Consider the following 141288-nt stretch of genomic DNA (forward strand, 5'->3'; position numbering starts at 1 on the left):
TTCTTCGATCTCATCATCTTCATAGTCTTGAATTGGGGTGTCTTTTTCATTTGGGGGCGTCATCGTGTCTTCCTTGTTCTTGTTAGCTTGGTTTTTGCGTTTGGTGTTTGGCATGTTGGAGATATTTGGTTTCTTCACTGTGGTGTTTTTTCTTGCTACACTATGGCTCTATATTAAGTGGACTGTCTGCTTTCAGTGGAGCTTTAGAGGCTTGAGATGAGTGTGGACTGAGAGCTGTGTTTGGTTCCTCAGGGTTGAGGGTGTGTCAAGGATGACACTCCCAGGTTAGGTGTGGTAAATCTCTCTTTCTTTTTTTGATTTAAAAGGGAAGTAATTCCGCACAGCTGAACGTAATTGGAGGTATTTAGCAGGCAAATGATATACCCACAGGAGCCAGAGATCGGAAGCTCTTTCTCAAGGACCACACAGGGAATCTCTGCTGTCCTCAGTGTGGGCTCCAATTCTCCTGCAGTCTCCCACTGGGTTGCCAAGTTAGATGCTAATCTCCTGTTATTTCACCCCTCCCCACAGAGTCAGGTTTTTCTGCTAGGCTCAGGGCTGGTGCAGACCTGAGGTCGCCCTGCTTATGACGTATGTCCAAAATGGCGCCTGCTCTGTCTTGCTCGCCTGTGAGAGGTGAGCGGAGAGAGAGAAATTTGTGTCCGTATCAGTCACTTTTTTTATTTTTTTCCTCTCTCTCTTCTAGTTAGCCTGGTGAACTTTTCCCCACGGAGTTTCAAGCCTCGTTCCCTCTAGCCTCCTCTTTCTGCTTGCCTGCTGGTGTCTCGGGCTATGGAGATTCGGCTCACCTCGCGTTCCAGCGCTGGTGCGTTGAGTCTGCCGCTGGTGTCCCGAACTTGGGCTTCCACGCTCTCCACGCAGGTCCACTGTGAATCACTAGTTCCGGAAGAGTTTCTGCTGATGTTTCTTCCCCTACTCTTCCTTGACCCTGCAGTATCTCCACTTATATTAAACTTTCTCTCCCCCCGGACTAAGTGTGCTTCCTGCCTATTCCGCCATCTTGCCGCCTCTCCAGTATCTCCACTTTTATTAAACTGTCTCTCCTTGGACTATCAGTGTGCTCCCTTCCTATTCCGCCATCTTGCCGGACTCTCTCCCACACTCCTTACTTCTCCCTTTGTTTCTTTCTTGTTTTGTTTTTAGATAACATGATTTAAATTTGCATTACAATAAAAAGCTTAATACTTCACCAAATATGAAGTTTAACAAGTTAAAAAGCAAAAAGACCGTAGTTTAATGGGAATGTAGACAATGGCTATATAAGCAATAATTTATTTCAGCCATATATAGTAAATTTTTAAAATAATAAAAAATCATTAAAAGTATAGTAGTATAACATTCCTAACCATTAATTTTCACAAACGTGTAAAACATTTTTTCAAAACTATATTTGCCATGATACTGATACACAGGCATTTCTTTCTTTTTCTTTATACTCTTTTATATATATTTTTACTTTCTTTTGCTGTCATATGACCTTCAAACAAAATATAAAATGCCATATGTAGATTAAGTGATTTTACAATGTAAAGAAAAAATAAAGATCACTGCTTATGGATGCTGCTAATATATTTGTACAATGGCATATTTTGGGGTCAGTAACTTCAAAGGGCCCAAGCATTAGCAAATACTTACTATGTTAGAATCTTAGCCATTCCACCTTTTAGCTAGTCAACTTTGGGAAGTTATTTGCCCATTTTAGGTTTCAGTTTTCTCATTTGAAAATTGGAGAATAAGAATCACTTTACTGTGTCAGTGTTATTTGAACTAAAATACCCAAGAATAACTTCTTGGGAAGGAAAAAGGTAGTTCTAGCTTCCGGTTTGGAGATTTATAGTTCAGAATAAGGCAGCCCCATTAGAGTTGTGTCTGGTGGAGGCTAGCCATAGTGGAACAGGTGCAGAGAGTCATAACATGATAAGCTGGGAAGCAGAGAGAAAAACTGGGCTGAATTTGACTTAAATAACCAACGCTGTGGCAAAAGACTAGCTTCTGAGGGCAGGTTTCCAGTGACTTGAACACCTCCCACCAGGCCCATCCTTAAGACACCATAATTAAATCAAGTCTTTACCCTTAATCCTTAAACCATTAACATAATACTCTAGACTTAAACATGTCCATGAGTTTGAGAAGCCAGGTCCTATTCAATCCATAAGAACAGACATTCTAATTGGAGTGAGATGATACCTCATCATGGTTTTGATTTGTATTTCCCTGATACTAGTGATAGTGAGCATTTGTTCCTAGACTTGCTGAACCTTAGTGTGGCATCTTTGGAGAAATGTCTCTCTAGGTCATTTATGTGTGTCCTTGTGCACCTGGGAGATTAGCTGCCTTTACCACTTCTGTGGGGGCAGCATTTGAAGTAAAAGGTTTTCTGGTGATGTGGTCTGGGCTATTTGTTGGATGTGCTTCATTGGTCTTGGTTCTAGGGTAAGCACGTTAATGTAACATCTTCAGCTGTCATCAATACCAGCAATGTGTATGGGGGTCTCAGAGGCCTACATAGCAGGAGTGGTAGGATTTAACTACCTGTTGAGATGCAGCTCTCTTAGGATTCACAGTATAATCAACTGTGGGTGTTGGTGGTCTTATAGTTTCCGGAGGTTCTGTGTGAGGGGAAGCTGCTGAAATAGGTTCTTTTTATTTTTTTAAAAAGACTTATCTATTTATTTGAAAGGCAGAGTTACAGAGAGACAAAGGCAGAGAGAAAGAGGTGTTCCATCTGTTGGTTCACTCCCCACATGGCCTCAATGACCAGAACTGCATCTATCTGAAGCCAGGAACCAGAAGCTTCCTCAGGGTCACTCACACGGTGCAGGGGCCTAAGGACTTGGGCCATCTTCTACTGCTTTCTCAGGCCATAGCAGAGAGCTGGATTGGAAGTGGAGCAGTCAGGACTCAAACTGGCGCTCATATGGGATGCTGGCATTGCAGGTGGTGGCTTTACCAGCTAAGTAATAGCACTGGCCCCTGCAATAGGTTCTTGTAGGTGTAGTAAAGTGTGCCCTAGATGGGGCAAGGCAGCTGTCAGCCTCTGAGGCCCACATATGAGCAAGGCACAGATGGGGTGTTCTTCAGGGTCCAAAGACTGCATCAGTAACTCCAGGGGCCACCTTGCTCAGGAAAGACTGCTCAGCTTCTTGCTGTGGCTATGGGTGGTAGAGGAACAATCTGTTTGCTTTTCTGAAACTCAGTGGGCCGAGATTCTGAAAAAAGACTGCCTGACTGCTTTGTGGGATCAAATGTAGGTGTGGAGTTGCCCAGCAGCTTCTGAGACAGTCAGAGTGGTTAGCAGAGTTGAGTTGGCCAAGCCACTGGTGAGTGGTGGCTGAGGCAGAAAAGTTTCCCAAGAAGGTAGAATTTCTACATTCTCCCACAGCTTGACTGTACAGATGGAAAACTGACATTTGGAAACTGGAGAACTGTGGTGGAGCGAGAAGGCCATGCGAAGATGGTAACAGAGCTGTATGGCAACAGGCTGTGATTGGATGGCTTTGGAAACTACATGATGATGGAGTCTGTCTGGCAATAGGTTGTGATTGATTAGGGCATAGAGCGCCCCTTGACTGGATTGGCTGCCTTGGCTATATAAGCTGCTGTACCAACTGAAATAAAAGAGTCTACAGGCTGCTCACCACTGGCCTGCTTTCACCTGGATCCCGGGGTCTGTGTGGTGACTCCATGTCTCTTGCCCCCACTGTGCTCCTCCTCTCAGAATGAATCCACCTCAACAGAGAACCAAGAATATTTGAATATGATCAGAGTGTTAGAAATAGAAGAAAGAAATAAAGAAGCAAAGAAATCCCAGCAGAGGAGTTACTGCCGTGTGTGTGTGTGCATGTGCGTGTGTGTGTGTACCTTTAATTGATTAGATTTTATCCAATAAACCAGAAAAACTCTATCTTGAGTCAGACAGAACATGGATGAATGTACCCCCAGGGATTCTTGCCTGTCTGCTTCCCTAAACTGGAATCTTTCTCACCCACGAAATCCTTCATCACACTTCCTCTGCCTCCTTCTTCGTCCTATATTTATAATCTTTGGATCCCCTTCTTCAGGTCTATCATCTTGGAGTGGCCATGATTTTCTCCACTTGAAAAGAATTAGAGTGGCTAATTTCTTCTTTTGGATTTGAAATACTTTGAAATGGCAATCTCATTTTTGGCTGGCATATTTTTGCTTGTGTCTAACCTTTGGCTATTGAAGTAGTGAAAAGAGCTTGGCTTTGGCACTGAAAAATTAATTTCAGTTAATTTTCAGGGATTTGGCTGAAACATTTTTTAAACTGAAAACATTTTCAGTTAAAAGCAAAGTTGGGCTTTGTGAGTTAGCTTGCCTAGAACTATGTTTAATGATTTTTAAGATCCAAAAGCTAACAATTATTTTTTTACTGATTGAAATTTAATGGTTGCTTTATGTGTTTTGAAATATGAATTTAAAATGACTTCCAACTGTATAATCTGTGTTTTTCAGATTCTGCATGTTCTCCCTAAAGACAATTGCAGTTAAAGTTAGGAAAACAGTTGCAATGTCTATAGGCAAAATCATCTGTCTCCTAATATTGTTTGGTAGCCTGAGTAACTATTTTCTAGAAAGTGCGTTTTTTACTGGTACACTTTCCATGCCTAATTTGTGGTATATGGGTCATACACTATAAATCTGTAATGACACCAGAATCAAAATATAATCAAGTCAATATAGTGGGTTTGGACATAGTCAGATGAAATAATACCAAGGTAGCAGCAGTGTGAAAACATCAGGGATGGTGTGGTTTCAGAGAGATCTGAAAGACCAATAAGAACCTCTTCAGCAAAGTGATGCATCCAAAATATTGACCAACTCACAAGTTGATAAATATAACCATTTTCTTGCATTCATTGACCACTGGCTTTAAGATGTCTTCTCCTTTTGCTGTTTTCTTTACAGACAGAGGTCAATGCACTATCTCAAGGTCCCAGAAGCTCTTTGACTGTGTCAGTGGCCCATGAGTAAGACAACAGAGAACTGTAGAGGTCAAGGAATCTGAAGGATGTCTTATTTCTAAGAAACATCTGATATTGATTTTTCAGACAACTGGGCCAAACAGGTACATGGCAACAGTAATGCTAGAGTGACTCTTCAAGAAATCCTAAGCTTTATATGAAATATGATTTAAAACTTGTTTTAGCTTCTTAACATAATTTATTATATTTCTTATTGACCAATAATGATTGCATGTATTTATGGGTGTAATGTGATGTTATGATACATGCATACATCATGGAATTACTAAATTTGGCTAATAAACATATCCATTACCTCACATACTCTCATTTCTTTGTCACGAGAAGCCTTAAAATCTAGTCTTTTAATAACTTTTTGAAACATAAAATACATAAGTATTAGCTAGCTATGATCACATGAAATAGATCACTAGATCTATTAGATCTAATAGATCTTTCTGCTGTCTTTGTGAAACTTTGGATCCTTTGACCACATCTCCCTGTCTCCAATTCCTCTCTTTCCCCTAGCCTTCAGCCTTTGATTGCCACCATTCTGCTCTCTACTTTGGTGACTTCAACTTTTTAAAATTCCATGTTTTTTTTTTTAATTTTTATTTATTTATTTTTGACAGGCAGAGTAGACAGTAAGAGAGAGAGAGACAGAGAGAAAGGTCTTCCTTTTCCATTAATTCACCCCAAAATGACTGCTGCAGCTGGCGCATTGTGCCGATCTGAAGCCAGAAGCCAGGTGCTTCCTCGTGGTCTCCCATGCGAGTGCAGGGCCCAAGGACCTGGGCCATTCTCCACTGCCTTCCCGGGCCACAGCAGAGAGCTGGCCTGGAAGAGGAGCAACCAGGACAGAATCCATCGCCCTGACTGGGACTAGAACCCGGTGTGCTGGAGCCGCAGGCAGAGGATTAGCCTATTGAGCTGCAGCACTGTCCTAAAATTCCATGTTTGAACACATGTGAGCTCATGCTGCATTTGTCTTTCTGTGCCTGACTTATTTCATCTAGCATAATGATCTCTAGATTCATCCTTTTTATTAAAAATGACAGAATTCCCTTCTTTCTAAGATTAAATAGCATTTCAGTATCTATCTATCTATCTATCTATCTATCTATCTATTTATCTATCTATCATCTATCTTGGTTTCTTTATCCATTCATTCCTTTGGTGATCCCTAATTTGATTCCATATATTGATGATTGTGAATAATACTACAATGAATATGAGAAATCAGATATTTCTTCAACATACTGATTTTAAATCCTTTCAATATATGTCTGCTAGTTGGATTGCTGGATAGTATAGTAATTCTATTTTCAGTTTTTTGAAATTGGTCTGTAATTCTCTTTTTCTGTTGCATTTTTTTTTTCAGGTTTAGGAATTAAGGTGATGTAGGCTTCATAGAAAGAATTTGCGAGGATTCCCTCCCTTTCAATTGTTTTGAATAACTTGAGGAGACTTGGAGTTAGTTCTTTAAATGTTTGGTAGAATTCAGCAGTGAAGCCACCTGATCCTCAGCTTTTCTTTGTTGAGAGGGATTTATTACTGATTCAATTTCCATCTTGGTTATGGGTCTGTTTAGATTTTCTATGTCTTCATGGCTCAATTTAGGTAGGTTGTGTGTGTCTTGGAATTTATCTACTTCTTCTGGGTATCCTGGTTTGTTGGCATACAGCTCTTTGTAGTAATTTCTGATTATTCTTTTTATTACTGTGTTGTCTGTTGTTACATTTCCTTTTTCATCTCTAATTTTATTAATTTGGGTCTTCTCTCTCCTCTCCTTTTTTTGGTTAATTGTCCCAATGGTGTGTCAAGTTTGTTTATTTAAAAAACAAACAAACAAACAAACAAACCAGCTCTTCATTTTGCTGATCTGTTGTATTGTTTTTGGATTCAATTTTGTTGATTTCATCTCTAATTTTAATTATTTCTTTTCTCCTACTAGTTTTGGGTTTGGTTTGCTGTTGTTTTTCTAGATCCTTGAGATGCATTGATAGCTTATTAATTTGGTGCCTTTTGAATTTCTTGATGTAGGCACCAATTGCTATAAACTTTCTTCTTAACACTGCTTTTGCTGTATCCTATAACTTTTGATATGTTGTATTGTTATCTTCATTTGTTCCCAGAAATTTTTTTATTTCCCTTTTGCTTTTTTTCTATGACTCACTTTTCATTCAGAAACTGTTCAATCTTCATGTATTTCCATATGTTCTAGAGATTCCTGAGTTGCTGATTTCCAGTTTCATTCCATTTGTTGTCCAAAGAGATGCAGAGAAGATGTCCAAGAAAATTTAGATTTTCTTGAATTTGATGAGACTTGTTTTATGGCCTAGTATGTGGTCAATCCTAGAGAAAGTTCTATGCACTGCTGAGAAGAATGTGTATTCTGTTACTGTAGAATGAAAAGTTCTTTAGATATCTGTTAGGTCTCTTTGGTCTGTAGTGTTGATTAAATCTGCTGTTTTCTTTTTGACTTTCTGTCTGGTTGATCTGCCCATTGCTTAAAGTGGGGTATTTAAGTCTCTCATTACTATTGTATTGGAGTCTATGTCTCCCTTTAGAACCCTTAACATTTCTTTTACATAGCCGGGTGTCCTGTAATTAGGTGCTTATACGTTTATAATAGTCACATCTTACTGTTGAATTGTTCCCTTAACCCATTACATAATGCCCTTCCTTGTCTCTTTTAGCAGTTTTTGTGTTAAAGTGTATTTTGTCTGATGTTAAGATGGCTGTGCCAGCTCTTTTTTGGTTTCTGTTGGCATGGAATGTTTTTTCCATCCTTTCCCTTTCAGTCTGCGTGCATCTTTGTTGGTGAGGTGTGTTTCTTCTAGGCAGCAGATAGAAAGGTTTTATTTTTTAATCCTTTCAGCCAGTCTTTGTCTTTTAACTGGAGAGTTAAGGCCATTTACATTCAGGGTGACTATTGATAAGTAATGACTTTGCGCTCTGCCATTTTTCCATAAATAATCCTATTTTTTTCTTTGGATTTCCTTTGAATTTTTCCTGGGAGATTTTCTTCCTTTATCTTATTTTGTAGTGATAACCATGTTTCTATGTTTCTGTGTGCAGCACATCCTTAAGCATTTTTTGCAGGGCTGGATGGGTGGTGACAAATTCTTTCAATTTCTGTTTGCTATAGAAGGTATTTATTTCCCCCTCATTCATAAATGAGAGCTTTGCAGGGTATAGTATTCTGGGTAGAAAGTTTTTTCTCGTAAGACTTGGAATATATCTCACCATTCTTTCCTAGCCTGTAGGGTTTCTGATGAGAAGTCCACTGTGAACCTAATTGGAGAGCCTCTGAAACTAATCTGGCATTTCTCTAGTTCACATTTTTGAATATTTTCTTTATGTTTTACTGTGGTGAGTTTGATTACAATGTGTCATGGTGAAGATTTTTTTCTGGTCATGCTTATTAGGAGTTCTATGTGCTTCCTGTACTTGGATATCCATTTATTCAAATTAGGGAAGTTTCCCATTATTATTTCACTAAAAAGGCCTTCTAATTATTTCTTTCTTTCCCCACCTTCAGGAACTCCTAGAACATTAATGTTGGGTTCATTTGATAGTATCCTTTAGCTTCCTAAAAGAGTTTTTTAGTTTTCTAATTTCCTCTTCTTGTTTTTGATTTGACCATATAATTTCCAGTGCTTTGTCTTCTAAGTTGGATATTCTTTCTTCTGCTTCACTGGTTCTGTTGTTAAGGCTTTCCACTGAACTATTTTTTGTTATATTGAATTCTTTGTTTCATTTTGATTTCTCTTTAAGATCTCGATTTTGTGAAATTTTCTTTAGCGTCATGTGTGGATTTCATTAGTTTGTGCATTTGCTTCTATGTAATCTTATGATACATTTTCTGAATTCCATTTCTGATATTTCTTCCATCTCATCATATTCACAATCCAGTATTGAAGTGTCACATTTTTTGGGGGTGTCATGTTGTCTTCTTTATTCTCGTTTTTTGAATTGGGGCATTTGTTATTTAGCATTTGTGGAAATTGTCATTGGTTTCATCTTTGTTTCCTCACTGTAGTGGCTTTTATCTTTGTACTAATCCTCTATAGATAAGTGGAGTGTCTGCTTTCAGTGAATATCTAGAGGCCTATTGTAGGTGTGATGAGGGAGCTCTGTTCGATTCTCCAGGGTGAAGGGCATGTTTAAGGTGACACACCCCCCAGGTTTGGCATGGTAAATCCCCCGCACCTTTTTAATATCAAAACGGAGGTTTATTCTGCTCAGCTGAGTTCCTCTTCTCAAAGAAGACCAGCCTCTGAATACTAGCCCCAGTAAGTTTAATAATCATCTGCTCTGCCCCAAGGACCACACAGAGGATCTGTGTAGTCCTCAGTGTAAGCTCAGGTTCACTGGCAATGTTCCTCACAAGGTAACTAGGAAGACCTGAGCATGTGGCGTCTCCTACAGTGACTGTCCAAAGTCCCAGCCACACTGTGAGTCTTCCCACACAGCAAACAAGCCTCCCACAGTCATGAGTACCCAGCCCCTCTTCAGTTCTCCCCACCAGACTCAGTAGTCTCCACTCGGCTGGTTACTGGGTGCAGACACGAGCTGGTGCAGCTGTTACATGTGTCCAAGATGGCACCCGCTCTCTATTGGCTTGTTATAGGATGCCACTGGGAGGTGATCAGGGAGAGAGAAATGTGTCTCTTTTTTTTTTGTTTCTCCTCTAGTTTGGCAAGTATACTATCCCCCATGGGGCTTCAAACCAGGTTCCATCTTGGCTCTTCCTGCAGCTTTATCGCCAGTGGTGTGGACTGCTGCGGTACAGTCTCACGTCACTCTTCAATTCAGATGTGTAGGCTCTCAGTTGCTGGGGTCCTGAGTTGTGGGTATCCACGCCCTCCACATGGGGCCACTGTATCCCTCTAATTTGTGTAGTTTCTTCCACCATTTTCTCCCTAACTCTTCCCTGAGGTTGCACTCTCTCCACTTTTTTAAAACTGTCTTCTCCTCGACTAGAGCAATAAACTCCCTCCCTAGTTTGCCATCTTGGAAGCTGACAAAAGTTTTTTACATAGGGTTGTGCACATGATATTGTAGTGACTCTAATGTGCAGCTAATTTGGAAGTGGTTGCTTCCTTCTACCAAGTGAAGTTTAGGGAAACTGGGAATCAAGGATGGTTGAGAGAATGTGATTAGGCTGCCCAATGAATTTTTGTTACTTGGGTAGCTTTCTGACTCAGTAATCTTTCTGCTTGGGTTTTGTTTTGGGTTTTGATTATCTGAACTTGTCTTTTTTCCTATTAGGATACACAGCAAATTTTCTATTTCATTTTATTAAGGTTATGATATTCCAAAACTGATCTCTGCACTACACACTTTATTCAAACATTCTAAATGTTTAATAATATACTTGAACATTGACATCTTGTAAAAGTGGAGGAATACAATACTGATAACACGTGACCCAACAATGACTTGATCCACTTATTCACTGGAGATTGTTGTCTTAAAACTCCGAGGGCCCTGGAAAGGTTGAAAAGTTTCCTTTAATTATGAAAGGTCAAGCTGGAAAGTTGCTTCTGTGTTCTCTACTGCACATGTGAATTCTGGAGGGAGTGTGGTAATGTGCTCCACATTATAGGATACAGGAGGTAGATTTAGGGATTATAATCTGTGTTTTCTTTTTCTTTTTAAATTTTATTTCTTTATTTGGGAGATAGAGTTACAGACAGAGAGAGGGAGAGACAGAAAGAGAGGTCTTCCATCTGCTGGTTCACTCCCCAGATGGCCACAATGGCTAGAACTGAGCTGTTCTGAAGCTAGGAGCCAGGCGCTTCTTCTGGGTCTCCCATGTGGGTGCAGGGGCCCAAGCCCTTGGGCCATCTTCCACTGCTTTCTCAGGAATTAGCAGAGAGCTGGATCACAAGAGGAGCAGCTGGGACTAGAACCAGTGCCCATATGGGATGCCGGCACCTCAGACAGAGGCTTAGCCCACTACGCTACAGTGCTGGCCCCCATCTATGTCTTCTGACTCCCCGACCAGCACTCTCTGTTCACCACTTTGTTAGTTCTCACTTTGTGATCTCTGACATCCTTGGGGTTTCCACCATGATTCAAGCACAAAGGTAATTTAGCAGCTTAACAGCCCATAGAATGCAGGATGCTTTCCCTTTTGTACCATTTATTTCTGTTGAGAAAGCCTGGGGAATATAAAAGTGAGTTGGAGGTGTCTCATAATCGGATCCTTGGACTTTGAATTTAACTTTTCTGTTTGACTCATTAGGTATTTTTTAAAGCAATTATTTTCATGAGATGATTCCTTATTTTGTCTTACTTTCCAAGCTTAAAATGTTCCAGTTCTTACTCAGATCTATACACTGGAGACAAATTAGGAAAGATACACAATTTACATGCTGCTTACTAAATTGTTGTTACAGAACCTAAGCATCTTACTCATCAATATATCATTGTGCATCTGCTTCAGAGGGGCAGCAGAATGTTTTTGGTGAGTTCTGTTCATTTAAAAAACATTCAATTTCTGAAACTGTATTCTGCTATTAATTACCTTCATTCAGTTTTATTTTCTAGTACCTTAAAGACTTAGTAAGTGCTTTTTGAAACAAGGAAACAGAGGGCTTGCTTTCTCACTTGGTTGAACTTTATTATTTTTGTTATTACTTTTGTTACATGGGTTATGGACTATCAGTTTCCTTGATGATATTCTTCATGTATATGTCTCCTGTTTGGATGGGCCAAGACAGTATAGAGTTAAATGGCAAACAGCTGCAGAAACTGGGGGTGAATCTAGAGGGACATGGATTACTGACCAGCTTTTCATCAAATCAATGCCTACTTTCTCTTGGGAATATAAGCAGACTTTTTTTTTTTAGGGTCCTTTTCTGTGAATGTTTCCCCGTGACTGAGTTCTAACCAATGGAGTCTTGCTAGAAGTAATTTCTATCACTTCCAGGCCTGAGTGTTAAACACCTTTTGCATTCTATTCACCCCACAAATATTTATTAAGTGTCCATCATGCCTTAGTAAATGGGACAAATGACATTACTGATAGAAAGACGACAACAAACAAGATTACAGTTTGGAGCAGGTATTTAGCCTACTCACAAAATGCCCACACACATCAGAGTGCTTGGGTTTAATTCCCAGCTCTAGCTCCTAATTCCAACTTCCTGCAAGCAGTAGTGACAATTCAAGTAATTGTATTCCTGCCACTCGTATAGGACACCTGGATTGGAATCCCAGTTCCTGAATCTAGCCCCAGCCTGGCCCATCTCCAGCTATTTCATATGATTGCAGAATGAACCAACAGATGGGCATTCTCTCTCTTTCTCTCCTCTCTCTCTCTCTGCCTTTATCTTTCTGTTTCTAAAATAAAACCAATTTAAAAGGAATATCAAGTCTTTCTAGTGCAAAGAATACGAAAACTTATCTGCAAACTTTTCCCTTTTCCTCCTAACCCTAGGTGTTCTACAATGTCATAGCACAGCTTTTAATACTATTGAGATATTATTGATGTACAGCAAGCTGCACATATTTAATATGTGTTATTTGATGGGTTTGAACATATGCAAACACCTGTGATCACCACAGTTCAGGATTGACCAAAGAGTGAAAAATTCTCCATATAGAATCAACAGTATCATTGTTCATGCTATTTGAATCACACTTATTTAAAATAATGACATTGTAAAAGCACTATAAAAGTCTTTATACTCCCTTAAAAATAGAAAAATTCAATGGGAAGTAGTATATTTCAATTAAGAGACTTGGTGGATAGTAAAATATATTAACTCCATGACCCCCAGTCAATTGGAAAACAGAAATACTCCTCAGGATTTGAGCAATAATAGATATTTAGGGATCTTCTTCTTTACAAAAATGGAGCACTCAAGTAGCTTCTGTCAAGGGAAAGAAAATTCTGAGGAATAAGAATGTGTTAGTGGTTGGTCTATGTAGGGGACCAAACCCGAGGAACCGCAGCGCTAAGATGGCGCTCATTTCCTGCTTCCGGGTTCTTCTTCCCCGGCAAAGTTTCCCGCGCTACCCCTGAGCTGTCCTATCCTGACACAGCCTTGTAATCATATGATTCGTGACGTGTACTGCGTATATATGCCCCGACCACCGGATGTGCGAGTAGTTCCTGCCCGCCAGAGATCGAGGTCTGATCTCCCGCGCCCTGAGTAATAAAGAGCTCTTCTACGAGACGCCCGGTGTCGGTTTCTTGCTGGACGAGAGCGGCGCCGAGCAGCTGGTGGCCCGTACGGGGAAACGAAAGAGCTTGACTCTCGGCGTGGAAGGTAAGCGAGGTAAGTCTTACCGGCGTGGCCCCGTGAGCGAGGTAGGTCTCACGGGTAAGGGGTGGACGCACCCTATTTTCGAGGAAGTGTTTTCCCTCTTTGTTGAGGAAGTGTTTTCCCTCTTTTATTCATGATGGGCAATGCCCCGAGCCAGTCAAATTTGATTGCCCCGTTAAAGGCGCTACTGCGCAACAAGGGAATTAAAGTCTCTCGATCCACGATTGCTGAATTCCTCGGGAGCATTGACTTCTTTGCTCCGTGGTTCGCTCATACAGGCCAGATCACTCTTAGCTGTTGGGAGAAACTTGGACAGGACCTCCGGCGCACGGCCGAGGACCCTAAAGAACCTGATCTCAATCCCATGGTAATTCCCCTGTGGGACTTGGTTCGAGCATGCCTTCGGGAGGAGGGGTCGACTCGGACGAGCGACCCGGCGCTCGCAGCCGCTCGTGATACCTTTGAGGAAGTCCGTTCTCAGAAGTCCGAGAGCGCTCAGGACCTGATAGAGTTTAAGGAAATTGGGTGTCAGACTTCCCTGGCGGCCCCGGACTCTGAGTCCGGCGCCTCCTCCTCTGACGCGGAGGGGGAGGGCGACAGCCCGCATAAATCACCCCCCCCTTTATATTCGCGGTTGCGTCGAAGGTTGAGAGCCGCTGATGCCGCCCCCGCGGCTCCCCCTGGTGGCTACCCACTTGATTATCAGTCTGAAATCATAGCGCCCCCAGGCGGCAGCACTTTTGATGTTAGGCAGCCAACCCAAGCTCCACCCGCACCGCCGTGGCCGCCTGCCGCCCCGCTTGTCGCTACTGCCCCACCCGTAACAGGGAGGCAATTTCATCGGCAAGCCTGGAAACAACTAAAAGCTGACGCCCCCGGCTCAGCCCATGCTTACCCGGTCTTGGGCCTGGGCACCCGAGAGGTCAGATACGCACCGTTGGACATGGCGGTCCTAAAAAGCCTCAAGCAGGCAGTTTCTGACTACGGTGCCACCGCCCCATTTACTATCTCCCTGCTTGAGTCAGTCGGTCAAGAGGTCTTAACACCCAGTGACTGGACTCAGTTGGCTCGCGCCTGCTTAAGTCCCGGCACATTTCTTCTATGGCAGTCTATGAATGCCGAGTGTTGCCACGATCAGGCGGACGAAAACGCTGAGGACGGCAACCCCGCGTGGAACGCCGACATGCTATTAGGGCGAGGACCCCATCAGGCCGATCAAACACAATACCCAAGACAAGTGTACAGACAAATCTCCGAGTGCGCCCGACGGGCGTGGAGACAGGCGGCCACTTCGGGTGGATCCTCTAGCCACCTTACCAAGATTGTCCAAGGCCTGACCGAACCGTTTGCTGACTTTGTAGCTCGGATACTCGAGGCCGCGTCACGGATATTTCCGTCGGACGCAGACGTAAAACCATTGATCAAACAAATCATATATGAGCAGGCTAATAGTGAGTGTAAAGGCATCCTCCGGCAACATAGAAACAAATCTGTGGATTCTTGGCTGAAGTATTGTAGGGACGCCGGCGGCCCGCTTACTAACGCAGGCCTTGCCGCCATGTTGGCCACCTATAACTCCACACAAAAACAGGGAGGAGGTCAGAGCCAGGGGCGCCCGCGGCCCACGATCTCTTCTGGCCTTTGCTTCCAGTGCCACCAACCTGGTCACAGAAAGCGTGACTGCCCTGCGTTTGCATCTGGGCATTCCCCAGCGCACTCCACAAGTGCAGAGCTCTGCCGCAGGTGCCGCAAGGGCCCTCACAAAGCGGAAGACTGCCGTTCCGCCTTTGATGCCGATGGCAATCCCCTCACCGGTAACAGACAGGGGACAAAAAACGGCCAGAGGGGGCTCCCCGCTCCGGCGAGGGGCCCCCAGGTGAACGCCTACACCTCAGTGCCCCCCCCTCCGCTGTTGCCATACCCTCAACCCCCTCAGGCCGCGCCACCAGTGGCTCCGCAGGCCTGGACCTCTGTGCCGCCTCCCCACTCCTCCTAACACCGGAGATGGGAGTTCAGCTGGTAGAAAGTGATTACTCAGGCCCCTTGCCACCGAATTCGGTTGGGCTTTTGCTAGGCCGATCTTCTGTTGCCCTTCGGGGCCTGACGGTAATTCCCGGTGTGATAGACTCTGATTTTACCGGTAAGATAAAAATCATGGTACAAACATTTCAAGGAACCGTTTTAATTAATACTGGAGATTGCATAGCTCAACTTTTGTTGTTACCCAGTCTTCACTGCCTATTCCCTGCAAGAGGCCCCGCCCGCGGCACGAGTGGTTTCGGGTTCTCCGGAACCAATTTCACTGGCCTGCACATGCTTTTGAACGAACGCCCCATGCTTACCCTGTGGATTAATGGTAAAAGTGTTAAAGGTCTCTTAGATACGGGGGCCGATAAGTCAATTATAGCTGAAAAGGACTGGCCCAAAACATGGCCCACTGACGTCGCTGAACAGACCCTACAGGGGCTTGGCTTCGCCAGCTTTCCAAAGAAAAGCGCGGCCCTTCTACCCTGGCAGGACGACGAGGGTCACTCAGGACATTTTGCCCCTTTCGTTTTGCCCCTTCCGGTTTCACTTTGGGGACGGGACGTGTTAACGGAAATGGACGTTGCCCTAACCACCACTTCCCCCGCGGTGCGTTCCATGCTTCAAAAGATGGGGTATGTCCCGGGAAGAGGCCTCGGCATTCAGTTACAGGGCACGCCCTCTCCTGTCCAGCCCGAACATAAACACAATAGAAATGGTTTGGGTTTTTCTTAGGGGCCACTGCGCTGCCTCCTGCATCTATAAAGCCCCTATCAATATCCTGGTTGGTAGACACACCAGTTTGGATTCCGCAGTGGCCCCTGTCACAGGAAAAATTGGAGGCAGTCAAAAAGCTCGTTCACGAGCAGGCTCAGGCGGGACATCTGATCCCATCTACCTCCCCATGGAACACGCCTATTTTCGCAATTCGAAAAAGAACAGGAAAATGGAGACTTTTACACGATCTTAGAGCAGTCAATGCGCAAATGCAGCCCATGGGCCCGGTGCAGAGAGGCCTTCCGCTACTTTCTGCACTCCCAAAAAATTGGCCCGTGATTGTCATCGACCTCAAGGACTGCTTTTTTTCCATTCCTTTATGTAAAGAGGACACTCCCCGTTTTGCCTTTACTGTCCCTACTACTAACCAACAGGAACCAGATAAACGCTGGGAATGGGTGGTCCTACCTCAAGGAATGACAAACAGTCCTACCATGTGCCAAATCTATGTTGCTCGTGTGCTTGACCCAATTAGAGACCTGTTTCCTGACTGCAAGTGTCTCCATTACATGGACGACCTGTTATGCGCTGCTCCTACAAAGGACAGGCTTCGGGCCCTGTACGGCGGGTTGCAACGAGCGCTGCAAGACTCAGGATTGTCTATCTCCCCTGAAAAGGTGCAGGTGTCCTCCGTGGTCACATACCTTGGAACCACGGTCACACCCACCCACACCAAACCTGTAAAGTTGCATATTAAATATCCGAATGTTTCCACGCTCAACGATTTACAAAAACTTCTGGGGGATATCAATTGGATTAGGCCTTTCCTTCGCATCCCCAACGCCACCCTGCAGCCTCTTTTTGACGTCCTAAAGGGGGATCCTAGTCTCACTTCTCCACGAGAACTTACTTCTGAAGCAAAACAAGCATTGCTGGCCGTTAACGAAGCGCTCAGCGAGGCCGCACTTAAGCGGTGGGACCCGTCTGGAGACCTCACCCTGTGGGTCCTCTCCACGCCCAAACAGCCCACGGGCGTTCTCTGGCAAGACGGCCCCCTTCTTTGGATCCACCCCTCGGTGTCACCCACTAGATCCCTCGCCCATTATCCCTCCATGGTGGCGGACGTTGCGCTTATGGCAAACCAGAAGGCTATCCAGCATTTTGGTCGCGAGCCATCTACTATTGTTGTGCCATATTCTGCAGAGCAGGTGCGTGTTCTCACTGCTTGCACTGATTCTTGGTCAATCCTGGCCTGCTCAGTTTCCGCTACAATTACCAACAGAACCCCTCGCGACCCTCTGTTAACCTTCATACAGTCTCACCCCGTAATTTTCCCCAAAATTACATCCTCCAAACCGCTCCCCGAAGCCGTAGTGGTGTACACCGACGGTTCCAATACCGGAGTCGGTGCTTATGTTGCTACCGGAAGCAAGCCGAAAGCCTTTCAGTTTGCGACTGACTCTCCCCAAATAACTGAGCTCCTCATAGTTAATCAGGTACTTTTAGATTTCCCGGAGCCTGTAAACATTGTTTCCGATTCCCACTATGTGGTGAATGCGGTTTCCATATTAGAAACCGTGGGCAGTGTTAGTACATCATCCCCTGTGAGTAATGTTTTCCTCACCCTCCAGCAAGCCATTTGGAATCGGCCCGCTGCCTTTCACATTACCCACATAAGGGCCCATTCTTCCCTGCCGGGGCCTATGGCATTGGGCAATTCCATGGCAGATCTGGCCACACGCCCGGTGTGGATATTCCACTTAGCCTCCCCTGAACAACAAGCCACCTACTTTCATTCGGAATTTCATGTCAATGCCAAAACACTTGCCGCCAAATTTAACCTCCCCCGTGCAATCGCTCGTGATATTGTTCGTCGTTGCGCAGCTTGTCCTACCTTAACCGCTGTCCCATCTTTAGGAGTTAACCCCCGAGGACTCCTGCCAGGACATGTGTGGCAAATGGACGTCACTCATATTCCAGAGTTTGGAAAGATAAAATATGTCCACGTGTCTGTCGACACGTGCTCCCAAATTATTTATGCCTCTCTGGAGACCGGCGAGCGTGTCTCCCATGTCATCGGCCATTGTCTTGCGGCTTGGGCGGCATGGGGCAAACCCAAAATTATAAAGACCGACAACGGACCTGCCTATACTTCCACTTCATTCCAACAATTTTGCTCACGCATGCAAGTCCAACATAAGACCGGAATCCCCTACAACCCCCAAGGTCAGGGTATTATCGAAAGAGCGCACAGAACGCTCAAGGCTTTCCTTTCTAAGCAGAAGGAGGGAATTGCAGCGGGCAAGACACCCCGCATGCGCCTCTCCCTCGCATTATTTACCTTAAATTTTTTAAATTTGACGGATCAGTCTATGCCCCCCGCTGAAAGACACATGATAAAGGAACCCCCTGCACGAGGATTTGTCCGCTGGAAAGATATCCTTACGGGATTATGGCACGGCCCGGACCCAGTACTATGCTGGAACCGAGGCGCAGTTTGTGTTTTCCCACAGGAGACGGGAAGAGAACCCCTTTGGGTCCCGGAGCGATTGGTGAGGAAAGCGGATCCACCGACAGAAGAACCAACACCCTCGCCACAAGACCGACCGCCGGAGGAGCCACCCTCGTCATCAACGGGTGATACCTCCCCCGAGGCTAATAAACCTCAACCCACCTCCTGAGGATGTTGGGCCGTAAACCGGCCGTCGCCCTTCTCTTTCTGGGTCTTATCCTCCTCCCTAGCTCTCATGCAGGCTTAGATGCCCCTGCCCACCGACAACAGGCCTACTTGCAGTACCGCAATAATCCCTGTAGCTGCCCAGTCTCTGCAGACAGCCTACGAGGCATACACCCCTTGAGCTCGACTGACTGTGGGGACAAAACCGTTTATAAGGTATCCTGGGGTTGCGTGGCCATTCCCAAGCCTCGCCCCCATCCCTCGAGTGGTCCCCCACCGCCATGCCCATGCTCCTCCTCCTTTCTCGCGTCCGTACGTAGTTCTTGTTACAAGTCATTCTCTACATGCACCTATCAAAACCGCACTTATTTTACTGCGTCGCTGTTGCCTTCACCGGCATTGCGGCCTGTCTTTCTCGATTCGGGACCTTTTGTTCAGGCCCCTTGCCCCGCCCACTCCAGCCCTTCTGTCGTCTGTTGGGGAGTGGGGGCACCCATATATGTCTCTGATGGTGGAGGTCCTCAGGACCAAGCTCGCCAGAATGACCTATGACCGTGCCCCCACCGAAGACTAGCCCGCCCCTCCTGACGCATTGTACTCCCGCCTTCCTCGTATTGTTTGGTCCCTAGTCTTCTCCCCAATTGGGCATAACCCCGTCCTCCGACCGGGAGTAAAAGACCGAGGCATGCGAGATCAAGGATACCGCAGCGAGCGTTCACCCGGAGGTTCCGGGGGCCTCGGGAGAGTATATGCATGTGCATACGGGAGTGGTCCCAACCCGTCCCAGAAAAAGGGAAACTAAGGGCAAAAGTGAGGCCAAGGGTTGCGGCCGAACCTTTGGTGTATCACAATATGCCCACCGGCACACTGGGCATGCACCTCTGCTCTCTGTCCGGTCGCTGATATCCCGGCCGCCACGGCCGTCGGAGGCTGATTTGCGGAAAATAAAAAGGAGGGAGATGTAGGGGACCAAACCCGAGGAACCGCAGCGCTAAGATGGCGCTCATTTCCTGCTTCCGGGTTCTTCTTCCCCGGCAAAGTTTCCCGCGCTACCCCTGAGCTGTCCTATCCTGACACAGCCTTGTAATCATATGATTCGTGACGTGTACTGCGTATATATGCCCCGACCACCGGATGTGCGAGTAGTTCCTGCCCGCCAGAGATCGAGGTCTGATCTCCCGCGCCCTGAGTAATAAAGAGCTCTTCTACGAGACGCCCGGTGTCGGTTTCTTGCTGGACGAGAGCGGCGCCGAGCAGGTCTAAAATGTGGAGGTGAGAGAAGGATATGTTATTGAGAAAAGCTAAAAAGGTATAAATATATTCTTGTACTTCTCATTTTAAATTTAAGTCCTTTCTTAACTTTCTGGGAGCCTGAATTTTTCTGATACTCAGAAGTATGTCAGAGGTGTGAATACACCTTGGAGACTTCTCAAGTTAAAGAATTCCTGATAAGACGGCTCTTGTCTAGGCTGGGGAGATACATGTGTTTTATTAAGCAAAGAATGAAACTGTTTGGCCTAATGAATATGGTGTACTAATGGATGATAAATATTTGAGGTAATTTATACTTTTTTATTATAGAATGAGTAAATGTAGGCCGGCGCCGTGGCTTAACAGGCTAATCCTCCGCCTTGCGGTGCCGGCACACCGGGTTCTAGTCCCGGTTGGGGCCCCAGATTCTATCCCGGGTGCCCCTCTTCCAGGGCAGCTCTCTGCTATGGCCCGGGGAGGCAGTGGAGGATGGCCCAAGTCCTTGGGCTCTGCAGCTGCATGGGAGACCAGGAGAAGCCCTGGCTCCTCGCTTCGGATCAGCTCAATGCGCCGGCCGCAGCGGCCATTGGAGGGTGAACCAACGGCGAAAAGGAAGACCTTTCTCTCTGTCTCTCTCTCTCACTATCCACTCTGCTTGTCAAAAAAAGAAAAAGAAAAAGAAAAAAAAAGTATTTATTTAAGAATGAGTAAATGTGTGTGTGTCTATTTACTGAGTATTTTACAAGTAAGTGTCAATATCTATTAATGGTAGTAGTAGTAGACACAGTGGCAGAAATAATTCTTTACCAAATAAATTCATGTAGTCTAAATGATTAGAAAATGAGAATATCAATAATCATTATTAACACGATGCAGCTGCAGCACCACAGTGAGCTAGCAGAAAGGTCTGCCTGGAGATACTTCTGGTTGGGAAAGTATATTAACATGGTATGTCTGAGTTCAGATGGGAAAGATGGGATTTTATCAGTTGGAATGATTATAAATGTCAGATGATATAACTGATTATAAATTGTCAAACCAAAGCAATACAGTATGCTCATATTTATAGTAGGAATATTGACAATAGGCAAAAAGTGGAGATAACAGATGTTTATTGACAGGTGAATGGATAAACAAAATTTTATATAGTATTACATATACTATATATTTTATATAATATTACATATGATAATATATAACAAATAATTTTGTTTATCCATACACACATGGTGAAATGTTATTAAACTGGTAAGAACAGGCATTACACTTGATCACAGCCAAAAGGCTGAGAAGCAATTAAAATGTTATTCAGCCTTAAATGAGAAGGGAACTCTGATATATACTACAACTTGGATGGACCTGGAAATTGTAATGGCAAGTGAAGTCAATCACAAAAGCAGAGATATGGTATGACTCCATGTATTCTGGGTACCAAGTCAATAGAAAGTAGAACAATGATTGCCAGTTGTTGGGAGAGGGAGTTAGCGTTTAGTGGAATTGAAGTTTTTCAGATGAAAACTTTCTGGAGACACATGGTGGTGACAGCTGCACAAAAATTTGGAAGTACTGAGTGTCACAGACTTCCTGCTCCGAAATGATAACTTTTATGTTATATGTATTACTATAAAAAGAGAAATGCACTTCTCTGGAAAAAATCCTTCTGTAGGTTCCTCATCTCATTCAGAGCAAATACCAATGTCTTTCCAAAGTCTTTGTAAGATGATGCGTCATCTAGTCTCCCCCTCTGTCTTTCTAGCATCATTCCCACCACCTTCCCATGGCTCTACCCTGCTAAAGCTTACTCCAAGTTCATTCTTCAGCTCTTGGTGTCTCCTTTTCCTAGATATATCTGAGCATGCTTCTTTTCTTTTCTTTTTTTCAGGCCTTTGTTCACATGGCACCTGAACAGAAAGGCTTTTCTTAGCAAGTCTGTTCATTTATAATCTTTGTCTCCAATTCTCTCCCTCCTTTCTGCTGTAACACTTACTGCCCGACATACATTTCGCTCATCTGTTCACTTAATTAGTGTCTGCAATTCTACCCTCTCCCTCTTCCCCAGTGGAATGTATCCCCATGAGAGAGCAGTGTTAGTCTATTTTTGATGACTGGAGGCTTAGCACCTACAATGGTGATTGATTCAGAGTAGACAATGACAATTTTTTTTTTTTTAAACAGGCAGAGTGGATAGTGAGAGAGAGAGAGACAGAGAGAAAGGTCTTCCTTTTTGCCCTTGGTTCACCCTCCAATGGCTGCTGCGGCCAGTGCATTGAGCTGATCCGAAGCCAGGAGCCAGGTGCTTCTCCTGGTCTCCCATGCAGGTGCAGGGCCCAAAGACTTGGGCCATCCTCCACTGCCTCCCCGGGCCATAGCAGAGAGCTGGCCTGGAAGAGGGGCAACCGGGACAGAATCCAGGGCCCCAACCGGGACTAGAACCCGGTGTGCCGGTGCCGCAAGGCGGAGGATTAGCCTGTTGAGCCACGGCGCTGGCCTAGACAATGACAATTTAATTAATGTAGAGTAGGGTTGAGTGAAATCAAAAAGAATGTGATGGGGCTGTGAGGAATAGGCAATATTTTACCACCCTAAAAATTCAAATTTAAGGACCTGTAATACAAAAATAATGAATTAATGAATGAATGAGAACAAAATTTCATCCAGATTTGCAGATTATCTAGGATTTGAATCCAGAACTTTTTCTCTCTCATTCAGGGCTCTTTTCTTTGTAATATGCTGTGCACTCGGGAGATAACGCTACTTATAATCACACCCTTCTTTCCTCTGCATTGTTGTCATGACAAGCATCTTGATAATGTTTAATTCGTTAGAGGCTCTTTGCTTTTAGTCTGTTCTCGAATAATTTATAACTATTCTACCATGGTGGCTGCATTCAGCTCATGTACCAAACACAGGAGACCATTGTAGACAGAGGAACCAGGAGCTTATTAAATTCTGGAGTCTGAAACTTCATCTGATTCTAACCTCTAGTTTAAACTCTAGTTTAAAAAAATCCCACATGCAGCTAGTTGAAAGGCTGCTTTTTGATGAAGGAGGTCTCTTTAATCACTTCCAGGACTTGGTTGGATGTGACTGCCATTCTGGGATTCTGGTAGGTGAGTAAGTTCCCTGAGCCTTGGGGCCAACTGGAGTTGGAATCTAGAGGAGGAAAGCTATTCACTCAAGGCTGTCAGCACGTCCTTCTCTATGAATTACTCTCCCCAACCTATCAGTTTGTTACAATAGAATGGGGCTTATTCAGAATAGGTCACCACAGACGTAGATTTCCTGGTTAATTTGCATTTGAGCCAAAGTATACTTCTCAGTAAATAGGACTGGGAAAAATTGGGATGGTTGAATCAGACAACATTTGTTATGTGGGATTTTTGAATGCGTTCATATTAATTCAGCCAAACAAAATCCTTTTTTTCCCTTCTGGCACTGAACATGGGTGGCATGTTTGACTTGATAACCAGAACACAGGAGTTTATCATGGAAATGAGGTGAGAGTGTGTCTCCAGTGGGGGAGTAGGAAAGGAGTGCATTAATATTAAGCCTGACCTCCCCACATTGAAGGGCCTCCCCAGGGCTCTTGTAAGAGAAGGAATAGCATGCTAGGTGCAGAGATCCAACCAGCTTCATTTTTTTTGACCTTGGCTGCTACCTTGTGTGTAGACTTTGTAATCAATCAGGCTGATTCCATCATTCATCCATCACTGGCTGTGAAGGTGGTGCCTAAACAACAGAAAAACAACTGAGTGATTCAGGCTGCAGCTACTCCAAGGAATTCCTATCATGTTGTTATTTCCAAGGTTCCAAGGCATGCTACAAACTTTTACACAGTAATCTTCTGATGAGTTAAGGTAGTAAGGACACTATTTTAAAAGAACTGGAAAAAGCACGCTGTTTGAAACTTCAAAAAGAGAAAGGATTGTCTATTTATATAATGCCTAGTTAAACAATGGGGAGCCCAAGAAATCATTCATCAGTTCATTATGTGGCCTTCACAAAAATCAAACAGGCATTTTTGACAAGTTTTTTTTAATTGAACAATACTCAGGTTTCATGTAGTTTTTGAGAAACATTCTGCTGCGTTAAATTAAAAGTGAAGTTCAATTATTATTATAAGGAAGGGGTATGTATGAATCTTCTTAATTAAGCAAATACAAGACTTTTGTTTTTCCTTTCCCCCTCACTCCTTTCCTTTCTTCTGTCTATTGTGGAGAGTGAAGCTGTTTGCAAGTCTTATGAACACAGTAATGCTTTGTAAACCAGGCGGAATGTGAATACTTAGGTTTATAAGTTCTATGAAAAAAATTACACATTGAATTTCAATTTTTTTTTCATGGAAATAAAATTGTCCCTTAATTCCACTTTCCATGAAGTTTTTGAAATATCCTCAGATATTTGCCATTTCTTCTAAGGTGAATGGCAAGTTTCTCAAACTTAACTCTTCTGCATCTGAAACTTTTATTTCCCTTAGTAATCTCTGACTCCTCAACCTTCTCCACTTCATTAATAGACTCCAGTGCCTCTCAGATTCAAAGTAAAAATCTAGAAGTCCTTCTTGGCCCTTCCTCTTCTCTACCATTATGTATCCCATCATCAAATCCTTTGCTTGTACCTACACAATCTTGAATGTATCCAATTTCTTTCATTTCTACCACATGCACTCTAAATCAGACCACATTCTTCTCTTACCCATACTCTTATGATAGCTGCTGGGAAAATTTTCCCAATTCCACCCTTATTTCTCTTTAGTCTATTTTCCATAAAGGACCACAGTGTTCTCTTACATAAGTAAATTGGACCATTACCTTCCAAAAACAGCAAATCATTTGAACTCTGTAGTCTTCTTGGCCTACGAAGCTCATCACAGGCTGGCTCTAGCTTAGTAGATTCTAATTATTTGTATCTTTTTTCTGATTTTTCAATGTATTGGACCGATTTTCTTCTTCACTTTGGATCTTTTCCTTATCTTTTCTGTTGTACTTATATACGCCTTCATTCTCTCTATATTTAAAAAAGAGCTAAATAGATATGTACCATAGTGTTTTCTGTTTCAGAACCCTCTTAAAAACATTATGCTTATGTAATATCAATGACACAGAGTTCTCTTGATTTAACTTATATTGTTTGTCTTCTCATTTGTAAGGGAATAATTTTTCTATTTATAGATTGATACTCAATAACTGGCATAATACAAGATTCATCATAGAAATTTAATAAGTATATGAAAACCAGCAAGTTCAAAACTTAGACATTGGGATGAGACAGCTGATAAGGAAATATAAGACAATAAATAACCCCATCAACAGTCCAAGACCTTAGAAGGCACCTCACCAAAGATGCAAATTATGGTGCAATGGATTAAACTGCCTATTGTGGAAGCTGGCATTCCATGTTGGAGTGCAGATCTGAATCCTGGGTGCTCTACTTCTCATGTAGCTTCCTGCTAGTGTGCCTTGGGAAGTAGCGGAAAATTGCTAGTACTTGGGCCTCTGGCACTCATGTGGGAGACATGAATGGAGTTTCTGGCCCTTGGTTTTGGCTTGGCCCAGCCCTGACTGTTTCCACCATTTGGGCAGTGAATGAATGATATAGAAGAAAGATCTTTCTTTCTCTGCTTTTCCCCAGCTCTCTGTCACTCTACCTTTCAAATCAATCAGTCTTTAAAAAAACACAAAGAAATGCCAATTAAAACAATGAGTTTCACTACAAAGATATTATAATGGCCCAAATTCAGAACTCTTACCACATAAACACTGGTGAGGTGATAGAACAGTTGGAACTCTCATTCATTGCGGATCAGAATGTAAAATGCTACAGCCACTTTGGAAGTTGGCATGGCAGTTTCATTCAAAACTACAAACACTCTTGTGGGTGATCCTGTGTCTTGCCAGGAAACTGCCTGCCCAGCCCAGGCAGGAGGTTAAGAGGGCGTGGTACACCATGCCCTCCAGCAAAAGCCCTGGTGAGCGCTCAGCACACTGAGACTCCCCAGTATGACCTGACTGCTGGCAGGCAGCAGGGGCTCCAGGCCCATTCCCCGCACCCCCACTTCCTGTTGAGGGGCCTGACAATTGTCATCTAGGTAAACAGCTCCCAGATGTGGACTCTAATGTAAACGTTGGATGCTAGGTGACAATATGTGTCAGTGTAGGTTCAATAATTGAAACAAACATATCATTCTAGTGAAGGATGTTGATAATGTGGGAGATTATGAATATTCATGAGTTGAAAGGGAAATATGGGAAATTCTACATTCTCTGCTCAGTCTTTCTGTTAATCTTAAATTGCTCTAAATATAAAGTAAAAGCCAAAAGGCTGATTATTGAATATTGTCTAAAAAAGGCATAAATTCATAGATGAGACACTTAGATTCTTTTTTTTTTTTTTTGACAGGCAGAGTGGATAGTGAGAGAGAGAGAGAGACAGAGAGAAAGGTCTTCCTTTTTGCCGTTGGTTCACCCTCCAATGGCCGCTGCGGCCGGCGCATCACACTGATCCGAAGCCAGGAGATAGGTGCTTCTCCTGGTCTCCCATGCGGGTGCAGGGCCCAAGCACTTGGGCCATCCTCCACTGCACTCTCGGGCCACAGCAGAGAGCTGGCCTGGAAGAGGGGCAACCGGGATAGAATCCGGCGCCCCAACCGGGACTAGAACCCGGTGTGCCGGCGCCGCAAGGCGGAGGATTGGCCTGTTAAGCCATGGCGCCGGCCAAGACACTTAGATTCTATGTTTTACATTTACATTTTTCTTTAATGACTTTTATGAATTAAATGCTTCTAGATTCTCAAGTTATTTTTTTCTATAAAATTAAAAATTAGAGTAGAGATTATATAAAGTAACCTTACTTATATATATCTTTATTTTCTTCTTTTTTTAAAAGAAAGATTTATTTATTTTCTTTGAAATGCAGAGTTGCAGAGAGAGAGGGAGAGACAGAGAGTGAGAGATCTTTAATCTGCTGGTTCATTCCCCCAGATTGCCACAATGGCCAGGGCTGGGCCAGACTAAGGCCAGGAGCCAGGAGCTTCTTCCAGGTCTCCCTTGAGGATGCAGGGGCCCAAGCATTTGGGCCATCTTCTGCTGCTTTCCCAGACTATTATCAGGAAGCTGGATCATAAGTGGATAGCCAGGAATCGAATCCATACCCATTTGGGATGCTGTCACTGCAGTTGGCAGCTTAACCCACTATGCTATAGTGCTGACTCCTCTTTATTTTCTTTAAGAAAATGAGAAAAAGTCTGATGATAGGTGCTTTATGTTGACTCTTCAATTTTTTGTTTTTGGAGAAATCATTTGCATAGAGATGAGTTGACAAAAAAGCAGTATCCACTGCTTTTATGAATCTGAAGGAAGATAATTGTAGGATCCAATTTCTAGTGTTCTAATGGGTTTTATGATCATCTTTATATCTAGTTATCTTGCTTATCTTTGAACAACACTTATGCACACCTGTGTGTCATTAAATATGATTTTCTTCCTTTCAGTTTCCCTCATAATTGGGTTGAGTTAGAAAAATTGCTGGAGGACACTGCCATTGTGATGAGGCAAGTCAACATGATTAGGCTTCCTGTGTTTGCTAATTGTTTCTAATTGAAGTTAGGCTCCTACCCTCCTACAGAAACCTGGAGATGAGGCTGCTATCATTCTTGATTACATTTTTTTTAAAGATTTATTTATTTACTTGAAAGTCAGAGTTACACAGAGAGAGAAGGTGAGGCAGAGAGAGAGAGAGAGAGGTCTTCCATCCACTAGTTCACTCCCCAGATGGCCGCAATGGCCGGAGCTGCGCCAATCTAAAGGAAGGAGCCAGGAGCTTCTTCCAGGTCTCCCATGTGGGTGCAGGGTCCCAAGGACTTGGACTGTCTTCTACTGCTTTCCCAGGCCACAGAAGAGAGCTGGATTGGAAGTGGAGCAGCCAGAACTCGAACTGGCACCCATAAGGGATACCAGCTCTGCAGGCGGTGGCTTCACCTGCTACCCCATAGCGCTGACCCCTCTTGATTACATTTCAAAGAGGTGGCTCCAGGGTCCTTGAGAAGGTCATTTTTGGGTTGTAAAGTGTGGGCTCATCCTGTGAGGCCTGAGTGCTGTCAGCATGGATGGGGCGACGGCGCTCTTTGACAAGAAGCACTGTAGACAAGTTTCGGTGAACATATTCACTTTATTAATAACCAAGCCCACCATTTAAGGGCAGGCAGAGGAGGCATAACTGATTCAGGACAGCACTAATTCTAGAGGATGAAGCCTATATTGGCGTTGCTATGCTTCTCCAATCAGCTTGAAGGTCACATAGGCTAGTAGCTTTCTGGATGGGCCTGGGCCACACCCAGGAGCAGTTTACCTGATTGGTAGAAGGCAGGGGTGGGGAAAATGTACCTGGGGCTCCTGCTGCCTACCGGCAGACAGACTAACTGCGTGGGCGAGGAAGGCTGTCTCACAGGATTGCCCACATCTCCCCTCTCTGTTTTAGAATGAGCTATTTCTACTGTCAAAACTGCAGCCAGCAGAGTAGCCTTTCGCTCAGCAGATGTGACCCTGCTTAGCATAGCATGGCAACAAGGCACAATCCACCACAATAAGCTTTAGGTTAAATTGGAGAGCGTGTAGCATGGGGATCAAGGGCAGGGAGGAAAAAAAAAAGGGCAAAGGGAAAAAGGGCTGAGCCCACTGTGTTTCAGGCCTTTCTGATTGGCAGGTGGGCACACAGATGTGGTCAGATAGGAGCATGAGGTCATACAGCAGGTGTGGTGAAGGCATAGTCTTCCAGCTCACAAACCTAATCCTGTATACTTGCCTACATCATTCCCCCTTCAGAGACTCCATTCCCTTAACCCTAACGAATGTTGAAGAGCATAGAATCATCACATCTTCTGTAGCTGCTTCCTGCTTATGAGGGGCCAGAGCAGACCCTGCCTGTTCTGGGTCTGGAAGTCTCTGCCTATCTCATCTAACAAGTTCGCTTTGTGAGCTGGAGCAGTCTCAGTCACTGGCAATGTCTCTGTCCCCTGCATGGTCAGTGACTCCCAGAAGTTGAGTTCACAAACATATAAGTTTGTTATTAGCATAAGCAAAACTGGAACAAGACCGATTGTAAGTGGAGTACTGCTGGAAGATGAAAAGAGCATATCTTACTGACCCCCAGGTAGTGGGTAGTGATAGATTATAAATCCATTTTTCTTGTGTATAGAGAATTATAATAAAAGAACACATCTGGGGTTTTATTGTCAATAACAGTTCCCAGAGAGGATCAAAAGGGAAGGCAAGTTCAGCCTGTCTGCCTTAAGGTGCAGTAGTGTTGATGTGAGGAAAGCAAAGGCTTAACTTATTTTTTTTTGTTTAAGATCTCTGATTGGCTTCCAGGAGCAATCAGAGATGTCTTCTGAGTTCACCTGTGAAGACTTCAGGGGTAGAAGTTTAATCTTCTACTGAGGTGGTTGTGCTCAGTAGCACCTGGTAGGGTCTCTTTCATTTAAGCTGTAACAGATCTGGAGAGGATCTTTCTACGAATGGCTCGCTCAGGAATTCCTAATGTTGGAGCTTTTGTTAAAGGCCCTTTAATTCCTTGGAACACCTCTGGTAGCTCCCCTGTCCAGCACAGTGTGTCTGTGTCAGGGCCTCTTAAAGCACATACAAAGGCTAGAATCCAAATCCTACAATCCATATTCCATAGAATCCTGTCTTCAGTAATTCCCAGTGTTGGAGCTTCTGGTAGCAGCTCCGGAATTCTTTGGAACAACTTTTGTAGCTACCCTTTTCCAGCAATGTCTGCATCAGGGCTTTGAAAAAACTATGTACAAAAGCTTGAAATCCAAACTCCAGCCCCTCTGCCTGCCCTTTAAAAGATGTGTATGATCATTCATAAAGCAGACACGTTCACTGAAACTTGTCTCTGGTGCATCTTGTCGAAGAGCACCCATGCCAACAGTGGCATGAAGTGGCATGCAAACTCCAGAATCTTGCCGTTCCCAGAAATGTCCTTAGCTGCCGTTGTAGCCTGTGAAGACCATTTATATAAAATCACTTTCCTTCTTTTGACTGAGAGTACGCTTTTCTGGAGTTAGTACATATCCCAGGTAATCTACTGCTAGTTTAGGAATCTGAGCTTTGTTTTTGGGAGGTTCTATATCCTCACTTTCTCAGATTCCGGGTATAGTGGGATGGAGAAGAAATTATCCCTCTGACAAAGATTTAGCACACAAGAAGATGCATTGAAACAACTGTTTGATTAGTAGTCCTGAGGCCTTTAACCATTCTCTTCTCTGTATTTGACCTTATGTTAAACGTATGGGATAGGAATATCACAGAGAGACATGGATCCAAGAGTTCATATTTGAGACACTTAATAAACTTTAAAGAAATACCCAAGAATACATGAAATGGAGTCTGATACACATAACTAAAACTCATGGCACATAAGAATATAACACACTAAAACAAGGTAAGCCTTTGGGAACAAGTTTTGCCATTAATGCTAATACTGTAACTCTTTGAGGACAGAAGTCCTGTAGAGGAAGTTAGTACACAGTGACTCCTGCTGTTAATTTAACAATTAACACTCTTATGCATGATGTCACCTGAGGCTCTTGACTTGTACTGCCCAGGCTATGGAAGCCTTTTGAATCCACAAACACTGTCAGTATTCAGACAAGGCCATAAGCAAAGTGGAAGCTCTCTCCTCCCTTTGGAGAAAAGTACCTCCTTCTTTGATGACCACTTCTTTTCCCTGGGATCTTCCCCAGGGATGCTCTCCATGTAGGGACACTTTTTGCAGGAGTGTCCTGGCTTTCCACTTCTGAATGCTCTCACAGGCCTTTTTAGCCAGACCAGAAGGTCACTGAGTGCTACTTAAAGCAATTGCCATTCCATGAGTATGCTGTATGGGCTGCTTCCCATGGTGGAGCATTTACTCCTCTTTATTTATTATTAGCAGTAAACATATAATTCTATTGATTTGATCACTTTAACAGTTAGTTCCATTTATATGATCAGGGGGCCCAGTCCGGGCTTCACTGGAGTGGTGAGAAGGCCCAGCCCACAGGGCTAAAGTTGCGCATGCTCTCCGATCCAGGTCCCACATCACGACTGGATGTCCAGGGTAGTCATGCTTTCCCCATCGGAGCTACCTCTCCTGACCATGGCTCCAGTAGGCTGCATATGTAAGGGACAGGGTGGGAGATAGAAAGATAAGTAAAGTTAGAAAACATGGGCATCCATTTTTTACCATGTCTACACGGGGAGCCCATGACCAGGTCAGAGGTCTGTAGAACCAGATGGAGGTACCCTCTTCACCTAGCAGAGAGGGATTGGGGGGCCGCACCCTTGCTCACATTACATGTTCAGGCCCCACACTGGGTGCCAGTTGTGGGCTCATCCCATGAGGCCCGCCCACTGTTGGCATGGGTGCTCTTCAACAAGAAGAACCAGAGACAAGTTTTGGTGAACATGTCTGCTTTATTAATGACCATGCACATCTTTTAAAAGGCAGACAGAGGGGCTGGTGCTGTGGCATAGTGGGTAAAGCTGTCGCTTGTAGTGCTAGCATCCTATATGGGCTCCAGTTTGAGTCCTGGCTGCTCCACTTCTGATCCAGCTCTCTGCCATGGCCTGGGAAAGCAGTAGAAGATGGCCTAAGTCCTTGGGCCCCTGCAACCACATGGGAGACCCAGAAGAAGCTCCTGGCTTTTGATCTGCACAGCTCCAGCCTTTGCGGCCAACTGGGGAGTGAACCATCAGATGGAAGACCTCTCTCTCTCTCTGCCTCTCCTTCTCTCTGTGTAACTCTTTCAAATAAATAAATAAATAAATAAATCTTAAGAAAAGGACAGGAAGAGGGGGTATAACTACTTTAGGGCAATGCTGATATCCAGGATCTATTTGTTGAATGAAGAAATGGACACTCCAAACAATCATAATAAAAGTCCCTGGGGACCTGGCTTTTCAGTTCTATTTCTGTTCTCAAATGCCTTTTGCTGTAGACTTTCAACTGACATAACACTGAAAAGAGAGAATTTTCTCTGGTGTAGTTTTTCTCTCAAGTAAATCAAGTTAAAGGAATCTTGCTGAGAGAAAGTGTTAGGAGTTAGCTTTATTGCTGATGACAATCATGTCTAAAATGCCTTCTTCAATAATCACTTCTTTTGATCTTTCTCTGCCTTACCTGTCCTCTAAGGTCCCTCTACCATCTGGTGGCCCGATCTTTATTATATATTCACATATGGTATAATCTTCATTCAGAGGAGTGTGGTAAGAATAGCATACCAGATAGAGAGCCAGGAGGCTTGAGTGCTGGATCTGGATCTATACTAATTCACTTGTTGAAAGCAAATATTCTATAATTTTTGGTTGTAGTGATTTACGTAGAGAGGATTCACACTAGGATATTTCACATTAAAATAGAAATTTCTAGAATATCTTGAAGACCTAGAATCTCCAAATTTGCTGAGAAATTGTCAGTTGGTGCTGTGGAGTAGCTGTTCATCATAGTTCTCACTGCACCCCATTCACACTCATCCAAGTCCACTAATTTGTATCAACTGCCTGTTTCAATATCAAGCCAATCACTTCCTCTCCCTAGGATTTTATGTCTTTTTCAATTCAGAAGGTATATCTAGGATGTTTAGGAGCATAAGTCAGATTTTATTAATGGTCTATTCTGTTTAGATATTAATTCCCAGGTTTTATTATTATTGCTGGCATATATTGTCTCTCCTATGTTTGGATCCGCTTGTCAGACAGCCTAGATGTTACTTAAATTTTATTGATTTTGTGCCACCATTGATCAGTTAATTCATACAGAATGTTTACAAAATGTACATTAATTCAGTACTGAAGGGTCATCCCAGTTGAGTACATACAAGTTATCAGTCATCCAACCTTCCATTTGCCGAGCTTCCAATGTGGCTTAACTAATTGAAGTACTAATTGTGTAGTAATCACTTTGGTTTGTTATTTCACTCACTTTTTACTGTCCTATGGAATAGTGTCTACATTTTAGAATGAAATAGCTCAGCCTCAAGAATATTCTGAAACAATACTATGAAAGTCATACAACTCTTAAATGATAAGATTAAAATACATTAATAATACATAGCATTTGGTGCTTCAAGAAATTAATAGTTTATAGGGGAAGACCTTGTTTCAAATTCAGCTAAGTTGCTTTGTCTAATCTTGCTATGTGGGCACATCTCTTTTTCCAATCCTTAAAATAAATAATGTACAGGAAGAGTTTACTACAGGGCTATGTTTTAGAATGTTAATTAATATAGAGAAATTATTGGTAACATTAATTTTCATTTTAGTTTCTGCAGGTAGGAACATTTTTCTTTTCCTTTCCCCCAAATGCACATGAAGTTCAGATCTTAGGAGTCCCTTTTGGTGAGTTTGGAATATATAAAGATGTGAAGAGCTTTATCATTTAGACTTCATCTTTTGGAAGTTAACTCCTCAGCTTTGTGTAATATCATATTGCATAAATTCACCTTGCAACTTACCATTTAAAAGTTGCAATGATTTCCTAGGGGAAAAGGCCATTTTTCCATTTTCTGGTAGTTACTGGTATATTCTCTCCAGACTCACTTTTCTCCTTTTTCTTATTTTTTGATCTACTTCTGTTAATGTTTTTTCCTTTGTGTACACATTTAGTTTTATTGTAACAAATCCACTAATATACATTTAATATCTAAAACTGAGCATAATATTTCTTTTCCAGTGAAACAAAAAGAAAATATAAAAATTAAATAGGAATGAAATTATAATAGAGAATATAATTTCAAAAATAATACCTTACTAGTTCTGATTCTTTCATTGACTGGCAAGGCTAAAACCCCTCCCCCTTAAAAGCGTACTAATCAGTAGCATCTAATCTTAAATCTCTGCATGTCCTTATTTCCTGGTACAATTTTCTTGGATTCTGTCTGATTATGACCCTTCCCTACTGAAAATCCTCCCGCTGAGCTTCTTAATGTCCATTAGGATAAATTTCATGATCTTACTTTCACAATCTTAAGAAGTTCTTTATAATTTGTCCCTGTTTATTTCATGGGCTTCGTTTTGTACCACCTTATTCCTTGATCATGGCAATCAATTTTCCCTTTTGTTAAAAAATATTTTATCTATTTGAAAATCAGAATTACAGAGGGAGAGGGGTAGACCTTCCATCCACTGGTTCACTCCCCAAATAGCTGCAATGGCTGGGGTTGGGCCAGGTCGAAGCCATGAGCTTCATCTAGGTGTCCTTTGTGGATGCAGTGACCCAAAGACTTGGACCTTCTTCTGTTGCTTTCCCAGATGCATTCGCAGGGAGTTAGATCAAAAGTGGAGCAACTGGAACTCCAATCAATGCCCATATGAGATGCCAACATTGCTACCTTGTGCCATTATGCTACAAGGCCACCCCTTCAGCTTTCATTTTGATTCATTCACTTCTTCAAAGGCAGCAGATGTTATTGGCTTTTGAAACTCTCCATTCTAATACCCCTTTTGATTTTTTTACATCTATTCATTTACAAATAATTGTTGTTATTCATGCTAATTATATTTGTAGAAGTTGCTGCAACACTAAGTTAGTGTTTACCAAACCATTGCTCCTGGATTATAATTTATGATCTACCTACCTATCTATCACCTATCTAGTCTATCATCTATTTATATCACATACATTATCATATTAAATCTTAAAAACATCTCACCTTGTTGGAGTCTTCCTTACTTTATAAAATAGAAAACCTAGTTCAGAAGTATTACTTAAGTTGCCTGGGGTTGTCCCACTGACAGATGTCAGAGTTATGATTCAAACCCAGTGAAACTGACATAGTGTTGGAACTTCATGAAGTATTCTGCACAGCCCTCTAGAATCTCCATCCTTCGTTTACCATTGTGTGAGAGCTAAACAACGAGACAGAGTGTCACACTATTTGAGCTCACCTCAGAACATGTGAGCTGAGGCAGTCAAAATTGTTGGCACTCTGAATGTGTCTATGAATGATGAGAAAGCCTTCTGAGTATTGATTTTGAGGTTAAAATAGCTTTAGTTCTAGGCAACTTCACAAACAGAATCCACTAATAATGAGAAACATTGTACATGCCTCAACTGATACTCTTAGACTGGCTTAAATATTCCGGTTGGTTGATTTTGAAGTATCTGTCACATAACCTTTATCACCTCATATTAGAATAGTCTATTTAATTATTTTACACTACCCTTCGAGTATATAATCTATAATATTAGGAACTTTTCTGTATTGTCCATGGTTGTATCTCCTGGTCATATTCTAGCACTTGATATATAAATGTGAATTGAAAATATATTTGTTGACTAAAGGAGTTAGTAAAGACAATACAAAGCCTAAAATAAACATGTAGTAGGAGATGGTACCCCTCTATAGCATTACCAGGATTATGCTACTCAGGCTGTGTTTCCCACATTTTCATGCTTATTCAGTAACCTTCAGAATGGGATTAGCAAGTCTGTGGTTATTCTTACCCGATAAATAAAATGGGCAAGATTTCAAGTATGCCTTGATTGACTTTTAATTTTTTTTACATGATGGCAATTTATTAACAGAAAACATAATCTGGGGAGTCCTATTCATAGGTAGCAAACCCTCTTTCTATGAGTGCTGTTGGCGGGAATGGAGGTGACATCTTCAATTCACACGATTTTCATACCTGAGTGGGCAAGGGCTCTGAGAGCTGACTGGGCCTCAGGTCCAGCAGTCTTGGTCCCATTTCCTTCTGTAGCCCGGAGTTTTATGTTTAGGGTACTGATGCCCAGCTCCTTGCTCCTCTTGGCCACTTCCAGGGCAGCCAACATGGCAAGCATAAGGCAGGAATTCATCTCAGTCAGCCATTACCTTTATCCCACCAGTCCCTCGGCAGATGGTTTCCTCACCAGAAAGATCAGTGATGTGGACAAAGATGTCACTGAAGGGTGTAAAGATGTGGCCGATACCAAAGACATTCTCTCCTTCAGCTATCTGAGGTCCAAGGCTGATGACTTGCTTCTCCTTCTTTTCCTCCCCCTTGCCAGGTGCTGTTTCTGGATGTCTTTGCTGGACTCCAACACCAGAATTGACGACAAGCCAGAAACGCTGAAGGTCTGATTATTTTCTCAGTTACTTCCACATGCTAGTGAAGTCCCTGACATATGTCAGATGAGTTCTTATTTCAAAGGGTTCTTATGTTATCATGAATTAGTAGAGACATACTCTTTTTCTTAACACACCCATAAAATAATAATTGTGCCCAAAGCATAAAAGGAAGACTGACAAACCCAATTTCCAGGTCTTATCTTTGATATAGAGAAGTTGTGCAAATCGCACAAATGATGAAATATTAATTACTAAAGTAATTTAATGAGGTTAAAGTCAAACTGAATTGTGCTGTGGCTAATTTTAACCATCCCTGTCTCCTATCAGAGAGATAATTATCATGTACTAAGGACAAATATATTGCAATATGAGAAATAAACTTTTACATCAATGGGAAAACATTCATTTTTATACAACAAAACCCATTAAAAACCCATGTCATACCTGACATAAAATGAACCCTTTGATGATGACTTTGATTATGACTAAACTTGAACAGACATTTCTCCTGGACCTCTACATTATTGTTATGTCAAAAGTGCAATGAAGAAATTTCCCTGACCACATATCAAATTTATAGGAAGCGTGGACTGAATTCTAGTCCTCTGGCTTGCAGGCAAGTTCTTTGTACATCAGGCAGCCCTTCTGATGTCAACCATGTTTACCATGATTTTAAGCTTGGCAAGATGTTCTAGTCCAAATATCATAGAAATATCGTCATTGCAAAATTTTTAGAAAAATAAATGTTTCCTGATTTCAATATTAAATTACTTCCTGGGTTCTCACTTTCATTATTATACATCAGATGAGTGCTGCAAAAATTATTTTTTGTTACTATGAGTAACTTAGTTATAAAAATTAAAATAAAACATTTATTATCATAACTTATTTAATTTTTCTAAGCAAGAGGACTATTGTATAGGTTCAAGGTTATTTAATAAAAAGTATTGATCTCTTGCCAGGGGTAACTGCTAATAATAGACAGTCAAATTTTTCCTGCTGACAAGTCTTACCAAGGTGCAGTTAATTGGAAATAATTTTCATTGAACACATTTCCTTTCCTAAGATGTTCTATGCTATAAGAATGTTAATGTGAAAATTTCCAAGAATTGATTATTTCCAACATGTTATTGGTAAGCTGGCTTTTCAATTTTTGCCTCCAAAGAAGTAAGGCCAAGTCACAATGTACAGAATGTTAGACCATTTGGAAACCAAAAATTTGGCAAGTATGTTCTTTACCAACAGTGATAATTTCATTGAACTTTAAAAAAATTACCTTGTCCCAAATTTTTCTTTTTAAAACTTATTATTCGTAGGTGTAATTGGTATTGAACCCCTTCCCCCCAGTTGCTTATAACTAGTCCCAGACAGCTACATATTGCAAGTTTTCTTTTTCTTCTTTCTTTTTGTCTCCCATTCCTAATTTTTGCACGTATCTTTGTTAATTTTTCTTTCATTTCCTGTTCTCCTTTTTCATCTTTCCTCCCCCCCTCCCACATGTCATTTGTAATCCAAAGAATTAAATAAAAAGAAACTGAGAAATCAGAGCTTCTTCTTAGACATTTCTTTTAACAATTTAGAACCTCAAGTTTACTTTTGGAATGAAGTTAGTGTTTTAAATGATTCTATAGATGACATTCAGAGGGTGTATTATTAAACATCATTATTGTTTTGCATTTTTGATGAAACCAACAGAAAAAAGGTGGAACTGACCATGGATAGGGATATAGCCATATTATATTAGTCAAAAACAAATGCTAAAGAATAGGAAGTCAGAGGGTCAGACTTATGCAGACTATGAATTTTTGAGTTTTATTCTGCTTTTTCATTATTAGATTTCCTATTTACAAATAGCAGTAGTTAGAGTTAATAGAAGTGTTTGAAAACCAGTTAAAAATTTCTTGACACCATGTACATGATTTGTAAATGTGTAGGAGAAGCATCACTCATTTTAAGATGCTTTTTCATAGTTCATCATTGTAATAAATGACCAAATCATTTGCAATAATTTAGTGGTTGATTTGCTTTTTGGTACAGTTATATGTGAAAATTTGGTTAAACTGGTGTCTGTCAACTTCAACTCTTCTGAAAAATATAACCTGCTATTCACCCATTAAAGAGATACTTTGAAAGATGCAGTGGTGTTTGAACGTACAGTTATATTTAGAATAAAGGTTGCATATCTGAAGTGTGATGCTCAGACGTCGTCTGGCGTCACTTCCATAACAGTCAGCATTACGCATAATCATCACAATAAGCCCCAACACAAAAGAATCCTTCTTTCCTGAAGGACAATGATTTGTGTACCTTCAGAGGTGAGGATTCTCAAGCATCTTGTTAATTATGACCTAAAACATGGAATCATAAACTTATAAGAAATGCCAAAGACTTAGTGAGGAAACTATTTTGGCTTATATTTGACCTTGAATTTGGGTCCCAAAACTTGATTGTGTGTTTGCGTGTGTGTGTTGTATGTAACAGCATCTGTAACTACTCAATTTACTCTACTGTAAAATATACTCATTATCATGTACTGGAAAACTGCAGTTCATTGGGACTAAAAATATTGCTTCTGAGGCATGCTTGTATGAATCTCTGGTGATTACAATGAGTAAGTCATTTAGTGTTTCCAATGTTGATACTCGTTGTTTTCCTAGAACTACTCAAACTTTCTGTTAACAATGGCACATATGACATTGTAAATTTCCATTTACTCTAACTTTGGAAATCAAAGGAACGACTCAGCATCAGTCCACCCCTTTTCAATTCTCATGGGGTAAGTGAACATGGAGAGGGAACCGAAACTTTTAATCTTATAGAACCTAAAGAAATTTATTTATTCAATGGTTTTTGAAGAGAATTCATATTTTTGAAGGAATTTGTATTTATGTCAATTCTTTTCCATTTGGAACTCAGGCTTGTCTTCAGAGTTTTCTGTTTGATGGGGATACATATTAAGCCCACTGTTCCTACTTGAATTTCAGCTGGATTTGCTGTTTGGAAATACATTCATTTTTTTATTTCCACAATTCACTTTCTACATATTAGTAAGAATGATTTTTACATGCATAAGTTTATTTGCAAACAGCTCCTGGTTAAGGTTCTTGAATGTTTTCAACTACAGTTAGAATTAGAAATGAATTTGTTATGCTTATCTGGCAGGGGAGTTACCATGATCATAAAGAAATAAATTTCTTGTCATGTTAGATAAAGTCCTATGTGATTTCCCTATCATTTTATACTTATCACTTCCTGGACCACTGAGTTCCAAACAGTTCCTCAAACTTGACCTGAGGCTTCTTCCTGATGCAGGGACTTTGAGCAGGCTGTTTTTCCTGCCTGAGCATCGCCTTTCCTCTTTGTCTTAGCCTAGATCTTTTCAAGGTCTTAGCTTAAATGTCATTCTGATTGTCTAGCTAAAGAACTTCCACCATTCTTCCATATGTGTACTATATTTTCATAGTGTTTATTGCAGTTCTAAATTATTCATTTTCCTGTTAAATTTTTGGTCAGTATTCAAAACTAACTTCTAAGATATTCCCTTCCTTCATGGACTTCATTCCTTAAACATATTCAATAAGCAATGAGAATAATCAATGAATGAATGAATTTTAGCATACACAGTCAAGAAACAGGTTTGTACTGAGTAGAAAGAAGCCAGAGATACTTCCCAAGAATTTTCTCACCTCAGTCTTGAATAGGAGAGGGAGGAGGAGGAAGGATGGGGATGTGGGTGGGAGGGAGGATGGGGTGGGAAGTATCACTAGAATCTGTATAAATGGAATACATGAAATTTGGATACCTTAAATAAAATAAAAAAATACAGCACTGAGGGAGTGGATGTTTTGTTTAGAGCAGGAAAGATCTAATCATTGAAGGGGTGGCTGTCTCTGCTAAAATAATCTCAAAGAAGCTCTTTAAAGTTACCAAGTGAGCAAGAATATTATCCTACCACAACCTAATGAGAGGCAATACATGGACCTGTTCTATAGATCTACATGGAAGGTTGGTCTTGAATTCAATTATGAAAGTTGCACCTGAGAAGCTGAAAGGCAGTTTGACTTCAGTTCATTTCAGATAAAATGAAGTGGAATTATACAGACCTGCCCCTTTCATACCGTGAGGAGGAAATAACTTTTCTCTCTTTTAAAAATATTTATTTATTTTTTTGAAATACAGGCTTACAGAGAGAGGAGAGAGAAATAACTTCCGTCTATTGGTTCACTTCTCAAATGGCTGCAATGGTTGGGGCATGGCCAGGTGGAAACCAGGAGCCTGAAACTCCCTCTGGGTCTCCCATGTGGGTGCAGGGGTCAAAGTACTTTGGCTGTCCTCTACTGCTTTCCCAGGCACATTATCAGGAAGCTGGATCAGAAGAGGGGCAGCTAGGACTTGAACTAGGGCTCATATGGAATGTTGGCATCATGGTTGGCAGGAAGAAACTTCTATTCTACAGTATAATTTGATTAATTCAGTAATAAATGTGTTATTCAGGACCACCTATGTGCCAGGCTGTGTACTAAGGTGTGTCTCTATAGCAGTGAACAAAACAACAATGTTCTCTGCTTTTATAGAGCTACGGGTTTAGTCAGGCCACTAAATGTGTTAAAAGAACGCGTCAAAGTGAGCTAAATTGACTGAGGTCAACCATGAGCTATTTCTTCCATATATTTGCTCTCCCACATCACAAGTGTCCCTAGAAACAAAAGGTTGAAATAAAGACAGTTTTACCTAAAGGGAATTATTAATGGGATCCCAACCTACCCAGAAAAAAATGATGGGTATAATGAAAGGGAAATCTTTACAAAAAGAAAAGCCTTTAATTCTGTTCCTCATTATAGGGACATCTGATTTAAACAAAGTTGTAGTTAATGGCTTGATTTTGGCCCATTTGGAGTATCAAGTCAACCTGCTGTGACAATATTTATATTTTAGGCAAACAGGCATGGTTTTATTCAATAAATATTTTAACAAATGTGGTTTCCTATAATTTTTTTTCTAATTCTCAAGATTACATATCCTTATAACTGTTAAAACAAACCTCACTAAGCACTCAGAAATTTTCTCATGTCTCTGATGACACAATATAGAACAAATAGGAAGACGGTTTATTTACCCTGTGTGTAACTGTTCATTTGTCTTTTTCTTATCTACATTCAAGTTGTAGTAGCCAGCTCAGGGCTTTGTCACATCTAGAACCTGAACCCATTCTCTCAGTTGTTTCAGAGGATTAGAGCTTCTAATTTCAGTTGTAAATTCACCCAGAACTGAATTAAAGCGTATGAATCTTATTAGATATTTCATCCCATATCTACAAATGAAGAAACTGAATCTCAGTTATTGTACAACTCTATGTTACTGGAAAAGCTAACTTGAAGCTCAAGCTCATTACACAATAATTCACTACCTCACACCCATTGTTGTACGTTTTTGAGAATGTTCCACTTATTTTTTAATTTGCAGAATATTTTTCTGACTTAAGAGCTTCCATTTCAGAACATTCCTAAGTATTTCTCCTCTTGTTTCTTATTTATGGTTATTTATAAATTTCGTTTCTGGTCAGTGTCTGCTTTTGTGTAGTAACACATTTTTAAGTAAGGATAGACTCTTGTTAAGGTTGGTAAATTCCAGGATATCTTGCACTGTGGTTAGATTTGAAAACAAATGCAATTATAGGCATTTAGGATGTAGGCAGAGTTCCCAAACAGGAGATGTGTCTAAGAGGATGGTCCCCTTGGGATTCCTGCAGAAATTTTAAGTTCAGGAATTGCATTCTGGGTTCTATTTCTACATGTCCACTAACGTTGTTAATTTATCAAAATATTAGGTCATGTTTTTGGAAGGACAGCCAAGGACTACAACTTATAAACTCACTCTGGATTCCCTAGGATGAACAATTACAATCAAATTATTTTAAACTCATACAGCGATCTTTCTGAAGTTTTTCCTTAGGTGTGATGATGTTTACGAATCTTAGAAAATAATTTTCCTCCCTCTTTTTTTCCTTCTAACAATCTTTAATTCAAACTCCTTGACATGATTTGTAGAGTACAGATGTGTTTCTAACATGGGCAAGTGTTTGTGTTTTCAAGGAAGATGTTTAAAAGATTCTTATCGTATCCCATTAACCAAAGCAACAGGAACTACTGAGAGCAAACAGAGCTTTAGCGTGAGTTGGAATAATTAAAAACTGGGCCTTCTCCCCTACCAGATTAAACTCTTTTCCAGGGCGCCAGGCATCGTGAGCAGAGGACTGGTTGCATTTCAGCATTTGGATAGTGCACTCGCCAGGTGAATTTTGTGTACTCATGCTTCCCAGACATAGCAGGTAAATTTCAGCTTCAGTGGGTTAATGTTTACCGCAGTGGGAAACTTTCCTGATATCCAAATTCTCTTTGATACTTCATTATAAGCACATAAAAGCAGGACAGAGAAAGAGCATCACCTAGGGTGTTAAATTTTGAGGTGTGAGATTCGGTTTATTAAAAACTGTCACACAGTCCCTCCTAGTCTTTGGCTTCCTATGGAATGATGAGACACTAAAATTGTCTTATTGGAATACTGCAGAGTGCAGACTGAGCCATGAATTCTGGATTGTAGGTAACCCGGTCCTGGGCAGGAGATGTTAGCTTCAGTTTTTTTAGAGACCAGCCTGGTGCCAATACATAGTAGATGATTGATGACACATATTAATAAACATGTAGAAATGCTCAAATATCCTTAAAATAATCCAGAAGGGACAATTCTCTCATTCACAGTTTCATGCCACAATCAGAAAAGAAAGAGAATTTTACAGAAAATGCTGGGGGAAATGAGCAAGAAGAACCAGATTCTATAATCAATATCTCCATTTTTCCTTCATAGAATTTCTTTCCTATTGATGGTTATCTATCTTTGGTGTTTCTTGAAGCTCTTGTGATTTTGTTTGCTCCTCTCCTAAGAATTCCTATTTTGCTGTGAGTCAGCTTTGAGTTAAACTCCTGAAGTTTACTAAGTATAATATAAAGCTAGTCATTAAACTGTGACGCATTTTCTTAAATATGCTCTTTGTCGACAGTGTTGGAGGCGGGAATCTCATCTTTTCACCTCAAGTGTACAACTCAATATACGACCAATAAACTGTCAACCAAAGGAGAAGTCTTTCTGCCAAACTATGAGGATCAACTATATTATTGCTCCATTTCCTTTCATTTTACTTCTGTGACTTTGTACTTTACCTCCTGGACAAAGTGTAGTGTGGATAGCAGAGATTTTGATTCTAAACCATCTATTTAAATTAGCAGAATTTAAGTGGTCAGTGGAAGTACTTTGTCAATGTAGAAGATTAGAAATGATGTTCCAGTAACCATCCTAGGCTGTCGTCATGAGTTGCCAAGGCTATGGAAGCCTTCCAAGTTTGCCGACTCTGATCATATTTAGACAAGGTCATAAAAGACAGAGTGAGGATAGTAACCAATGATCCTAAGAGTGGCATTTACCAGGTTTGAACAATTATACAGCATTAAGTGGGGAAGAGGACCACCAGTACACACATGTTGGGAGTAGAGCCATTGGTGGTAGAGTAGAGGTTATGATTACAAAGGAATGAGGCCCAAGTGCGCTAGACAGGGCCTAGAACAAAGGACAGGTTACTGGCGCCATAAACTAGAGTGTCAATTTGTTGGGTCAACAACAGGAGCCACTGTGCACTTGCTCCTCATGTGGGATCTCTGTCCTTAATGTGCTGTACATTGTGATTTAATGCTATAACTAGTACTCAAACAGTATGTTTCACTTTGTGTTTCTATGTGGGTGCAAACTGTTGAAATCTTTATACTAAATTGATCTTCTGTATATAAAGAGAATTGAAAATGAATCTTGATGCAAATAGAAGGGGAGAGGGAGCGGGAGAGGGGAGGGTTGCGGGTGGGAGGGAAGTTATGGGGGGGGGGAAGCCATTGTAATCCATAAGCTGTACACTGGAAATTTATATTCATTAAATAAAAGTTAAAAAAAAAAAGAAATGATGTTCCAACATTGTTATGAAAATCTGTGTGACCTCAGTATCTCTAAAACTCATATTCTTCTGTGTAATGAAACTCTTTTAGAATTAAACCAAAGACCATGCTCTCCAGCCTCAATCACACATTGGACTCATCAGGGAGCCCCACAGAACCTGATTCCTGATTTAATTTGTGTGGGGTAATTGCCAAGAATCCAGGTTTTTAAAAGCTCCTCCAGTGATTCTGACATACAGTTAAGGTTGAGAATTGCTAATTTCACAGCTATACTGATAATTATTATGCATAAAGTAAATAAAACCCCTAAGGCATTGTGTGGTCTTTGTTTATTATCTACCTACAGCTAGAGTGATCAGGCTATCCCAGTTTTTGTTGGACTTACCTGATTATAATAGAAATCCCATATCTTAGGAAATCCCTTCTTCTAGGAAAACTTTTGATGGTTTGTGCCCTAACTGAAGGTCTTATCACATAGGTAATATTTAAGATTTGACATTTTTTATGTCTTAGAATGTTGAGTTTATAATTTTTTATTTCTTACAACATTGGAGGATCCCATTGAGCCCAAGTCAAAAAACGGAACTGTGTGAATTGAATTCACCACCGTCTGTCTTCTCTCCACTTTCAGGCATTCCTGTTTTCTTTTTTCTTGTTGTCCATGCTTTTTTATAGATTTATTTATTTGAAAAGCAGATAGGCTGGCGCCGCGGCTCACTTGGCTAATCCTCCGCCCGCGGCACTGGCACCCCGGGTTCTAGTCCCAGTCGGGTCGCCGGATTCTGTCTGGTTGCTCCTCTTCCAGTCCAGCTCTCTGCTGTGGCCCGGGAGTGCAGTGGAGGATGGCCCAAGTCCTTGGGCCCTGCACCCGCATGGGAGACCAGGAGAAAGCACCTGGCTCCTGGCTTTGGATGGGTGCAGCGCGCCAGCCGTAGTGGCCATTTGGGCAGTGAACCAACTGAAAAGGAAGACCTTTCTCTCTCTCTCTCTCTCTCTCTCTCTGTCTAATTCTGCTTGTCAAAAAAAAAAAATCAAAAACAGAGAAAGAAAGAGGGAGAAAGAGAGAGGTAGGGAGAGAAGGTGAGTGGGAGAGAAAGAACAACAGACAACAGACAGGGGGAGAGAGTGAGAGTGAGAGTGAGAGCAAGAGCAAGAGAGAGAGATCGAGAGATTTTCCATCTGTTGGTTTAGTCCTCAGATGGCCATTATAGCCTGGGTTGGAACTCCACCAGATCGCTCATGTGAGTGGCAGAGCCCAAGCACTTTGACCGTCTTTGCTACTTTCCTAGGGACATTAGCAGGGGAATGGATTAGAATTGGGGCAGTCAGGACTCTACTAGCATGCTCTGATATGGGAAGCCTGTGTCATAAGTGGTGGCTTAATTCACTGTAACACATGCCTGCTCGTTCCATGATTTTTCTTCAGGGCAGTCATTTTTTGAAGGTTTTTATTTATTAATACAAATTTTTATATGTACAGCTTTTAGGGATATAGTGTTTCTTCCCCCTATTACTGTACTCGCACCCCTACTGTCATTCCACCTCCCACTCTGTCTCCCATTCCATTTTCCATTAAGATTCATTTTAATTGCTTTTATATACAGAAGACCAACTCTATACTAAGTTGAGATTTTAACTATTTGCACCCACATAGATACACAATACTGTTTGAAGACAAGTTTTACTGTTAATTCTCTTAGTACAACTCATTAAAGACAGAGGTCCAACATGGGGAACAAATGCACAGTGACTCCTGTTGTTGATTTAACAACTGGCACTCTTATTTATAATGTCAGTGATCACCCAAAGCTTTTGACATGAGCTGCTAAGGCTGTGGAAGCCTTTGGATTCCACAAACTGTCGGTTTTTAGATAGGGCCATATGCAAAGTGGAAGTTCTCTCCTCCCTTCAGAGAAAAGTATTTCCTTCTTTGATGGCCCCTTCTTTCCACTAGGGTCTCACTCACAGAGATCCTTTTGAAGAACCATTTTTGCCACTATGTCTTGGCTTTCCATGCCTGAAATGCTCTCATGTGTTTCCAGTCAGGCCTTAGTGGCTGATTCTGAGGTCAGAGTGCTGTTTAGGGTTTTGTCATTCTGTGAGTCTGCTGTGTGGACTGCTTCCCAAGTTGGAATTTTCTCTTTTGTAATTCTATCTATTGTTGTTACCAAACACTTGGTCTTATTTATGTGATCCCTTTGACTTATGGTCCTATCTATATGATCAATTCCATACTTAATATGATCACTTTATCACATAAGAAGGAATTAGTGCCACCCAGCTAAATGGGATTTGGAGTCCCATGGCAAGTTTTTAGCTTCACCCTTAGGGGTAAGTCTATGGGAATGTGTGCTGATCTGTACAGCTCATCCCTCTCTCATTCCCACTCTTATTTTTAACTGGGATCTATTTTCAATTGACTGAATGCATCTATGATTAATTCTATGTTAATTAAGGAGTTCAACCAATGGTATTAAGTAGAGAAGAAAAAAAGAATAAAAATAAATAAAATAATAAAAAATAAAAATAAATATAATAAATAAAAATAAAAATAATAAAAAATAAAATACTAAAGTGTTCCTCTACAGTCAAGACAAGGGCTATCGAAGTAATTGCTTCTCATAGTGTCATTTTCACTTCTACAGGTTTCCTTCTAGGTGCTCTGTTAGTTGTCACAGATCAGGGAGAACATATAATAGTTGTCCCTTTCAGACTGGCTTATTTCACTAAGTATGATATTTTCCAGATTCATCCATTTAATTATAAATGACCAGATTGCATTTTTAACCACTGTGTAGTATTCCATAGAGTACATATGGCATAGTTTCTTTATCCAGTCTTCCACTGATGGGCATTTAGATTTATTCCATGTCTTGGCTATTGTGAATTGAGCTGCAATAAACATGGAGGTACAGATGACTCTTTTATTTGCTGATTTCACTTCCTTTGCGTAAATTCCGAGGAGTGGGATGGCTGGGACTTATGGTAGGGCTATATTCAGCTTTCTGAGGAATCTCCAAACTGTCTTCCATAGTGGCTTTACCGGTTTGCATTCCACCAGCAGTGGATTAGGGCATCTTTTTTCCCCACATCCTAGACAGCAGGTTTTTTTTTTTTTTTTTTTTTTTTTTTTTTGGTCAGGCAGAGTGGATAGTGAGAGAGAGAGGTCTTTCTTTTCCGTTGGTTCACCCCCAATGATGGACACTGCGGCCGGTGTACTGCTCTGATCCAAAGCCAGGAGCCAGGTGCTTCTCCTGGTCTCCCATGCGGGTGCAGGGCCCAAGGACCTGGGCCATCCTCCACTGTACTCCTGGGCCACAGCAGAGAGCTGGACTGGAAGAGGAGCAACCAGGAAAGGATCCGGAGCCCCGACCAGGACTAGAACCCAGTGAGCCAGCGCCGCAGGTGGAGGATTAGCCTATTGAGCTGCAGCGCTGGCCAGCATTTTTTATTTATTGATTTGTGTTCCACAGCCCTTCTAACTGGGGTCAGGTGAAACCTCATTGTGGTTTTGATTTACATCTCCCTAGCTTGAGCACTTTTCCATGTGTCTATAGGACATTTGGATTTCCTCTTCTGAGAAATTTCTATTTAAGTCCTTTGCCCAGTTTTTGACTAGGTTGCTTGCTTTGCTATTGTTGAGTTTTTGATAATTTTACATATTCCATTGAATGGATTTTTGTGTAAGGTGTAAGGTAGGGGTCTTGCCTCATATTTCTGTATATGGAAATCAGGGCAGTCTTTCAATCTGAGATGTTCTTATTCTCCACCTTCATCTATTCAACTTTTAAGGTATTGAAGACTTTAGTGATTAAACTTGGAAGACAAAAGTAAGATGGACAATAGCATTTGTGTTGAAAATCTACTTGTTGATGATTCCCCCCTTCATACACAAATGTAACACACCAATGTTTAGAATTCAAATAACGATCACATTTATGCTCAAAATGCATTATATGTTAAAGATAATTTTATAGAAGTCAAGGTATCCCTTTCAAAATAGTGGTTTGATCTACTAACCAAGATAAATAAAATAAAACATTAGATTTAGTTAAAATTAGAATTCCATTCTGCTGCTTGGCCTTTGGAAGGAATCAAGCCAACAAGAGCCTTGCTTTTAAGGAATGAAATTGTATGTGTGTTTGTGTGTGTGTGTGGGTCTCTGTGTGTGTGTTGCTAGGAGGTGAAGATGGTTTTTCTTCTTTTTCCACCTTCCAAATATCATACCAGAGTTTCTCTGTCATTGTCTGCATGTTACTGCCTGCTAGCAAGGAAGTCTGGGTTATGTGTTTTCCATGCTTTCAGATCATGTGGTACAGCAGAGAGAACAGAAGTGTGGATGGTACTGATTATTAGCAGACTGGCAATGTCTAGCAAAGCAGCACATTAACTTTAACTTTCTAACTAGGGAAAATAGCTGACTCCATGTAAGATGACTGGGAAAAGGACTTCTGGTAGAATTTGGTTTTAGTGTTAATAATTTGGGGCCATATAATGGTGCACTTTTTGGTTCTTATTACTGCCCAGGGAACAGACTGAGGGAGGGTCACCACCAAACTTACTGCTCGGCACATGTAACACACTCAATAAATGGTGGTTGTCATTATTATTAGAGCAGCGTGAAAGGCAATTAGCACTTGGCAGCATGGGGCAAGAAGGCTGAATCACTTAGGAAACTTGGGCATTGGCCATAGAAATCACTGTCACTACCACATGCAAAAGAAAGAGTGCACAAGGAACAGCTAATTGGAAAAACCACATGTTGAACCTGGGTCTTTTCACATCACACCCTACACCTCATTGCCTCGCATTGCCAGGAATATTTTTGATTTTCTACTTTGAGATATTCTCTCCCCCCTCTATTCTCCCTCTCTCCATCCCTGCCTCTTTCTCTCTTTTTCTCCTTCTTTCCCTCCCTCCCTTCCTCTTTCTCTTGATGTTCTCAATCCATTCAACAGATGCTTACTGAGCACACTCTATATGCAAACCACTGTGCTGAGAACTAGGAAAACAGCAATATAAGAGACACTCACTACTTGTGGGGGGTTTATAATCAAACACAGAGAGAAAACATGTGTGTGTGTATCAGTGTATATGTTGGTATATGTATGTGTGTGCATGTGTGTTGAGACAAAATGGTGCATATTATGGCCTAAGTTCTGAGTATAGAGTGTAAAAGAATATTTCTTCTCCTTGGGAATTCGTTGATATGATTGGGAAACTAAGATCTGTGGAAGGATTTGAACACTGATGAATTATAAGCAGAGCAAATGTGTCCATGCTGGATGCACTGTTAAAAATTTTAAAAAGGAGTCAAGAGGTAAGGAGATGCTAATAAAATAATAATATGGCATATCCACTGGATAAAGTGCTAAATTAAAATGATTCTTTCTGACAAATCTAAGATGATTCCAGTGCAAAATAATCAACAATAGTGAATTATGAGCCATTAAAAAAAAGTAAGCCATAGATGCATCCTGATAATAGATATATAAACTAATATGTTTATAGTAGATAGATAGATACATAGGTAGAGAGGAAGAAGGGAACTCTTGCTCACCGAGAAATGCTGAGTGCCAACTTGTAAATGTATAGAGAGTGTGGTGATGGAAAAAAAGCACCTTTTTGTAATCATCATAGTAAATATAATTTTAGGCAAAATTAACAATTAAATATTTAATCAAGGCAGAATTCTTTTATAAGAAGCAATATGTTTGTGTGGCTTTCAAGTCTTTCTCTAGAATGCTTATTTTCCTATTGGAAAAGAAAAGAGTACTACATTATCCTTAGCAATGTATGAGTTGTTCTACACTCATATATATTTGAATTTTAGCTACTCTATTGGATATTAAGTAATAGTTCATTACAGTTTTAATTTTCACTTCCTGGATGACTAACAATATCGAATACCTTTTTAGTTATTCCAACATGGCTTGAAGCAGTTTTCAATAACTTTGAGTCTATAAACAGCTCTTACATCAGATTGTTCCCTGTGTGATAAGTGGAAACATATACTCCTCAAAATACTTATTCCTTTAGTTATGTTGAGCATCATTTGGATGCACTGTTGAAGACAGATTAGAGCGCCCAGATGAGTGAATTAAAGCCCACTTAGTTGGAAATAGCAATTCTATGGTATTGATATTGTATTGAAATTCCGCATTTTTATATGTTTTGTCTCCCCCTTTCTCCTGTTTCATGCACACCAGTATCTCCTGAAAAATTAAAGTGGTTAATAATGATAACAATCAGTATAGTTTTTTGACTAATTATGAAATTTGTACCTTAAAAAAACATTGTACCAGGGGTTGGCGCCATGACTCACTAGGCTAATCCTCCGCCTGTGGCGCTGGCATCCAATATGGGTGCCGGGTTCTAGTCCCGGTTGCTCCTCTTCCAGTCCAGCTCTCTGCTGTGGCCCGGGAAGGCAGTGGAAGATGGCTCAGATGCTTGGGTGCCTGCACCAGCATGGGAGACCAGGAAGAGGCACCTGGTTCCTGGCTTCGGATTTTCGTAGCTCCGGCCATAGCGGCCATTTTGGGAGTGAACCAACAGAAGGAAGACCTTTCTTTCTGTCTCTTTCACTGTCTAACTCTGTCAAAAAAACAAAAAACAAAAAAAAATTGTACCAATACTTCAATATACTATTTCCCCAATATAATATATTAATTTGTTCCAGGAAACTCAGGGGGATAATTATTGTTATTTCCACTTTACAGATGAAGAGACTGATCAGGCAGTTTGTTACTCTCTCAGTCACTTGCTAGTTTCTGGTTAAGGAAAAGGATGAGGACTCCACTGGCACTTGCTTTCTACTCTATCATGGTGCCTGGCTTTAAAAAGAACATACTTAACGGTGATTACTGTCATGTTAACTGGAAAGATCTTTTTACTCTGTTGTCGAAAACCCAGTCCATTGCTCCTCCTTTTAATCTCATTGCCTCTCCTTTTAATCTCATTGCCTTTTACATTATCCTAGGGTTCCTCATAAAGTCCATGAAAAATGTGTGTAATCTTTTAATTCTATTTTCCCACAAATGTTTGAAAGACCTGGAGAAACAGAGCAAGGAAAGGGAGACAAAACAAATGCACATCAATTTGTGCTGCTCAAGGTGGATAAGAAGGGTGAGAGAGTGGATTAGGATTGGGGGCCTCCTTTCCTTCCTCCCCTCTCCTTCTTCCTTTCCTTTCCCTGCTTCTCTTTCTCCCTCCTTCTCTTCCCCTCTCATTCATACAAAATGCTCACTCCATACAAACTGTGAGACTTGAGGTCAGAAACTTGCATTTTATCTATAAAACGAGTATGTGAATTTCTGTCTTAAACGATTTGTGAAACAGAACAAGATTCTGTGATCATAAGCATGCAGTTCAGGGGTTAAGTGACAACTTGTAGGCATCCTATTCTTAAGGAATTATCAGTGTATCATGGCAACTTCTATTGATTCTTCCCATCTTTTTTTTTTTTTTTTTTTTTTTTTTTTTTTTTTTTTTTTTGACAGGCAGAGTTAGACAGTGAGAGAGACAGAGAGAAAGGTCTTCCTTTTCAGATGGTTCACTGCCCAAATGGCCACTACGGCTGGCGCGCTGTGCTCATCTGAAGCCAGGAGCCAGGTGCTTCCTCCTGGTCTCCCATGCAAGTGCAGGGCCCAAGCACTTGGGCCATCCTCCACTGCACTCCCGAGCCACAGCAGAGAGCTAGACTGGAAGAGGAGCAACCGGGACAGAACTGGCGCCCCAACTGGGACTAGAAGCCTGGGTGCCAGCGCCGCAAGCAGAGGATTAGCCAAGTGAGCCACGGTGCCGGCCTCTTCCCATTATTTTAACTATTTAAAATTTTTAGGGCCTTGAAACCTGATTGACTTGGCCGTGTCGGTGAATGACTTTGATATGAAAATGTCTAAATATGAGTTAAAGTGGAAAATGATTCTTCCTCACTCAGGTTTGGGTTCCTGTCTTCTTTCCTGAAAATAGACAACTAGATAAAAAAAAACTTCAGTAGAAAAATAAGAAGAAATATCTTCTTCTATGTGTGAACAGTGATATCTCTGTCTATGTGTGAACAGTGATCTCTTCCAAGAAGTTCATCAGGAGGAAGCTAAACTGATGAGGAATTTAAAGCCTTTCATTTTGTTTTTTTCTGTTATTTTTCCATCTGTATTGACTGTGTTAGGCATGGAGGAGTTTTATGTTGTTAGACTCAAAGGCATCTATTTTCCAATCCCTGTAAATGAGGGAAATACAGTTTTGTAGGGGTTTGTTGAAAGACCAAGGCTGCCAAGGCTATATGCACCCCACTGACACAGTGTGATTTTCTGGGTCTATTTTTTTCACTTGCATTTACAGACAGGGGTAAGTACTTGAAAATTAATCCCATCTCAATTCAGACATACAGTTTTACTCGTGGGGATATCAATCCCCCTCAGAGGGAGAATGGAGAGACTCTGAAACATACATGCGTTAACCTGATAAGTCCTTAGGCAACTTTGCTGCCAGAATATATTGCCAAGAGCCTGTTAGTCATCAGCCTTTCAGACTTGTTATAAAACGTGTTCTCCTTATATGTAAAATCCAGCATGGGAGAGATTTGATGGTATACCAATGAGGAAGGTCAGTGACTAGAATACCTGCCCAGATGTGAGAAACCATCTTTACACAAGGGCTCAAAGGAGTCATTAAAAGAGAGAGCCCCAGATATCCAATCTTGAGGCCAAGAAGAAAAATGGATGCATTAAGGTGCTAAGCTGTCTATTGGATGTGTAGGCCTGGATAGATCCATGCTCCAGTTAGGTGGACGAAGAAATGAAATGTCGCGAGGGTGTGGCTCTCTTTTCTTTGTTGAAATAGTGGTTTCTATAGGTTACCAGGAAAAAACGGAAACCAGCTTTGTGCATAGTGCATGATATGGTCACTATCCTTTCTTTGTCAAGGCTTGAAAAATATTTTCTGTCTAAGTAGTTTTTCAAATTTTAATACGTTTAGTAACTTTCAATGTTTTCTATGACTATGGCAGAGGGCTCCAGTGGGGCACCTTTTCTCTTAACAGGACTTTTCAAGTTAACAAAGCTATTATCCATGGTGGGATTTTTGCCATCCATTATTATTTTAAAAGATGTTAGGGCTATGGTTTGGCTATGGTTTGACTGTATCCCTTAAAGTTTCATGTACCAATTGCTTGTACCTAGTGTGGTGATGCTGAGGTGGTAAAGTAATTAGCAGGTGGGCCTTGTGGAATGTAATTAGGTCATGGGGAGTGCCACCTCCTGGAACACGTTAATGTAGTTTTCATGAGCAATGGTGAGTTCCCATGACAGCAGATTTTTATAGAAAGAGCAAGCCTGGACTCTGAATCTCTCTTGTCTCTTGTCTCACCGTGTGTCTTATCTGTCCCTCTCATGGATGCTCCCACCATGCTGCCATCTGTGTTGTGAAACAGCTAGAGGGGCCCTCCCCAGAGGCTAAAGAGATGGGACTGCCTGTCCTTGAATTTTCACCATTCAAAACTGTAAGCTAAATAAACTTCTTTGTGAAGTATCCAGCCTCAGACACTTTGTTACAGCAACAGAAAATAGACCAATTTCATCAGGAAGCCAAGCCATCTTTCTTTCCTATTTCTTATAAAGAGATGGGGTAATATACCACTTCCTGTTTATAACAGGAGTTCTTGTTTTTTTGCTTATGGCGATTGTGAGTTTGGGACCACTAGACATAGCTAAGAGTGCAGACTCAGTATTTAGAAAGATCTAGTTTTCAAATCCCATCTCCATTGCTTAATTATAAGCTGGGGACCATAGTATTTGCTAATGTGATGGCTATGAGTTTATATGGGAAATTGCATAAAGAGGTGATCCATGATTGGTACAGAGAAATGCTCAAGAATGTTACCTATTATTTTATAAACAATATTACCTTCATCATTGTTGTTTGTGGGTGCTGCGTTTTACCATAACTCAAACAAATACACTTCTAATGATACTGTTTTACAACTTTTGGAGTTTAAACTTTCTGTTAAGTGAGAGGGGAATAAATAATACAGAAAGCATATGGCAAAGAATGTTGAGAAAGGAAGAAAATAGGGATACTGTTTTAAGAATTCTTATGCCTTTAAGTTAGGTAGTAGAGTTAGTAGCCTTTCCCCAAGGAAGACTGGAATCTCCAGGCAATTGAAATATTGTTGTCTTAAGATTATAGATTTCAGATAACGATGCTTTGGAAACTTCAATATAAAGTCTAATCCTGTTCTATTGTCTTGCATAAAGAAATGTCTTAAAAATTGTATCTTTTTTTGTGTAGAATTCTATTTTATTTATTTAGTTTTTCTAAGGAATTTTTAAGATGTTAGAGTCTCCAGTTCATAGTAAATGCATGATAATTACTACAACACAATTCTCATTTTGTTAATGTGATGTTAACACAAAGAGAACAGATTCAATATAGTTCATAGACACAATTCTAAGAATAAAAATTGTATCTTATAGTTATGATACCTACTAGTTTTTCCCACAAATCCTTCAGTTGTGATTTTCATAGTCCCATATGCAGGATTATAAAATATTAAAATTTAAAACCACAAATGGTCATAATGACATTAGTGTAAATCTTAGAATTTATAGATGAAGAGTTGGAAGAAAGGAGATATAATAACATGCTTTAGTTCTTACAGTGGATTAGGACTAGAATCCCATGTCTCTTAACTTCTTAGGCTAGAAATCGCCCCCTCTACAATCATTCCATCTTCTATTTAACACAAAGTAGATAAATAAATAATATCAAAAAGCTGTGTACACTTAAAAACAGAAATTTTACTTTTAACTTATTTTCTAATTTTTCTGAGTCAATGAATGATTTTCCTAAAATAATATTTTTTTCTTTCAGTGGTTTTTTTAAATGTGGATATATACTTATACACACATACATTTGGATAAATATGTGTACATATATATATTATATATGTAACAATGTTTCAATTCTGGGAAAAACACATGCTTGCTTGTCTTAAATAAAAAATATGAGCCTGATAATAAGCTTATGATGTAGTACTATGCCACAAAAAGATCACATTTTGCTACTTGATGACAGATGGAGATATTTGTTGTTTAGTTGACATGAAGAGAGTCCTAATAGCGTAGTTCCATTTCTACATGAAGGCTGGATTTATATATTCAATATATATAATGTTTATGTATAAAAGAAAGGTAATGATAACAGATCTAAATTATAATGATTTGCCAGGAAATTACAAGTTATTTTCTAATATTTACTTTTGACGATTTTACATATACATTAAGTTTACAATACAAAAAAAATTATTAAAAACTTAAGGTAGGGACCAGCACTGTGGTGCAGTGGGTGAACTACTGCCTATGATGCTGGCATCCTATGTAGGTACCGGTTTGAGTTCTGGCTGTTCCACTTCTGATCCAGGTCTCTGCTAATGCAACTGGGAAAGTAGCAGAAGATGGCCCAAGTAACTGAACTCCTCCACCCATGTGGGAGACTCAGAGGGAGTATTTGGCTTCTGGCTTCAACCTGGCCCAGTCCCAGCTATGGTGGTCATTTAGGGAGTGAACCAGTGGATGAAAGTTCTCTTCCTATCTCTGTAACTCTGCCTTTCAAATAAACACAGGAAAAAAAAGAAGGAAAACATGAGGTTAACCTACTTTTTGTTGTTTAATTTGACAGATAGAGTTAGACAGTGAGAGAGAGAGAGATAGAGAGAAAGGTCTTCCTTCCGTTGGTTCACCCCCCAAATGGCTGCTAAGGCCGGAGCTACACCAATCCAAAGCCAGGAGCCAGGTGCCTCTTCCTGGTCTCCCATGCCGGTGTAGGGGCCCAAGCACCTGGGTCATCTTCCACTGCCTTCCCCGGGCCACAGCAGGGAGCTGGACTGGTTCTAGAACCCGCCTCCCATATGGGATGCCGGCACCGCAGGCGGAAGATTAACCAAGTGAGCCAAGGTGCCGGCCCCAACCTACTTTTGATATTGTCAACTCTCCCGTACTCTCATGTAAATCAGTCAGCTCTGAACCCTTTCTAGTTTGGATATGGGTGAAGACAATGATTCAGGAATATATCCCGTGGGTCTGTATCATTTGGACAGTTGATAAAAGTCTATTAGGAAAGAATGATGACCTATGAGACTTACTACTGAATCAGGTGCAGAGCAGTCACCCGGGGATCTTGTTTAGATGCACATCCTCATATAGCCAAGGACTGAGGTTTCAATTTTGATGAAGCTTCCTGGGGATGCTGATGTTGCAGGTCCACAGACTACAAACACAGGGAAAAAAAGAAGAAAACATGAAGTTAACCTATTTTTTGTTTTTTAATTTGACGGATAGAGTTAGACAGTGAGAGAGAGAGAGACAGAGAGAAAGGTCTTCCTCCCATTGGCTCACCCCCCCCAAACGGCTGCTACGGCTGGAACTACGCCTTTTGAGTAGCAAGGGATTCAGAGATCAGTCTTGGGTATGTTACTTAATCATTCTGTGAACTCTGGTTATTGCTTATTGCATTTGTATTCATATTAGAATTTATACCTACCTTTTTGCAGGATGCTTTTAACACCAAGGCCAATATTTATCTTCAGTTTTATAGAGGCAGAGTGGTTAAGTGACTTGCCAGTATCACGTAGCAGAGCTAGATCCCAATATTCAAGCTTAGCATTTATACTGTAGCACCACAGTGCTTCTTTGTTTTCCCTCATTGATGAAATGGGGATGCAGTCCAGAAAATGCTGATAGAATACACAGATGGCTTTGTTCAAAAATTAAATGGAAAAAAATGAATATGTTAGTAAGCTAGATGTACATTCCTTCATTACTTTGAAAATTATAACTAAGTGTAATTTGAGTTTATTTTTTGTCCTTATCTAAAAACAGAATAAACTTCATGCCCAGTTTGTTTTGGGAATACATGTCTTCACAGAGGACCTTTTTTTTTTTTAATCTTTTTGTCACTGTAGATTTATTTTTTCACATTTTATTTCAGAATAGTTTCAAATTTACAGACCAAAAATTGTGAGGTAATAAAAAATTCACATATACCCTTCACCTCAGTTCCCCTATTAAAATCTTATATTAGTATCTTTACTACAACTAAGAAACCACCCCAGCTCCCCTAATTGTTTTTAATCCCCTCACCTTTTAACCTTCCCTGGGCCTTTAGGACGGCTTTATGATCCAAAATTCCCGCTATTGTGTATTACCCCATAAATAAACTGATTGTATCAGAGATATCTTCTTTATTATATTTATAGCAGCACTGTTCACAATAGCCAAAAATTGGAATCAACCAAGATGTCCATCATCAGATGAATGAATAAAGAAAATGTGTTATATATACACAATAGAATACTATTCAGCTATAAAAGAAATGAAATCCTATCCTTCACAGCAAAATGGGTGAAACTGGAAGATATCATGTTAAATGAAATAAGCCAGACACAGAAAGACAAATACCCCATGTTCTTCTTTATATGTGGGAGCTAAAATTAAAAAAAAAATTACTAAATCTGAAGGCCAGATGTTGAGATGGAGAAAGTAAGCTCAGCTGCATGGATTTCCACTCCTTGCCAGGAGTCAGCGGATTCCCTTCTTCCAAAGCAGCACTGCCCCAGGCACGGCTGAGATCATCTCCTGTCATGTCTCCTTTGTGCTCTGGAGTGGTGAACTTCAACCTGCACCTTTGAAGTTTCAACTCACTCTATCCTCATCATGTCAGAACCTCTGATGTGATGACACCTGATCCAGTTGCTGTCCATGCAATGCACAGCTGTATCAGGAGGGAAAGCGAGAGGAGAAGAGATTGAGTTAGCAAGGTAGAAGCTAGCCATTTGTAGCCTGATCTTAGGAATGGCTTCTCATCACCTTTCTGGTGTTATGCTTATTAGCGAAAACACGGATTACAGCTCACATTCAAGGGGGAGAGGATCGCAGAAAGACACAAGTCCCCGAACACAGGGTTATTTGGTCATTTGACTGGTTAAGCTACTGCTTCTCACTCCTTCATTCCGTATATCAGAGTGCAGTTTCTAGTCCTGATGATTCTGCTTCCAATCCAGCTCCCTGCTACTGCACTTGGGAAGGCAGCAGAAGATGGCTCCCATCCACATGGGAGACCCAGACACAGATCCTGGTCCCAGGCTTTGCCCTGGTTCAACCCCAGCGGTTGTAGCTTTTTGGGGCGTGAGCCAATGAATGGAAGATCTCTTTCTCTGTTTTCTTGTCTCTCTGTCACTCTGCCTTGCAAATAAATAAAATAAATCTTAAAAAAGAAGCTGCCTACAAAACAGCCCTTGAAATTGCCTACTCTACACTAGAGTTTAAGAAAAATTACACAGTCTTACACTGAACAATCTAAATTTGGAGTATGGTCCTTGTGACTTAATTCTGAGTCAGTTTGGGCTTTAGGGACAGAATAGGGTAAAGTATCCTAGATATCTGAGTGTCCCTGGACAAGTATTTATTGAGTGCTTACTAATTGAAGAGTTGTGCTGGGCATTGTGGAGAATACAGAAAGAAGAAAGAAAATTAACATATGACTGGCACTGTGTGGGCTGCTTTCCTGGACAAGATCTAATTCTAGGAAATGGTGCTTAGCCCTCCTTTGAGAGATGGTAAAACGAGGCTCAGCAGCATTAGCAGTTGTGTATGAAGATAAGCGATTTAACAGTGGGAATGATATGTAAATTCTGAGTTGCCCCACTGAAAATACCTTTTCCCACTTGGTACTATCACATGGCCTTAAAAAAGAATTCCAGCTGAGCGAGCTACAAAACACATACAAAAAGCATTGTTGTCATCTCCACCACATCTGAGAATCTATTAATTATTTCAAATTTTAAGTCACATTTACATACATGTTTAGCACAGAACCATTGTATACATCTGAGGATTTGTTTTATTGAATTAATTTCAGCTAGGTATGTCTGGCCATCCTGAGGATTTTAAGAAATAACTTCCATCATGTGTTATATATGCATCTTTCTTTCTCTGTGTCTTTTCTGGCAGGATTTTCATGTATGATCTTAGAAGTCAGAGCAGCTATCCTTCTAGCAGGTAGCTGTGTAGTTCTCATCTCACAGAGCAGATTCCAAACTGGAAAATGATGGACCTTGCCCTTGGCTATCTGGAGTCCAGATCCCAAAGCACGCAGGCTAGGATGATAGTAACTTTTTATCTCACCCTGACTCTTTTATGTTCTTACTCCTGGTTTCTTTTCTACTCTACTGCCACATTAGTTTTGAGTTGATACTTTCATTTATTCTTTATGGCCTTTATAGCAGTCTTGTAATACTTATGAAAAAAATGGAATATAATTAATCAATAAAAGTTAAGTGTAATCTGCTTGAAACTGTAGCAAACATTTTAGGTGCTATACTTTTCCACAACAATAGCTTCAGTAGAACTTCAGGTGGGTGGGAGAGCGTGAGAACAAGGTGAGTTGGGACCCTTCTTTGGTTGCTCAGGGTACAAAATTGGTCCTTTTACTTCAAGGGCAGGCTCCTCAGGGGTCATTAGGGCTTCAAAAATGATTATCTCAAATGGCAAGTAACAGGAGAAAACATGGTGTACACATCCAGTGAGTTCTCTCACTTGTCATTGGTTCCAAGTTTGCCTCCTCAAGGACTGTTTTTGAAATCTTCTCTAGGAGCTTTGACTACAGCCATTAAAATGCTAAGGCTCAATGAAGTGTGGCTTGTCCAAGGTCACACACTTAGGACTGGACTTAGGAATCCTGACACCAAAACCAATCTAATTGATCAGATCACTTTTCTGATTTCAGATCACTTTGAGAAGAGAAGATTCTATTAATGTTTTTTGCAAAACCTTCTCCAATCAGTAGGTGGAGCTTCATGACTTATATACAACCACTGTTTTCACTTATGACTTATGAATCCTCTCTTCACTCATCCTCTCACTTTTTCAAATTTCTCCTCTTCTTCCCCTCTCTTTTCTTGTCTATGTTTCTATCTTTTTTTATTGGCTCACAACTGATTTTACTGTCTTGCTGCTCACATGAAATTTTTACCAGACCCAAACCCTGAGGTTTCTTGGCTAGATTGCCTAACTCTTTGGGAAAATTTCCTAGGACTCACTTCTCTGGACCAACACCTGCAGATTAGAGACACCTACCTGATCCTTCTCCACCAGCTCTCTTTTAGGCTTTTCATTTATGTGGGGCACTGAGCTTCCAATCCTGAGGATCACAGTTCCCTCTGTGTTCCTTCCCTAAGACCCAGGCACTGCAGGCCTGCATGAGATTAAAGCTGTTCCCTGACAGACTGTCACCTTTTGCCTAAGGCACTTTTCACTACCTGATATACGTATTTACTTATTTCTTGATTGTCTTTCGCTGCTGTTACATGAGCTTCTGGAAAACACACACTTTTTCTTGTCTTGCTTGCCACTCTGGATAGGTGTATAAAGGTGTACAATAGGATTTGACATATCATAAATCCTACAAAACTGACCTTAGAGTCTTCAAGCTCAAAGTTGCTTGGGTGTCAGCAGCATTGATTTCTCTGGGAGAAGGCTCTATCCCAGACTAACTGAATCATAACCTGACCTTCATAAAATCCCTGGTGGGTCAGGTACCCTACATTAAAATATGAGAATCACTGACCTAGAGGTGCTCTTCTAAGGATTCAGTTAAAGCTATTTGTCTAATTGCCACAGCATTGAACATAGACTGTTGATGTTTTAATGCATGGATAAGAATTTAGAACAAATAATTTATACCACCAGTACATTTTTTATTGTGATAAAAAACATACAAAATGAAATTTTACCATGTTCACCATTTTTAAGTGTACAGCTCAGTAGCATTAACTATATGCTTATTTGTTGTACAATAGATTTCTAGAACTTTCTCAACTTACAAAACTGTAACTCCATATATTCTTTGAGTCAGAATTTGCCTATTCCTCCAGCTCCTGGGAACCACCATTTTATGTTCAGTTTCTTATGATATATTCAAATTATTCAAATTTTTTATTATGAAGATATTTTGATTTTTATCAAATATCTTTTTCTGCATCTATTGATTTTAATCTTATTCTGTTGGTGTGGTGTATCACATTTATTGATTTGTATATGTGGAACTATCCTTGTGTCTCTGAAATGAATCTCATTTTATTATGGTGAGTATTGTTTTTAATGTGCTGTTTGATTCAGTTTCTTAGTATTTTTGATTGATTTGAAAAGTAGTGTGATAGAGGGCAAGCAAGAGAAGGATAATTTCCATCTGCTAGTTTGCTGCTCAAATAGTTGCAATGGTTAGGGCTAATTCTGAAAGCAGGAGCCCAGAACTCAATCTGGGTCTTCCATGTGAGCAGACAGTGGCCCTAGCCCATAGGTCATCTTCTGGTGCTTTCTCAGGCACGCTGATAGGGAGCCAGATTGGAAGCAGGACAGTTTGGACTCAAATTGGCACTCGGATTTGGCATACAGGTGTTGCAAGCAGTTCTTGAAGTTCCTCCCTCCCTTTTCTCTGTTGCTTCAAGTATCGAAAGATGTTTGCAGCCTAGTCATATGAATCTGAAGGACATGATCTGCTTGTTTTAAGAACAGGAATTCTTTATGGAAGTAATTCTAACATAGGAAGGAGTTAATGAGGCATGAGCAAGATGGGAGAAACCCTTTTATTGTATAAAATATCAAATTACTTCAAAATTCTAAGGATGTATCTTTTTCTGCCATGTTGAATTTAATTTCCTGAAAATGTCTTAACTTTCTGGCATCAGAGTCTGTAAGGTCAGGTTCTTCAAAGGCCTGGCTTGCAATTGTACATTGTTCCACTGGCGGGGTATAATGCTGAGCTGGAACATGCATTCTCTGTCTATAGGGAACAGCTTCTATTTGGCTTTAACTGATTGTTGCACCATAGAAATCATCAACTCAGAGATTTAGAAAAAAGATCCAAACTGGATTCTTGCAAGGATTTTGCAATCTTAAAATACATTAAAAATAATGCATTCATTAAAGAAACATGTCTGTAGTCTAAACAGGCCTGTAATATGCCTATTTGTGTTTTCTGTTTTATTTACTTGTGTGTGGTGAATGATTCTAATACTATTGATTTTGTTGGATAACAATAATTTTCTTTTTAATTTTCATTAACATTTGGTCTAAGCTCATAGAATGCATGAACACAATCACATAGCACACAACAGAAACTTTAAGGAGAATCAGAGATTATACCAAACTTATGTCGGGAACTGTATTTTTAATTTTTTTTCTGTTGAAACTCTACTGAGTGCTTATTTGGCTGACCTTGTATGATTCTTTGTGATAACTTATCAGTATTTGGGTGTGTTGGTCCCATCTTATTAATCAAATAATTCTCTGTGGGAGAATGACCTTATATTCAAAAAAAAAAAATTAAGAGGAGACATTTACTACTTTCTCCTACACATTTCACTCCCAACATAAAAAAAAAAAAAAAAAACAGTTCTTGCTTCCAAAACATGTTACATATTTGATTAATCCACAGCTTGGGTCTTTGATCCCAGTCTTGGCAAGTTCTCCTCTAAATACATAATGAATCACCGTTCATCCTCCTTATTCTCTGCCACTCTCTACTTTCCCAAAGAAAGACTTAAATTTAAAAGGGCAATAAAGGCAGTTTGAAAATAGCAGTAAGTCCAGGAAAGGATTGGAAATTGCAAATGAAATCCATGTGAAGGTTAACACCAGACAAAGGAAAAGTGAAAGCAAAGGGAAGCATTCTGGTGACAAATTTACCTGAAGGCTAGTGCATTGCTTTTATTCTCCTGGATTTTATGTTGAATATGCCACTGGGCATCACCCATTTCCCCAGAAATGCCCTGGAGTAGGGTGGGCTGAAAAGGTTTTGTGGCAAGAAAATAAGTGTATGGGTGTAAGTGAACAAGTTCTTATCAGTTCTCTAATGAAAGTTAACCTCCAAAAGGCTAAGAGGCTGCACTGAACGTAGTTAGAGGGCTTAGAGCTTTGGGTAAAACTGAAGTGGATTTGGGTCTTATGTTGGTCCCTTTTGCATAATCTTGGCCTATTTACTTATCTTGTCTCAGTTGCATATCTGTAAAACCAGAATCACACTATCATTTCTCTCTCAGGAAAAATGAGTTACTGGCACAAAGGAATTTCTCTTTAGCTTCCACTGATCTGTAAGAGTAAGAATTCCTGTAAAAAGCAGAGGCATGCCAATGATGCCATTGCACTTGCTGGATGCTGAGGTTGGATGACAAAATCCTTTTGTATTGAGAATTGACTCTTGTACTTAACAAATGAAGTCATTTACTTGACATTCATTAAACACCTGCTGTATGGATGTGAGAAAATGAGCTGCATGTATTAGTGAGGAAATGTATGATATGTTTTTGTGTCTATCTTAGTACAAAGACATCCAGCAAATGGATATCAGAGATAGTTAAGGCTCATAGTGGGATGTTGTCTTTTTTCCAGAAGGAACATGAGGTAGGTAGTCCCTGCTCCTATCAGCAGCTGTTGAATAAAACTTCTATTTGGGTCCAAGATTGATTTTAGTGGAAGCAGCACATTTCAAGCTGTCTTTGGTGGATCCTTTTATTCAACAGGTAGAGTTCAGAGATTTATGAAATAATTTTCTGCTAAAACTTTTATGATATGAGCAAACTGGTAAACCTAAAATTGCCATGCCTATTTCCTGCTGTAAACCTTTTATGGCCAGAATCATTTATCTCACGTTTTGTTTGAATTAGTACTGAAGGAACTGCAAACCACTGAGATCCTCAAGGCTGGCAGTGATATGCTCTTCCTTAATCCCCAGACCTTCTATAACAATGGCCAATCTTCTTGGAAGTCCTCTGAAGCTCAAGATATGTCCATATTTGTCAAACTTTCATTTTCTATATTCATATTATCTTCAGATACATTTATTTCTGAGAAATGAATTATCAGTTATATTTTACATAGATATTTCTTTTTCTGAAGAATTTAAGATCAAAGACTGAGCTCTCATTTTTTCTAACTAGTGGCCGTTTTCAGACAGTTAAATCCTTGATGCCAAGAGATTTTGATTGTGAAGCTAATGAACCAATGCCTAGTGTGGTTACTTTCTAACTGCTAAATTTAATCCAAAAAACATGCCTGATTGCAAACAACCTTTCCAGACACAGACAAAGGGAGACTATTCATTAAAAAAGCTTGTTTTCCTATAGGCTCCAATCCAGATTTCACTCAGCTTTCTTACCAAGGAAGACTGCTTCTGTTCTCCACACACTGGGCAATAAGAGCTAAAAATATTTAGTATAATTTTAGGTGGTTGGGGAAAAATAAAGAGACAATTAGTATTTTGTATGCCTGGAGAATGATATGAAATTCAAATTTAAGTCTTAAATAAAGTCATGTTGGAACACAGCCATGCTCATTCATCTGAGGTTGTGTATGACTAACTCCATACAACAATGGCAATATGGCTGTGACAGAGCCCATATGGTTTACAAAACATAAAATATTTACCATTTGAGCTTTTACAGAAAATATTCACTGCTTCCTGCACTAGAATAAGCCTATGTTGTCTATCACTCTCAACCCATTTGGACATGGGACTGCATTCACTGGAGTCAATCCAAGCAGATCTACAGGAAGGGACAGAATAAAGGGGAGGGGAACCAGCATCAGAGAGATCTAAGCTTGAGTCTTCGGCCCTCCGTTTTGCTGTAGTGTGACCTTAGGTAAAGTACTAAATCTCTCTTAGTTTCCTTTGTTATTAATAGAGATTGGTAATTCTTCATTCTCCAAGGATTACTTTCAAATCTATCTCTCATCTCTCTCTCTCTCTCTCTCTCTCTCTCTCTCTCTCTCTCTCTCTTTCACCTATATTTTATGCTTCTGGCTTGCCTTGAGAAGTCTGCCACCTTAATATATGCTCAAAACAAAGAGTTCCCTTTTCACTTTGCTTTCTCCCTAAAGTTTTTAGAGAAAGAAGCTCCATGACCTTTCTTGGTAATGTATTTGCTCATGCTCACATTGAGGAATCTACGCTTAGCACCTTATGAAAATCATCACTGTGTGCATTATTTAACAAAAACTGAAAAGCTATTTTATATCAACAATCATTATCTGTAGGATAGAAAATTTTTATTACATATCTCATATTCCAGAATATTCTTTTCTTTTTTCTAAAAAAAGATTTATTTATTTATTTGAAAGTGTGAGTTACACAGAGAGAGGAGTGGCTGCAATAGCTGGAGCTGCAGCGATCTGAAGCCAGGAGCCAGGAGCCTCCTCCGGATCTCCCACATAAGTTCAGAGTCCCAAGTACTTGGGCCATCTTCTACTGCTTTCACAGGCCATAGCAGAGAGCTGGACTGGAAGTGGAGCTGTTGGGTCTTGAACCGGTGCCCATATGGGATGCTGGTGCTTCAGGCCAGGGCGTTAACCCACTGCATCACAGTGCCAGCCCCCAGAATGACTCTTTTCCTAGGACACACATTCAAAATTCCTGTGGCAGGGCAGATGTTTGGCCTCATGGTTTAGACACCTCTTGTGAAGCCCACATCCCACATCAGAGTATCTGAGTTCTAGTTGTAGCTGATCTCCCAATTCCATTTTCCTAATAATGTGCACCTTGTGAGAGACAGCAGATGATAGCTCAAGTAGTTGAGTCCCTTCCGACTATGTGGGAGACCTGGACTGAGTTCCCAGATCCTGGCTTTGGACTGAACCAGTCCTGGTTGTTGCAGGTATTTGGAGAGTGAACCAGTGGATACATCTCTCTCACTCTCTCTCTCTCTCTGTCTCTCTCTGTCTCTCTCTATCTCTCTCTCTTTATCTATCTATGTCTTTTTCTCTGTTTCAAATAACTTAATTTTTATTCTCTTCCTGGCAGTTATTTTTTTTTTTGATTAAAAAACTTTTAACTTTCCCTGGGCTTTATTCTTGTCTATTCCAATCTAGTCCACTGCACTGAGTGATTATTAACTGAAGTTATAATAAGTTAACAGTACAGTTAACAGATACAAATTTAAATTCTGTATTTCAAGTTAGAGACCCCAGTCATGACCAAAGAAGGACCAAGTTGTATTTGACCCCAAGTCTTAGAATGTCTGAGAAAGAGAAGACGTGGATTGTTTGTGCTTTTTGCCACCAAACATGCACCCAACTTAGAAACTCTGGTAGTAAATAAAAGTGCCAGAACCCTTTTTGTTTAAAAATCTAGTATTGGGGCTAGTGCTGTGGCGTAGTTGGTTGGACCTCCACCTGCTGCCATTTGGGGAGTGAACCAGTGGGTGGAAGACCTCTTTCTCTATCTCTCCCTCTCTGTAACTCTGCTTCTCAAGTAAATAAATTAATAAATCTTTAAAAAATTAGTATTAAAATCATGGCAAGACAGTTGGGACAATTGGGAATTTTTCAGTAGATCTAATCCAAAATGTACAAATGTATGATAATTAAAATGCATCATAGTTATAGCATATTTTCAAGCTTTACATGTTACAGAAATCCCACTTGTTACACAAGCATAGGGCATTTTCATGTTGGAGAAAAATATTGCATTCATTCATTTGAGTCCAGTCCAGCTCTATTTTCTAACTCAGACATTTGGAAGTCAAGAGATTCTTCATGCATGATGAACATCTGATTCAGATTCAATTTAGCTCTATTAAACGCCTGCTGTAGGCCTTGAATGAAATTACTACTTTTATATAACTTATTTAATTTTCATGCATCGTGTGAAACAGATATTGTTAGTTCAATTTCACCCTGAATTTTCCAATTTAAAAAAAATATTTATTTACTTATTTGAGAGGCAGTGTTACAGAGAAAGAGAGGGAGATATACAGAGAGATATACAGAGAGATCTTCTATCAGTGGATTCATTCCCCAGATGGCTGTAATGGCCACACTTGGGCTGATCTAAAACCAGGAGCCAGGAGCTTCTTCTGGGTCTCTCAAGTGGGTGGCAAGGGCCCAAGCTTTTAGGCCGTTTTATACTGCTTTCCCAAGCCATTAACAGGGAGCTGGATTGGAAGTGAAGCAGCCGGGAGTTGAACCAGCATCAATATGGGATGCCTGCACTGCAAGTGGAGGGTTAACCTACTACACTACAATGCTGGCTCTACCTTTTCCTTCAAATTAATTAACCTTTTGACAGTGCTTTAGTTGTATTTTATTTATCTTTGTAAGAACTCAGTTTGTATGCTCATTTTTTTTTTTTTTGCTCTGGCACTATTGTGCCAGCTAGAAATACCTGTGTAATAGCATAAATATTTATTTACAAACATAGTGCTGTGATAATCACAATGCACAAAGTAACCAATGCTGTCACTTGAAATCCTTCTAGTATTTTTATCTTCTATGAAAAATCTTTATTTTGGGTTTATTCTTTTTTTTTAAAGATTTTATTTATTTATTTGAGAGGTAAAGTTCCAGACATGAGAGGGAGAGACAGAGAGAAAGGTCTTCAGCCTGCTGGTTCACTCCCCAAGTGGCCGTAGCAGCCAGAGTTCAGCTGATCCGAAACCAAGAGTCAGGAGCTTCTTCCAGTCTTCCACTTGGGTGCAGGGGCCCAAGTGCTTGGATCATCTTCTATTAATTTCTTAGATGTGTTAGCAGGGAGCTGGATCAGAAGTGGAGCAGCTGGGGCTTGAACCTGTGCCCACATGAGATCCCATTTGGCAGACAGCAGCTTAACTCATTATGACACAAGTCTAGCTCCCAAACAATTTCAGTTTAACTCCAGAGCAGCTTTTATAGACACAGTCAAACCATATAAGGAAGGTTGAGTATTAAACAGCTCATTTCCCTGTGAATTGGTTTCTATTTCCAAGGGAGGGGTGATCAATCAGATAAAATGATGTGCTTCATTTGAGGTCAATCTCTTCTTCTCTGGGCTTCGAAGGTAGACCATATTTATGCTGTGTGAAATTTTGACTGTTAACAAAATCTCAGTTTAAGCAAAATTATTCCATAGAGTAAAATGTGAATTAAAGTCAAACCAACTTTGGTTTTAATATCCTTGAAGTCCCACTTGCTAGATATTTAACTTGAATGGTTTAAACAACCTTATACACTTTATCTTACATCTTTGAGCTCCATTTACCTAAACAGTTATGTGTGGATATTGGTTGTATCTACCGAACTAACTTGTGATAGATTACATTAAAAGGAAACTGTGTGAAACACTCATCAAAATAACCAAATAGTGAGAATAAAAACAAACAAACAAAAAACAAAACCAAAACCAAAAATGGTAATTCCCTTTCTGAATTTGGACAAAGTGTTTTTCCCTTCTCAGATATTTTCAGAAGCAAGATAGAATAAAGTAAATTGCATTTTTTTCATGATTTTTATTTTAAAATCTACATTTATTTTTGCATAGCATTGTCCTTTTCCAATGAATCTGTCATCTTTGAATGCCAAGGTTGGGTTTTATGATCCCTAGATAATCTTTGAGACCTGTTCTAGTTCTCATTTCAAGAGTTTATAATCAAACATGCCATTTAACTTTTAACTGTTGCTCTTGTGTCATTCAAACTAAGTAAACCACAGAATCAAAGCACATGACAGACCTTTCTGACTTTTTCTTCTCAATTTGTGCACAAGTAATCTGAAACTTAAGGAGGTAAGTAGACTTAGCAAGGCAGATTTTGGTTACTGGCAAAGCCTAGGCTAGAATTTCATGCTTCTCTTCAGTGTTCCTGAGTTCCAGGTCCAAATGGCTTTTGGAAGAAGTAGAACTACTTTATATAAAGCATTTATGGACTGAAATAATTTGCTATGAGGCTATTATTGAAAATAGATGCATATGTACAAATGACAGTAAGGAGGATCTGGCATGTGCTATATCTCTCTTGATAAGGATCTTACATCCTACTGAAAATACTTTGTTCAGGGAGGACGTTGTCCCACTTGGGCACTTGGACTAGTGGTTAAGATGTGGGTTGGGACTTGTCCACATTGGAGTACCTGTGTTTGAGTTCTGGATCCACTCAATTCTAGCTTTCTGCCTGGGCAAAATCTGAGACAGAGTGGTGATGGCTCAAGTGATTGGATCTCTACCACCCACCTGGGAAACCTGGATTGAGATCCTGGTTGAGAGAAAGAGTAGACTTAGGATAACAAAACATGCCTAGCTCCTCTGTCAGATATTGGGGAAACATATATTATATCTTTCTCAGGTGAGGAAAATAGGAAAGATTTCACATAGATTATTATTACAAATTTTGTTACCTTCATAGCCTCTGTAGTGTGTTCTTGGTAATGATTTTGGTTTTTAATTTAAAAAGATTTAATTGGAAGAATTTAAAACTTCACTTTAGGAATTTTTAAAATATAGGGAATTGTAAGGATAAATTCCTTCCACAATTTCATCATCATCTATAGATTAGATAATGTAGATTTACATTTTTTCCTACAACTTGTGTTTTATGTTTCATTGTCTGTATTTTATCTTGGTCTCTGGATGATGAAGTAGGAAGAGTAGGGCATTTTTAGGAGAAAAGGCTCTGGCTCTGCATACAGGTTGGAAGAAAAGATCATATGGAATAGAACTATTGCTAGGATTTGTGCTAAATCTTTTGCAAACACTATGAAGTTTAAATTCTTGCACCAGCTCTGAAACATTATTATCATCCTCGCTTGAAGGTGAAGACACTAAGCCCGAGAGACTTGAAGTGACTTACTTAGGCTCATGTAGTTATATGAATAACGGACCAGGAATCTAAACTCAGTGAGCTGGTGTGATCCTGCAGTTTGAGCTCTTCATCATTACAATATATAAAGATGGATTTCGCTTATTCCCCAATGTTCCTGGAGCCTTGTTTATAAGGGTTTCCTGGTGATATCTTTCCAGTTGGAAATCTCCAAGGTACTTTGATAGATAACTTCAGATTCCGAGGTTTTAGAAACTAGCCGTTATTCATAATCCCATTTGGAATGTGATGATTATAGCTTGAGGTTGCCTATTTTTGAGCAAGTATGTCAGTCTGCTTGGTTGATGAACCTCGGATCCATGGGTAGAAACAAGTTTTCATAGGACAGTGAAATATATAAGCAAAATACTGAGTTGACAGTAATTCTTCTGGAGAAAAGTTTCTAACCAATCCCCTGAAAAGTGTTATTACATGTGCCTATTTAACTAAAGAATGAGGATTCCATATTACCTGTTTTGATCTGTCAAAATTTCCACTATTACATACATTGTATTTTGAATTTATTAGCATTTATAATCACTTTACTTATTGCTTCAACATATCAAATACTGAAAGCTAGAGCCTTATCCAGTGGGTGAACAAATATTTTTTTTCTTTTTTTTTTAGATTTAAAAATATTTATTAGGGTCAAAGGCCTCCAGCCAGAGTGGCCTGGTGGAGGGGGGCTTCCAAGAGAGGAAAAACCCAAAAGGGCAGGTGACAATAGGCTTTTTAAGTACAATTTTGAAGGAAAAAAATCTTAACAATCAGATTGGCTTTCAGTTACCAGGCAGCGACAAAAACCATCAAAAGACCTCATTTACAATTCTCCATCCTGTCTGGCCTGCTAAGGATGGGATAGGTAACTTGTTTTCACAATAAGCTGTGAGCTCAGGAAGAGAGAACTCCCTTGCTTTTCTCATGGTAAATATGGAGATTCCTAAGGAAGGAGGGTGGCCTGTTTGTTCTTACTAAAGATAACATTTTGGGGAAGGAAGCAAATATTTTGCACCCCAAATTGCACTGGCATCCCCTGACTATCTAGTAACTCATTTGACTCCTCACATTCCCACCTCTGAAGATGGAAACCCTAACATCTGTTAGGGGGAGCTGGGCAATGATTGCTCTGGTTGCTTTGTGCTGAAAAGGCCTGGCTTTGGGAAGGAGAGTCAAGACAGGGTTCCAATAGGAGGTGGCTTCTCCAGGGGAATGCAGTGCCAGCTTGTAGTAACTGCTTTCATCAGAGGTTTCATGTGCATGGCCACCTAGAATTTTACTTTTTTTAAGTCTGGAGAAAATGAATCCAACAAGCAGTTTAAACTCACAGGACCTAAAACCAAGGATAGAGTCTTTATCAGAGGCCCTAAGAAAACTATATAAACCATGAGCAAGTTTTTTCATTGAGAGGCAAATACAAACTGACAGAAAGGGCTTGAAAATAAGTGTCTGCTAATACTAACTGATAGAATCAAAAAGGGAGAGAAAGATCCAACATGGGAAATGGGATACACAGCAGACTCATAGAATGGCAGGCATCCTAAACAACACTCTGGCCTCAGAATCAGCCCTTAAGGCATTCGGATCTGGCTCAAGAGCCCATGAGAGTATTGTAGGCATGGAAAGCCAAGATACCATGGAAAAGAAAAAAAAAAGAAGAAGACCTAAATGAAAGATCTCTGTGAGTGAGATCCCAGTGGAAAGAACAGGGCCATCAAAGAAGGAGGTACCTTTCTCTGAAGGGAGGAGAGAACTTCCACTTTGACTATGACCCTATCAGAATAAGATCAAAGTCAGCGAACTCTAAAGGCTTCCATAGCCCTGGCAACTCATGACTAGAGCCTAGGGAGATTACTGACGCCATGAACAGGAGTGTCAAATTGTTAAGTCAGCAACAGGAGTCACTGTGTACTTACACCCCATGTGGGATCTGTCCTTAATGTGTTATCTAATGTGCAGTGATGCTATAACTAGTACTGAAACAGTATTTTTACACTTTGTGTTTCTGCGTGGGTACAAACTGATGTGATCTTTACTAATTATATACTGAATCGATCTTCTGTATATAAAGATAATTGGAAAAAAAAAAACTCTGGTGTTGAATTGGAAATGGCATAGAAAATTAATTAATTTTTTAAAAAAAATATTATGTAGGATCTCTGTCTTTAATGTGCTGTACACTCTTATTTGATGCTATAACTAGTACTCCAACAGTATTTTTTTTTCTTTTCTTTTCACTTTGTGTTGCTATATGGGGGCAAACTGTTGAAATCATTACCTAGTATATACTAAACTGATCTTCTGTGTATAAAGAGAATTGAAAATGAATCATGATGTGATTGGAAGGGGAGAGGGAGCGGGAAAGGGGAGGGTTGTGGGTGGGAGGGAAGTTTTGGGAGGGGGAAGCCATTGTAACCCATAAGCAGTACTTTGGAAATTTATATTCATTAAATAAAAGTTAAAAAAAAAAAGAAAATAATCAGGTGGGCTTTAAGGTCTTGTCAGTTATGAGGCTCAGACCTATCTAGCTCTTCACCTGTGGTACATCAAAAGGGAGGCACCCTGTTGACTAGCTGTCCTAGGAGGAGTGCTGGCTTGAAGAAAAGGTAGGTGGCATTTCCTTTTCTTTCTTTTTCTTTTTTTTTAAGATTTATTTTATTTATTTGAAAGACGGAGTTACAGAGAGAGGTAGAGACAGAGAGAGGGGCCTTCCATCCCAGATGGCCACAACGGCCAGAGCTGTGCCAATTCGGAGCCAGGAGCTTCTTCCGGGTCTCCCATATGGGTGCAGGGGCCCAAGGACTTAGACCGTCTTCTACTGCTTTCCCAGGCCACAGCAGAGAGCTGGATCAGAAGAGGAGCAGCTGGGACTAGAACTGGTGCCTATAAGGGTTGCTGGCGCTTCAGGCTAACCCACTGTGCCACAATGCCAGCCCCTGTACATGGCATTTCTAAAAGGAAAACATTTATTAATTAATATACAGTTCTGCCTGCAATGTTGTTGACCCTACTTGGCCATCCCCTCAACAGCAGTAGTTGCTTTGGAAGCTGGGGTGAGTGAAGGGCTTTCAACTTAGAGCTAACAAGGTCTGTGGACCTGATCTGGAGCCCTTTGACTCATGGCAGATCTGTTTCCAGTGACCCATCTCTTGGCTGGCACAGCTACCAGGGCTCTTCATAAGCTGACTTCTGCTGAAACCCTGACTTTCCACATTGGAAACCAATGCAGTGGACTGGCCTGTTGGGTCTCTTTCATAGCAGATTACTGTGTAAATCAGCTTTTAATTGGCCTGTCACCTATCTTTATACTGCTTCTGTGGCCGAGCTTCCTCTTCCTCCTGGTTTTTGTTAATGTAGGCCAGATAGCTCTTCTCTGAGGTAGACAATGCCCATGAGGAAAGCTATGTCAAAAATGATGACCACCTTAACTATTATATTTTAAAAAGTCATTAGTAAATCTCTCTCCCTTTGTTTGGTTTAAAAAAGGGAGGTTTTGCCTGTTTTCTGAGCCCATGGCAAAGTGATCTAGCTGTTGAATCATAATTTAAGCTCTCATTTTGGCTATGCTATTATTACAAAATACTGTTAGCCATCCCTTTTATAAAGTCTAAAGATCAAATTATACATTCTATAGTGTTTTTCAGAATAGAATTATCTTCCTATCTTGAAGAGAATAAAGAAATGAGGGAACTAGTTAGGCTTCCCAGATTGCTTACCAACAATAAAAATATCAGATTAAAACTAGCAAACAATTTTAACTGTTAAATAACAACTTATGAAAATATTTACCAGAAGGTCCAATGCCTTCTATAAATTTCAAAGCAAGAGTGTATGTATTTGGAAACCAAATATTTCAATGCTAGAAATTTGACTGTGTCCCTTGTACTTCTACTCATTATGTAAGTTGCCAAGAATTATAACTCATTTGGATTTGGATACCAATTTGGCATATGCTGTGTAATTACTTATTAATTAATATTAGATTTCAACTTACCAATCAATTTGACTTGGAAGTTGGGTGGTATCAAGTTTTTTAAATTACAGTGAGCAGAAATAGCCACCAGGGGAAAAATTCACAGAGTTTTCTTTTTCCAGCCTCAACTCAGTGTTTTACATCTTTTGGTGACAAATGTGCTCATGAGTAGAGAGAGAAAAGAGAACATAGTGATTGCCAGACTCTCTCTATACAACATTATTTGATCTTGATGCCATGACCTGGAAATATTTTAGACTTATAGTTTCATCCTACTCTTAGGAAAATTCTACAACAGCAGAATGCTGGACTATCAATCTATTGCAAATAAGACTCAGTGAGAAAGGTGGGGTTCAAAGAAATTATGCTTTACTTCTGTCTTGCTTATTCATATGATGCATGGCATGTATTTGACATTTGCTGCATATAAGGATACTTTAAAAAGTTAATAGAAAGTGAAATTAAAAGATAAGCTTTGCTCATTCAGACATCCTCTGATTGGAGGACCAGTATCTAGTAACCCTCTCCAGCCTAAAGAGCACCGTGTCTGCCAGCTCCTTGCTTCAGTATCTCCAGATACCACATATGATGCAAGGTGATTTATATAGCCTGAACCCCAGAAATTGTTGAGTCTCTGAGGCTCCAACCTGGAAGTCTCAGCGTCTCTTTGAAGAGCTAGATCTTTGGACTTGTCCCAAGGCCCTGAATCCCATCTCTATCACAGAGAAAGCTCAGGGAGAAGCTTTGAGTCATTGGTCCTATTTGGAAGAAAAATTTAAAAAAATCAAAAGAGATGCAAGGGGCAGAGGCCTAATGCCTGTTTACCATCTGGGAGAGAAAGAGGAAGTGGTGGAGCTGGCTCTGAAGCTCACCTCTGGGGACGTGGCCTCTCTACTTGGGCCTGCTGACTAGGCCCTTGGGGGAGAGGATTCCAATGAGCTTGCTTTGCTCTACTGTTGCCTCAAATGTGACTATGAAAAATGTGGCTGACATAACACAGGCTTACATCTGTAAGGACCTTGCCCCCTTGGAACCTGAATTCATCCTCAAGGCAGCAGCTGAACCTCTGGGATGTGGCCCATGAAGTTTTGACCTTTGCTGCCTTCTTGCCAGTCTGCAGCCCCTAGCTGTGCAGATATTTCTGTGCCATTGTCCAGCTGCCTTCTGATTGGATTCAAGGAATTGAGTTTTACAGGCCTGGCTGAAGGAGCTGAGAACAAGCTGATACCTTTGCCTGCCTGCATCTGTGTTGCTATGATGGACAAATTTGCCCAGTTTATAAGTATTAGCTGGCTAAGTACAACCCTCTGAAATACTAGGCCAAGAGCCATCCCACTGCTCTCCAAAACAGAGGAGACAAAGAAGAACCTGCCATGGTGCTTTCCATTTCTGAAACAAGAAAGATGAATTTTGAGGCATCCTACAGTGAAGTGCCAGAGGAGAACTCTCCACTGGGTTTGCCTTGAAGAACTTGGTACAGTGACTGCATATCCATGAGCCTGCACAGCATGTCCAAGCCCTGCTTGGTGACAGACACCCCTCCGACCTACAGCTGTTTTCTCGAAGTCACCTCCCTGGGCCATGGGATTCTAGCAGAGCCGGGAAGTGGATGAAGTTCTCTAGGCCAGAGACTGGGACAGGGAGCTGAGACTACTGGGCAACAAAGCTTCAGTTTGGGAGGAGCTCATTGACAATGGGAAACTTCCCTTCATGGCCTTGCTCTGCAATGTGTGTAACCTGCTGTAGGTGGGAATCAGTGCCTGCTACCATGAACGTGTTGTTCAGCACCTCCAGCACACAAAGTTGGAGATCCACAGTTGGCCGTTTCTAGCCAGATTCCTCAGTTCTCACAATTCCATCAATGACCTTGAGACTCAACTCAGAAATAAAGTATTGCCTTTTCCTTCCAATACACACTGATGAAATGGGTAGTGATTAGAAATGCAAGAAAAATCAGATTGGCCCTGCATACTTTTGGGAAGTACTGGCTGTCTCTGGCTGCCCGAAAGGTCTCTGTGGGCAGAGCCATCCTCCTTAACCAAACAATAAATGAGAGGAGGATTAGTAAGGTCAAGCAGGTTTTCTGGCACCACGTGCTTCCCAAGTGTCTCTTTGTTGGTGTCCTCCAAAGAAAGATACATTAGCTATCTCCTGAAAACTGGCCAGATCCTGGTCCTGATCATTGATGGGGCTGACAGGTTATTGGAACAGAAAGGGCAGCCGATCTCAGACTGGGTCCCAAAGATCCTTCCCCAGTGGGTAAACCTGGAGCTGAGTGTGTCAACTGATGTTGGCAGGGTGAGACCTTTAAGCAGAGCCAAGGTGTCCATGTGATGGCTCTAGGGGCACTGGAGCTGTCTGTCCAAGCCCAGCTGGAGACAGAAGAGCTGGCTCTATGTGGGAAGTGTCTGGAGGAGTTGTTTTTTGTTTTTAAAGATTTATTTTATTTACTTGAAAGTCAGAGTTACAGAGAGAGGTAGAGACAGAGAGAAGGGTCTTCCATCCACTGGTTCACTCCCCAGATAGCCACAATGGCTGGAGCTATGCCAATTCAAAGCCAGGAGCCAGGAGCTTCTTCTGGGTCTCCTATGTGGGTGTAGGGGCCCAAGGACTTGGGCCATATTCCACTGCTTTCCCAGGCCATAGCAGAGAGCTGGATCAGAAGAGGAGTAGCCGGAACTAGAACTGGCGCCCATATGGGGTGCCGGCACTTCAGGCCAGGGTTTTAACCTAATGCGCCAGTGCCGGCTCCAGGAGTTGTCTTTTAATAACTAGACACAACTATTGCTGGTGAAGCAGGAGTCAGGCCGGCCACACTATCTGTGTTTGGTCACTGATTACCTGTGGCTCTTCATGCTGTGTGAGCAAGTGTCAGGAACCCCACGCCCTGCCTGCCACTGTCACCCTGCTGCTGCAGCACATCCTGAGTTCCCCAGAGCAGCAGCACAGCCCTGATATCCTTCCCCAAGCCTTGGCCAGCCTTGAGGTCACACAGGTGGTCTGACTGTGACCAGCTGCATGGAGCTTGGAGTGCCTGGAGGAGTCTGCCCAGGGGGACTCAGAGCTGGGAAGAAGCTAGGCATGATGATAACTCTGGAGACCCCTACCCTATGGGTTCCTTTGCCTACCTTGTTCAGAGTCTGCACAGTTTTCTAGGAGAGGGCCTTCTGGAGTGCCCTGGTGAGTCCCTGCCTCTCTGATGTGCCTCTGAGGACAGCAGCTAAACACTGCTATGGGAAGATGCCAGGGCTGGAGAACATGGCACAAGTTCTCACTGCAGGTCGGCTCTGGAAGATGTGATCCTCATGGCTCACAGCACCTTCCAAAGTTGCTTTCTGGTGCCTCTGGGAGACATGACTCACCACTTGTTCCTGAGTGAGAACCAGGGCCTTGTTGCTAAGTTCCTCACCCATCTCCACATGGTGGCTGCACACCTGGAATCGGGTCTGGTCTCTTGGCTCATGGAGGCTGATGCCCTCTATGCTTCTTCAGTCCCCGAAGAGGAACACAAGCTCACTGAGGCTGATGTTGCTGTGTTTCACACCTTTTGAGGCAGCAGGCAACAATCTTCAGCCAGTACTCCCTTCCTGTCTTCCTTCCTTCCTTCCCTCCTCCCTCCCTCCTTCTTTTTTTTTTTTTAAAGATTTTTATTTATTTATTTGAGAGGTAGATTTACAGACAGTGAAAGGCAGAGACAGAGAGAAAGGTCTTCCTACCATTAGTTCACTCCCCAAATGGCCGAGCTCTGCCAATCTGAAGCTAGGAGCCAGGAGCCAGGAGCTTCCTCCAGGTCTCCTATGAGGGTGCAAGGGACCCAAGCACTTGAGCCATCTTCTACTGCCTTCCCAGGTCACAGCAGAGAGCTGGATTGGAAGGGAGCAGCCAGGACTAGAACTGGTGCCCATATAGGATGCCAGCGCCTCAGGTGGAGGATTAACCTACTGAGCCACAGCTCTGGCCTCTCCCTCTCCCTCTCTCTCTTTCCTCCTATCTTCCTTCCTTCCTTCCTTCCTCTCTTCCTTCCTTCCTTCCTTCCTTCCTTCCTTCCTTCCTTCCTTCCTTCCTTCCTTCTTTCCTTCCTTCCTTCTGCAAATTGAATCAGGAGAGTTTTCAGAGGGCCTAGACTTTCTGCTGAGCTTTGAGAATCCTAGTGGTACCCTAATATCCACAACACAGGTCAAACCTGAGTCTGAGTCCTCATTTTTGTGTGTGAGCTCAGATGGGATGCTATGGAATCTGACCCAAAGCAAGCTTGAAGGAGCATGGACCACAGGTAACATCTAGCAGAACGTTCTGAGACCCAGACTCCAGGGGCAAACCCAGCTATGTGCTCTGAATCAGAAAACAACTTGGAGAGCTGGCCAGCAATCACACAGCTTATGATGCGACTGTGTACAAAGATCCACTAGGGCTCTGCCACAGCCCTCCATGTGCTGCCTGAGTCGCTGGTGACAGCTGCAAAGGATAGCGATGTTACGCTGTGGGAGAGACCCAGCATGGAAGTGTTGTCACTGTTCCGATGCTAGGGACATCAGAAGGGGCTGTGTGCTGTTTGGAACCCTGGCAAGGTCCCAACTCCACCCTGTAGCTTGTTGTGGGCAATACTCAGGGCAATGTATACTTTCTCTCCTGAGAATGAAGATGCTTTCCTAAGGGAGAAAGGTGAAAACACCAGTGGCTACTTTCTTAGTAAGTTGATTAAGCCAAAATATCATGGAAAAAAAAAAAAAGACCTAAATGAATGATCTCTGTGAGTGAGATCCCAGTGGAAAGAACGGGGCCATCAAAGAAGGAGATACCCTTCTCCGAAGGGAGGAGAGAACTTCCACTTTGACTATGACCCTATCGGAATAAGATCAAAGTCAGCGAACTCTAAAGGCTTCCATAGCCCTGGCAACTCATGACTAAAGCCTAGGGAGATTACTGACGCCATGAACAGGAGTGTCAAATTGTTAAATCAGCAACAGGAGTCACTGTGTACTTACACCCCATGTGGGATCTGTCCCTAATGTGTCATCTAAAGCCAAGTGATGCTATAACTAGTACTGAAACAGTATTTTTATACTTTGCGTTTCTGTGTGGGCACAAACTGATGAGGTCTTTACTAATTATATACTGAAGTGATCTTCTGTATATAAAGAGAATTGGAAATGAAAAAAAAAAACAACCTGGTGTTAAAATGGAAATGGCATAGAAAATTAATTAATTTGAAAAAAAATTATGTAGGATCTCTGTCTTTAATGTGCTGTACATTGCTATTTAATGCTATAATTAGTAATCCAATGGTAGTTTTTTCACTTTATGTTGCTATATGGGCAAAATGTTGAAATCTTTACCTAATATATATTGAAAATGAATCTTGATGTGATTGGAAGGCGAGAGGGAGCGGGAAAGGGGAGGGTTGTGGGTGGGAGGGAAGTTATGGGAGGGGGAAGCCATTGTAACCCATAAGCTGTACTTTGGAAATTTATATTCATTAAATAAAAGTTTAACAAATGAAAAAAAAAAAGAAGTTATGTTTTACAGGAGTCACTGTGCACTTACTCCCCATGTAGGATCTCTGTCCTTAATGTGTTGTACTATGTGAATTAATGGTATAACTAGTGCTCAAACAGTACTTTATACTGTGTGTTTCTGTGTGGGTGCAAACTGTTGAAATCTTTACTTAGTATATACTAAATTGATCTTTTGTATATAAAGATAATTGAAAATGAATCTTGATGAAGAATGGGATGGGAGAGGGAGTGGGAGATGGGATGGTTGTGTGTGGCAGGGAGGTTATGGGGGGAAAAAGCCACTATAATCCAAAAGTTGTACTTTGGAAATTTATATTTATTAAATAAAAGTTAAAAAAAAAGAAAAAAAAAGATAATTGCAAAAAAAAAAAAAGAATCATGCCGGCGCCGTGGCTCAACAGGCTAATCCTCCGCCTTGCGGCGCCGGCACACCGGGTTCTAGTCCCGGTCGGGGCACCGATCCTGTCCCGGTTGCCCCTCTTCCAGGCCAGCTCTCTGCTGTGGCTAGGGAGTGCAGTGGAGGATGGCCCAAGTGTTTGGGCTCTGCACCCCATGGGAGACCAGGATAAGCACCTGGCTCCTGCCATCGGAACAGCGCGGTGCGCCGGCCGCAGCGCGCTACCGCGGCGGCCATTGGAGGGTGAACCAACGGCAAAGGAAGACCTTTCTCTCTGTCTCTCTCTCTCACTGTCCACTCTGCCTGTCAAAAAAAAAAAAAAAAAAAAAAAAAAAAAAAAAGAATCAGAGAATCTGAAAAAAAAAAAAGAGAGATAAGTTTATTTTGGTGCAAATAATGAAACCCATGCATAAGAAGGGTGTCCAAAAAATTCATGGAGAACATGTAATTAAAAAAAAAAAACTATGTATGGATTTCAAAATATTTTTGTACTAAAATAAACTTATCTTTAATTACGTTTTCCACCAACTTTTTGAAATTTTCTCATGTGTGTTTTATGTGGCTAATTTACAATTTAGTTTCAAGACACTGGATATAATCTTTCAAAGAAACATGTTTTTTAAATAGCCATGCTAATCTACATGATCATTTAATTCTCAGGAGAATAATCCATCAACACTAAAATGATTGATAATTGCTTTTTAATCATGTTATCCTTGATTGGAAGTGTGTAGGAGAAATATCAGAATGCATCACATGTTAGGTTTTTCTTGTGATAAATTTTATTAGTCTGTTATCCAGGCTTTGACCCCCATTTGCTAATCATATTTTTGTTTCACATCCCTTATATTATTAAATTAATATCCAAGTGAATCTATACTTTGATCACTACACCAGAAACCACCTCATATACTGATTTCATAATTGTCTGTTTGAGGCAAATGTCACTTTTATTGGGAGGCAGTAAGGAGTTGACTAATAATGACCAATTATAAGTCATGTATTTTGCCATTTTAAAAAATAAATATTTTGCAGCCTTCAAATTTTTTTACTTTACTATCATGTAAACATAAAGAACATAAAACAAGTTGTAGACTCCTTGTGCTTGTAACTGCCATGCAGCTATAAAAATAAAAGAAAATGTATAAATTAATTATTAAACATTAGAAAACAATATTCAAATTAATAATAGATGATTTTGGCAGGCACCGTGGCTCAATAGGCTAATCCTCCGCCTGCGGCGCCGGCACACCAGGTTCTAGTCCTGGTCGGGGTGCCAGATTCTGTCCTGGTTGCCCCTCTTCCAGGCCAGCACTCTGCTGTGGCCCGAGAGTGCAGTGGAGGATGGCCCAAGTGCTTGGGCCCTGCACCCTATAGGAGGCCAGGAGAAGCACCTGGCTCCTGGCTTCAGATCAGCACGGTGTGCTGGCTGCAGCGCGCTGGCCGCGGTGGCCATTGGAGGGTGAACCAATGGCGAAGGAAGACCTTTCTCTCTGTCTTTCTCATTGTCCACTCTGCCTGTCAAAAAAAAATTATAAAAAAAAAATAATAAAGCCGGCGCCGTGGCTTAACAGGCTAATCCTCTGCCTTGCGGCGCCAGCACACTGGGTTCTAGTCCCGGTCGGAGCACCGATCCTGTCCCGGTTGCCCCTCTTCCAGGCCAGCTGTCTGCTGTGGCCAGGGAGTGCAGTGGAGGATGGCCCAAGTGCTTGGGCCCTGCACCCCATGGGAGACCAGGAGAAGCACCTGGCTCCTGCCATCGGAACAGTGCGGTGCGCCAGCCACAGTGTGCTACCGCGGCGGCCATTGGAGGGTGAACCAGTGGCAAAAAGGAAGACCTTTCTCTCTGTCTCCCTCTACTGTCCACTCTGCCTGTCCAAAAAAAAAAATAAAATAAAATAATAGAGGATTTTGTCTTTTGGCGAATGTGTAATGTCAAAAAATAAGTCTGTGGATTCTGGGCAGTCAAAGCAGAAGCCATGGTGTGAAGTAGATACGGGCAAGCTGGCAGAGGTTTGGAGACCAGCTGAACACTGATGACCTTGTGTGTAATTTTGATTTTCTTTTGGGTATCAGAGTTCTTGCTTTGGTTTAGTTTCTGAAATAACTTTTTAAAAAAGGCAACATCTTCAGCCACTGTGCCACAATGTTTGCCCCTAAAAACACTTTTTTAAGTAAAATTGTTCACTGACATTAAATTAAATCACATTCTCCACGATCATCTTAATATGTATTTGTTTTAGGGAGAAAAGGGGAAGGACTATTCACTCTTCTTTTCCACCTGGAGTTTCTGTCAGAGCAATCCTTTAGGTTTGCTGCCCCATCCAGTACTTGCCTCTTGGCAAAGGAAGAGAAATGATTGATCTGTGAGATTGAGAAAAGAATCAGCCTATTTCAGGATCTGTCTTGTTCTGTCTTCCCTAGGAGCATTCAATCCTTCCTCTGCCTTGTCCAGATAAACCTACTTGGAATAGACTAGTGAGCCACCTTTTACTAGTAGGTTTGAAGGTTGTTTCTCTGTGCCCTCATCACCTGAGCTTGATGTCTTTGAGGCAAGTCAATGGGAGGCAGTCATTTCAGCAGGGCTAGCTCCATACACTTGACTTTCCTGATGAGTGGGTTATCCCCAGTTCAGATTTGATGGATACAGGGACTCGGTAAGTCCAGTAGCAGGGTCAGGTTGAACCACTTCATTATAGATACTCATCAGTGGTAGAGCTGAAAGTTTGATTTCTGTTTGGATGACTCTTTTGCCTATCTCTCAACACTTTCTGGACTTGGTGGTGGTAGGATTACTGTGAATATCATTCTCAAACTCTTAGAGGCTGTTGTTCTACTCCTATCCTGGAAATACAGTTATTGCTTCCATTCAGCTGTAGGAGTTATCTGTGTTCACCTATTTTCTTTTCACTCTTAATATTTTCTCTTCCACCTGCTAAGAGTGACATTGCTGGATAAGGATAAAAACTGAATGGCATATATAAACCAATATACTCCCAAGTGCCTACCACTTGATAGGTGCTCAATACACCTGTATTGATGACTGCATGAAAGTATTAAGTATGTATTTCTTTATATGGTACTAATAATTCTCCATTCTGTGGCTCTATTTACCTCTCATGGCCCATGTCTTCTCACTGGCCTAGTTTTCTATCAAGATGGAATCACAGATGAAACTCTAAAATAATGTATTAAAATAATGCTTCATTTACCTGAGGCTTTACTTAAAAATGATCTTTTAGAAATATTTTTTCTTGCAATTCTAGATGTTATAGAGCTGTAAGATAACTGTATCTGCTGTTCTATGGTGTGATAATCTTTTCCCTACATTGAGCAATATTCATTCCACTATATCATTAAGTACAAAAATAGTTTCTATGGACTTTCATATTTCTTTGGGGAAAGATAGTTTATTTGAAAAGCTTAACTGATGACAATCCTCTTTTCTTGCTTTACTGTACTCATGTGGATTATGAAATGGGATTTTCTAGTTAATTTGAATATATTTAATGTAATTTCAAATTAGAGCTAAAATAAATGCAATTTCAATATAAAAGTCACTATTTTTATAATTTCATTTAAAATAAATTATTGAAGTTATAATTGTGGCAATATTTACACTTAGCATTATTCAGATTTTTAAGTGTTGCCTACACACACACGATTTCAGACATATACAATACAGCTATTGTGTGTGTGTGTACACTGGGAGCACATTTCTCTGAATAAGAAGTTTCTTTAATCTATTCCATTTTTTGTGGCTCTTTATCTTTCTGAATTTAGGTTTATTTCCATTTTAAAGATTTGCTACATTAGTTTGATCAATGGCATTTTGCTGAAAGACTGAAATTTCTGTAATAGTTCCTTCAATGGGACATAATGCTTATGCTTCACTTTGTCTCTGAAAACTGGAACATGTAATGAAAATACCTATAAACATGGTAAAACAGAAGTCAGTTTAAATGTAGAAGTTATCTAGATTTTGGCTGCACATAAATTTTGCAGGGTGGGCTGGAGAATGAAGTGACAATTTTGACATGAATATCTGCTTCCCTCCCTTCCACCTTAAGAGCTTGATGGTAACTGATCTTAGCACATCTGTATACTCTCATTGTTTTTACAGAGTAGCCTTGACTCCAGATTGATATTCTTTCATTTTTTTTTTTTGGAGGGGGTAGAGTTTGTTTCTTCTCTCCCATGGAAGAGTAACTCATCCTCTTGAGAGCACCTTCTTGGGTTTACAAAATTCTTTTTTTCAGACCTAACATCTTTAGTCTTAATTGTGTTTATTTTTTACAGCAAAGATTTAGAGTGACAACTTATTTAGAGGGTTGATTTATTTCTCTTCAAAATTGATTAATGCTTCTGTTTGACAATTTTTTCAGCAAAAATGCAAAAAATTAAAAAGTTAAAAGTATCAAAAAAAAAAACACTTACCCATAGATAGCCATGTGTGTATCTACACACAAACATAGAATTACAGTAGCTGTTAAAAGTTGTTTAAATGTACTGGACCTCCTCTTGATAATGATAGAACTTTTGTCCTGGGAATGGGTATCAGCAATGACTTTGCTATGTCAATTCTGGCCTTTTCACATGAGGCCCTAGCATTTGCTTTCTCAGTTTTACAGGAAAATCAAATGCAATGAGAGAAAGTAGAAAAGCAATGGGTTACAAAAATAGCCTGGACAAAAATGGGAAGAAATTTATTTATTTTTGTAATTCTGCTGATCATAAAATTTCAGGCTTTGAATAAACTCTTAAGATCATCTATTTTGATCTTTCTTTCAGTGCTTGAATATGGTCTATCATGTCAGTGGTTTCTTAGTCTTTGATCACCATAGATACAGGGCCACTTGTTTTAGGTTATCAACCAATTAGTTCAGTTCAAGGAATAAGATCCTTGGCTTTGAAGATAAAAGGTTTGAAAGCCCTTTTTATGGCAGAGGATATTAGCTTGGCTAGGAGGAGATATGGAATAAAGTTCTTGTATTGCCACTTAGTGGTTCAATGCAAGTTTGTTTATTTCTCCAAACCTCAGTTTATTCACTTGTAGAATGAGATAATCATAACCTACACTAACTTCATAGACTTATGTGATTCAAATATAAGAATGAAGATAAAATTGCAAACTAGAAAGCATACATGACTTTATCAGAGAGAAAAGATTCATAGTGTGCTCATTCAGGAAACAAACATAATAGAATGGTCGACTTTCTTGATGATAATATAAATTTACAATCTGTAACCCCTAGTGGGTCAAATAATTGGTTATAAAGAAAACAGGGGCTGGCGCTGTGGTACAGTAGGTTAAGCCTCTGCCTGCTGCACAGGCATCCCGTATGGGAGATGGTTTGTGTCCTGGCTGCTCCTCCTCTGAGGCAGCTCTCTGCTATGGCTTAGAAAAGCAGTAGAAGATGGCCCAAGTGCTTGGGCATCTGTACTCATGTGGGAGACCTGGAAGAAGCTCCTGGCTCCTGGTTTCTGATTGGCTCAGCTTTGGCCATTGTGGCCATTTGGGAAGTGAACCAGCCAATGAAATACCTTTCTCATTGTCCCTCCCTCTCTCTGGTTATAAGTCTACCTCTCAAATAAATAGGAAAAAAAAAAAAGAAAAATAAGAGAAAACATTTTACCCAAATATAAGTGTATTGTTTCTAAATTGAGAGATTAAGTAGGTGGCAACTGATTAGGAAGAACTATATTTTATTTCTTTTTTAAAAATGATCTGTTCTGAGTCCTCTGTCCACTTAAAGGGTATTATGGGATGCAAGAAAAAAACACTAGAGTATGACCGGATTTGAGGATTCATGGAATAGTGTAATAAAAGTGTGTAAAAAGATCAACTACCAATAATTTTATCTCTTTCTGATTCCAGAGAATGAAATAAAACCCATGATGACACAGTCCTTTCATGGTCAGTTCCTTTCTCTCTTAGTTGTACCAGAATTGGCAAATAGGAAGCTTAGTACACTGTTATTCCCGCCACTTTATCTCATAGAAACAACTGTGATTCAATCCCCTTTACTTTAAACTTGTACATGCTTTGAAAGTAGGATCAGAGGTGCAGCTCAGGAACCTACATCATTTGATTAGAACTGACAGGCCCTGCCCTGTGTTAGAGAAAATCTATATAAATTGCTAGCAATACATAACCAGTAGGCAAGACCATCCTTACTTACTTACAGTAGCTTAGTCTAGATGTATCCAATTCAAGGTCTGTAGGGGAATAACTGTTAGTGGGAAATCATGCATTGAGTTGTCCTAGCAGCCACAAAAGAAAGTATTTTTGGCCACCCACATTATGTGGGAGCTCTAAGATTGATACAGGCATTTGGATGAAGATTTGTAGCTATCAGCACTCCTAACACAGGCTACATTCCATCCTAAATTCCTGTAGAATTATTATGGAGCATGAGAATGTAGCCCTTCAGGCAATAACTCACAGTCATGGTGTTGATGCAGTCATTATGAAGTGTGGTGTCATGGACTGAGGACTTCATGAATCATATCCTGTAGGATGAAGTGTTAAAGAGGGTGCCTTTTAAAGGAGAAACTTGGCTGATGAGGTTGTGGGTTACCATGGGAGTCTGTGTGCAGGCTGCGAAGCCCCGGTTATCTGCCTTCAGCATTTGCAAGGTTTCCCTCTCATCTGTGAGTGATTCTGATGCCAAGTCCTATTGTACTTCTGGAACACACCAAGTGGGGAGCAGATGGGGATTCCAGAGCTAGTGCTTCACTTCCCTCCGACTTTCCCTCTCATCTGTGTGGGAGCTGAGCAGTTACTTCAAAGGCAAATCCCACCTACTAAAATATTCACTTTTGAATCAGACACATTTCCTCTGTCAAGTCAGGACATAAGAATTCTGCTAAGATGGATGTTCCTCAGAAATGAGGAAGCACTCCACTTCAAAAGCTACACAATTTGTGTGACTACTGCCAGATTCCTTATTTTTGATTCCTCATTTTTATTTTTATAAGATCTAATATTCTTGTAGTGAAATGTCCAGACCTTAAAAGTGCAATATTATCAGTTCTTTTTGTCTGATTTGTTTTGACAAATACATATGTATCACCAATGTAACTATCAAGGTATGGAGAACATTGATGTCGACCTAAAAGGTTTCCCAGGCTCCTTGTCAATCTCCTACCTTCCAGAGATAAGCACATTTCCAATTTTTAGAAATCATAATTAATTTCACTATGAATACCATTTTTATTTAATGTAGCTCTATAAATAGAACCATACATTATGTACAATTCCATGTCTAGAGATTTTACTCAGCATAGTATTTTTAATTTTTTATATTTATTAATTGTGGGGCAGATAAAAAAATGGAGAGAGAGAGAAAGAGAGAGAGAGAGAGAGAGAGAGAGAGAGAGAGAGAGATATTTGAAGAGGCCTCACATCTGCTGGTTCACTACCAAAATGTCCTCAAAGGTTTGGGCCAAAGTTAGGAGGCAGGAAATCATTCTAGGTCTCACATGTTATTTGGGGCTTCACCACTGCCTCCCAGAGTTTACATTGGCAGGAAGCTGGAGTCATGAACCAGAGCTTGGAATACAAGTTTCTTAACCACTAGACCAAATGGCCACGCCTCAGCAGAGTGTATTGGGGATTCATTCATATTATCCTATATATGAATAGCTTATTTCTTTTAATTTATTACTTAATATCTTATCTTATAAATATACTAATTTTTTTTATTCATTCTCCTATAATAAGACATTATTATTGTTTCTTGTTTTGGTTACTGTGAATAAATCTTTTAAAAAATCAAAGTAATTTTAAAATATGTTTCTATTTTACCTTGGGTAAATAGCTAAGGGTTAGATTCCAGGTCATATGGTGGACATATGATTGCATTTATAAGAAATGACCAAAATATTTACAGAATGGCTATACCAATTATAATTCACCAAATGCCTCTGGAAATTTTGGTTTTATCATATCCTTGCTAAAATTTACTATTGTCAGCTTTTTATTTTAGCAATTCTTTGGATGTATAACAATATTACATTCTTTTCATTTGTAGTTTTCTGATGACTGATGTTGATCATTTTCTCATACTATTTAATTTTCCTTGTGAAGAATCTGTTGAAAGATTTGGCTCAGTTTTACTATTTTTCCTTTTTTTATTATTGAATTGCAGAAGTTTTTAATATGGTCTCTATTCAAGTCCATTTGATATATACATCTATTCCTCATATGTTTTCCTATTCTGTGGTTTGCCGGTAAATTTTCTTGATCATATATTTTTAGGAAAATTTTCATGATATAATGTGTTTTTTTTGCATCTTTTCTGTAAAATATTCTATCTCAAGGTTGCAAAGCTAATCTCATGCCCTTTTCTTGAATATTTTATTTTTAAAATCGAAATATTTACAAATTTAAAAAAATAAAAATATTTTGAGCCATTATTTATGCAAATATTTTCCTTTTGCAATCTCTCATCTCCTATTGTGGTGGAATGAAAAGGCCATGCCAAGATGGCCGCTGGCAATGGAAACTGCCTGGCAACAGGCTGTGATTGGATGGCTTCAGAAACCACATGACAACAGAGCCTGTCTGGCAACAGGCTGTTATTGGATGGCTTCAGAAACTGCCTGGCAACAGGCTATGATTGGTTAGGGCATATACTGGCTCTTGACTGGATTGGCTGCATTGGCTATATAAGCTGCTGTACCAACTGAAATAAATGAGTCTGCAGGCTGCTCACCTCTGGCCTGCTTTCACTCAACTCCTGGGGTCTGTGTGATGACTCCGTGCCTCTTGCCCCCACCACACTCCTCCTCTCAGAACAACTCCACCTCAACATTCTATATTTTAAAGTTACATATTTTATACTACTTTGTATAACCTTGAGGCCATGGAATATCTCTTTCCACACATATATATGTTTAAAATTCATATATGCATGTGTGTATACTCATATTTTTACATGTATACATACCCATATATATGCATACACATAAAATAATATCCATATTATATACTTATATACAAGTGTTAGGGTAGTTTTCTGTTGTCCTTTGAATGCATAGCATAGTACTTGGGTTCATAGTTCAGAATTCAAAGATTTTTATCTTCTGGATCCTTACTTGGGTTTCTACATGTTAAGACATTTTGAAAACATACTAAGAAGAAAACTGTGATGTTCTCAGAGATGGAGGCTGGCCAATCTAGAGAAGATACAACATTAACTGCATTAAGTCCTTTTTCATGGATTGTGACAACAATTTACCATCTCTAACAGCATCATTTTTCATGTCTGATGTCTGAATTGTTTTGTTGCCACTCAAAAATAGACTTATGTGCTTGACATTGGCCAAAGTCAAGTATGGTTTCTGTTGAAATGGGCATTTTGTCTGAAGTAACAGTAAAACCTTTTGGTAAAAAAAAAAAAATCTTTTTGAGATTCTTGTGGATCTCCTTAAAAGGTGACTAAAAATCTACACCATGAGCTAGACTTGATGATTGATACATTCTCCTGCCAAACCTGTAGATTTTTTTCTTCTTTTGTAGAGTATGTCATGGTTCCCTGGCAATGGACAGGTTCAGAGAAATCATCCTTTGTACTGATGCTAAGTGGACTTGAATGGACAGATCAGTTTTGTTGGACAGCAGCCCTTACTAACACTTTCTTCAGTTTTCTAACAAGGAACCATTATGTTCTGTCTCTCCATGGTGTCTCAAATTCCCACACTGCTATTTTGTGGAAAATGTTAAGTTTAGACACAAGAATTGTAGATCAAGCTTTGCAAAGGTTTCTCTTCTACTTCATTGTTTTCTGAAATAGCAGGGGATCCTTTCTCCAAGGAACTCAGAGACCTCAAGGTTGTGCTTCTTTATCTTTCATAGGAGTTGTCACAAACTCAGATCTTCCTCATCCTTTGAGATGCTTCACTTACCAGATGTGGCTCCATTAAATTTAAGATTATAATCTGGGTTCAATTTTTGAGGAAAGGAGACATGGCCTTTTTATAATTATTACTGGGTACTAATGGAACCTCACAGCTGCCAGACACTTTTGGATCTGATTTCCTTAAATAAGTTGCATTTTTCAAACTATTTACACATTTCCCTGTCCCTTTTTCCTGCATTTTATTGGAGTATCTTTTAAAGTTAAAAAAAGAACTCTTTACCACTGCCCTGATCATGGAGTTTTTCTATTTTTATTGTCCGATTGATTGTCCCAGAAGACACTTGTCTCTTCCAGGTCAATTGTCAGCCCAGTCAGGAAAGCTCAGAATCTTGTGAGAAATATGTTTTTACAATTTCAAGAAACAGTTAGATAGTCAAATGGAGGAGGTTGAGTCAATGTGCAGAATGAATTTTTGGGAGTGGTAGATAGAAGATTTTTATTATAACTTGCAAAAATAAACTCTAAGAGACATTAGAGTTGGGCTGAATTTTAGTTTTATAACTACCATCTCTTAATCCATCTGGTCTCTTACAAGAAGTCACCTGCTAATTTTTGTGAACTAATTTTTTGTGATTTTTTTCTTTTCTCTTGGTCATTTAAAATTTTCCTGTGTTTAATTTCAATATCTGGCTTCATTAAGGACACAATTATTGTGAAGCCAAGCTAGTTTCATGGAAGAATTCAATCTCTGCTAACTTCTGAGAACAGCTTTACAAGTTGTAATATATTGATGACACATTAATAGCTTTCAAATGGTGTGGTTTCTCTGGAAACAAAGCTTGTCACTGCTATTATTAAAGTCATAAGCAATAGATTCGTTTCTCTGCTAGAGAAATGCTAAAACATGAGTTAATGTTAAAGCTATATCAGTGGTATGCAAGAGATCCAAACACATGAATAATCATATATCTGGGTAGTTGTTGAGTTTATCTTTAAATAGTTGTAGAGTTTATTCTGCTGCCTTCTCTATTTGCTGGTGTTCATATAGAAGGATGCAGTGTTCTTAGCTACATTTATGATTTGACTATCAGCATGTATTTATTCTATACCTATCCACCTCCACCATAACATGTAATGCTCATGTTTATTATTTTGTAAAATGAAGAGACCATTTTTCAGTTAGTAAGCATGTATTCTGTTGTTGGGATCCTTCTGAGACTTAAAAAGAATTAACAATATTTCCAGACAATAGGTATAAATCAGGACCGCGAGGACAAAATTTAATAGTGGTCACCTTAGTTAAGCACAGTCATTTACAATTCTGGTACTGGATTTGAGTAGGCTAACAAAAGTACAGCAGCTTTTTTTGAGTTCTGGGTAAGTTGCATATGTTATGCATTTGTTCAATCTACCACTCCTAATTTTCATGGGAAGTCAATGGAGTAAAGTAGATGGAAGAGTTGATAATGTTTAATGTACCCCCCAAGCATCTGGATGTCCATTTATCACTGTATTTATAGAGTTTGAAGACTTAATTACTAAACTTTTCTTCAATAAGGGCTCATGGGAAGGCTCTGAGATGGAGAATTTCATGCAGGAATTACCTTCATTACAATGAGCTCAGGATCTCAAGATCTTTGGGAAAATACAGAAAGCAGGATCAGGCAAATAAGAAGTTGAGCTGTGATGCAACTCCATTTGTGGCTTTAGTTCATCTCACTGGGTAATCTGAAATGGAGTGGCTTTGCAATATTTATGTAAACTAGGGCAAGAACCAGTTGTTGAATATGAGCTGATCCTGGGCAGAGGGTACAATGCTGGGTGAGAGAAATTCCTGTAGTCTTGGTCAATGCAGCTGTGATGCATCAATAGCCAATACTCCCAGGAGGTAGAAAAATAAGCACTTCCATTATGAAGCGGGGCATGGAGTGGCACCAATGTATATACCCCAATGTATATTACTCTAATTCAATATCTTTTTTAATTCTTATTTCTAATTAGTTTTTAATACATTCAATGTGGTATGTGGATGCAATTCTTTTTTAAAAGATTTTTATTTTACTTGAAAGTCATAATTACACACACACACACACACACAGAGAGAGAGAGAGATCTTCCATCTACTGGTTCACTCCCCAGTTGGCCGCAGTGGTCGGAGCTGTGCAGATCCAAACCCAGGAGCCAGGAGCCTTTTCCAGGTCTCCCACGTGGGTGCAGGGTCCCAAGGACTTGGGCCATCTTCTACTGCTTTCCCAGGCTACAGCAGAGAGCTGGATCAGAAATGGAGCAGCCAGGACTCAAACCGGTGCCAATATGGGATGCAGGCACTGCAGGTGGTGGCTTTATCTGCTACACTACAGTGACTGCCCCAAGACCCAATTCTAAGAACATTTTATTTGGATCTCTGCAAACATAGAAACATGTTAACCTTACTATTAATTAAGAAAAGGAAATTAAAATACTTGTTACTATAGATAATTTTCCTTGCTAAAAACAAAGGGAAACAGGAAGCAAGCTTGCTTTCTGTTTAATTAATTAGAACAGGCTTTGAACCCTACCGGAGACACTTCCAGAATGGTACCTGATATATTACATTATGGCTACATTTGCTCAGCAAAGTTAATTGGTGGAGATTATCTAATGAATTTTATAATGAAAATATTATATGTGATTTTTAAAACTACATGGTGGGGGGTTGGTAACAGATAGGATAATGGGTTGTCAACTCACTCTAGTTTTCTGTGGATTGTCTCTGTTTCACTTCTTAGAATTCTTTACTCCAGGAACCTCCTCTCCTCCAAGCTATGGTCAAGACAAGATTGTTGGACATCTTATATAGGAAACAAACATGGGGATAATTGGCCAACAGTCAACCTTGATCCTCTAGAATTTTACCTTGGAGATGTAAATAGTTAGGAGGAAGAATGACTCATTTTATCTTCTATAAACCCAAAAGTCTCCCTTGATCATACATTCAGAACTGAGTGTAGAAACTGAGCCATGCCTTACCGAATGAGTAAATGTTAAATACTGAGTGGTGAGTGGCGGAATGTCATTTTACATTTTTCTCCTTCTTTTAAAAATTTTCACTTGCCTAAAACTGATCGAAAATATGTAGAAGACTGAAAACTCAGATAAAATTAAGTCTATGCTGGTAGTGTTAGAAGCTATCCCTATCTCAATCTGTCATCAAAACCATCTCACATGAAAATTCATCACTTCAAAAGAGTTTAATACAGTTTCACATTTACTGATTGAGAACACTAGAACTTTCTCTGGGTAGAATTTCTACTTTGACATGACTTGTCTATTGTTATTCAGTAATCCTAGATTTGTTGGGCAATGTAGTAAATAGGACAAAGTAAACACCACAGAATTATATCTGACTCCACTGGGAAGTAAGGATGGGGATAAATTCAAATTTCAATGGATGAATTTTTGCAAGTAGAAAGGAGAGGAAGTATCTGTAATCTGCTTTGGTGGGAGAACAGTATTGGTATAGATAACATCTTTCTTTAGGTTCTTTATATCATTTGTTTTCTGTCATGAATAAGCCCAAATATAATGAAGAGATGGTAGATAGGCACGATTCAGTTCCATCTCAGCATTGCCTTCTCCAATGTCTTGAGCTGTTGAGGAGAACAGCATGAAAATGTAACTGTGAATTGTCTTCAAGAGTTTGATCTGAGGAATCAATCTTGCTTGATAACACTTCAGACCTTGTTTTCTCTCCAACATGGAATACAATTTGGAATACAATTTCCCTGGCATCTTCTTAGTTGAAGAACAAGGTACTATATTTCCTGAACCAATTTAGATTATGAGAACAACTGAGCAATGTATAATATACTTGATTTTACTACTATAAACTGTTTGTCTTACTCAAGGCTAATATAGTTTAATGTACCCAGTTCTATCACTCAGCTTTTCTAATTCCATAGATAGTATAATACTCCCAATTTATTGTGGACAAGGATTTTGATTGAAGCTGGTTAGCTAGTTGGTTCCTTATGAGAAAAATCACTCTTCAGTTTTTGAAGAAAGCTTTCTTCTTTGAGTAAGTAGCTCTTGCTCTTACAAAAAATAATAGCTCTTGGCTTATTACTGGGCTCAAGTAGAGTGCACCCTTGACCTTGAGAAACTGATAATTCCAATAGAGTGCCTCATCATTTCTTTATTCACTGGGATGTTTATTGTAGGCCAGGTGCTATTATAATTACTGAAGATAAAACAGGGAACAAAACAGATAAAATAAAAATTTCCTTAGCATCTGATCTGTCAATAGATGTTATCTTCTCTATCTAACTGTGGTTAGGCATCTGCAGCAGTGTTACATCATCAAGTAGGAGAAGTGTGAATTAGGGACGAATAGGATTAGAAAACATAGGTAAGTTTTAGGAATCTATAATTAGTCACAGCAAATATTAGGTTGCATGGTCATCATTGCTGCAACTCAAACATAAGGCTTTATGAAATTTAATTGTAGTTAACTAACTAAATATGAGAAAAATGCTCAATCTTGGTGTGTAGATAACTTTGTATAAAAGTTGACAGAAACCTTTTATATTCTAGTCAGGTGTTGGTTTGAGAAACAATGAACAAGCATTTCTTAGAAGAAACAATTTCCAGTGATACATCTGAAACTTTATATTTAAAAATTTTTTTTTCAAAATTTTATTTAATGAACATAAATTTCCAAAGTACAGCTTATGGATTACAATAGCTCCCCCCCCCCATAACTTCCCTCCCACCCACCACTCCCCTCTCTCACTCCCTCTCCTCTTCCATTCACATCAAGATTAATTGTCAATTATCTTTATATACAGAAGATCAATTTAGCATATATTAAGTAAAGATTTCAACAGTTTGCACCCACACAGAAACACAAAGTGTAAAATACTATTTGAGTACTAGTTATAGCATTAATTAAATACCTAAGAATAATTGTGTATTAATTACAGAGTTCAACCAATAGTTTTAAGTAGAACATAAATAATACTAAAAGGGTAAAGTATTAAGTTCTTTTTTTCTTTTTTTTTGTTTGTTATATAGTTATTTTTTTTAATTTAATAAATGTGAATTTACAAAGTGCAACTTTTGTATTGTTGTGGCTTCCCCCCTCCCCCAACCTCCCTGCCTCCCGTAGCCCTCCGCTCTCCCACTCCCTCTCCCATCCCGCCCTTCATCGAGTTTCATTTTCAATTACCTTCATATACTGAAGATCAACTTAGTATATACTAAGCAAGGATTTCAACAGGCTGCACTCACACAACCGCACAAGGTATAGGGTATTGTTCGACTAGTAGTGTTTTTAAGTTTCATAGTAAAACACATTAAGGACAGAGATCCTACGTGGGGAGCATGTACCCAGTGACTCCCGTTGTTGATTTAACAGTTGGCACTCTTATTTATGACGTCAGCAATCACCCAAGACTCTTGCTATGAGCTGTCTAGGCTATTGAAGCCCCTTGAGTTCACCGACTCTGAACTTGTTTAGTCAAGACCGTATCACAGTGGCGGTTCCTTCCTTCAGAGAAAGGCGCCTCTCTCCTTGATGGCCTGTTCCTTCTGCTGGGGTCTTGTTCACCAGGATCTTTCACTTAGATTGTTTTTTGCCACCGTGTCATGGCTTTCCATGTCTGTGAGACTCTTATGGACCTTTTAGCCAGATCCGAATGTCCCAAGGGTTGATTCTGAGGCAGGAGTGCTGTTTTGGGCGTGAAACTTTGTATTTATGAAAAGAGATATTGTCTAAAGCAAGGATTTATACTGATTCACCAATAGTGACTAATGTTTTGTTTAGATGTTTAAGAACTTGTAATGAACATTATTATTGAATTGGTGACAGGCAATATGGAAAAACTATGTAAAAAGTCCCCTTGGAATAACCACGCTTATGAAAATGTTAGTGTCTCTCATGTGTTTGCTTTCCAAAAATTCACCTTTATAGAATATGTTCTTTATAATTAGATGTTTACAATAAACCACACCTCATGCCTGCCAGTTTTCTTCTCTAGAAATCTCTACTTGCCAATAGGATTTTTTAAAAATGACTTTATATATATACTGAAATAATGCATATACTCCAAAATGCAGATTGTCCTTCCCCAAGGTTCACCTAAGTTTATTGTGGAACTGCAATACACCAGAAGCGGTGATATGGTATCATATTCAAGAGGCACCAGAGGGCTAGTTTATGGGACATCTTCTATAACTGAGACTACAGGAGTTATCCTCTCTGGAAGAGACATTCATATTGGAATTCATGTTTATTACAATTGCCTGTTAGCTTTTGTCAACTTTGCCAGCAATGAAATTACTAAATGTCTTTATTAGTAATCCTGAATGGAATACATTTGTAATGTAAAAGAGATGAACCAATAGGCTAATGCCAATGTGATTCTTTGGTTTTCTATTCACCTAAAAGCCATTGGCTTTACAGATGACAGAATGATATTATATTTGTTTTCCTCTCCCTGGGAATTTGGACTGTACTGATTTAGAGCTTTGAACACTCAAGGAATAAATAAGTGTTCAATGTATAATGTGAATTGGATGCTTAAACTTCCATGTTGCCATTTTGATCTTCTTGTGCAATTGATGAACAAAAAATAAAAAGAAAGTGTGTGGGGCTGGCATTGTGTCATAGCTGGTAAAGCCACTAGATATCCATATGGGATTGCCATGCCAGAAATGGGTACCGATTTATGTCCTGGCTTATCCACTTCTGATCCAGCTCTCAGCTAATAACCTGGGAAAAGCAGTGGCAGAGACCAAGTGTTTGGACACCTGCCATCCACACAGGAGATCTTGAAGAAACTCCTAGCCCCTGGCTTCAGCCTTCCCAGCTGTGGCCATTGCAACCATTAGGGGAAAGAGCCAGCAGATAGAAGATTTCTCTCTCTTTCTTTCACTCTCTTCCTCTCTTTCTGTAACTCTGATGTTCAAATAAATATATAAGTATTTTTTAAAGGGAAGGTGTTTGGAATTAGCTGAAGTTATTAATCTTTGAAGTAAATATACAGTAACTTCTCTAAAAGTAAAGTAGGGAAGAATATCAAAGAAGCTCAGAGGATTCACGAGATTCCCTAATTTTGACAGGTACAATCATAGATAATAGGTGATCATAGCGTCTCCCCAGCCAGGTAAGTATGACAGATACAATCATAGATAAAGGTGACTAGAACTCAAGGCCATAGAGGCAGAATTCTAGAGAGGTTCCATTCTCCATGAATGATGTTAGGTAGAGAATCATGATGATCTGAATGCCGGCTGAAGAAAATCTGGAGTGTGGTTTAAGGAGCAAAGGAAGGAATTTAATATTGATCGCATTCTATGTATGTTAATTTTCCTTGAATATAAGGGTTTCATGTATTCCAAAATAATTGTATTTCTGTAATTTCATAACCATGGAGTCTTGTACTTTTATAAGGGTATAAAAATTCATATAATTTATACATTTTAGAGGTGGGATAATGATTAGAGCTCTTAAAGTATGATGGAATTTAACTGGAGGCAGAATCACCACTGCGCTTCCAAAATTTATGAGCCTGGTTCTCTCCCAGTTATTGAATCAGTTCCTCAGAGGGGTTTGATGTGTATTTTTAGATTTTATGCTAGATTCAGTAACTAGAAAATTTGAGATTACATTCTTTGGTAAGTGATTGAACTTATTAGGAATGAAATCATACATTAAAGTTTGTCGATTGAGAACTACTGTATGGAAAAGGGCTAGCCATCCCAAGAAAATGACAATAGTGACACCTATTCAGTTTGTAATATGCCAGCATCTAAATCTCCTTTCTATACAGGAGGAATTCATAATTATGTTTGTGGAAGAGAGGCCTTACCTCCAAATACAGAATCTGTAAATCCTGGATGCCTTATTTCCCAAGTTTTCTTGCAGGTAGGGCATAAGTAGGCAATGTAGACTCAAATAATGACTAGCCTTGGATTTTTAATTGAAAGCTTGTGTAGGCTGAGAATCTTCTTGTGGATGTGAGTATATACTCTAACTTGGGAAATAGATGCACTAGTGTAAATAATGGCATTTATTTTTCCTGTATTTTGTTTCCTTTATCTCCAAAATTACATAGGATATTATCAGATACCTAGTAAAAATCTCAGTAAGTAGCCATTAAACTGCACTGGACTAGTAGCTATCTAATACTCATGATGTTTAAGCTCCAGAAGACTATGCAGTCCATATAACTTACATAATATTAGGGCAAGAAGGGCTGATAGAGGTCATTTTTTTTCACTGATTTTTAACAAATACCCTGAAGAGCTGTACAGTTCGGCACACATTCCCATGGAATTACCCCTAAAGGTAAAGCTAAAAACTTTTGATGGGGCTCCAAATCCCATTAAGCTGGGTGGTACTAATGCAATCTTATATGTTAAAGTGATAATATTAAGTGTGTAATTGATCATATAGGTAGGATTAAGTGTCAAAGCAATCACATAAATAATACCACGTGTCTGGTAATAACAATAGATAGAATTAAAAAGGAGAGAATGTTCCAACTGGGAAGCAGTCCACACAGCAGACTCATAGAATGACAAATGCCCTACACAGCACTCTGACCTCAGAATCAGCCCTTATGGCATTTGGATCTGGCTGAAAAGCCCATGAGAGCATTTCAGGCATGAAAAACCAAGACACTGTGGCAAAAACTGTTCTACACAAAGGCTCTCTGTGAGTGAGACCCCAGCGGAGAGAAGCAGCTTTCAAATAAGGAGGTACTTTCTTCTGAAGGGAGAAGACTTCCACTTTGCTTATGGCTCTGTCTAAATACTGATGGAGTTTGTGGATTCAAAAGGCTTCCATAGCCTAGGCAGCTCATGTCAAGAGCCTCCAGTGATCACTGATACCATTAATAGGAGTGCTAATTGTTGGCCAGTGTCGTGGCTCACTTGGCTAATCCTCTGCCTGCGGTGCCAGCACCCCTGGTTCTAGTCCCATTTAGGGTGCTGGGTACTAGTCCCAGTTGCTCCTCTTTCAGTCCAGCTCTCTGCTGTGGCCCAGGAGGGCAGTGGAGGATGGCCCAAGTGCTTGGGTCCCTGCACCCACATGGGAGACCAGGAGAAGCACCTGGCTCCTGGCTTTGGATTGGCACAGCGCCACCTGTAGTGGCCATTTGGGGAGTGAACCAACGAAGGAAGACCTTTCTCTTTGTCTCTCTCTCTCTCTCAAAAAAAAAAAAAAGTGTTGTTAAATTAACAACAGGATTCCCTGCACTAACTTCTCATGTAGGACCTCTGTCCTTAATGAGCTGTACTATGAGAATTAACTATAAAACTTGTCCTCAAACAGTACTTTATACTTTGTGTGTGTGTGTGTGTGTACAAATTGTTGAAATCTTTACTTAGTGTAGAGTTGGTCTTCTATATATAAAGATAATTAAAAATGAATCTTAGTGATGAATGGGATGGGAGAGGGAGTAGGAAGTGGGACAGGAGTGGGGTGAAAAGGCAGGTATGGGGGAAGAACCACTATATTCTTAAAGCTGTACCTATGAAATTTGTATTCATTAAATAAAAGCTTTCTTTAAAAAATCTCTAGAGGAAGGCTCTACTTCTCAGAGTACAGCAAAAAAGACAGAATCTAGGGTTGATGTTGTGGCATAGCAAATAAAGATACTGCCTACAGTGTCTGCATCCCACATGTGCACTAGATTGTGTCTTGGCTACTCCACTTCCAATCCAGCTCCCTGCCAATGATCTGGGAAAACTAGTGGAAGATGGCCCAAGGGCTTGGGATCCTGCCACCCATGTGGGAGACCTAGATGTGTTTCTCACATAAAAAAAAAGCAATCAGAAGGCAGCTGACAATAAAATGTTGAAAATGCACTCTTCATTGCTCAACTCAAGAGTAAAAGAAGTGCAAAAAATAGGACTGAGCATAAATAGGCAAATGTTTGGCACAATGACTTGAAGCACACCTACTTCCAAGATGTGTAAGTGATTTCTGATGTTCACTACTTGCTAAAATCTAGAAACAGTCTTTCATTCTGTAGACACTATGTGTTAGATGGAGAATGTTACTTTCTTGACTCCCTTACATAATCAAAGGCTAAAATGCTACAGGTCTTAGAGGGTCCTTTGTGTTTTTGGAATTGAGGAATGGTCAGCCACTAGCATCAGATAAGACTATCCATAGAGGGATATGCCTAGTGATATGGTTGGTCTACATAATAGAATACTATCATTGGATTCATCAAGTGTTTTATTTTCAAAGACAGATTTTTAATTTTGTTCACATAATATGAAGCAAGTTAAGGTTGAATACCTTAAATCATAGTTTTTCTTTTTCTGTTCCAGTTGTCATCCACTTTTCTGGTCTTCTAGTTACTTAGCTTAGTTACATATTATATACCTAGATGATGAACAAAAGGAATCTGCAAAGAATCCAGAGTACAAAAATGATGTATTTATGGGGCTGGCATTTGTGGTGCAGTGGTTTAAATCACTGCCTACAATGCTGACATTCCATAAGGGTGCCAGTTTGAGTCCGTGCTGCTCCACTTCTTATCCAGCTCCCTGCTAATGAACCTAGGAAAGCAGTAGAAAACAGCCCAACCTTGGGCCTGTGCCATTCATGTGGGAAACCTAGATGAAGCTCCTGATTCCTGGTTTTGGGCTGGCCTAACCTTGGATGTTTCAGTGGCCAATTTGTGGAAAGAACCAGTGGGTGGAAGATTCTCTCTATGCCTTTCCCTATCTGAAATTATGCCTTTCAAATAATAAAATGCATTTTTTTAAAAAAAGAACAATGTAATGATACAGTTGACTTTTTAAAAAAAGATTTATTTACTTATTTGAAAGTCAGAGTTACACAGAGAGAGGAGAGGCAGAGAGGGAGAGAGAGAGAGAGAGAGAGAGAGAGGTCTTCCATCTGCTGGTTCACCCTCAATTGGCTGCACAGCGGGAGCTGTGCTGATCTGAAGCCAGGAGCCAGGAACTTCCTCTGGATCTCCACAGGGGTGCAGGAGCCCAAGAACTTGGGCCATCTTCTACTGCTTTCCCAGACCATAGCAGATTGTTGGATTGGAAGTGGAGCAGCAGGGATTAGAATCAGTGCCCATATGGGATGCCGGCACTGTAGGAGGACAGGAAAGTGGGCTTCACTGAGGTTGGTGGTGGCATATAGTATGAGTAGAATATGTATGTACTATTTGAAATTAGGTGGGATGGAATATTCTATGTGAATTGACAACAAAAAGCAGGTTCCCACAAAGTCCCACTCATCAGGGAGGATTGACAAGAGCATGGTATGTGACCAAGACCTAGGCTAAGTTCATTGACTTTCGGATTAATAATCTACTCTCAGAAAAGGATTGAAGTGTTTAATACAAAACAAGGCCAAGGATAAGTCAACAAACAAGAATAGTGGTGAAGAGAACGTTGAGGTTCAGTGGATGTGCAGGAATACTTAGTTTCTCCAGTCTCAGGACATTTAAGCTCACGGCATCACACACATTTCATTTCCATAAGCTGATGCTCCTAAAAGTATCCTCTCCTGATAGATATGAGATTAAGACTAGGGTAAGGCTGAAAGGTGAAAAATTATGATGAAAAATGATGCTGAATATTATTGAGTTGGTCTGAGAAGTCAGGGCATGGATCATGTTTCATTCCTGGTTATTTTCTTTCAGATGGATTTGAGGTATAATTTGTTCCACAGTTTTTACCTTCTGAACCTGAGTTTTTGCATTTGACTTCCCAGAGCTTCTAGACCATATGTGCTTTTCTTCACTGGTGTTAGCACCTCTAGAAATCCCATAGGCTACACACTGTCCACTGGCAGGTTGACAAAGCCAGTGGTTTTCCCTGAGGGTTATTGTAGTGGATTCCTCCCCTTAGTACAGGCTATTTAACTGTAGTTATGTATTCACTTTTAAAATATAATTATGAAATAATTCATGCTCATTGATATTTTGAGAGTGTTAAAATGTTTAATATAAAAAACAAAAATTCAACCATTCCCTCTTGTTAATTGTACTCTTTTGGCAAAAGATTTGGTTACTTGATGTTCTATAAGTTTCTTGAGGAGGAGAAATTGCTTGCCCAGCATCTGCTGTCAAAGGAAATACATTCATTCTCTCTGAGGAAGGAGTCATTCTGCCCTTAGACCCTGAATGTTTTAAGGGTTTGGATCTTAGATTTTGACAGGTGACCTTTCTTTGAGTGGGTTAAATAAGGGATGTAGTATTTGGGGAAATATGCAGGCAATTATTCTGATGTTTCTTTCATATATGATGCCAAACATCTGGAAATTAGAAGAGTTACAAAAATGAATTTTCTCTTAATAACCTCAAAAAGAATTTATCTCCAGCAGGCTTTTTATGTTAGGGTTGTGATGAATCTAACTGCCTTGTCCTCTAAACCATTAGAAAGATTGGGTAAAAGTTCTACACACTTGAAGTGGAATCATATTAGAGAATTGATTTTCAAAACATATAGATGACTGTTGTCAAGTAGACAAAGCCCTTGAATAAGTTAGTACATTTTTAATATTTCCCTAAGTAATTTGGCTTCAGTCAGTTCTTACTGTCTGTGCCATTGGCACAGTATAATATTATCTGATCAGATCTTAAAGGCCCTTTTTGTGTTGGAAGTCCAAAACATTTTCTTTATTTTATCAGATGTTCATTAAAAGAAACTCTTTCTTTGTGTCCCTGTATCAGATGCAAGAATCTTTTCTGCATCTATTGAAAAAAATCATATGGATTCCATTCTTCAATCTGTTAATGTGATGTACCACATTTATTCATTTGCACATGTTAAAACATCCCTGCATACCAGGGATAAATCCCACTTGGTTTGAGTGAATGATATTTTTGATATCTTGTTGGATTTGATTAGCTAAAATTTTGTTGAGGAATTTCGCATCTATGTTCATTAGGGATATTGATCTATAGTTCTCTTTCTTGTAACTTTTTCTGCTTTTGGAATTAAGGTGATGCTGGACTCATAGAAGTAGTTGGAAGATTCTCTCCCTTTAATTTTGAATAATTTGAAGAGAACTGGAATTAGTTCTTATTTAAAAGTCTGGTAGAATTCAGTGGTGAGCCATTCAGTCCTAGGCTTTTCTTTGCTGGGAAGGTCTTTTTTTTTTTTTTTTTTTTGATATGCAGAGTGGACAGTGAGAGAGAGAGAGAGAGAGAGAGAGACAGAGAAAGGTCTTCCTTTGCCGTTGGTTCACCCTCCAATGGCTACCGCAGCCAGCACACTGCAACTGGCACACCACGCTGATCCGAAGGCAGGAGCCAGGTGCTTCTCTGGTCTCCCGAGGGGTGCAGGGCCCAAGCACTTGTGCTATCCTCCACTGCCTTCCCAGGCCATAGCAGAGAGCTGGCCTGGAAGAGGTGCAACCGGGACATAATCCAGCGCCCCGACGGGACTAGAACCCGGTGTGCCGGCACCACTAGGCAGAGGATTAGCCTGTTGAGCCACGGCGCTGGCCTTGGGAAGGTCTTTATCATTGATTCAATCTTGTCTTGGTTATTGGTCTATTTAGGTTTTCAATGTCTTCATGACTTAATTGTGGTAATTTGTATGTGTCCAGCCATCTCTCCATTTCTTGTAGATTTTCCAATTTGTTGGCATAAACTATTTGTAGTAATTCTTAATGATTCTTTCTATTTCTGTGATATCTGTTGTAACATTTCCTTTTTCACCTCTGATTTTATTTTTATGGGTCTTCTCCCCACCACCCTCATTTTTGGTTGGTTAGGACAATGGTATACCAATTTTGTTTATTTTTTCAAAAAGCCAGCTCTTAATTTCACTGATTGTCATATATTTTTTGTTTGTTTCAGTTTTGCTTATTTCACCTCTTTTTTATTATTTATTTCTTCCTATTAATTTTGGGTTGGATTTGTTCTTCTTTTTCTAGGTCCTTGAGTTGCATTTATTTAATGCCTTTCCAATTTCTGTGATTTAGGTACTAATTACTATAAACTTCCCTCTTAACACTGCTTTTGCTATATCCTGCAAGTTTGAGATGTTGTGCTGTCATTTTAATTCTTTCCTAGGAAATTTTTATTTCCATTTTGAGTTTTTCATTGACCCATTGTTCACTAGGGAGCATATTGTTCAGTCTCCATATGTCTGCATATTTATTAGAGTTTCTTAAGTTGTTAATTTCAAGATTAATTCCATTGCGAATAGAAAAGATACATAGTATGATTTCATTTTTTTAAATTTGTTGAGACTTGTTTAATGGCCGAGCATGTAGTCTATCCTAGAGAAAGTCAATCTAGAGGTCCATCAACTGATGATAGGATAAAAAATTTGTGCAGTATATACATGATGGAATACTTCTCAGCCATAAGAAAGAATGAAATCCTATCTTCCTCAACAAAATGGATAAAATTGAAGACAATTATGCTTAGTGAGATAAGCCAGTCCAAAAAAGACAAATATCATGTTTTCCCTGATTTGTGGTAACTAATATATGGAGTAGAAAAAAAGTAATGTATATGAATGAAATTGACACTTTGAGATTTGATTTTTGTTTATAGCCCTTTTCTATATTCTTGAGGAACAGTGGATTTTCTATTTAATACTTGTTGAATTATTTATTTAGTGGAGGGTTAAGCTTGTGGTTTTAAAGTAAACTGAAAGTATGTCATTGTGAAAATTTAAAAAAAATAAGAAAGGAAGAAGGGAGGAAGGATGGCAGTGTGGTATTATTATGCTCTTAAATCTGTACATGTAAAATACATAAAATTTGTTTATCTTATATAAATAAATGAAAATTCTGGTTAAAATTTTCTTCCTTTTTTAAAAATTACTTTATTATTTGAAAGGCAGAGTTACAGAGAGAGAGAGGGAGAGATAGAGAGAGGTCTTCCATCTGCTGGTTCACTCCCCAAATGACCAAAACAGCCAGGGCTGAGCCAGGCTGAAGCAAGGAGCCAGGAACTTCTTCTGCATATCCCTTGTGGGTACAGGGGCCCAAGGACTTGGGTTGTCCTCTGCTGCTTTTCTATGTGCATACTAGGGAACTGGATCTGAAGTGGAGTAGCTGGGACTCTAACTGGCATACTTGTGGGATGCTGGTGTTTCAGGTGACAGCTTAACCCACAACACCATAACACTGGTCCCGTCAAAATTTTCTTAACATTTTTTTTTTAATTTGAGAGGCAGAGAGACAGAGAGTTCTCAAGTGCTGATTTATGCAGCAAATACTAACAGCAGCCAGAGCTAGGCAAACTAGTAGGCGGGGAATCCATTCAGGTCTCCCACATGGGTGACAAGAACTCAGGAATATAAGTCATTTTCAGTTGCTTTTTCAGTTATCTAAGATTTTCAAATGAAAAAAAGTTTCATTCTTGTACTACAGATGGTATGTGGAAGAGGAAGATTGATCTTTTTTTTTAAGATTTTTTTTTTTAAATTTATTTGACAGACAGAGTTAGTTAGGGAGAAAGACAGAGAGAAAGGTCTTCCTTCTGTTGGTTCACCCTCCAAATGGCCCCTCTGGCCAGAGCTATGCCGATCCAAAGCCAGAGGCCAGGTGATTCTTCCTGGTCTCCTATGCGGGTGCAGGCGCCCAAGCACTTAGGTCATCCTCCACTGCCTTCCCGGGCCACAGCAGAGAGCTGGATTAGAGGAAGAGCAACCGGGACTAGAGGATTAACCAAGTGAGCCATGGCACCAGCCCTGAGGCAGATTGATCTTAATTATTTGGTGAGTTGGTTAGGGCTGAGATTGTCCAAACTACTGTGGTGGGCATGACAGTATGTTGGATCATTTGAAGTTATTAGAGCTATGTAAGGGTCATTTATTGGGGCAAGTTTGAAGTTTTCTCTGGGACAATGGGGGCTGGGGCTGGGATGGAGAAATATGTAAATGCAATGTAACTCTTCAGAGCAGAGACAGTGGGTAGTAGATCAGTAGAATTCTGCAGAAGAGCAAGAAGACTCTGCATGTTTCATTTACTTTTGTGGAAGAATAAGAAATTTAAAGCAACAAAAGAATGCCAGTAAGTGTTCATCAGTGTTGAACCAACAATGAGTGAAAATACGGCAACATGACAACTAGACTGACCCAGATCGCCTTGACGTTTTGTTTTCCCATGAGTCTTTGGAAAGGGTTACAGGGATTACAATGAATTTGTGCCCTGAGACATTTAGTGTCGAGAAAGGGTAAACACGCATTGAAAAAATTCCCCTGGACTAGTGTCCCCAAAATTCCTAATACAGGAAGTTTTTTGTGCTTTGGAGATGACAGAAGTACAAGTAATCACTGATCTTGTCATCTGACCTTAGTACTTGGAGGCAAAATACCTTGCACATATATCTGAAAGCACTTACACATACATGCATAGCATAACTTTGTCAGAAATTCCATTTCATATATAATTCTCTAGTTTATAAATTATTTCAATGTACTATATAATTCTAAAAATTATTTTAAGTCTTAAGGGTATTGTACTTTGATATAAGTAGAACTGGCATATGATTTGAATGTGAAATTGGGTAAGTCTCATTTGCAAAATGAGAGTAAGAATAATCATCTAGATGAATTAATATAAAAATTTAATAATGCACCTAACCTCCATATTACAGTATTTATTTGATTGATTATATTGTACAACATATAAAATAGTTGGTTTCCATTGCTTATCAAGCATTAATATCTGAGGAAGCCAATACATTCATTAAGGATTTTCCATCTTTGATTTAATAATTTATGAATCAGTCATCAGAGCATGTGGGTCTCATGGCCACCAGCTAGCAGTGAGTTACAAGATACTTAGATGGCCCATTAATATTCAAGAGAAAATTTTAAAAGAAAAAGTAAATTTGACTTTGAGGGGAGATCCATTAAACTGATTGAAATTATTTTGCAAATATGAATGTGATCCACTATTTGGAAAAGCTTTTAAAATGTTTTTGTCAAAAGTGACTCTTTAGGTTTTGTGCTATGGCCTTGAACAGGACTTGAGTGAGCAAATTCACTTTGGTTTCTAAATGCTTTTCAGATAATTTTCACTCAATGCACCTAAGATAATATAATAATGTGCCCTTGAATCTGAATAGACTGTTAGATGGAATGAGAATTTACATTTAAGTTTTAAATCAAAGAATATTAATCAACTTTTGAGAGGATACATTGCAACCATGCTGTTTTATAAAATAAAGGCATTAATTAAACTTCTGAGTTTTTGGAAATGTAAAAGTGTTGGTGTCTCTTAGGGACCAGAGTTCACTGTGTAATTCATGGTAGCTCTGTGGGAAATTTGTTCTGTAAATTGAAAAGCAGCCTAAATATATATTAAGAATTGGCAGAAAGACGATTTCTATGATTATACTAGCATGTGAAAGATAGAGGTTAAGTTCAGAATTAACTTCTTTACATGGAAAAGAAGGAGAATATGTTGAATAGATAGAGGAGAGAGAAGATGCCTGTATTTAGCTCAGCGTCAAGGCATTACATTCAGAATTAGATTTTGAAGCAGTAGATAAATCTATGACCGGAAGGAAAACTATATACAAAAGAGAAAGAATAGTTTGTAAGACAGAGATAGAGAGGAGGATGGATTGAGATATTAGAAGTAAATGGTGAGACAAGTGGTCAGAGATAAACCAATAGATGTGGAGATAGGCAAAAAAAATGTTTAGAAACAGGCAGAAAAATAAGAAAAATAAAATACAAAGACAGAAGAGATGTTCTTAGAGAACAGTATTCACCAAAAACATGATGATGAAAACCTATGAAAATTTTCCCACTTTCATAAAAACATAGAACTGGTTGAGCCAGTAGCTGGAATATTTGGATGTACATCTTTTGAAACATGCAAACAGGCTCACTTACACACTTTTTAAAATCTGATGATACAGGATTTCTGAAAACTGTAGATGTTGGTGAGAGACTCCATACTGGTGTACTCTGTAATTTTGTAAGAACTCATGTAAAAATATTTTCATATGAGAGTTTGAAGCATGAGCAAACAGTGTCCTCTATACTTTCTCTACATTCTTATGTAACACATTGTGCTATTCAAAAACTGAACCTGAAGAAGCTTACAGAAGCACAGTCACAACAACAAAATATGAATGTTTCCAAAAGAATAATTTTGTAAGGGAAAGTAAGTGCAAGAAGTAAGACAGAGCAAGTCTGGATGTTAGCATAAGAAATGAATGCTCTGAAGTGTTTGCCTGTGTTTAGAAGACATAGACTGCAGAATTCACAGCAAGCTTTCTAAAAGTCCTGATATAAAGGAAAACTATAAGAAGAGTAAAAAATTACAGATTTTTAAAAATTCTAATGTGGACTCTGGAGATCTCCTTCTTTGTAGGAGTGTATCTGCTATGCCCAGGTTCTTGAATTTCATCTATTCTTACTCTTGTCTACCTAAGAGTTACATAATCTGCAGATGCCATGTTAAAAGGTACAATGATATGCAGAACACTCACCTGGAATTCCAGTATGTAGGATCCATTCAGCTAGTGCAGCCATGCTGGATCAGCTGAGACCTTCTCCCTCTCAAGCTCTCTGATGAACTAAAATCAGGCAGGGAAGCCTACATTGCCCATTATGCCTTGCACCCAAGGCCTTTCCTAAGTCCTCACTATAATTGTCAAACTTATAGAGGTTATAGGGAGAATTTCAAGATTAAATGGGCTAGCCCTTTGTCATTGCACTATTTTGTTCAGCTATTGCTCTTCTATGACTGGCACTCCTGTTATTCTAGGAGTCATATTCCCTAATCTATGTACACAGAGAGATTGGTGTTGGTAGAAGAAGAAGTAGGGGATACTCAGTATTTTTGACTCATCTGAATGCAACCTACTAGTAGAGTTGCTTACTTCTCTGTTAAGACCCTGGATTTTCAATCAGCAATGGAAGAGTAGAATTTGGGAAGAGTATCTGCCTTCCTAATTTCAAGCAGACACAATCTCCTGGCCTGAGTTCTAGAAAAAAAAGAACAGAGGCAGAGACAAGCATTCACCTATTTCGTTTTTTTAGGTGCTCTCAACAACATCCTTCTCCACTGCCTAATAGAACAAGAGAACTGGAGAGGTAGCTGTGATCCAGGGAGATCCCTGTGCTTGGCTTCCATCAGTCGAAGTTCTTGAGATGTTAGGACCATAGGCCTTAGTCATGCTTTGTAGTGACTTGGTTTCCAGATTGGAATTTTGTAGACTTACTACTAAGTATGGCCACAATGATTTGAAAATGAACCCAGAGCACATGGTCTGATGACTGTTATCCTCTGATTTGTGTATTTTTTTGTGGTTGCCCTTTACATTTTAATAATATTTAGTTAGTTAACACATTATTGTATGAAAATGTAGTTTTTAAAAGTAATTAGTCTATAAAATCAAGTCTGTGATAGAATCTCAGCTTTATGTGCTCATATTCTTTGTATATTTTTATCTATGTATCTATCCTCTCTCTTTCCCTCTCTCTGTATTAGTCATTAGGTGCTGCTATAATAAAATACATTGGGTAATTTATAAAGAACAGATGTTTATTTCTCAAAGTTATAGAGGGTTGCGAAGCCTGAGTTCAAGTTGCCAGTATTTGGTTTCTGTTGATGGACCACTCTCTAATTCCAAAATGAGAATTTTTGCTGCATTATTATATGGCAGGAAGTAGAATGGCAAGAAGGGTCTAGATAGTTCCCTCCAGCCCTTCTATAAGGTCTCTAACTCTGTTCTTGAGGCTTCATCTTCGTCTTCAACTCCTATCAACCCTCTTTTTCTTTAAAGACTTATTTATTTATTTGAAAATCTGAGTTACATAGAGAGAGTGAGAGACAGAGAGGTGGATTTTCCATCCAGGGGTTCACTCTACAGATGGCTACAATAGCCAGCAGTGGGGCCAGGCTGAAGTCAGGAGCCAGGAGCTTCTACCAGATCTTTGATGGGGGTCGCAGGGGCCCAAACACTTGGGCCATCTTCCACTGCTTTTCCCAGGCCATCAGCAGGGAGCTGGATCAGAAATGGAGTACCTGGGACATGAACTGACGCCTACATAGGATGCCAGCCTTGGAAGTGGCAGCTTTACCTGTTATGCCACATTGCCAGCCCCTCAATACTTTGTAATACTATTACGTTGGCACTTACATTGCAAAATGAATTCTGCAAGGGGATCAAATATTCAAACTATGGTTCTGTCTATGTGTGTATGTATCTATGATCTCTATCATCTATCTATCGATCAATCGATCGATCGATCACCTGTGTTATGTTAAAGAGCTCAAGAGTGTTCTGATCCATGCATGAATGGATTAATAGTAATATAAATTGTTTTTCTCAAGACACTGATCCTGTGAGACTGAGAAGGCCATAACAAATGTGGTTTATTCTAAATCTGCTGAGAACAGAGATGATTTGGAATGAAAATGACCCTCATATGGAGGTGGTTAAAGAAGTGTGCTTTTCCAGGTTAGCCTTGGCCCTAATTTCTCTCCAGCAGATACTGTAGTTATCAGTCTGCTAAGAAGATAAATAGTACTTTGGGCAGAAGTCTCTTGTGCCCCTGTTGATTCAGGTTCTGTTGCAATCAATGATTATACCATGTGAGTGGGTGACAATCTGAGAAACTTCTTTTTATTTTCCCTTTGGCTTACATTTATGGGAAATCCATGACTTGGACAGAATTCATGTAAGCAAAGCCAATACATGGGCTGGGACTTCCTAAATGTGAAATTCAAAGAAGTGTCAGTTTCACATTTAAAAATGCGATGCAATTTAAATCTTTACTACATTTCACACTACACAAAATATCAGTGGGAGGGGGTACATGGAGGTGCATTCATAATGCAGAACAAAATTCCTTACCTTATATTTCTTCATCTCCTATTCACATAACACTGTGTTCAGAATCCTCTGGTCTCCAACTTTAGGCTTTGCAAAAACACTTTTCAACCTAACACATATAGTCATTGTTTCCCTTCCTGTAGTTTCTGCCTTCCATCAACCCCACTCCAGGTTGTCTTTACCTCAGATATAGCAAAACAGCTTGCAAGATAGTAGCTTGCTGCATCCTTGTATGACTGAAGGTAGAAGGGCAAGGAAGGCCTCACTTGTTCTCTCCAACCCTTTGATAGGGTCTCTAATCCCATTCCTGAGTCTTTACAACTTAGTTACCTCATGGAAACCTTTACTTCTTAGTACTATCACATTGGAATTTATGTTCCAACAGGATTTCTGCTGGGAACACAAGCATTCAAACTATAGCCTTCACTGTAGCTTACAACATAGACATTACAGATTTCTGATTTTTATAAATCTTCTGTATTCCACTGTTTCTCTTTCATTTTTTAGAAAGAAAGGATGTCTCTAAATCCCATGCCACCACTCTTGTCCTAGCAGAAATGGTTTGCATCAGGATGAAACAAAAGCTCCTCCATCTCTCTAACTTTCCTTATTTGTAAGCTGTTCATGGCCTTCAGATAACTTCAGCACACAGACTTCTAGAACCCTGCATTAAATGGGCCAAGAGACAGGTCAGAGGTCAGAGTACACAACCTTTCAGTATTTTGGGTGAAACAATATATGACCTGAATTCTTTTTTAAAAAAATTAATTTTAATCAGTTTTTAAAATACTCAATATAATTCATAGAGACAATTCTACAAATATAATGGTGTTCCCTCTCTCCCTTCTTCCCTTCCACCCTCCCTTCCACTCTCCCTCCTACCCTCCTTCTAACTCCCTTTTGTTTTCTAGTTTTTGAGATAACATCTCTTAAATTTACATTACAGTAAAATGCCTTAATGCTTCACCAAATAAGAAGTTTAATAAGTGAAAAGCAAGAAAATCCTAGTTTTGTGGGAATATAGACAAAGGCTATAAACAGTAATTGAATGACAAAATGATCATTTACCCACATATAGTACATTTTAAAGTAATCACAGTTCATTAAAACTGTATTAGTATAACATTCTTAACCACTGGTTTGACAAAGGTATAAAACAAAACATTACAAAACTATATATAGCACTCTGGCCTCAGAATCAGCCCTTAAGGCATTCGGATCTGGCTCAAGAGCCCATGAGAGTATTGTAGGCATGGAAAGCCAAGATACCATGGAAAATAAAAAAAAGAAGAAGACCTAATGAAAGATCTCTGCAAGTGAGATCCCAATGGAAAGAACGGGGCCATCAAAGAAGGAGGTACCTTTCTCTGAAGGGAGGAGAGAACTTCCACTTTGACTATGACCCTATCGGATTAAGATCAAAGTCGGCAAACCCTAAAGGCTTTGCATTGCCTTGGCATCTCATGACTAGAGCCTAGGGAGATTACTGACACCATAAACAAGAGTGTCAAATTGTTAAGTCAACAATAGGAATTACTGTTTACTTACATCTCATGTGGGATCTGTCCTTAATGTGTTGTCTAATGTGAAATGATGCTATAACTAGTACTAAAACAATATTTTTACACTTTGTGTTTCTGTGTGGGTACAAACTGATGAAATCTTTACTTAGTATATACTGAATCAATCTTCGGTATATAAAGATAATTGAAAATGAAAAAAAAAAAAACAAAACCTGGAGTTAAATTGGAAATTGCATAGAAAATTAATTAATTTTTAAAAAATATCATGTAGGATCTCTGTCTTTAATGTGCTGTACACTGTTATTTAATGCTATAACTAGTACTTCAACAGTATTTTTTCACTTTGTGTTGCTATGTGGGGGCAAACTGTTGAAATCTTTGCTTAATATATACTGAACTGATCTTCTGTATATAAAGAGAATTAAAAATGAATCGATGTGAATGGAAGGGGAGAGGGAGCGGGAAAGGGGAGGGTTGCGTGTGGGAGGGAAGTTGGGGGCAGGGAAGCCATTGTAATACATAAGCTGTACTTTGGAAATTTATATTCATTAAATAAAAGTTAAAAAAATAACTATATTGGCAGCAAAACTGATACACACACAGGGGGTCTCAACAAAGTCCATGGAAATGTGTAGTATGAGAAAAGTATATCTGGATTTCCAAAACTGCATGGATTACTTTTCAATAAATTAAGTCATCTTTTAATTCCACTTTCCCATCAACTTTTTGAAGTCTCTGTATATTTAATAGATCTAGTGAACAAGTCTAATCTCTTTAGCTGTCTGAGCATTTTTTCTCTTTCCAAAAAAGTTGGTGTAAGGATTGAGCGAGAATCAACCATAAAGGTACTGTGTTACCTGACAGTCCCAATTATTCATGGAATGTTGTTTGAAACTGATATTTAACAGAAAACCTCTCTCTTCCCCAGGTGGAGCTCTTGTTCCACTTGCAAACTTTACTCTGTATTGGTTACACAAACATGGGAATGGGCGTGTGAACTGTTTGTAGGGGAGAGAGAACAAGAATAAATTCCCATTTTCTTGCCTATTCCATATTTCACTGGCTCCTTTAAACTTCCTCCCAAGTTTTGCTGGGAACCTTTGAGACTTAGGAGGGTCATCTTTCCATAGAAGTAAGTTGAATAGCCCTTAATGGAATGTCAGTCATGTTAATGATGGGAGTTTTGGGGGAGAGAAAGGGAGAGATCACATTAAATCTTCCTAGTGTAACCATGGAGTATGTATCAGACTCTGTGTTGAGGGTTTCTGAGACATTTTCTTACATAATTCACATTCCCCAGTAGATTCAAGTCAGTCCCTTAAGGTAATTGAACCCACTAGAAGTAGAGCGGGAATGAAAACCCAGGTATCTCTAGACCCTAAGGCCAAGTATGCTCTTTGCATTATGTTCCCTGCATCTCATGTGAAATAGCCTGTAGACAGCTCTCTCCTTTATGCATTATTTAGGTTGGACTTCTGATCCAAAATAGTGACAGCTGTGTATTTACTTGGCTATTAACCAATGTTCAGTTTCCTCCAATATATGTATAAACCAAAGGAAAAAAAGTGAAATACTTTAATTTCCAGACCATCTTGGACTGTTTGAGTTGTTTCTCCTCTTTGTTTCTGCTAACATGTCATTTACACTTTTTTCTTAGTTGCATGTTTATTATCAGGCAAGGACCCAATTCGCCTATCTTCATACCTCCTATAGTGGGAGATTAGAATTTTGAGATATTTATAATCTTCTCCAGGTTTGACCACCACACCCACTCTCTCCAACCTATCAACAACAACTCCAACTATGCATCTTTGAGGCACAGTGTTTCCCCAGGAAAAAAACAAAGCAACAACAACAACATAGGGGTTTTATGCATAGCCATAACAGATGTTATCCATGTGCTAAGAATAAAAATCTGACAGGAAACTCCTGTCAATCCACTAATGTCTCATCCCTGCAAAGAAAGATGGATTCGTTTGGATGTTAGAAAAAAAAAATTGCAGGTGAAGTAGCCATGAGCAAAGCTAAAGTGCAGCTTTAGAGGCCAAGACAAAAGTGAAGAGCAAATACAGATGAGTCCCCTCATTTGGGCAGTGAAGTGCATGAAATGTAGGTAAGAAAAGGACCCTTACATTCCTAGAATTTTGTTCCCTGGGGACACATTCTGTTCTAATTACGGATTGCTTTTTTACTATTTGTTTATTTGTGAATCGAAGTGACTTGCTGGTGTCACTTGATGACTAAATATCCATGGCTCAGAATGTGGGCTTCCAGAGAAATCTGGGCATTGGCCAAATCTTGCACACACAGAAGCTGGTGAACCCCTCCACGACTCTCCTCTTGGAGCTCAGGTTCTCTGGGGCTAACCAGTATCTTAGCTCTCTTTGTGCCTTGTCATTATCAGCAGAGGGACGTGTTTTCTATTGTGCACTGAGATCCATCCCCTGTCAGGATCTGGTATGTGTTCATTGTGTATGTTGTATACAGAAAAGACACTCAAGCTTTTGTAGAACTTACATATAGGTCTTATTTTGAGTTTTTTTGTGAGAAAAGATTGAATACTAGTATATTGAGTGTGGACGTTTATCTGAAGTTGGGGCTCCACAAACACTTAATACTTCCTCAACGTGTTAATCAGGTGCCTTCACATATTAAGCCATATCTTAACTTTCCAAACACATTCTCAATCATTTCCAATACATAGGAGCAACACTTTTTTAGGCAGCCTTACTTTTCACAGCATTCCCACACATATAAATATATAATGTATATTTATGAATATATATTATAATGTGCTTTTGGGGCCAGCACTGTGGCCTAGTGGGCTAAGCCTCCACCTCTGATGCCAACATCCTATATGGGTGCCAGTTCATGTCCTAGCTGCCCCCTTCCAATCCAACTTTCTGGTAATGGCCTGGGAAAGCAGTAGAAGATGGCTCAAGTGCTTGGAGACCCGGAAGAAGCTTCAGGCTCCTGGCTTCGGAATGGCCCAGCTCTGGTCGTTGCAGCCATTTGGGGAGTGAACCAACGAATGGAAGACCTTTCTTTCTGTCTCTCCCTCTCTGTCTGTAACTTTACCTCTCAAATAAATAAATAAAAGTCTGACAATATGCTTTAGAGTTTGGAGTTATATTCATTGGTCACAAATACTGATATGCACAAAATTTAACAGAAAATTTCAAACTCTGAAACCGATTACTAGAGCCTTAAAGACTCTAGGGGCAACAAACTTGGAATCATTTTCTAAATTTAGCTCAGGCACTGCCTCCCAAAAGCACATTTTGACTTCCTATGATTTATTGTTTTAAGTAAAAACAAATGATCCATATGCTAACCACGAAATCTCTATTTCCACAGAACAGTGGCTTGATTCTTTCTTGTTATTCCAGGTAAGTAACCCAAATTGCAAATTTGCATTGTCACAAGTTGACTCAGCAGGTTGGTTGAAGGCCACAACCCTACTTGACCCAATTATCTGGAAATCTTAAATCTCTCTCAGAGCCTCACCTCTTCCTCTTGGAATCTCAAAGTACTCTTATTCTTAACCACACTCAGGGATCTGACATTGCTTCTTGCAGAGTCTTTTTTTTCTAGCCTGTTTGTTTTGTGAGCATTGCATTTGCTGCTTTATCTGGTCCACAAGGCCTGACCTCTTTTTATTCACTGTTGCAAAGATAACTCAGCTGGTTTGATCCCTCAGAGGCTACAGTTGTTCTTTGAGACATCCCTTTAATAATGTACTTTAGAGTTACTGTCAGTCAATAGGCTTGCTACACTTGGACTGTCAAGGACATGATTACACATTTCATATTTTTTCACATTGTGTGTTTATCACCTTTTATTGATTGACCACTATATTGATCACCCCTTTTGATCATGTTACAATGATGATATCATACACTGAAAGGAAGAAGTAAGATTTTGAAAAATGTCAGGTCCTGGAATACGAATAACCTATATTATGGCACTTTGTATTCTAAGTATTTGAACAGAAGGCAATGAAGAAAGCCACAGGAACAGGAGGTCTCTTTGACCTTCTCTACTTTTCCTTGCTCCCCAGAAGCAGTTCAGAGAAACATGACTTCAATATCCTAAAGGAAGCCATAAAACCAAAGAAGGTTGCTATCTGGCTTCTTCTATGTCATCTTACCTGCAGGCCCTCATGTGACAGGCATTTTGCTTGGTAATTTGGAATGTCATTCAGGGATGCAGCAAAAGAATCTGAACAAACAGGTCCTGATGAGTCCCCTCTAGTTTATTAACATCCCTTTTCATCCAATTGTGATTTTCCACAACACACTTCTACTAATTCTTGCTACATGATAGCTAAAGCAATTCTTTTTTCTTTTTTTATTTTTTGACAGGTAGAGTGGACAGTGAGAGATAGAGAGACAGAGAGAAAGGTCTTCCTTTGCCATTGGTTCACCCTCCAATGGCCGCCGCCGCCAGCACGCTGTGGCCAGCGCACCGCGCTGAGCCGAAGGCAGGAGCCGGGTGCTTTTCCTGGTCTCCCATGGGTGTAGGGCCCAAGCATTTGGGTCATCCTCCACTGCACTCCCGGGCCACAGCAGAGAGCTGGCCTGGAAGAGGGGCAACCGGGACAGAATCCGGCACACCGACTGGGACTAGAACCTGGTGTGCCGGCGCCGCAAGGTGGAGGATTAGCCTATTGAGCCGCGGCGCTGGCCTAAAGCAATTCTTGATTCACCACCACACACACACAAAAATGCCATTAAAGGTTAGAGTATAAATTAATAAATTAAATAACAAAGCCAGAATTATCTCTGAGTCAAGGTTAATGAAGTTGTTAACCTCTGACTTGATCAAATTGAACAAGAAGGGAGTAGATACAAATGAATAATACTAAAAATGAACTAGGTAACATGACTCAGACGTGGAAAACATCAAAAAGATAAGAAAATACTACCCTACAGATTTTATGTCAGCTTATTTATGCAATTAAATAAAATAATGAAATTCTAAGGAAAAATGTAAATTACTAAAACTGATTCAGGAAGAAATAGAAACCTGAATTGTCTAATTATTTTTGCATAAATTGAATTAATAGATAAAATTTTTCATACCAAGAAAATTAAAAGGTTCAGAGGTGATTCCCACCAAAATTCAAAGAACAGTTCAATCTCATCTTACAAGAATGTATCTCACATTAGAATTTTTGATGGAAAACATTTGTGCTGTATCACACAAAGACAGGTAGGATTCTCAACACAATCTACAAATGGGCTATCTAAAATACTCTTTATATAATTCCATTTGATAAAAAGCTACTAAAAACTTTATTTGCAAATATCCTAAAAGATGATTCTATATATAAGAAACAATGTAAAGTTTGTCCTTACATAATTCATAATCTCTTGAAAAATCTTGAAAAGCAAATAAAAATTGCTAGCAGTTATATCATAAAATTTTGCCTTCTAGATTGGCAGGGGGCTTTCACGTTCTGGTCATCCATAGAAAATGTCACCATTGTGGCCTCCTGAATTGCAAGTAGGACTTTGGAGGCAAATGTGAGAAACAAACATCTTAGTACTAATAAGCAGTAAGTGCGAATGCTTGAGTGAAAAAGTTGATGACTTATTTGAATATGTCAAAATCATTGAGATTGCCTGGGACTCAGATTAAGGGAAGATAAGAAACCCTGACAGATATTGGGCACAGAGGTTAGGTTTTGACTTGGGATGCCCACATCCAATATTGGAGTGCATTGTTTCGAGTCTTGACTTTGCTTCAGATTTCGACTTCCTGCTGATGCAGGGAGGAAGAAGATGATGGCTCAAATACTTGGCTTCCTGCTACCCATTCCGGGGAGACCTGAATGAAGTTCCTGGCTCCTGGCAGGTGGAAGATTTATCTCTCTCTCTCTCCGACTTTGTCTGTTTTTCAAGTAGAATGAAAATAAATAAGATTAAAAAATATTAAGGGATAAGGAGCTGAGAACTGTCACTAAATCATGTAAGACAGATACAACTTGAGTTTTCAGTCTGGAGAAGTCATCGTCAAATCTAATGAAGTTGAATTCTGACTAGAAGCAGAGTCAAAGACTATATCATTGTCTATTTTTCTTTCATATTCCCTATTCTTGGCAGGTATAAGCTTGTCTATGGAATTGACTTTGTTCCACGCTTGCTCATTGATCATTACTAATTCGTAGTCAGAAATCCTTACAATCTTAATGAGTCCAAACTCCATTTGGGTGCTGGATGTTTTACTATAGGAAACTTGAAATATAATTTATTTAGTTTCTGCTTGAAATATCCAATATTTTCGAGCTTATGAACTAGCTCATCCTTTGCAGAGAGTTAAATATTAGAATTACAATTTATTAAGCATTTGCACTTGGGTTATGAAAACAATCCTTAATTACTTGTATATATTTATCACTAATTATTCATTGGTTATACATGTGTAATGTGCTAGGTATGTTGTGGCAGCAGGAAAAAACAATGAGCAAACTCAACATCTGGGCTCAGTGGCCCAAGCACTGGGACATCTTCTACTGCTTTCCCAGGCAGTTAGCAGAGAGCTGCATCTGAAAAAGGGGCAGCCAGGGCATGGATCGGCACCTGTATGGGATGCTGGCATTGCAGGTGGAGGCTTACCCGCTATGCCACAGCACCACCTTTCCAAATTGATATTTTGAGTGCTGCCTCCTTACCAGGAATTTGTTATGAAGTGATAAACAAAAGAGGCATGATCTTTGTCCTCATGGAGCATGAAGGCTAGAGACAAAATGTATCAGTTGTCAATTGTCACAGTAAGGCTATGTAACAAGCCACATCAAAACTTAGTGACTTAACACAGTGATGATTTATTACTTATTAGGATCTGGGTAGTTGGCATCGAATGGACTCAAAATTCTTTCATTTGCTACATCCTTTCTTTCAAAAAGTCAGCTCAGGCATACTCTGCTGAAAGTCTCAAGATCTGTATAAGGATGTTAGAAAATGGAACACACAGGGCCTGCATTGTGGCATAGTGGGTTAAGCCACTGCCTGTGATGCTGGCATCGCATGTGGGTACCGGTTTGATTTCTGGCTGCTCCACTTCTGATCCAGCTCCAAGCTAATGTGCCTGGGAAAGCAGCATAGGATAACCCACATGCTTGGAGCCCTGCACCCATGTAGGAGACCCAGATGAAGCTCCTGGCTTCATCCTGGCCCAGACCTGGCTTTTGTGGCCATTTTAGGGAGAGAACTGATGGGTGGAATAAATAAATAAATCTTAAAAAAAAAAAAAAGAAAATGGAACACAAACATGGTCCTTAAATTCTTTGAGTTTATTACTGTACCCTTGGGCAAAGCAAGTCTCAAAGGCAAGACTGAAGTCAGAGAGGGAGGGTATTACAATGTTTTAAGTAAAGATCATGAATACATGGGGGACACTGATTGGAGCTACTAATGAAATCATGTTACCACAAGGAATGTATAGGACTTCATGTAGTGCATGTTTCAGAATTTACAGATTTTTTCCTCATCTTGGCCATCCAAACAGAATATACTAAGTTTATAATATGTCATTATCAATATAGAAATCTATGTACTTCATTACAGATATTTCTACATATATTAGACAGTTATGTCTGTAGATATGTGTAGTCATTCTACCAACTCAGTAAGCTCTGGATGAAAATGATAAGCTGGACATTTTCAACATGAATGTACATGTGATATCCTCATAGTTAGTACTTTAAAATGGAATGTAGATGGACCAAAGGGAAAAAATGTAGTGATGGTGACTTCATATTTGCCTTTAACTTTTTTTTTTTTTTTTGACAGGCAGCGTTAGACAGTGAAAGACAGAGAGAAAGGTATTCCTTTTTCTGTTGGTTCACCCCCCAAGTGGCCACTACGGCCGGCGCACTGCACTGATCCGAAGCCAGGAGCCAGGTGCTTCCTCCTGGTCTCCCATGTGGGTGCAGGGCTCAAGCACTTGGGCCATCCTCCACTGCCTTCCCAGGCCACAGCAGAGAGCTGGACTGGAAGAGGAGCAACCGGGACAGAATCCAGCGCCCCGACCAGGACTAGAACCCGGGGTGCCGGCGCTGCAGGCAGAAGATTAGCCTAATGAGCCGTGGCGCCGGCCTGCCTTTAACTTTTGATAGTTTTGAAATTTATTGAACATTCAGTGATCTCACATCCGATTTTCAAATCATAACTCATTATGTCTGTATTGTGATCAGTGTCATTTTAACACTGGCATTAGTATTTGTTCTGATTATTTGAACTATCTATCACTTGAGTAATGATCTAAGGGTAACTAATGCTGAGTGGACACTGCTGTCTTGGGCAACAGGCAAGCTGCAGGAAATCATTGTTGGAGATGCTGCTTTTTGATGTTGTGTACACTGGAAGCGCAGAAGTAATTTCTGTGCTTACTTACACATTTCATTTGTTTGCTAGGGCTTCCCTTGTAAGGTACACGAGCTGTAGGGCCTTCACAACAGAAATTTATTGTCTCAAAATTCTGGAGTTTAAAGCCTGAAATGAAGGTATCAGCAGGATGGGTCCCTTCTCAGAACTTAGAGGAAGCATCTTTTGCCTGGTGACTACTTCATTTCTGGTGGTTCTTGAAATCTTTGGTACATCTGACTTTCAGAAGCATCACTCTTATCTTTGCATTAGTCTTTAAAAGTCAGTCTCTGTGTGTATGTATTTGTGTTCAAATTTCCCTTTTTTTTTTTTAATGAAAGCACCAATCACATTGGATTATGCCCCAATCTAACAGTCTCTCCTGGACTAATTACATCAGTAAAATCCCCATTTCTAAATAATGTCACACACTAAGGTACTGGGAGTTAAGACTTCAATATATACATTTTTTGGGGAAGACAGAATCCAACCAAGTGTACATACTTCAAAAATTCATATTAGAAGTGAAGACTTTATTGTTTTTGAAAAATTCCCTTCTCACTGACAGTAGAAGCTAATTCTAAGGATAAGCAATGGTTAATATTTGACTAGATGCAGTTGCTGAAGTAAATGTTGCTAATTATCAACCATTTCTGGACTTCAGCTGCTACCAAAACATCCCCAATAAAATGGATCCTAGAAAGAATGAGGTTCCATGGATAACACGCTGAACCTCAGCCATGGGTCATAAAATGCAAACCAGGGATGAACTTCTCTCTGAATTTTGGAAAACATTTTCTTCTCTCATATTTCCTCTGTAGCTCCTTCATGGAAAATTGTCTCAGCCCCGTTTTTCACCTCCAGATTCTCAACCCTCTTGGAAGGAGAATGAGGATATTGGGATTCAAGGAGACAGCCTAGGATGAACAGATGAGCAAATGGAACAGCTGGGAAATGTGAAAGTCACCTGACGAGCGGATTTCTAGCCCAAGTTCGATTTTGGACACAGATTAGAAATCAAATAAAATCCTTCATTTTCCAATACCCTTAGTTCTTCCTTCTCTAACTCCAAACTCCCCAAGGAAGTCTGTTTTAATAGGAGAAAAAAGCAAGTGTCAAATGAAGATGGTGACATATCATGAGGGAGTCTATTATTTTTTCTTTTCATAATTGTATAACTGACAGAGGAGCGTTAGGCAAGGCCACTCTCAGACTAAACAGAAGTTGCTTGGCAGACGAGTGATGCACATGGTTTGTGTATGTGGAAGCAGGAGGAAAGGGGTTCCTCTTGGGAACAAATGTCCACATTGGTTGATGAGATTGGACATGGCACACACCCTCCTGTTGACGCAGAAATGACCAGTGAAGAATGACCGGCATTCAAGATATTAAAATAAGTTTTATGCCGTATCCCTATTGTATCCAATCTATATAGTTTGAGGTTCAGCTAAATTTCTTGCAATTACTCTCTTCTTTTCTAAATGTCTTTGTACCTTTGATCATTTTTCAATGTTATGTATTTCTTTGGGATAGTAACTATAATCCCTATTTGGACGATGGGATGACTAAAACTCAGAAAAAAATTGTATAGCTTTCCGTTTTGGAAAGAAGAAAGTTTATTTTTTTCAATCAATCAGTGCACATTCTTTCACAGAGACACTTATTTAAGTTGAGAATCTGATTTGGTAAGATTCTCTGGAATGGCCACTAAGCCTCCAGGACATCTTGTGCAGACTGTGGTTGAATACTTTTAACTTAAGGATGCTGGATGATGAGAACGCAAGAGAGATCTGGGGTTATAAGAAAGGTGATCTCATAGAAATTAAAAAGTATAATGATGGCTAGGGTGAGGAAAGAAGGGTGAAGATTGATGAATAGGTAGCAAGTTATACCAAGACAGGAGTTGTGGAGTTCTGCACAGTAGAGTGATGATAGGTAATGTTAATGTGCTATGTATTTCTCTACAAAAGCACCCCAAAAGATAGGATTTTGAATGTTTCCCCTGTAAGGAAATGTTAAATGCTTGAAATAGATATATTGATCCTAATTGGACAGTAAACATATGCTGAAATTTCACATGGTACCCTACAAATATGTATAATTTTTATGTCTGTTAAAAATAAAGCAAACTCAGCTGCACGCCCTGCCCTATGTAACTATTTTCTCCCCCCAGGCTATCAAAAATGTACTAAGCTATTGAAGTGCTTGAGGCAAATAGATAAGAAATGTTTGTTTGTTTGTTTGTTTATTTATTTATTTATTTATTTAAGACAGAGTTACAGAGAGAGGTAGAGACACAGAGATAGGTCTTCCATCCACTGTTTCACTCCCAGATGGCCACAACGGCCAGAGCTGTGCCAATCCAAAGCCAGGAGCCAGGAGCTTCTTCCGAGTCTCCCATGCGGGTACAGAAGACCAAGGACTTGGGTCATCTTCTACTGCTTTCCCAGGCCATAGCAGAGAGCTGGATTGGAAGTGGAGCAGCCGGGACTGGAACCGGCACCCATATGGGATACCGGCGCTTCAGGCCAAGGTTCTAACCTGCTGTGCCACAGTGCCGGCCTGATAAGGGATCTTGAAGAGTTTCACAGAAAATAGGTATTATGAAAAAGCTGTTAATTAGTTTCAAAATTTTTCATCAAAATAAGCTGATATTTTAATTCCATTTTCATGAACTTTTAAAAGTACTCTCAAATTTTATTTATTGTTTTTATTTACAGTGAACCATCCTTTATTTAGTCATTTTTGTTTGCAACTGGAACTCTGGGAACTCAAAATTAACATCCTTGCCTATGTGCTTCTTACAGACACCAGAGTTTCCACCTTAGGCTGTGCTTTGTCCAGATGGACCTTTATGAGCCTGCTGCTATCCCGTTTCACAGGGATTCTCGTGCCCACGATTTCACTTGGGAAGACCAAGTCCTCAAGAATTGCATCATGCATGGCTCTCAGAGTGTGACTCCTAGGGTGCTTTCGCTTATTTTTCATACAACTTTTTTGAGTTGGCTTAGGCAGAATTCTCCTCTGAGCAATAAAGACAACGTGTTTCCCACTAAACTTTTTCTCCAGCTCACGAACTAGCCAGACTTGAATTTTCTGGAAGGATTTTAGTTGAGGAATGGGAACAAAGATTATGATAGCTTTCTGGCCACGGCCAACTTGGATTTCATTAGCAGCCATGATGTTCAGCTCCCTTAGTTGAGCCTTTAGGTCCAAGTTCATCTCCAACTCCATATGCACCTGAGAGATCCCCCATACGAACTGTCAGTCTTCTTGCCATTGGGCTGATGATACTGGTGCTTGAGCTGAACATGGCTTATCCTGGTTGAGTGCCAGCCGAGGAAGAGTCAAAATTTGTTTTGAATTAGAGGCACTGGGTTTGCTTGTGAGATGATCATTTAATCTTTTTAAAAGGCAGCTTTGCATGAGTCATGCAAAAAGAAAATAAGGCTGTAATAAAATTTTAAAATTTATTAATGAATGAGAGAACAAAGTAAATGTTAAGCAGTTCCAAGAAAATTCAAAGGACATGTTCAAATTATAAAGCCAGTCAGAACTGCTGAAATTATTTTAATATATGCAAAATTGGATTCCTCCAGTGACAAGAGGGAATTAATTGTACCCCTGCTGATCAAAATGCATTTATGTTTCAATGGGCAAGAACCCTTGGTATCACATAATTTTCCTACAACTGACAGAATTGTAAAAGAGTGCAAAGACAAAAGGGCATAGATAGCAGAGAAAGGTATACAATAAAGACCATCTAGTGATTATTCTTCCAATTTCAGAGTCATTTATAATTTTTTCTGACAGATTTTAGATTGATGCGGGCAGCACTAAAGTAACCAGCTTGAAGCAGAGATGCTGAGTCAGAGAAATTCGAGGAAGGAAGCAGCTGGGAATCAACAGATGTCATGAAGAGGGTTTTGGGTTTGGCAAGAGGGTGGAATTGGGGTTCAGGCCAAACTTAACTCAATTGACATATGGTTTGCATTTTATCGTCCTTAGAATGGTGAGTAGGAAATTGGGATAGAAACCCCAATTTTTCTCCCTTGAAGTCTACTGCAATTTTCACTTCAGTATACTCTTTCAAAATATCCTAAATAAGAACTTTTTTTTGTGAGGTTAAATGATTATTGAATGACACCGAAATGAATATTTTCTGCTTAGAGCAATAAAAACCAAAAGACTATGATGGGTCTCCTGCATTTAAACGAGTAAGTGAATGTTGTGGTTGAACTGCGGCTCACTAGGCTAATCCTCCGCCTGTGGCGCCAGTACCCCAGGTTCTAGTCCCGGTCAAGGCGCCGGATTCTGTCCTGATTGCTCCTCTTCCAGTCCAGCTCTCTGCTGTGGCCTGGGAGGGCAGTGGAGGATGGCCCAAGTACTTGAGCCCCCGCAACCGCATGGGAGACCAGGAGGAAGCACCTGGCTCATGACTTCGGATTGGCACAGTGCCGGCCGTAGCAGCCATTTGGGGGAGTGAATCAGTGGAAGAAAGACCTTTCTCTCTGTCTGTCTCTTACTGTCTAACTCTGCCTGTCAAAAATAAATAAATAAATAAATAAAAAGAATTGCATTCCCCAAAATGGTTGATTCAGGTCTAACCTCCAATGCCTAGAATGTGATTTTGTTTAAACATGGAGTCTTTGCACACATAGTCAAATTAATATGAGGTCAAAGTGGGTTAGAAGGGGCTCTGACACAGTGACGCAGTCATTAGTGTCGTTAGAAGAGACAGGAGAGGAAGGTTTGGATGCAGAGATAACAGAGACAGAAAGGAAAGTGGATTATTTGAAGACAAAGGCAGAACCTGGAGTGATGCAGCTACTAGCTAAACCTGAAGGGTTTCCAGTAATTATCATCTGATGGGCTAGTGCAAGGAAGAACTCTTCTCAGAGGAAATGACCCTGCCAACACCTCGATTTCAGGCTTGTACTTTCCAAAATCTGAAGGGAATACATCTCTGTTGTTTAAAGTCGCCTTGTTTGCGATATACTGTTTAGGGGCCCCAATAAACTATTATAGTAGAGAAGAAGTTATCCTTTCTTTATTTACACCAGTGACTTAAAGAAGCTATTCTCATATATAAGCTACAGAAAGGATAGTCAAAATAGGTAATAAGACACAGACAAAAAGAGAACAAAAGCTGTAGAAATATGGCTCTAGATGCAAGTAACATATTTTTATTTTATTCCAGGTAAGAAATGCATAATAGAAGATACAACAGACAAAAACTTCTGAGAACAAAGCTATATGATTGTTCTGAAGAACGGAGATCATATTATCATAGTACATTTTCTATTGGTAAGAGCTACCTGAGTCTTGGTAATTTATTAAAGAGAAGAGATTTACTTTGGCTCATGGTGTTGGAGGCCAAGAAGCACAAGAGCATTGTGCTGGCATCTTCTCTGCTTCTGGTGAGGGAATCATGCTGCTTCAACTCATGACAGAAAGTAGAAGGGAATGTGGGCTGCACCTTATAACAGCCTTGTCCTGCAGTCACTGACCCTGCAGTCCAGTCCCATCAGAGTGAACCTTCACTCACACTCCAATCAGGAGGACAGAGCCCTCATGGACCAGACCTCTCCCTTTAGGCACCTCCTCCCAACACCGCCACAACAATGATCAAATTTCATCACGAGTCTTAGAAGGGGACAAGCCTTACTAAAACCATAGCACTATAGGACAATGAAATAAATTTGAGAGAAAGAAGCTAACGTAATGAAATGGAAGATCTAGTTCAAATTTCCCACTTCTCTCATGGACTAAATACTGTTTTGGAAAGTATAATTACATCATAAGTAAGGAAATATTTTAAATTTATTTTGGAATCTGTATGCACATTATTTGGGGCATGAGCTATGCAATTGTCAATAGAAATTAATTTTCATGCTTCTATATTTGTATATCAAATTGGGGATGTAAGTTCCATGAAGGAAGGAATCATGCCAGTATTGCTTATCCCTTGATCTTCCAGGGCCTAGAATTGTTCTTGTTAAATTGTAGGCACTCCATCATTAATCACGGAACTAATAATGGAAAGAAAATGAATAACCTGAGAAGCTTTCAGTCAGCTAATGACAAAGCAGAGAACTGAGGTCTGATTAATTTTCCAGCCTAATTGGTTATGGCTTCCAGTATTTGGCTGCCAGGTAACAGCTTGAAGTTCTTTTTTATGAAGCCATCTCTTATCTGTGTGTTTACCTAAGTTTGTTTTAAGTTACTTTTACCTTAATTGGTGTTACACTCAGGTGGTATCTGACACTGTGAATCTATATGTGTATTTTCATCTCAGTTGTGGACTAATTTTAGATTCCTGAAAAGTTGCAAAGATATTATACAGATTCCATATGTTTCACTTTGTTTTGTCTAATGTTAACATTTATATCACCATAGCATGTTTTTCCAAAGTAAGAAATTAATGAAAAAGGTATATTACTGTTAATTCAACTTCAAACTTTATTTGGATTTCACTAGCTGCGTTGAGGATCTCTTTCCCTTCTAATATCTAATCTAGACTGTAGCTTTGCTTTTATATCGTGTACCATATACGTGCTTTCATACACTGTATAAACTATATTTATTTACCAATTTTGGTGGGAACTTCTTTTAGTTACCATTTTTAGATAGTCAGTAGCAACCAGAATGTTCCCAAGAGGCACGCAGTTAATTAATCCATCAATTATGTGGTTCCAATTCACCAGCTCTGAGTAGAATAAAGGCCACAAATGCAATCCATGTTTCTTCAAAGAGTCTAAAGAATATAAATCTAAGCGTTTAATAAATTCACCATTACGCTTCCTTGAAGGTACATAAGCAATCAGGTAAGTGGCTAAACGTCTCTTTGTCAGCGATATTGCATTGCAGTTAGTCTGCGTTTGGTAGAGCTGTCAGATCAATGCAGCCACTGAAGCACTTCAGATTTGGATGCTCCTCAGTTTATTGCCATAGATAGTGACAGTGGGGGAAATTGTAACTGCAATAAAGGGGTCTTCCTTTCCCTTCTTTCATATTTCCGTATACTAACAACCAACTACTGATATTGTGAATTACCTGTGACTAGTCCATGAATAGTAACATTTGCATAAGAATTTAGGAGCCTACTAAGGGGAGATGATTTAGAACCATGGAGGAAACGCCAAGGAACTGATGCTGAGCCCCGTTGTCACGAGGCCTCCACCTGGCTGACTCTGGACTTCCCTGGATGAGCCTGATGGACCCTCATCAGAACAAAGCCTGAACATCTGCATAATTATCAATTACATAGACTCATTGTTTTATTTATAACTTCCCACTGAAGCTTTCTTTGTCCTTTTAAAAACCCTCTTGCGTGGGGGCCTGTGCTGTGGCACAGCTGGTAAAGCCGCCTCCTGCAGTGCTGGCATTCCATGTGGGTGCCAGTTCCAGTTTGGGATGCTCCACTTCTAATCCAGCTCTCCCTATGGCCTAGCAAAGTAGCGGAGGATGGCCCAGGTCATTGGGCTCCTGCACCAGGTGGGAGATTCAGAAGAAGCTCCTGGCTGCTAGCTTTGGACTGGACCAGCTCTGACTGTTAAAACCTTTTGGAGAGTGAACCAGAATAAGAAGACCTCTCTCTCTCTCCCTGCCTCTGCCTCTTTGTAATTCTGCCTCTCAAATAAATAAATAAATCTAAAAAAAAGAAAAAACTTCTTGCTGGTTTGTTGAGTGAAAAAGAGCACATTTTGGATAAAGAGATCTCACTTTTGTCTAGATGCTGGCTTCTTGAAATAAACTCTCTCCTCTTACCAAAAAGAGAAAAATCATTAGTTCAGACAAAACATGCATGGTTGCATTGGCTGGAGGTGAGAAGTATCTGCTAATTTAGATAGACATGAAATCTGCCTTCCCCTGTTGTTTCATTTCCTAATATTTATTGCACTCATATAATCTAACTAGTATGCATTATATAGCTTCACATATAACGTAGACATGATCCTTTCTGGTCTTCATAAAATCACAACAAAGAAACTGTTTGGTTACATGTACAAAGGAATATGATTGACAAACGTTAATGCAGAATATGGTTCTCAAAGTGATAAGGAAATGCAATCCCTTACAGAAGGTTGCTTTAATGTGTGCTATGCCCTCTGTAAGGACTGACTACTTTTACGCTGGAAGATGCTGATTTTATGTATTTGTTGACCTAAGCTCTGCATTTGCAGTGTCCACACAAGCTCTCCATGGTTTTTATGTCCTTGCATCCTACTGTATCACTTGTACTCTTTCCATGTAACATTTGTGATATCTGTGCAAGTGATTAGTTAATGTATTTGCTATGAATGAACAACAATAAAGACATGATTCTCCACGGTCTATTTTTCTAAAGCTCTAACTCAGAAAACCTCTAAAGATTGACTCAATTTCTTGGGCAAATTATATGAAGAAGGGATTCCAAGAACACATGCTCCTGGAGAAGTTTTATTTCTTCCAGATCACCTGGAACTCAAACAAAGTGAAACTAGCAATTTTATCCGGATTTCAACAAAACCTGATTGCTGTGTTTAGCCATAAACCAGAACAATGAAGTATACAAAACTCTTTTATGACCTATTTATTCACTGGTTCAAGTCATCTGTTTGATATTATGTGTTTGAATTTTGAGAAGACAATAAAAGCCAAGCAAAATTGAGGGAATTAATTCACCTTAAGAAAATAATCTTGCAGAATTATTCCAGAATAATATTCAGCTATGGGAAAATTGTGTTTCTTGTCCATGGTGAGCCTATATTGTCTGCTAGTCACTGTCTTTTGTCAAGAGTAGCTAAGCTGGTATTGCCTGAAGTAGCCCTGAACTATGAACATCTTAGATATTTTGAGCAACTTCTTGGCTTATTAAAACTTACATTGAAAGAGAGTTGGCTTATTTCCATGTAAGTAAGAAGATCATTGATTGGAGCCAACATGTGGAAAGCAAAATTATTATGTTCTGATTTAATGAAGGCTCTCATTATTCTCCAGGGACTTTCTCTGCTCTTGTTGGAAACAAAACGTTCCCTGCTATCATGACTAATTATCATAGCCTGCACAGGCTAAACTCATTCCTTAAACAGCTGTTCAGACCACCTGGGAGTCCAGGGGAAAACGCTTTCTCTTTTTCGTATAATATCTAGAAAAATACTAAGATCGTCTCCTGGGACTCTGAATAAAATCAGAGCAGAGAGCAGCTCACCTTGAACCTGGGTTCACAGGCTGAATATTGCAGTATTGGAGGGGTGGAACCATTCATTATGGTGGATTTCCTTGCCAGCACACTCCCCACTTTTGCCTGGTTAGATTCTGGAAACTAATCCCAGGTTACTCATTGCATTTCTGCATCCTATTCTTTTAATCATGTTGTATGACTCTTGCAATTAATCTTGACTCTGCCCGATATTGCTTTCTTTGCTCTTTTTCCACCTTAAGTTGAAATTGATTTATTTGTTCAGGCAAACTTTTTTTTTTACTTAAAAAATTTTGTAAGGGAAACAAATTTTGTGTATTTCATATACACAATTTTAAGAGCATAATGATAATTCCCATCCTACCCTCCCTTCCTTCTCATTCCCATCCTTCTTCTTCTTTTCTTACATTTCTTTTAATTTTTACATATTGTCAATTTACTTTATAATCACAAGCTTAAACCTCCACTAAATAAAGAATTCAACAAGCAGTGGAAAAAAAAGTGTTCCTCAAGAATATAGGCAAGAGCTATAAACAGTAATCAAATCTCAAAATGTCAATTTTGCTCATATACAAAAATGTAATGTATATGGGCAAACATACTTAATCTCAGTAGATTCTTAACAAGCTTTCTCTTTGTTCATGGAAGTTTTCTGTCCTGATCATAGGCTGCAACACATTCCTGTTAAATGTGCTGCATGCCATCTGTGTCCAAGGGGCTATGCTGTATTTCCTTGCCCCACTTGCGGGCCATGCACACTGTGAAGGCCTAAACATTGTTGATAGAATTGATGGCATGTAGTCATGGGAAGATTCCATACTAGGGTGCCATAATTGGAATTTGCCACTGTTTATAATTAGTTAAGTGTCATACTAGTGAAGCCTTGTAGAATATGTTCAGGTGGGAACGACCAATGTGGTGAGTAAATAAGTTTACCGGATGAGCTCAAAATGTATGTGGACACTTCACATAGTTCTTTGGAAAAGGGAATTAAAAGGTAAGTTTATTTTAGTGCAAATTTTTTGAAATCCATGCATATTCTTTTTTCTTTTTTGACAGACAGAGATAGACAGTGAGAGAGAGAGACAGAGAGAAAGGTCTTTCTTCTGTTGGCTCACCCCCCAGATGGCCGCTTCGGCCTGTGCTGTGCCGATCTGAAGCCAGGAGCCAGGTGCTTCCTCCCGGTCTCCCATGTGGGTGCAGGCGCCCAAGTACTTGGGCCATCTTCCACTGCCCTTCTGGGCCACAGCAAAGAGCTGGAAACTGGAAGAGGAGCAACTGGGACTAGAACCTAGAGCCCCAACCAGGACTAGAAACCAGAGCCCATATGGGATGCCAGTGCTACAGGTGGAGGATTAGCCAAGTGAGCCACAGTGCCAGCCTGCATATTCTTTTTTTTTTTTTTTTGAACAGGCAGAGTGGACAGTGAGAGACAGAGAGAGAGACAGAGAAAGGTCTTCCTTTGCCGTTGGTTCACCCTCCAATGGCCGCCGCGGCCGGCGCACCGCGCTGATCCGAAGCCAGGAGCCAGGTGCTTCCTCCTGGTCTCCCATGCGGGTGCAGGGCCCAAGAACTTGGGCCATCCTCCACTGCACTCCCGGGCCACAGCAGAGAGCTGGCCTGGAAGAGGGGCAACCAGGACAGAATCTGGCACCCCAACCAGGACTAGATCCCAGAGTACCGGCGCCACAGGCAGAGGATTAGCCTATTGAGCTGTGGCGCCAGTCGCATATTCTTTTTATAACACACATTTTCCATCAACTTTTCAAATACCCTTTGTAGAATAAGGAAGTAGAAAGGAAGGTGAAGGGCAATGAATAAAATGGGAGAATGGTGGAGGGGCTCTATTTAACTTGGGCTCTTTCATTCCTACTTCTAGAAACACAGTATCTTTGTTTTTCCTCAATGTCTGCATGGGAATGAATATTGTGCAAACTACGTTCATATAGAATTGGTGGAACAAAGCTGAGAAGCTGTCCATATTGCCCCTTCTTCATGAATGTTTCCTCTCTAATGAAAGTTCATAGCTTTTATGTTGCCTTCTGTCTATGAACATCATTGTTTCCTCCTTGTCCTCTCTAGTATACACAGGCACACATCTGCAGGGCATGAGGGTGGCAAAGATGGCACCGAGAGGAAGTTAAATGGGCAGAGTCCGAGTTGTTTACAAGAAAACTTGATTGGGCACAGGCATCAGGAGAGATGATGTCAGCATGTGAACAGCGCGTGGACCTTATGGAAATGGAGCACATGATACGGTAACTTTAAAACGATGGCTGGCTTCTCTTCCCCTCACCTATAGCTCTGTTTTTTTTTTTTTTTTTTTTGCTTTAAAAGAGGCTTACTGTTAATACATTATTGGCTTCATCTGTTTACAGAGCCATCCCAAAGTACTGACTACAATAGAAGTGGCTGGAAAAAGTCCATAGGAACCTATAGGAGGACAGCTAAACACAGAACCAACAACGCTTTAGTTTTATGAGCAGCAAATCATATATAACTGTGGATGACAAAAGACTTTAAGTTGCCATGTTTAAAATTATAAACTCATCAACCAACAAGAGTATTTTTTTTATTACTTCACAGTATTTTTTTTATTAAACTTTTATTTAATGAATATAAATTTCCAAAGTACAGCTGATGGGTTACAATGGCTTCCCCCTCCCAAAACTTCCCTCCCACCCACAACCCTCCCCTTTCCCGCTCCCTCTCCCCTTCCAATCACATCATGATTCATTTTCAATTCTCTTTATATACAGAAGATCAGTTTAGTATATATTAGGTAACAATTTCAACAGTTTGCCCCCATATAGCAACACAAAGTGAAGAAAAAAAAATACTGTTGGAGTACTAGTTATAGCATTAAATCACAATGTACAGCACATTAAAGACAGAGATCCTACATAATATTGTTTTTAAAAAATTAATTAATTTTCTATGCCATTTCCAATTTAACACCAGGGTTTTTTTTTTTTTTCATTTCCAATTATCTTTATATACAGAAGATTGATTCAGTATATAATTAGTAAAGATCTCACCATTTTGTACCCACGCAGAAACACAAAGTGTAAAAATACTGTTTCAGTACTAGTTATAGCATCACTGCACATTAGACAACACATTAAGGACAGATCCCACATGGGATGTAAGTACACAGTGACTCCTGCTGCTGACTTAACAATTTGACACTCCTGTTCATGGCGTCAGTAATCTCCCTAGGCTCTAGTCATGAGTTGCCAGGGCTATGGAAGCCTTTAGAGTTCGCTGACTTTGATCTTATTCTGATAGGGTCATAGTCAAAGTGGAAGTTCTCTCCTCCCTTCAGAGAAAGGTACCTCCTTCTTTGACGGCCCCGTTCTTTCCACTGGGATCTCACTTGTAGAGATCTTTCATTTAGGTCTTCTTCTTCTTTTTTTTTTTTTTTCTTTTCCATGGTATCTTGGCTTTCCATGCCTACGATACTCTCATGGGCTCTTCAGCCAGATCCGAATGCCTTAAGGGCTGATTCTGAGGCCAGAGTGTTGATTAGGACATCTGCCATTCTATGAGTCTGCTGTGTATCCCACTTCCCATGTTGGATCTTTCTCTCCCTTTTGATTCTATCAGTTAGTATTAGCAGACACTTGTCTTGTTTGTATGATCCCTTTGATTCTTAGACCTATCAGAGCCATCAATTGTGAACTGAAATTGATCACTTTGACTAGTGAGATGGCATTGGTACATGCCACCTTGATGGTATTGCATTGGAATTCCCTGGCACATTTCTAACTCCATTATTTGGGGCAAGTCTGATTGTGCGTGTCCCAAATTGTACATCTCCTTCCTCTCTTTTTCCACTCTTAAATTTAACAGGGATCACTTTTCAGTTAAAATTTAAACACCTAAGAATAATTGTGTGTTAATTACAGAGTTCAACCACTAGTACTTGAACAACAACAACAACAACAACAACAAATACTAAAAAGGATAAAGTATTACATTGTACATCTAGAGTCAGGACAAGAGCTGATCAGGTCATTGTTTCTTATAGTGTCCATTTCACTTCAACGGGTTTCCCCTTTGGTGCTCAATTGTCGCCGATCAGGGAAAACAAATGATATTTGTCTCTTTGGGACTGGCTTAATTCACTCAGCATGATGTTTTCCAGATCTCCGTCTTGTTGCAAATGACTGGGTTTCATTGTTCCTTACTGCTGCATAGTATTCTATGGAGTACATGTCCCATAATTTCTTTATCCAGTCTAGTGTTGATGGGCATTTGGGTTGGTTCCAGGTCTTAGCTATTGTGAATTGAGCTGCAATAAACATTAATACACCTGTAGGATTTTACAAGTATGTAACCCTTTAGGCCTCTGGGGCTTTCTCATTAAGATAACTATCATGTCAAGTAACACAAGATCATTAGACTTTTTAATTCTCAAACATTTGTATTAATAGCATTTTCCATTATAGAAACTTAAAGTTTGGTACCACGTCACATCTTGACAGTACTTCTAATATAATCCAAATAGCCTGATCAGTTGGTGTCTCTATAAGATGAGAGACATAGGTCCTTCGATTTTTTCAGTTGGGCCCAAACTGGAAAAAACAAAGTCCAAGGTTTACTGGAAATTTTAGAGTCCAGATTGTTTGGCACTTTGATTTTTTGAATGCCTGTCAAGAATGCCAAGAAGGCTCAAAATCCAAAATATCTGGTTGAAATAAGATTCCTTAAAATCATGACATAACATAGATGCAATTTGATCATTGTTACAAGGTGATTATTCAAATCTTTGAAAATAAGCACATATTTAAATAACCCATAGCTCTTAATCAAAATTCAGCTGTTTGTGAACAATTAGAATTTAACAGACATCAAGAGAACATAACAGATTAACACATTGCTTTAACAGAGCATCAGATTTTAATTTTATGTCAAAGAGAAATTGAGCTTCCTGTGATCTTTTGCTGTGAGGTTTCCTTCCTTTACCTTCTTTCATATTGATGACCATGTTTCTGTGCTTCTGTGTGTAACACATCTTTAAGCATCTTTTGCAGGGCAGGACGAGTGGCAACAAATTCTTTCAATTTCTGCTTGCTATTATAAAGTAATCTGTAGTACGCATAATTTAATCTTCAGACCTTATAAAAGAGATGGCTAACATTTTTCAATAATAGCATAGCCAAAATAAGAGCTTAAATTATAATCTCATAGCTGGATTTAATTCGCCATCAGCGAAGTATACAGTAAGTAGAAAAAACTTCCCTTTCAGACCAAAGGGAAAAAAAGTTTTTAAGTGAGAATATAATTTTCCTCATGGGCATTGTCTACTTTAGAAAAAGTACTACAGAACCTGCCTGTGACTATAGACTTGTAGTTCAGGCCACCGAAGATTAGAGATGGGACATGGGCACTCCCTTGACTTGCATCCTCTGGTCTGCTTTAACACAAACCAGGAGGAAAAGAAAGCTAGGCATCAGAAGCAATGGGTGGCAGGCCTATTAATGGCTGATCTGTACAGTGATCTGCCCTCAAGGAGGCCCAACAGGCCAGTCCACTGCAGTGGCTTTCAATGTGGTAAGCATGGGCTTCAGCAGAAATCAGCTTGTGCAGAGCCTTGGCAGCTCTGCCAAGAGCTGGATCACTGGAAATGGACCTGCCCTGGAGTTGAAGGATCCCCAGGTCATAGCCACAGATCTTATTGGCTCTAAGCTGAAAAGCCCTTCACTCAGCCCAACTTCCAAAGTGACCACTGCAGCTGAGGGGACTGCCAAGTAGGGTCAGCAACATTGCAGGCAGAACTGTAAATTTCTTGTTAGAGATGCCCCCTGCCTTTACCTGGCCAGCTCTCCTCCCAGGCCAGCCAAGTAATGAAAGTCAACAGAGTGCCTTCCCCTAGGAGGTTCACACCTCCCTTAGGATATACCCCATGTGAAGAGATAGATAGGCCTGGGCCTCTTAACTTACAAGGCCTAAAGCCCACCAGATTATTATCAAGCCCCTTCTGTCAGGTTCTATTTGCCTCTCAATCAGAAAAATTACTTGTAGCTTAGACAGCACCTTTCTGAGCTCCTCTAATAATGACTCTGTCCTTTGTTCTAGACCCTGTCTAGTGCACTTGGGCCTCATTCCTTTGTAATCATAACCTCTACTCTACCACCAATGGCTCTACTCCCAACCTGTGTGTACTGATGGTCCTCTTCCCCACTTAATGCTGTATAATTGTTCAGACCTGGTTCATGCCACTCTTAGGATCATTGGTTACTATCCTCACCCTGTCTTTTAAGACCTTGTCTAAATATGATCAGAGTCTGCGAAATTGGAAGGCCTTGGCAACTCATGATGACAGCTTAGGGTAGTTACTGGCACCATAAACTAGAGTGTCAATTTGCTGGGTCAACAACAGGAGTCACTGTGCACTTGTTCCTCATGTGGAATCTCTGTCCTTAACGTGCTGTCCATTTTGATTTAATGCTATAACTAGTACTCAAACAGTATGTTTCATTTTGTGTTTCTATGTGGGTGCAAACTGTTGAAATCTTTATACTAAATTGATCTTCTGTATATAAAGAGAATTGAAAATGAATCTTGATGTGAATTGAAGGGGAGAAGGAGCGGGGGAGGGGAGGGTTGTGGATGGGAGGGAAGTTATGGTAGGGGGAAGCCATTGTAATCCATAAGCTATACATTGGAAATTTGTATTCATTAAATAAAAGTTTTAAAAAAAAGAGGCTTACTGTGCAGTAATAAATGAATTCCTTCTTGACTTGACTCCCCGCGGTGTCTGATTGTCTCCGGGATCAAGGGAGGCTGTGGAACGGGCGAGTGGCGCACTAACCTTTCCTTGGACCCAGTCCACCCTCGTTTCGGTTGGCCTAGACCCTGCCACATCACGCTGCATTCTTATTCAATCCTCTCTCTCCTGTTACACTGAGTTCCTTTACTATAGCTCTGAGTCCTGAGGCAGCAAAAAATCAGAGGCGAGGAGGACCTGTCTATGCTACAAACCGTGGTCTGTAAGTGAAGTTCAAGAAGTAGGAGATTGAGGCGGAAGAGAAGGAGGAAACGCAGGTGAAGAGCAGGAGTAGGAGGAAAGAGGAGAGGGAGGAGTAAATGGAAAAGGAGGTAGAGAAGGAGGAGGGGAGAAGGAAAGATTGTTTATTAAACAAGAGAGGCGAAATTAGTGAGTGTCTGAGAGAAGAGATCTACAGGGGGAGTAATAAACTTAAGCAAAAAGTCGAAGTCACTGATCCAAATATAGAAGTGGACCAACCAAGTCACCACAGGTGGATATAGGACTAATTAATACAAATGATAAAATACGAAAATTAATTAGAACCAAGCACATAACAGGAAGAAATTGAGTTCTATAATTACTGTCTATATAAAACCTTAACAGTGCAAATGCTTTTAAAAAATATCTTTTAGAAAAAAAGATTTATTTATTTATTTACTTGGAAGGCAGCTTGAGAGAAAGAGAGAGTAACAGCAAGAGAGACAGAGAGATTCCATCTGTTGGTTCACTTCAAATTGCAACAGTTGGGACAGGGCCAAGCAAAGCCAGGAGCCAGGAACTCTATCCATTATCCATGTCTCCCATGTGGGTGATAGGGCCCACATACTTCATGCATTATTTTATACTTCCTAGGCACATTACCAGGGAGCTAGATCAGAAGTATGAAGTAGCCAAGATTTTAACTTGCACTCCAACATGGGATGTGGGCATCCTTTGTGGCAGTGAAGGACCCCAAATTTGGGAATCCAATGCGCTCGGGTGGCTGCTCAAAGACCCAAACTCCAGACCGGTAGATGCAAGAGCAAGAGGATTTTATTAGGTATTTGCGCAAACGGGCTCCCTGCCAACAAAGGCGAAGTGAAGCCCCGAGCAGCAGTTACAAGCAACTTTTAAAGGCAAAAACCACAAGATTAACATATTTCGCAGGTTTTGGCTTGATTGGCTGGTTTAAAGGCTACCATGAGTACTCATTTCGTCCTTTAGATGGGGAGTGGCTGCTCCGGGTGGGAGTTACAATCAGTTTATTTTCTGGGGAAACCGTAACTTTTGGAGAACTGAAACTCTTGGGAAATCGAAACTTACAGAGTGTTAGCTAATCTTGGGGGAGGAACAATTCACAAGTATTATTAGGTATTAGCAAGCAAAGCTATTGAGTACGGAAGCAAAAATTTGCAGTTAGCTCCTAGCCACACTTGTTACTAAGCACACCAAAACACCGGAGTAGGGGGTTCCTCGGGTTTTTCAGCAGCTTAACCTGCTGTACCATAACACCTGCTTCTAGTAAAAATTCTAATATTTCAGGGCCAACTTATTGCAGTACCACATGGTTCATAATAAAGCCATCTGAAGCTAGTTTTACTTCAGAAATAGAGATAGTAATTTGACGTTCTTAACAGTACTATGTACTCATAGCTGATACAAAATTATTTTAGGAATATTTTGATTTTAGTTAAAGATTCTTAAAGACTATTGGAGAAGCTAACATCTGTTCTTTTTAATCGTAAGGCTGTTGACAGGATATTAAGATCAAAATTGGTGACTAGGTGAGACGACGGGAGTTGTAGCAATCACTTCCTTCAGGAAATCACTCATCCCTAGAAAACATAGTGGCTACAACCCAGTGCAATCATCTGGGTTGCATTTAGTGTTTGCAGGGTTTCGACAATTTCCTGTGCTCATTCTATGTGCTATAGGTTCAGTTATCACCTGAAGATCCCATGTGAAAGCTGGTGGGCAAGAAAGTGCCTTTTGGTTCTGAAGAACTGAAAATAATTTGCTGTGTTTGGATTGCAGACTTGGAGAAGACACTGGAAGAAGCAATATGCAAGTCTAGGGAAAAAGCAAGGGCTGCATGATTTTATCACACTGGTAAGAGTTTCAGTAATTTGGTTAAGGTTACATAACCAGTAACTTCTTCAAAATTTTCTATTCTTACTCATAGCTTTTCTCAGCTTCTCTTGTCCCTTTTTGTCTTTTGGCTCGGATTGATTCATTGTTGATGGTATTATAATGGATATTATAATAATGGATATTTGCTTATGTGTTCCCCAAACCCTTTTTGTGTAGGTAGAGGAATTACAGAAAATAGATTCTTGTGGTAGAGTATTTAAAGATGCATAACTGGGAAACATCATCAGAATTGTGTATAAATGCAGGATATCAAGGACTAATCGCTGCAATGCAAAAAGCTTGTGATGGTGGTACAATTATGGTGGAAGAGAACCAAGAGAAGCACAAGAGGAAGGCAGTAATCAGTGTGTCAATTGTTGCTGCAAAGACAAGAACAATGAAAAGAATAGAAGCTTTGAGATAACAGTGTGAGAAAGTAATGTTGTGGTGAGTAATTACAGAAATAAATTATCTGAGTAGATTTATTCTGGGCATATAGGAATATAGGAACTGAAGATAAGGAATATAACCAACCCTTTCTTTGAGTCTTATTCAAAAGACAAGCATTGTTATGTTGCAAATGCGATTTTGTCAAATTTTGTTTCATCTTTGTCAAACTGATGGTTACAAATGATATACTACTAGCGTTTTAATGATCTGTGATTATTTCAAAGTTTACTGCATATGATTTACATGGATGTCTTTTCAGTTGATTATTACTTATAGCCTTTGTATATATTCCTATGGAAATGGGATCTTTTTACTTGTTTAACTCCTTATTTAGTGGAGCATTCAGCTTTTGACTATAATGTAAATCAAAGATATGTTATTTCAAAAATTCAAAAAAGAAGGAAAGAAAAATAGATAGGAGGGGAAAGGAAGGGAAGGGTAGAAGATAAGTATTATATTCTTAGAACTGTGTTTATGAACTATATCAAATTGGTCTCTTTGTATTTATATATTAATATGAGAATAGATGAGAATTGTGTTGTAGTAGTAATTACCATGCATCTACTGTGACTTTGAGAATCTAACGTATTAATTCTTTAAAATTAGTGTTGTTCAACATGCATGTGAAAAAAACAGACAAAAATGTTAACTCTGAGATGATATGTTAATTTTCTTCACTATAGTAACTATGTTGTTATCTGTATGTGATCCATAATATCACATTGCATACTTTGTATATACACAGTATAATTTATTTTTGGAAAAGCAATAGTAAACATTTTGAACAATATAGTGTTAAATACAATAAAATTAAGGGGCAATTATTTATATTAATAAGTAAAACCCACCATGAAAAAGAAACGTTTTATAAATTTTATAAATATAATAATAAACATTTATTAAAAAAGAAAAACAGAGATAAACAAGAAGCTCGCTAAGATAAACTTCAAATGAAAATGGATTAAATAACTAGTTGTAAATGATCAGAAAATATTCTGTTTAAATTCTATGGGACATCGTGAAAACCGACACTCAATACACTCTGAAATAGTGCAAAGATTTCATGTCAAAGTGACATTGCAAATTCACTGGAACATAATTGCCAAAAAATGTATCTATTTGGAAATTACAACATTATAACAAAATGACAAAAATGGCTATTATAATTAAACCCCTTTGTTCAAGAAGGTAGAGGAAACCACAATATAATAGAAATGAATGGAAGATATAATGGAAGATTCAGATGTAGCTTCTAGCGACGTGAAGTAGAACATTTGAAAGAAAGAACTGACTGCGTGGGATTTACAGCTGATTAAACAATGCTGTGGATGGAAGCAGGGCTACACTTGAACATCATCTCCGGCAAGCCCACTTTCCTACACTAGAGAGCATTCAACTGTCTGGTCACTTGAGAAACCAATTTTATTTAATAAGTTTGCTCTGTTTGAAATATGCCGAATTTGTCTCATGCTGGTGCCCCCACACAGTCATCCCCAGATATACTTCTAGATGTAAAATATGGAGAAGCCGCTGCTGCGGGAGGGGACGGACAGAACAAACAGGGATTCTTTCCCAGACTAGAATATGCTGCCCGAGGTTATGTGTCAACGCAGACTTGGACAGCTTTGTAAGGAATCTTGTGTTCTAAATGTGCTGCAGGAGCAGCAGAGAGTCCCAAGATATGGAAGATTATGAAGCCAAGAAAAAAGACAGACTATTGGGTCTTCACTGAAACTTTGCCTTGGAGGCTTTGGTATTTTGTAAAACTACAGAATGCTGTCACATATTGGAAACTGGAAAAGCACACTAAAATTACATTTTTTCCAGTGCAGCAAACTTTAGCTTGGAAACAGATACCTAGGAATGAAACACTAAAAAGAACTTAGTTTTACTAGTGTATCAACATTCATACCTTCTTCAAATATTCATTAAAGAATACACTAAATGGATACTCGGGAGTATTTTATGGGTATTTCTTTGTAATCAAAGATTCCCAAGAGTAAACTAATTCTGGAGGTTAACACTGTTTTACAGTGGATTAAACCACCACTTGTGATGCTCCTATCCCATATCATTGTGCTGGAGACTCCTGGTTGCGCTGCTTCTAATCATCTTACTGCTAATGTACCTGTGAAAACAGCAAATGATGGTCTAAGTGCTTGGGCCCTTGCAACTCCTGTGGTAAACAAGGGTGGAAATCCTGGCTCTGTGACTTTGACCTGGCTCAGACCTTGCTGTTGCAGTCACATGAGGGATAAAACTGCAGATGGAAGATCTCTGTCTCTATCTTACTCTTGCTCTGCCTTTCAAAATAACAAATAATGAATATAGTATTTTAAAAATTCTGATTTTACATTTTAAACCACTGAGATAACAGACTCTACCACACACATTTTATTATGATAACAGTTATGTTATTCTCTGTAAGATATCTTGATACTTTGGGAAATTTTGGACCAAGTGACCACAACAGACTAGCAAATGCTATTAAAATATCTGCAGTTTTTGAGTCTTGGTAATTGCAAACAAATAGTTAGATGAGCCATAGACTCTAGGACTTTTGTCAATAGGTACAAATAAGTGCTATTGCATTGAAGAATCTTTTGTAGAACATTATCAAAAGAGAAAATAAAGATGC

The 141288-nt window shown here is 39.8% G+C and overlaps 1 protein-coding gene and 2 pseudogenes across 1 annotated transcript; 1 reads left to right on the forward strand and 2 right to left on the reverse strand.

Moving 5' to 3' along the window:
- Positions 1 to 21144: 21144 nt before the first annotated feature.
- LOC133758996 (U2 spliceosomal RNA) lies at positions 21145 to 21258 on the reverse strand (annotated as a pseudogene).
- A 37404-nt stretch (positions 21259 to 58662) lies between these two features.
- On the forward strand, positions 58663 to 117928 carry LOC133758655 (telomerase protein component 1-like; annotated as a pseudogene).
- Positions 117929 to 122922: 4994 nt separating this feature from the next.
- Positions 122923 to 123366, reverse strand: LOC133758283 (small ribosomal subunit protein eS7-like). Its single transcript, XM_062189460.1, has one exon. The coding sequence runs from the start codon at positions 123364 to 123366 to the stop codon at positions 122923 to 122925; it is 444 nt and encodes a 147-aa protein (XP_062045444.1).
- Positions 123367 to 141288: the final 17922 nt, after the last annotated feature.

The sequence above is a fragment of the Lepus europaeus genome, chromosome 4 (genome assembly GCF_033115175.1).
Source record: "Lepus europaeus isolate LE1 chromosome 4, mLepTim1.pri, whole genome shotgun sequence".
NCBI lineage: Eukaryota > Metazoa > Chordata > Mammalia > Lagomorpha > Leporidae > Lepus > Lepus europaeus.

Coding starts and splice junctions, on each gene's coding strand:
- LOC133758283 (XM_062189460.1), bottom strand. CDS start 123,366: ATGGAGTTGGAGATGAACTTGGACCTAAAGGCTCAACTAAGGGAGCTG.